Source organism: Dermacentor variabilis, chromosome 3 (genome assembly GCF_050947875.1).
Source record: "Dermacentor variabilis isolate Ectoservices chromosome 3, ASM5094787v1, whole genome shotgun sequence".
NCBI classification, from domain to species: Eukaryota; Metazoa; Arthropoda; class Arachnida; order Ixodida; family Ixodidae; genus Dermacentor; species Dermacentor variabilis.
In genome coordinates this window covers 142,530,795-142,674,973 of record NC_134570.1, presented here as the reverse complement: position 1 = coordinate 142,674,973, position 144,179 = coordinate 142,530,795, and the positions used below count along the sequence as shown (strand labels likewise).

The 144,179-nt window shown below is 46.2% G+C and overlaps 2 protein-coding genes across 6 annotated transcripts; both read left to right on the top strand.

The window, feature by feature from the left end:
• The first annotated feature begins 18,099 nt into the window (after window positions 1–18,099).
• On the top strand, window positions 18,100–44,036 carry LOC142576349 (uncharacterized). 3 transcript variants are annotated; one of them, XM_075686447.1, is made up of 5 exons: window positions 18,100–18,205; window positions 18,801–18,880; window positions 34,189–34,290; window positions 36,968–36,997; window positions 43,649–44,018. In XM_075686447.1, exons 1-5 carry the CDS (start codon window positions 18,160–18,162, stop codon window positions 43,808–43,810), a joined length of 420 nt encoding a protein of 139 aa, XP_075542562.1. In that variant the 5' UTR covers window positions 18,100–18,159; the 3' UTR covers window positions 43,811–44,018. The 3 variants fall into 3 exon arrangements, 2 of the variants coding, with proteins under 2 accessions (XP_075542562.1, XP_075542563.1); XM_075686448.1 differs by having other exon boundaries at window positions 18,112–18,205; window positions 18,813–18,880; window positions 43,649–44,030; XR_012826833.1 differs by lacking the exon at window positions 36,968–36,997 and having other exon boundaries at window positions 43,649–44,036.
• Window positions 44,037–61,188: 17,152 nt separating this feature from the next.
• On the top strand, window positions 61,189–140,681 carry LOC142576348 (uncharacterized). 3 transcript variants are annotated; one of them, XM_075686446.1, is made up of 4 exons: window positions 61,193–61,346; window positions 66,432–66,481; window positions 131,480–131,529; window positions 139,525–140,681. In XM_075686446.1, the coding sequence occupies exons 1-4, from the start codon at window positions 61,327–61,329 to the stop codon at window positions 139,909–139,911; spliced, it is 507 nt and encodes a 168-aa protein (XP_075542561.1). In that variant the 5' UTR covers window positions 61,193–61,326; the 3' UTR covers window positions 139,912–140,681. The 3 variants fall into 3 exon arrangements, 1 of the variants encoding a protein (XP_075542561.1); XR_012826832.1 differs by lacking the exons at window positions 131,480–131,529; window positions 139,525–140,681 and adding an exon at window positions 90,860–91,127 and having other exon boundaries at window positions 61,189–61,346; XR_012826831.1 differs by lacking the exons at window positions 61,193–61,346; window positions 66,432–66,481 and adding an exon at window positions 122,241–122,325.
• The last annotated feature ends 3,498 nt before the right edge of the window (window positions 140,682–144,179 follow it).

Genomic DNA, 144,179 nt, shown 5'->3' with positions numbered 1-144,179 from the left:
GGCGCATAAATGTAAACATTGCCAACATCGCATGAGATTACATATGATCTTGGGTTAAAATAAAAGCCCTTGAGAGCTTCACGTTCAATTTTATAGTATTCCATAAAGCGCTTTACTAAGGCTTTACTAAGATCCCACAGCTTACATGTGCGCTGTACATGCATAATTTTGTGTACAAAACTTGGCAGTACAGAATGCAAAAATGGCCACGTGGGTGAGAATCTCGACGTTACTTCAAGTTATTCATTCATTTATTTTGTGGGAGAGGGGGCGCTTCCGCTAGAATATGTCCCAATGGCCGATGATGTAATAAATGAAGCTAGATAGAGCTTGTGATAGCCGCCCCTCTGGATGCCATTGCATTGATTATTAACCCTGCAGTTTTATAGGAACCATAATATCGGTCATCGTTATCATAAACTCGGCGTCCGGCTACCTTCAATAGGGTGCATATTAGTGCAATAAAGGGACACAAGACGAAACGATTGTTGAGCGACTACGACTGATCCGTTTAAGCGAAAATTGCGAAACACCAGAAAGACCATCAAGAATGTGAACTTTTATGGACATTTTCTTCGGGCAAGGAGGAAATTGCGCGCAGCAAGCCTTTCCTCCTTTCTGGTTTGTGCGAGCCGGCACGGCGCTGCTTGAATGGCCTGCCGTCGTATGTTGCGCAGTGATTTGGAGATGTTTACCTCGTTTTCCGTAAAATTTATGTAAGCTTCCACAAGTTCGTTGAAGAACCACTGTGCAGCCTTTCGTTGCTGCGGTTAACTGCAGTATATGCGATAGTGTCTCTTGGTTGCGCAAACATGCGACGCGCATCATCAGCCGCGGCTATTTGTGTGTTGTAAACTATTTTGGCTGTATCGGTTTTTCACTTGTCGATGAAAGCCACCGTCTGCGAATTGTCAGCATGAATTGGGGAACCATCTCACTATCTCACCGCTTGGCGTGAGAAATAAAAGTAATAGCGCTCATGTAAGGCCAACCTAATGCAACCCCGAAACATCTAACCGCCAATAGTTACAAAACATTTGCGGCAGCCACAAGCTTCGTTCTCGCGCATTTGAAGCCTAGTAGACTTGAAATCATTATACTGCGTCCCCGTTAGTCTCCTGCATGAGGCCGACGGCGTTCCTCAACCTAGCGGTCACCGCGATTGGGAAATCAACATGATGCATATAAGTTTCTTGCTTCGGTATTGCCTCTTTTGCCCTGTAAAGCAGTAATATCCAAAAGGGATCGCGTAAAAAGAATCCGGCGGCTATTTGTGAGAACACAATTTCCGCAAAGCGGATGAGTGCGTTCTACTCAGCCGGACGGGACTAACAGGACCAGGCAGAACCCCCCCCCCCCACACACACACACACCAAAAAAAAAAGAAAAAAGAAAGCTGCTTTCGTTTTCTTCTTTCGCGAAAACGAAGAATAGGAATATAAATAAACAAGGAAAAAGCGAGCGCCACCATAAGACCCCGCAAGCTGTTAAAACTAACGAAACTTATTTTATTGGGTTTTATGAATACCTCGTTCAAGAAAACAGGTAGTCGCGCAGTGTATCTACAGAGAGTAACTTGAACGCTTCTCAAAGTAAACCGTACATGTTGTTCAGTAGCAGAACTGTACCCACTCTGTTAGGATCGTGATATGATTCCTAATTACTCATTTCTGTTAAACAACAGCTGAAAAGTATAATGAGAATGCTGCATAATGTCACATTAGTGAAATGAATTTCCAGATGCGCACAACTGACCTCCAAGGCTGATTGTAAGCTCAAACACGCGTGCGCACGTCGCGCTGGGTGCTTCGTCCACCTCAATGCCGCAGAAACTCGTATCATGCTGACTTATATCACTTCAGTACGTCTCGCAGAACCGTTTTCGAGGTGGAAGACACTACGTCATAGTAAATAGAACGTGCGAGCGCCAAAACAATCGCCACAATCTGCCGCCGAGTGTACGCATGGCATACAACATCGACGTTGGCCCAAGCCAGCATGTCGATTGCCCATAGATGACGTCACTGCCTACGCAATATGGCGGCGTCCATGAAAAAAAAAAGGATACCTGTAGAGACTGTGTCACCGGTGACCACAGTGACAACAAGAACTGTGGTGTAGGCCGTTCTCTTTATTAAAGCCCAGATCTTAGGCGCCCGTCCCTGCCTTCAGCGTCGGTGCGCCTCTCCCTCCCTCGGCGTAGCCGAGTCAACGAGCACAGCGAACAATGAAAGAGCGAACGAGGAGCTCACCCTCGGCAGTGGCGGCACTTCCCGTGCGGGGGAGAGATAAGTTTGCCTGCACACATAGCATTCGTCGCAAGCGTTTACTGGTAAAGATCATGGTTGCATAAGCTGCTGCAGCCGGGAAGCGCCAACTGTGTGGCAGGTTTATAAATAGCGCTGCGCGTCACGGCTCTGCCAGTCGGTGCTGTGATCGGTGCAAGGCCTCAGTATGAATGAAAATACGTATAACTCCGCGCTCAAATTTCGCGTGAGGGAGTATATCATAATCGTCGGTGTATTTTTTTGTCATTTTTTAACAAAGTGTTAGCGGTTGTTATCAGTTGGCAATTGAAATGATGTACGTCAAGAGCGTAATTCATGGTATCACTTTGTTGTTGTGGCAGAAGAAGCGAAGAAGTGAGACATCACATCGACAGTCCTCACCGAGTACTCGATTCCGGGTCTGCGACGTGTCAGCCGTTGGTTAAGGCTATTTAAAGGGCCCGTAAACCAACTCCGATGTTTTTTTTAAATATTTCAAGTAAAGACGCACATCGAGTTCAGAGTGCCCTCACAATCAACGATGCCAAACGCCACATGCAGCGCTACGCGCCGCGGGCGTGCCACAAAATAAAAAAATAATACCGTGCTCCTCTCCGATCCTTTCCGGTATCCCCAGCGCTCGTCGTGATGTCACCAGGGTTTATGTGGTGGTGTCACTAGAAGCAGACGCTTTCGATTGGTCGGACAAGAACCTACGACTTCTGGTTATTTTTCTAGCAAGTACGCGTGCTCCCAGCTCTTTTTCGTCGTGTTCCTCACTTGTGCGCCACTTGCGAATCCGTAACTATAGGACCCGCAAGGCAAGTGCTAAATCGCACACGTTCGAACACAGTCGTGCTTAGCGGTCTGATTAGCTGCACAAACAGAGTGCGGCAGCGTTTTGTGATGGCTAGAAGGCATACGTGTCAGGTGCTTGGCTGCAAGAGCACAAACTGAAAAACTAAACGACGCGACACCGGCTGCTTCATGATGAGGCACTGCGCAATGCTTGGCTTGAGCGCCTTGGACTTGCGGCAGAATCTGCTCACTGTGGCATCGTCGGCAACAACCTTGCAGGCAAGGCTGCGCGGTTTGCCCATAAAGACACCCAGACGCGTCCGACACCTTTGGCGAGATCCGACGCTACCAGGCAACTTCGCCTACTAACACGCAAAAAGTCCCAAGATCTCTGGAGTTCAAGTGCCTTCAATTGCCGATTACATAAACTGGACCCCACGCTGCGGCTACAACTGTCATCTAGCCTTTCCCGCGGCAAAACAACCTTGCTGTACCGCTTGTGGTTGGGAGTGGCGTTCACGAACTCATACTTCTATCGCTTGGCAATGGCCGAGAGATGGATGTGCAACTCCTGTGGGTACGAGGGAACCATCGAGCAGCTATTGTGTACCTGCCCTCGCTACGATGCGCAACGCCTCTCTCTGCGCGCAACTTTACTCTGACTGGACTCCAGACCGTTCACTGAGTCAAAGATACTCGGACCTTGGCCACACCCATCACTGGCACGAAAAGCGATTCGTCCAATAGTGCAATACTTGAAGTGCACCTGCCTAAGAGACAGTTTATAGTGTCCCTGTGTATAGTATCCTTCCCACACGCACTCAGTGCTTACTCTATCCCTTTTTTTTCCTGTTTCTATTGCCCTTTCCCCCACCTCTAGTGCAGGGTAGCAAAGCGGGTGCTCTTCTGGTTGACCTCCCTGCCTTTCGTGTCCTTGCTTTCTCTTTCTCTCAAAGCGGAACGGTGTTGTACGTGTTTGTGGACGCCACTTCGGTGCGGCACGCGCACCTGCATTGACGATGTCATTAGCGTGGAACAGGCTAACAACCAGTGGACGAAAACAGCAGAACGCAGCAAGCGATATCGTCACCACGAACTGGGGAAGGCGGCGACGGCCGCTGTTCATCTCCAGCGGAGGTGCTTCGGCCCGGCGTGCCGCCGTACGGATTCATTATATCGGCGAGCCTTTCTAGACGCGCGCGCAACACAGGGTCCATAACGGCATGCTTCGCAGGAGTACGGGCCGGCACGGCAACAACAGCAGGTAGCCGAGAAGCGCGGAGTCGCGGTAACAGGAAATGGAGAGTGTTTTGAAAAGCGCCTTGTCGATTACATGTGTCACGTGACATTTGGTGGAGCATTCGGCGAAGAGGAGGCTAGCCAACGAACGGAGAGTAGCGAAGGAACGAGCGAAACGACCGAGGGTCGTGTTCCGATCATCAAACGCGTGAAACTCCGCTATTACGGCCCCATTTCGAAAAATACCCGCGGCGACGTGTTCGTTGCAGACACGTGCAACGACTGCAACACAAGAAATAAATTTCACCCTCTGGGTAGTTTAGGAGCCCTCTAAGTTTCATGTTTAACAATGTGGACATAAGTTAACGAAAATTCGAGTTAGCGAACTGATAACAACGTCAACCATCCACTTACACATTCTGCCCATTACGTTTTAAAGCGCTTGAGCCATCAGATGCCACTAAACTGCAAATATTTCAGGTCCTTGGGATGCGTAGATCACAGTGAGCTTGATTAGAATGATTTGTATAAGACGCATATTTGCTTTACAACGTGCTCCTGTTTAATACGGCGTGGTTCACATAAATGCTTTCGAAAGTACTTAAAGGACATGAAATATCCGCTAAGTGAAGGATTTCCTGGGATTGCTGTTACCACAGAGACGTATATTTTAACATCACTAGTGGTAGAAAGAGGATAAGTAATTGTGAAAATTAGGCTACATCCTTGAAAACAAAGCAGTCGAACGAATGAACCTAATGCAAGACGAAGACCGGAAGGCTGTAACTTCATGAAATCATAACCGGTTCCGGATATGCAAAAAAAAACTCAAGATACTAACTGCTACTTCCTGATGAATGCCGGCCAACTCCCCACGAAAAGCCGAAGCTGAACATCGAAAGTGAGCCACTGTTACCCCCTTAGCAGACGCACATGAGCGGCGTGACTGTTCCTGCCTCACCGCTGGGAGAGCACCAAGCCAGCGAGATCGCAACTATAGATGAGGACGCTCACTCCATGCTCTCCCAGTGGTGAGGCGGAATAATAAACGTATCGGCAGCCAGAACAATTGCAGCCATGATATTTGGGTCAGAGCAAATTAATTCTCGCTATACCAGTGATATGTTCCAAGTAAACATAGTGATCGAATTAAGTATTCCTGTGCAGACAGAAGCAAAAACAAATGACAGGCACCTAGGCTACAATAAATTTTAGTCCATAGAATGTAAACAATATAATCGTGTTTAAAACAATTATATATATATATATATATATATATATATATATATATATATTATGCAGATCACACGCATATACTGGGATGCATGCGGAGCGACGCTGCAGTCGTACGACGTGTGTTATATCCTATAGAACTAAAAACGATGCGTACAGATGTGTTTATTTTAATCGTGCGCAACTTGCAACGTCACGCAATCTTTACGTTTATCCACCCTAAAGGTGACGACTTCAGTCTGACGTGATTCCAGTGTCTATGCACTACACTGCTCACAAGTTATGCCTAAATGAAAACAACCGAATCAAGCGGATGCATAGTGCGAGTCGTCTACGCAGCGATGTCATGAGGACGAAGCCGATCAGTAGTGAAGTCAGGTGTATGCAAAGAGGAGTATACGGCACATATCCTGCAATAATTAAGGATTCTGTTGCTCTTGTACCACAGTGACACATACTCGTTCTGTAGGATTGACCAAGAACGGGCACACTCATTGGCAATTGTCTAATAGATAAATCGCAGAAAATCAAGTAAATCAGATAAGCCATAGTATAGATGCTATTCCAGGTCAGTTTGCTTTACAGATACGTATGAGCCGATGTTATATGTGCAGGCTTTGCGTAGAAATTTATTATATTTTATTACACTGAACATTCGCTCACTCGCACTACGATGTCGGTCAGCATGCAGGGGTCTTACTATGTATCCCACGTAACTTTTTCGACAATGTAAACACATGCAAGTGCTGGACAGAATTAAAGTAACGTTTGCCATTGTTGAATCTAGTCAGACTACCTTTGATATCTCGCCTAATTACACTATAGTTTATTATTAATTAATAACGTTCATTAACTCTTATATTCAGGGCAATAGTGCCAATGAGAAAATTTTCGGCATTCCTAAAAAATTACCGATAGAGTTTCTGTTTCTCGATACTTGCTGCATAAAAGCTTTTATCCAAGCCTGAATGAAAGCCCGCAAAACTGGAATAAATTTCGCAGAACTATCCGCACGACATTTTTCGTGGGCTTCCGCGGGCTTCTTTAGGCTTGGAAGAAAAAACGTTCATACAGCACTTATTGAGCAACAGAAAGCTAAATCGGGGATTTACCTTCCTTACTATTGTAACCTTTTAACAGAAACACCTGAGAACAATATGCTCTTTATGACGTCCTTGTAGAGAGGTCATCTGGCAGCTCCTGGCGGTTCAACCGCGCTTGAAGGCTGCACTTATTTTCGTACCCCGTTCCACCCACGGCTCCGTATGCGACGCGGGGGGCTCTCCACGCACGCAAAAGGCAGTGCTATCACATTTCTATAGAGGTCGCGACTGCTCATGCTTTGGAAACTTTCCCGGATCGCAAAGAGCGTCTGGCTGCGCACATCTTTTTCGCAATCGCCCTATGCATAGTGAGCTAGCCCGATGTGTCTCAAGAGGGTACGACATTTTAGAAGACGAAAAATACGATGGCGGGAGGGCGAGGTTAGATTAGCTTGGAACGCGATCTTTGACGTACGTCAGAAGCACCAGTTATCGCGTATACGTGGACGAAAGATATAAGGAGCGGCGAACTGCCTTCTTTTCTATCGACGCAAGGAAAATTTATTGCCATATTTCAAGCCACAATTTTAAAACAATAAGCCCATTACATCTCGCCAACAAAAAGAAAGGAAAGCAAGAAAAGAAAAGAAGAAAAGAAATGGAGAACACTCGAAAGCCATCCTGAAGGTTTTCCGGCGTCAGTCGGTAATTCTTTGCCCGACATGTAATGTGCATTGTGACGTTCGGCCGCGTATCAAACCAAGCGCAAAAAAATTTAAAAAAAGTCAAGAACCAATCATGCTTCTGCAGATGGTTTCGTGCATGTTGAGGTGAGAGACGAATGAAAATTGGCCTACACGCTGTATGCGTGGTATACGTGACGTGTGCAACAACTAACAAAAATTATTCTTGGCATCGTTTCCTGTCTTTTCGCAAATTTAATACACTAGATCTATTTACGCTAACATGATCACAATAATAAGTGTGTTATACAGTCGTAATTAGTTGCACCGTTTTCAGTGTGTGGAAGCATGGTGTGCTGACATCATTTATGACCTCATGCCAGTAAACTTCATGGCAGTACCTTTTCTCTCTGTAGTTCATGTTCTTTCTCTTTCGCCATCTCGACCCCGCCCCCTTCTTTTCTCGGCCCCTCCGTGTGCGCTCAATCAAAACATGTATAATTATTCTTCATGACGCACTGCTATACCTGAATTGATGAAACATGGTTAAATGGGTGCTTGGAAAGACGGGACAAAGAAAGAATGTACGGAATACTGTTGCCAAATATCAACTGAACTTTACTGCAAAAAAAAAAAAAACGGACCGCAGTTGCTGCGCAGAAACACCGGAAAAACCCCGAGCCACGGTGCACATTATCAGCGCAATCGCAACAGCGACAAGTAGTAGCAAGGATGAGACTAACAAAGGAAGGAAAACGATTAAACACAACTGGAGAGGAAGGACAGGGCCTAATGTACTAGAAAGAAAAGGAAGTAAGAGATTTGGACGGGCTAGTTGGTTGCGGGCTTCATGAAACATGGTTAAGTCGGCGCGTGTAAGGATGGGACAGAGAAAGCTTTTTTTTTTCAATGTTTCTGCACAGCAACTGCTGCCCGAGTATTTTTTGCGCAGTGAAGATCAGTTGAATCTCGGCGATGGTCCTCCGTGAATTATTTTTGTCCAGTCCTTACAGGCGCCCATTTAACCATGTTTCATCATACCAGCAATGAACTAGCCAATCTAAATCTCTTAGTTACTTTACTTGTGATCAAGGCAATACAGCGTAGTGAAGTTGAGTGATGGCCTCTTGACCCGTACAGTCGGGAACGAAAGTTTGTGGACTATACCAACAATGAAAATGCTTAATTTCGATGAATTGGACGTGGACCACGAGTAATTGAGGATGATGCACTACAATTTTCGAGCGAAGAAATTAAGTTCGCTAAAGAATTACAATTGCTTTCGTCCACTCATTGGGCATTTTTCCCGTTTCCCAGATTACATTTAAAAAACGAAGCAAGGTTTCAACTGCATTAGGCGATATATGAGCAAGCATTGAGTAATGTACTCTGTCCGGACCAGGTGCTGTTGTTTTCAGTGGTGAGTACTCTGTTGAGTTTCGGTAGCGTTTGGGGGGCATTATACGATCTCTCTGAGCTTCCTGTGTTTAGAAGCTTTAGTTTTTCTGCTGTTTGCTTATATTTTAGAAATGTGGCAGAATAGTTTATTGACCTTGATATATCATGGAGATGCTGCCCTAATATGTCTGCTTGTTCTACTAAATTTGTTTGTGTGCCGGGGGCAAACGTATGGGTATCGTGTAAGGAGCGTAGTGGCCTCTATACTTACGAACCTGATCCCACATTCGTTTGGAAGTTGTCGAGCTATTTATTGACCAGACATATTTTTTCCAGGACTGTCTTTCGGCTTGTCTCCGTATGTATCTGGCTTTCGCTTTTGCTTTTTTGAAAGAGAGTAGACTATCTTGTGTTAGGTATCGGCGAAAGGTACCCCACGCCTTGTTTTGCAATTTGTTAGTTTTTGTGCATTAATCTGTCCACCAGGGTCTTAATTTTTTTCCTAAGAAGACGGAGGATTGCGGGATCGTCTGTTCTGCTGCAGCAAGTATAGAGGCAGTAGTCTTTTCGTTCATTTCATCTATTGTTGGGTCAGCAGATATATCATCCAGACTGGCCTTTTCGGAGAAGAGAGGTCAGCCTGCGAGATGAAGTTTCCAACGAGGTGGTCTCGACGTTATTATCTGGAAAACAGATAATCTTTTTATGATACCAGGCATATGGTCCCTATCACATGGATTGTCGTTAACGCCCCATTAAATATCGATAAGGAGAGATGGAGAGCACAGCGCCAGATCTAGACAGCGCATTGCTCCTGTGCTTGGGGAGCAGTATGTTGCAGCACCAGTGTTTAGAAGGCGCATGTCATTTGTTGGTAAACAATCTTCAAGTGTTTGTCCCCTCGTGTCACTTGTTCTGCTACCCCACAACGTGTTATGTGCGTTGAAATCACCCGCTGTTAAGAAAGGTTCAGGTAGTTGGTATACAATTACCTCCAGATCTCTTACAGCAAAATGTGAATGAGGTAGAATGTATGTCGAGCAACTCGTGATAGTTTTGTGTGCTAAAAGAGTGACAGCAACGGGTCCTATGGGACTATTAATGGTAACTTCTCTAGCTGCAATACCGCTCTGCAGAACAATGGCTACACCACCCGAGAGCCGATTCACCTGAGTACGGTTGACGCCGTACAACAGTGAAGGCTTTTAGAATGTTTTTGTGCTTTTCGCCTAAATTTGTTTCCTGTAAGCACGAGGCCACAGTAGAAAAGTTAAATAATTAGTATTTGATGTCACCTAACTTATGCAAGAGACCTCTACAATTACAATGGATAATAAAAGCCATTATTAAATTCAAAGGTAAAAAATGGCATTAAATTCTATAAGAATATGAAAGATGCCAGGTGACACAGGTCTAAAGAAGGTTGATTCGAAGGAGCGATAACCTTTAGGTTATCGCTTTCTTATTTAAAGTGGTTATTGGGACTTTGTCCCTGTTTCCGCGCTCGAAAGAGCGCTTGTCCTTTGGCGTCGATGACACCGGCGTTTTTGGGTCGACTTCCATCGCTCTCCCTGAGTCGCTGGAGGACCGAGAGTTGGGCGCCGAAACACGTATCTGGGGAATTGGTGATCGTTTTATTTTAGGGCCCTGCGGGACTGGTGTCTGCAGGGCCTTTGAAGAGGGTGGAGCAGCATTGCCTGCTTCCATCACGGGGGCGCCACTGCGCGTGGGCTCGGAGGACTCCGGAGGCCTTTGTGACGCTGCCCCCGCCGGCGTCACATCGGCATAACTTCTTCGCGGAAGGTACAATAGCCGCTTTCTGGCTTCAAAGAACGAAATTTTTTTTTTCACAGTTAGTGCAATTACTTCCTTTTTCTTTTTCCAGCATGGGCAAGACCGCGTGTAGGCTGGATGGTCTCTTTAGCAGTTAGTACAACATGGGGAAAAAGTGTAGTTTTCAAATTGATGATCAATAGCTCTGCATTTAGCACAGGTTGTTTGGCCTCGGCATGCATGTGAAGCATGTCCCAACCTTCGGCACTTGAAACACCGTCTGGAGTTCGGGATATCTGGTCTGACGTTTACTTTAACGTACCCTGCATTCAGAGAGGTAGGCATTGCGCGTGTTGCAAATATTATAATGACATGTTTTGTTGGCATTTCTTGGTCATTTCTGCGGATAACAATTATTTGTACTTTTGTCAAGTTTTGTTCCTCGAAAGCCTCAAAGAGTTTCTCATCGCTCAGGCCTATAATGTCTTCCTCTGATATCACACCCCGGCTTGTAGTCAGGGTTCTATGTGGTGAGATTATCACTGTCGCGTCGCCAATACTGGTAAGTTCTGAGAGCTTTTGCGCTTGATCTTTGGCATTTAGTTCTAGAAGGAGGTTCCCGCTAGACATTTTTGTAGCTTATATGTAGCATATATGTAGGTCCGATTTTGTCTTTCAGACAACTGGCCACGAGAAAGGGAGAGAGCTTTCTTACTGGTATGTTCTTTTCACTGTGGCCGACAGTATTTGAGAAGTAATGGGGTGTTGCTCCGAAAGGAGAATTGAAACGGTGCTTCAGTGCGGCATCTTTTCAGACGCCGATCATAGACAGAAGTTTGCGCTGCCATAAGAAAATGTGTTTGTTCGGCAACAGCGCCGACCGCTACCACGGAGCCCAACGAGGGGACGCGGCAGAGCTTGTGTACACCTACATGACGCCAGTCGCACGCCGTCACTATAACCAAATATGGTGTATCCAAGGTAAGATAGTCACACAAGGTTAACCCCTGCCGCCAAGGAGAATGGAAGTAAAATGGAAGAGAGAAGAAGTTAGGAAAGGCCAAAAAGTGAGAGATAAAGACGAAGATATGCGGAGAGGTAGATGGGAAAAGGCGACTGCTGATTTCCCCCAGGTGGGTCAGTCCGGGGGTGACGTCTACGCGAAGCATAGGACAAAGAGGTGTGTTGCCTCCGCCGGGGGACCTTAAAGGCCCGAACACGCGGCTTCGGTTCAACCCACACGATACCCCTTTCCCCGGACACGGCTAAGCCGCGCAAGGCTACACACGGGAGGGTCCAGCCCTCGTGTTTTCGGGTGCGTGTTGTCGCAACACACCAAACGCGTGTTCACGCAGACGCCCCTGTGGGGTGTCATATAATAAGGTGCGGTACATACATGTACCTAAACATATAAGGAAATTTTCGCTCACGGGTGACTCCGTCGTCGCCGATGCCCGCGTCGACACCGACACCGGATTTTCTGCGACACAGGGCCCTTAACGCTATCGCGTTAAAAACTGTTCACTGTAGGCAATCCTATTCGCATTGAACGCTAAAATCATTACCTCCTATGAACGAGGAGCGCGCTTTATTGGCCTTTTCAAACAACCCTGCAGGTTACCTCCCAATGCTGGTGTCCAGGCCTAGTAAATTTGACGTCAGGAGCTTTGATTAAAAACAGAGTGGAATAGTCTTACAGTATAGCGCCCCGGCATCTTTTCTCTCGAAAGGCAGGAAGCCAGCTGGGCAACGAAAACGCTTTCTTTTTTCAAGAAAATTCATTAGATAGAACACTTTGCCACATCGATCAGTTAAGAGAAAAGAAAGAATAAAATGTAAATTACCCACACACGATATATTCTTGGCTTCCCTCTCCATCTAGAGCTCCGTCAGGCGAGATAACGGTCGAGACGAAACCATCGGCATACTGAAGGCTACAAGTGTTAGAATTAATCGCTCACGTGAAGGCTGGCCACTTGACCACATGTACCTGTCTGGATGGCAATTGTGAATTGCCTTTAACCAGAGTTTTACGCCGAGTTTCTGATAGAGACATTTTAAAGGGAAGCTTCCTTCGAGTTCTAGGCACTTTTTCATACATACGTATCTGGCCTCTAATACGGAGAGAATTTAACGGAATGGCGCAAACAAAAAACACACTCCTGCCCCCTCCCCCCCCCCCTGGCTATGGCACTCTAGACGTTTTGTTCGGTACAGAATGGTAGTAGAGTGCATTAGTGTGATGGCATTTTCTCGACCATTGAAAAGTGCGTATATTATCGGTTAACACTGGCCCTAACAACGTTAGCAATTACGGCCACTTCACGAAGTTCATATATCCACCGAAGAACTCGAATTAGCCTAGACCTGAGGAGAGAACGGAAGCAACGGGTCCATAACAAGTCGATCAATGAGTTAGCGGTAAGAGGGAAAATAGAGGAATTCCAGATCAAGCTACAGAACAAGTATTCGGCTTTAACTCAGGAAGAGGACCTTAGTATTGAAGCAATGAACGACAATCTTGTGGGCATCATTAAGGAGTGTGCAATAGAAGTCGGTGGTAACTCTGTTAGACAGGATACAAGTAAGCTATCGCAGGAGACAAAAGATCTGATCAAGAAACGCCAATGTATGAAAGCCTCCAACCCTACAGCTAGAATAGAACTGGCAGAACTTTCGAAGTTAATCAACAAGCGTAAGACAGCTGACATAAGGAAGTATAATATGGATAGAATTGAACATGCTCTCAAGAACGGAGGAAGCCTAAAAGCAGTGAAGAAGAAATTAGGAATTGGCAAGAATCAGATGTATGCGTTAAGAGACAGAGCTGGCAATATCATTACTAATATGGATGAGATAGTTCAAGTGCCTGAGGAGTTCTATAGAGATTTATACAGTACCAGTGGCACCCACGACGATAATGGAAGAGATAATAGTCTAGAGGAATTCGAAATTTCACAGGTAACGCCGGAAGAAGTAAAGAAAGCCTTGGGAGCTATGCAAAGCGGGAAGGCAGCTGGGGAGGATCAGGTAACAGCAGCAGCAGTTAATAGCTGCGTCATGGTTGGTTTGACGTTTATAAAGATGTTAGCAGCGATGTGCGATGTCAATTGCTTCGCTCTCCCGTTCGCAGAGGCCGGTGTGATTTGGGAAAACAACCAACAATGGCAACGCAGCGCCTCTTCAAACTAACCTAGCAACATAACAAGTATATTCATTCCACATACTCTTATAGCGTCAGCATATCATTTAAAAAAAAAGAATCTTCCTTGTCGCTTCTATCCCTTCGTAGCCGCATTGCCACCCTTTCCCTCTTCCACAGGTTCTACTATTCGTCGCTTAATCGACCACCATACATTGCTCCTCCAACGGGCCGGTCACGACGCATTGGCCATCCCCAGCAGGTAGCACACCCACAATCACGCACAAATACATGTTACGCTTCATTTTTTCCCGCCGCGGTTGCTCAGTGGCTATGGTGTTGGGCTGCTGAGCACGAAGTCGCGGGATCGAATCCCGGCCACGGCGGCCGCATTTCGATGAGGGCGAAAGCACCCGTGTACGTAGATTTAGGTGCACGTTAAAGAACCCCAGGTGGTCGAAATTTCCGCAGTCCTTCACTACGGCGTGCCTCATAATCAGAAAGTGGTTTTTGCAGGTAAAACCCCATAATTTATTTTTTAAAATTTTAAGCCTAATTTTTCTACCGAGCATCTAAAGACTGGAATGGCCTTCCTCATCAAATCGCTGCCATCACCCGCTCTTTACAATTTGTTCAAGATGTAAAAACATTTTATCTACAGAATTGAACGCATTATAACACCTGTTTGTATATGTTGTATTCCCACCCCTTATATAATACCCCTACTACGGGGTCTTTAAGGAAATAAAATGAAAGGAAATTAAATAACTGAGCGGTATTCTGAGCTACACACGGACCTTCTGCACCCATTAAAATGAAAACCGATGCAAATTGCCCACTTCACGATTATTGCTTTGTATACAACAGAGAACCTATAGCCTGGTAAAAAGAAATTAAAACGTGTGCTGTCTTTATCGCTCGGATGACTTTGTTCACCACAGTGTGTTATGCACGCAAACATACTAAGGGGTGTTCCATTATTCAAACTATGAAACAAAGAGACATATTCACGAAATATAATTACAGTATACGGTATAAGAGCTGTATGAACTGGCCGTAAAGTGAAATAGAAGACTCGCTAATGTTGCACGCTTTCTGCGACAAATGACCCATGAGAGCGGAAGCCATCCGTCGGGGTCTACGTGGTGTTCGCGTACATGCATAAGAAAAGCACGGCCCAAGTATTTTACGCAATCAAACGCTCCCGAAAGCTCATTTTTGGCGCGCTTTCTTCATCTTCGAGTGCCGGTTACGGACTGTTCACACTGAGAAAAAATCTCAGTGCCCTTCCACTCTGTGAGTAAGGATGACCAGCGAAGCTGTGTATGTGGGCCCCTAAATGGCGAATTGCACCTCCACCGTGGGTCGGCCCGGCATTGCACTGTCTTCGCGATCGACACACGTATGGGGAATGCTTAACGCCTGCTTCCCCACTGCCGCAGGTAGGCCCGGCATTGTACTATCTCCGGGATCAGCCCACGTATGGGGAGTTTTCTCCTTACCTCGTCAAAGACAAGAAAATTTGTTTGGACGGTATAGGTATAGAGCTTCGCCGTAAAATTGCAAAACAAGAGCTTGAGCTAGGCAGCCCCTATAAAGCAGAATGGCGATTGGTCGAGGCTTAAATAAGTAATAGTGGTAGTTTGCCTGCGTGACAAACAAGCGTCTTAGATTAGCGTTTATAGCCATGGATGTAGTGCTGCCAAACTCATAAAAGGCCGCGCAGGATCCGATCGGCTTTATAAGGCTGAGGCGCGGAAAGGGCGAAAATGTATCTCGATTAGATGCTGCCGATACCACGAGGACATGCACGGTCCAGGGTGGGAACAGGCTTAGTGCATCCGTGCACTGTGATTGTTGCGATGTCCCGATGCTGCTGGAGGGCGAGTGTTCTGGCTGTACAGGCGGTGGCGCACCAGGAATGGTGAAGTGGACAAGGGGTATGAGGTGTCCGGGATCGTCGACGGCACACCCATCTTTAGGTTCACGCACCGGCAATGTGATGCACTCATCACAGCCGAGCTGAGTACATTGCTCTACGGTGAACGGCATGGCAAGTTGGCGAAGAGAATTTCGTCGGTGGGGGACCAGGACTTGGGGCAGGTGGTTCCTTCGGTGGCACCAGGAATTTCCTCGCTGTGTTCCAGGAGATAAGATAGCAGGAGAATCTGCGCGACAAACAAGCGTCGCCATAGCGCTCTGGTGATGCGAAAATCAATGTATATATGTGTAGTGTGCCGCGTTCTGCTCGATCGCGACAAACAAAGTGGATAGCAAATGCGAAAGACCATCACAATGATACAAGAGGCATAGATATAAATGCTGTCACGTCAGCTTTCTAATCCTAGCATGCGGTTGTCGTTCTTAATGACGTATTGAATACGAGTACTCCAAGGAACACGCCACATGTACACAGAAATTCTTTATGGGAACACATGGCCAAAGTGAATATAAGGTGCTACACAGGAACAGAAAGCATGATAACACACATTGCCAAAGTGAATATTAGGTGCTACACAGGAACAGAACGCATGCACTACCTTGCGTTCCAGCTAACGTTAGCCAAGCTCTTTCAAATTGAAGATTAAACATTGTGGGGATGCGTGATCCCACGCCTCCCCTGAGATCTAGTTTTCCCGCATGGCTCGTCTCCTGCAGGGCGGCTTCGCCCGCCGCGTGGTCTGGCCCCCGCGGCGGTCGGGTGGTACAAGCGCGGTGCGAGAGATGGCGCGAGCGTCACGCCGCTGCGGGGTTACTCGGGTGTCGGGAGACAAGGCGCTCGGGCTGTTGGGTTCGAGACAGGAAGCGGGACGGCCGTGCCGCACGTGCAGCGACCCTCTTCCCCGGCGGGTCGGCGCGCGGCGGGGACGTATCCCGCGTGCGCGCCGACCCATGCTTCTGCGAGACCGCCTCACGTGGCCGCCCTCGAACGCGCCACGATTCGCGTGACCATACACGCGAACGACCAGGCCTTGGGATCCAGCATGGGGCGAACATATTCGCTCGCTTCCGGTCGCGGTGAGTCAGACTTCTAGATTTGTCGCGCGCCCATCGGCATGTTTTGTGGATAGCAACTCGGCTAGCAGGCACTGATCTATGAAAGGTGCAATAAATGCCCTTGTGATTGTTTGCACTACTGTGTTGTCGTTCCTTTGTCCCAAGAGTACGGAGGTGAGAGACCCCACAACATGGCGTAAAATGCAATCATACAATCTACTCAGTTCATTTATCACAGAGTCTGACGATGGAACATCATGTGTCTTATAACCGTATCTTACACCTTGTTTTATTTAATTACATGTCTTCTCATAATGGCTTCGCCAACATTTACAGGGTACATTATATGCTCTCGACACTCGCACACAGGTTCATACATTTACCACATGCAGCACTTCGTGACTGATGCCCTTAATGGTTCGCACCCGGCGTGTCGTTGAATACATCAGCTTATCTTTTTGTTTTATGAGACATTTGTAGCATGGATTCCATCCAACACCTAGATGTCTCGCAAGAACAGGGTCAACTCAAAACAAGCAGAGGCCACTTCTGTCGCACAGATACGCTGCTTCATTCTCTAAATTATTTTTTTTCTAGACTGTGTGATATAGAAACATTGTATAATGCAATAGGCTCCTGCATTACCTGCTTATGTGCCAACATATTTTTTCTGGTATATTCTGAGGAGTACGGGAAAGCCACCAGCGGCATGTTTATGATAAAGGCCATCTCTGATGTCTGTGGAGAAAGCGTAGATCACGAGTGGCACAAAATGCTCCCAAGAACAGCAAAAACAGAGGGCCGTAGATAACGTACAAGACTGTCACCAAGTGAAATTATCGCTACTGATGACCGCGTTGCCATGAGGACAGTTTTTCTAAAATATATTCACGTTTTGCCCAAATTGACGCGCGAACTTCGAAAGGCATTCAGGATGGCCCAATCGTAATTTTGCTCAAAGGCAAAAAGCACAATACATCGACGAATACCTGCATTGTACCGTCATTTTGTACACAAATGGCTATGAAGCGTATGGTTTACCGCTGCTTCACGTAAATGCGCCGAACACCTTGCGCCCACTCAACGCGAACCCAAACAACTTGAGAAATATGTCGTGATTTGTTATTATTTTTCGGAACCAGGGCCCTTTAATCTAGCCCGAGCATCTAATTATACGCCGTCCTCGGCTCCCCATGCTTTTAAGCATAACGCTTTCTGTGTACGCGTAGCTTTCTTTCGGTTATGACATTAGATGCATGCAGAAACTACATTGGTACCCCACTTACAGGCGAGCTATTGTATCGCTCATATGTTGGAAACATTTAGTTCTCAAATACAATGCGTGCATCTATACACTCAGAAACAAGTGAATAAAATAATGCTTGCGGCGCTGTACACGCTGAGAAGCCAGCGCTGTCGTTTCTCGGACGGGCACATCGACATTGAGGACAATGGCGTGCCAACGTCAAGCTAGCTTCTCCAAAAGAGGGCCACATATTGTTTCTTTCGATGCAATCTTCGATGAAGGGTAGGGTGAACAGAAAGCAATCGGCTGCCTCTCGTTCGAGAAAGCAGTTAGGGAATAAATGGCGGTTATCTTGCTTCACTTTTCAACCCTCTTCACCATCTTCGGTAAGTGTAGTTATCTTCGCACACAAAGTGTAACAGGCATAATTTATTACATCTGCGTGATCGGCTTTCCAGCGGCATTGGGTACATGTTTTCTAAGGATAAGAATCTGCATGGTTAAATAGGTACGTTTCCCAAAGTGAAATCATTAGACATAGTGAAAACAACACATACTTAAGTTCGGAGATGCGACAAAACCACAAGATCAGCCAGGGCAACAACATTTATTTATGTCACCTTAGAGTGTGATGTTATCACGTACAGCGTTACTCGCCATGCTCTTCAGTGCGGATTCTGACTATTGAATGTTGAAATGTAATCTCAAGAGTGCAATAAATATGCAGATGTACATAATACAGCCACTGGCCTGACCTTTACAGAATCCTAGAAAGACAGCGCTATACATTGAAGGTCTTGAAAGACAGCTCTACATCTACTTCTCTACAATTATATATGATAGTCGTAAAATAGCAGCATTAGCGTGGATAACAAATGCACACTGTTAGCGCACCCACTTCTAGGTATAAGCCCACGCCTCAGTAAAAAAGTTTCCGTTATTAGACAAATTATTGAGCATGTCATTTTCTTCCATTGCCAGCTTTTTTTTCAGCGCTCCCTAATAGGAAGGCCAGCTCAAACACGGAACGCTATTGCCAGCGCTTGGTACCCAGATCTATAGTGAGTGCAATTTTATGGAAATTTTATATCTGAATGTACAATGCTTTACACAATAAACTTATTTTGCCTATGTGGTGCAAATAGTGTAGCGTTGTCGCCAGAAAATATTGTTCCAACCCCCCCCCCCCATGCTGTGCACTGCAAATTTCTTCATAAGGAAAAAGTGCATGTTCTGAAATTGGTGTACCTTGGTAGTTCAACTGGTTCGAAGCGGCAAGCCTCATCCTCATAAGACACCTACATTACGCCTTGTGTTATAGTACGCAGATAACGCGCTCAGACGCCGCTTTTGTGTTAGAAAAATAGGTTATAGGGAAGATTATTTGAGCTTAGCAAAAGCAAAGTATCGCACTTGGATATATGGCCGCTTCGCCCGTATTGCCTAGTCGTTTCGGCTCCCACCAAAAATCGGTGTTCGAGTGCTTGATGTATTTCTATGTTAATTAACTCTATCTTGTGCTGTAGATAATTAATTTTTGTGTACCGTAATTAACACCACAGGTCGTGCTGACGTTTCTCCTTCGCCTCGTCTTGACGGTTTCTGATAAAAAAAATTCTTGCCTAATTCGCCCTTATTAACATCAAAGGTCGAAGCTTCGACTGTCAATGAATTTTGGAGCCATGTATTTTGGTTCCATAACGCCGCACGTCCGAATTTTCAACCCTAGGGCGATCTAAAGCTTTCGCCTTAATAAGACTGTTTCATGAACTTGGGAAGCGTGATAAATTGTGGGAGGTCCGTAGAAAAATAATCCATTGATAGGCACCCAAAGTACGGCGGTGCCTGCTTAGTGTTAATTGTAGACTTCTCGCCGCCAGGAAGACAAATTTAAGCTTGTTGAGTGAACGTTTGGTATATGGTGAAGAAAGCAGCGAAACTGTGAATGACAAAACAAGCGCTTTATGGGTGAACCCGTGCCCTCAGAAACAGGCTACACTCAACGAACAACGATAGCGGCGAACACAGTCGGCGATCGTCGAAACTCTAATTAGCCTGTCAAGCGCGTCGGCTTTTCTATATCAGTCATAGAAAGTTTCAGCATAGAGAAAGTAATCGCTGACACTGATGTGTGTTCCAGAAAATTCTACACAAGTCGCATCGCACATGCAAACAGATTACACAAGCTTCCGTGACAACAGACAGCAGATAGAAATATCGATAACATGCGAGAAACTTTTTACACGTGCGGGCGCGTCCCGCACTGAGCGATAACATTTGTTAGACGGTGAAAAGCGGTTACCCGCTAAGATGAACAAGTACACGTGTCAATGCCTTCCCCTCGAAAACCATCGTCCCGATGCTACAAACATAACAGGAGGGTGAAAAAGAAAAGTACACTTATTAAACAAAAGTAACAGCACAACAAAGAAACAAACTTAAAAGAAAAATATCCAAACTTCAGCTATGCAAAGTCCCGAAGTTCGTTAGTGTTCCGGCGTCCAACAATGAACACGCAGCGTGAAAGCAACCAGAGGAAGAACGTTTATTCGGGATTGCTTCCCAACATATATAGTGTACCGGTGGCTGCATGATAACAGCCACATGTTACAGATAGCATGCTGGCCAAGGCACCTGCATAAAGCGCATGCGCGTCTGATACATCTCCCTCAGCGCAATATTTAAAAGTCTGCGAGCACAATACGGGACACTTGGTGGAAATCCTGGTCGTAGTGAAGACGACTGGGCTGTCGCTGTGGTCGGGTGGACCGCCTTGGCACATATTGGGTGGGCGGGGTTGTAGGCTGCGATACTCCAGCGTTTTCCGGGGCTTGCGTGGGCTGTGTTATAGACTGTTGTGTTCCTGCGTTTTCCTGGGAAATGTCTTTACTCTCAGAGTGATCATCCGTTAAGCCACGCCGGAATGGCTCACGTGTGGCTAGAGGATGTTGTCGGTTGCGTCGAAGCGCCTTGTCCTGACTTCTCGGCGCAGCCAAAGGCCATCCAAAGGGAAAAACCTGCCAGCACTCAAGAAAGATGTAGCTGTACGAGTACGACGGGATGCATGGGACTGCAAAGCTCGAGTCGTGGGCCTGGTGCCACCAAGGTCTTATCGCGTCCTTAAATTTCAGCATCTTTTCGCACAACTTCGCATTCTTTGTTCCAAAGACAATCTGGTCCCTGACCATGGAGTCACTTAGGCTTCCAAAATTGCAACTTCGTGCAAGTCTCTTCAAGTCCCGTGAAAAATGTTCGAAAGGTTCACCCTCAACTTGCGTTCTTGAGCGGAAGACCTACCGTTCGTACACTTCCTTCTGCTGCTGCTGCCAGTACTCCTCAAACTTCTTAGCAACTGTTTCATAACCTTCCTCGTTTTCGTTCTCCGAGAACAAAAAATTGTTAAATGCCTTGAGAGGGCGTCCTCTCCGGCCACGGTGAGTAGCAGTGCGGTCTTAGCTCCCTGCGTCCGTGGTTCTTTCGGCGGCTCCGTGGCCTGTAGGAACAGCTCGAACCGCTGCTTGAAGAGGCTCCAGTTCTTCGCGGTGCAATCGGACAGCACCAGCGGCTGCGGTGGCTTCACTAAATTCATCGTGTCCTTGCACAGCAAGGCCTCTTCTACCAGCGTGTTACTGCATACGTGAGGGCCATCCCACTGCTGACACCATGTTCCGGCGTCCAACAATGAACACGCAGCGTGAAAGCAACCAGGAGAAGAACGTTTATTCGGGATTGCTGATGATAGCACGCTGGCCAAGGCACCTGCATAAAGCGCATGCCCGTCCGATACAATACAGTTAGCGCTGGTAGAATGGCTTAAGTCGCTCAACATAGACAATTTCATGTCGTGAGCTACTCCGCTGTGATAGCGAAATGTCGTCGGGCATAACCTCATATTCGAGTGCGCCAATGCGTCGGATGATCTTGAGGTGTCCGAAATAAAGGCGTAAAAGCTTCTCATTAAGTCCCCGTCGGCATATCAGGGTCAAAACCCAAACATGGTTTCCAGGCTCCTATTCCACGTATCGTCGTCGAAGATTGTAGTGCCGGCTATCGGTCCTCTGTTGATTCTTGATGCGCAGGCAGCCGGGCTGTCGGGCTTCTACGGTGTGCTGCAGATAGGCAGCGACGTCAAGATCCTCTTCGTCAGTGATGTGCGGCAACATGGCGCCGAGAGTCATTGTGTTCCTTCCGTAGACCAGCTTGAAGGGCATCATTTTAGTTGTTTCTTCGACGGCAGTGTTACAAGCGAAAGTTACGTACGGCAGGACCATATTCAACGTCTGGGGCTCGACGTCGACGTCTATCGCTAGCATTACGGCGACGGTCTTCTTCAGGCGCTCAGTAAGAACATTCGTCCCCGGGGGAGTAGGCAATTGTCATACTGTGGCTTGTCTGGAGGTACTGCAAGGTGGCTCGGGTAAGCTCTACTGTAAGGACCGTTCCTGTGTTGGTGATGAGGACTTCTGGGGCACATGTCGCAGCACAATGTACTCGACAAAAAACTGTGCCACTTCGGCTGCGCTACCTTTCGGCAGAGCTTTCATTTCAGCGAAGCGGGAGAGGTAGTCCGTCGCGACGAGGACCTAATTATTTCCGGATGTTGACGTTGGAAAGGGTCCCAACAAATTCATCCCGATATACTGAAATGGTCGGCAATTGAGGAGGCTTGATCAGCTGTAGTGATCCCTCTGGCTTTTTTGGTGGTGTCTTGGGTCGCTGACAGTCTCGCCATGTCTTGACGTAACGAGTAATGTCGGTGGTGAGGCGCAGCCCGTGATGTCTTTGCTATATACGCGTTAGCGTCCGGGAGAATCCGAGGTGCCCAATAGTAGAATCGTCATGCAAGACGTGCAGCACTTCTGGACGCAGTGCGGAGGTAACAAGGAGGTAGTTAGCGCGGACTGGTGAGAAGTTCTTGTTTACGAGAACTTTGTTTTGAAGAGAAAGCGAAGACAATCCTCGCCTAAGTGCCCTAGGAACAACGTCAGTGTTCCCTTCCAAATGCTGGACGATGCCTTTTAGCCCCGGCTCAGCTCTTTGCTGTTCAGCGAAGTATTCAGACAGGAGAAGCCCCCGGGCTTTTCCACGGCTGCATGAAGTCGTGGCGCAGAATTTAGTCGGCTTGTTGCCTTGTATATCCACATTCTCCTGCCCAAACTCGGTAAGTTCTCTAGCGGAGTGATCGAGCGAACTCTTCAGTTATTATGCATTGCTTTGGAACTGGTGTTTTTCAAACCCTCGATGACGTCCAAAAGAAATATTTCTATCGCCGAAGATGAATTCTGAGCTGCTGCTGCTTACTCACGGGGATTTGCGGGGGCGTTCGGTACATGAACGCACCAGCACTTCCACCAGATGTCACGTAATAGTGAGAAAGACCGTGAATGAGGAAACTAGCGTTTTATTAGGTGAACCTGTGCCCTCAAAAACAGGCTACACTCAAAGAAAAAGGATAGCGGCGAACACAGTCGGCGATCGTGGAAACTGTGATCTGCCGGTCAAGCGCGTCGGCTTTCGGAGAAGAGTCATCGAATGTTCCAGAGTAATTGTTGATGCCCGCGTATATTCCATAAAGTTCTAAACAATTCGGCTCGCACATGCAGTTAGATTACACAAACCTCGGTGATAACAGACAGTGCAAAGAACCATCGGTGGCATTCAAAAAACTTCCGATACATGCGGGCGTGTCCCGCGCGGAGCGATGACATTTGTTACGTGGTGAAAAGCGGTCACCCGAAAAGATAAAGAAGTAGACGTGTCAACAGTCAAATCGTACACTGCAATCACACAGCAACGGTGCGAGTTTATACTGAAAGATTTCAATGCTATGGGCTATAGAACTGCTTACTCAACAAACTTTACGCGATGAAAACGAAGCTGTCTAGGAATACAATAAATTTACTCCATTGAAATCTGAACGGATTAGCTTTCAGGCGTTTAGACAAGGTATACTGGTATTACATTTCCACATGTTCGTGACTGTGCTAGATAACCACAACCGTTGCTTCTTTGTATGTCTGTTTTGCAAACGACTGACGGCAAAACGTGAAGCATCGTTTTCCACCGAAGTTTCTATTCAAAATTCAATATCGGAGCAAGACACAAACCATTTCTTGAGCTACTCTGCACACGGTTGTTGCGAAATAGCTGTCAGGCAACCCGATAGCCGAACGTCTACACCGAGCACTATCGTGAACTTTCGCACTCAATGCTGCTAACGTTCTCGTTTATATTGTGAATGTTTTTTATAGCGTCTATGTTCTCATGCAAAAGAATTGAAGGAAATATGTTGACGACCTAGATCCGTTTGTGCACGTCTGAATTTCATCCACACAATGCCTGCCTATCTTCAAAACACGCGGGTGGCAGTTGGACTTGCCTCTGTACCTACGCTCCATCGTCAAGAAAATAAATTCATCACTTAGTCCCCGTGAAATATCGCTGCATGCGCTGCCACTCGCTGGGCTCGCCTCCAGTAGTAACCGGTCCAGTTCGCATAACCGTTTAAACGACTTCCACGTGAGCCTTTGTTCTTGGGGTGGCTTCACAGTCACCCGCCGTGGTTGCTCAGTGGCTATGGTGTTGGGCTGCTGAGCACGAGGTCGCGGGATCGAATCCCGGCCACGGCGGCCGCGTTTCGATGGGGGCGAAATGCGAAAACGCCCGTGTACTTAGATTTAGGTGCACGTTAAAGAACCCCAGGTGGTCAAAATTTCCGGAGTCCTCCACTACGGCGTGCCTCATAATCAGAAAGTGGTTTTGGCACGTAAAACCCCAAATATTATTATTATTATGGCTTCACAGTTAGCGCTATTCCTTTTGAATATCTTTACCATTTGCCGCTGTCTGACAATTATGGATGAGACATGGCTCACAGTTTAGGCCGCGTTACGTTCACACAAACAAGTCAATAATATCGCGTCTGCTGCAGCCGTCATAGAAACATCCAGAAAACTAGTGCGACCGAGTTACGCTGAACTGAGGTCAACTATGCGACAGGCCACTGATGCTTCTTATCTGTAAAAGCTAGCACGAAGTGAATCTTTTGAGATAAAATTCCAATGAAAACCGCACCCCCGAATTGCCATCTTTGTTGGCGTATATGTATTATGGTCACAGACAGCACTTCTTGTCTCTGACTTCTCTTTCCAATCATCCTTTGATATTTCGTAATTTCTCACAAGCTGGATGTTGCTTATTTAACGAAATGAAATAAAGAGGAGCGACTGGCAGGAACGTACGCCCTTGCCATTTTTCGTTACATCGTGCTAAGCCCGACCACATTACATGTAAAAGCCTTAAATTGAGGTGAAGGGGCAAGATTGATGACAGTATGCGCAAGCGCTCAAATCACTCCTGTGTGCTGGTAGCCTATTCTGCTTAACTGTTCGCATAAGAATGAAACACCCTGCCAAGGTAATCTGCGCAGCCCTGTTACAAAAAGCTCGTTAGAGAATCGGTGTAACTAAAATATTTTACCTTTGATACGCTTTCCTACTTCCTTCGTATTTCTGGACGCAAGCATTCGCCATAGTATGAAGATAAATGAGTAAGGGAAATGTATGGGTACGTGCAAAGTATTGTATCAACAAACAGGTGAGTTTCCCCCAAAAGGGCGACGCATTGAGAGTAATCGCAGGTTCAGCGCTGCGCTGCAGCTCGTTCGACGATATTCTAAGAAAACGCAGTGTTGACATTTTCACGTGACAGCACTAGACAACGGCTGCAGCGCAGAAGAGAGAACACACATGCAGTTATTACGTGTTGCAAAAGGCTGGCGCAGGGCGCCTCGATACGAAACCCTGCTTTCAGGGTGTGCAGATTGCTCCGGTGGCGCCATATTCGTTCACAACGCATTCATGCCGTTTTGGAATTTGTAAGGCATCAGTTGCGATTCTGCCGCATCGTCCACATTTTATAGAAAAACTTAAGTCAGAAATGTCCGTTTTAGCCGTTTAATAAGAAAGATACAAACACAATTTCTGGGGTTTAAGTGGAAGGTTAACTCAAGAGTTGCTACCTAAGGGAATGTGTACAAAGAAATAGTTTTTCTCGGCAACTACTCTATTAATTTTGAATAGCTTTGTTGAAATTAAAAGTAAATATCGAACTCTACCGAAATTCTTTGCATTCCTAAGCCATAAATGCGTGAAAATTTTTTTGGAAATTGTAAATATCGTAAAAAGAAATCATTTCAGCATAGAATCCAGTATTTCAAATAAAACATATAGCGGCGTTTGGAAACGCGCCTACTTAGACAGCTGTCGCAGATAATATCGATGCCCACTGAGCCACTGAAATATGCCAGTAAACTTCTTGATACGACTGCTCTGAAAACCTTGGTAAGCATATCAATTGTATTGCACAGACTGAAAACTGATACATCACGTGTCTAAATTTTGGATGCTTTAAAAGGTGCAGATAACGAATCCCTGATATTTTCTTTTGGAGCAGCGTGAATAATTTGGAACTTCGTTATTCATTTTTAACTCAGTGGTTCTACGTATTTTCAATTCTTTAATTTTATGCCGTAAGGTGAAATTGGGCTTCCTACAGAAGGTGGAAATCAGCTTTGTTTCTGAAATGCACCAAGCTCGATTCATGTAAGTACAACGGTAGTCTAATATGCGCATTCCTACGTTTTACACGTACTTGAATAAGGAAATTATTAGGTGTGTGCCAACAGTGAATTTTGATACGAAATCATATACGGTTCGAATAGTGGCAGAAGCAAATTGAGTCGAATATCTAATACCTTTTGAATAGGTTTCGAATGCTGAATAGCCATTATCACAATTATTCAACCGACGTTTGCACCCCAGTATTATAAAGTTAGTAAGTTTTCGTTATTACATTGTAGGTTATGAAGCGTTGCTTATTAAAAGATCAAATTGAGCATTAGGAGCAAACAAGTAGTTAATTCGCACGCTCATCGCTTTTAGGGGAGTGCGAATGATCGCTATACAGCCCGTAAATCATGGTTATCTATGTGACGCACCCTGGTCCACTACACAAATTCACATGTATTGTACCTATACTACGCCCGCGGGCCTTTAAACTTACCGTGATCTCGCTCCAATTTTATGTTCATTTGGTCGCGGTTGAATTTTTGAAATCTTCAAAGGTATACGTTCGCATTCATGAATAGACCATTACATTTTAAAATCGAATCGAATAGGACACTATCGATTCGTTATTCGAAAGTTTATAATATTCCCACGCCCCTTGAAAGTATGGTCGCCCCGAGGTAAAGCCTTCTCTGAACGGCTGCTGGCTCGAAGGCAGTATTGCATTCCCTAATTTAAGCGTTAAGCAAGCTAACGTTGGATCTGAAAGCAAGCATAACTTGTGCAATTACGAGATCATTTTAAGACTGTTGCGCAACGTAAATATCAAGCTACATATTCAAATATCATGGAAGCTTTGTGGTCTAGAGAAGCAGATATTACTATCTGAAGGACCTACTGACACCAAGAAATTCAGCTTTAAACACATATAATTGATTTATGAATCACATAGCCAGATGATGTTTCTATTATGCTTGGTTTGTAACACCGCTAAAAAACTGAAACACTTGGATATATGGCGTTGTTGGGAGTACCTGTTGGGAGTAACTTTTTATGTGCTTATATTAAGATAATATTGGACACAGGAGTGAGAGAGAGAGAGAAAGATGCATAGAAAGGCAGGCAGGTAACAAGAGGCAGTTCCGGTTGGCTACCCTGCACGGGGGGAAGGGTGAAGAGGGATAAAAAGAGAAGGAGAGCGGAAGGGGGAGATAGAAAGTAATAGAGACAAACACGACGAAACCGCGTACACTACAGTGTGGTAGGGGGCGGCGTTCTTGCAGTCTATCGTGAAGCCCCGCAGACCGCAGGAACCTTAATAAGGGAAGTAAGGCCTTTAGCGTGGATGTTTTGTGGGAGTGCAGACCTAAAGCATCGAATTCTGATAGTGGATGATTGCCTAACTGGTCCAGTACTCTGCACAGAACTTGTCTCTGGGCACTATATTGCGGGCAGACACAGATAATATGTGCGAGAGTCTCTTCGATGTTGCGTGTGGCGCACGTGGAGCTGTTGGCCATTCCAATAAGGAAAGCATACGAGTTCGTAAATGCAACGCCTAGTCAGAGACGGTACAGCATGGTCTGTACAGGTCGTGGTAACCCAGGCGGTAGAGGCATCCGTATGTCCGGAGACAACGAAGGCAAACTACACATCGTGAAAGCATTCGGGTCCCACAGAGGCAAAGAACATTCACAGGACATCCGTCGCAGCCCAGCCGCAGCGTCTGTTCGCGAAAGGGGAATCAAGACACGTTGACCACTTTCATGTGCAGATCGGACGGCTTCGTCGGCTTGGTCATTCCCGCTAATGCTGCAATGCCCTGGAAGCCATTGAAAGATGATGTTGTGTCCCTTGTCATGGCTACGATCATACATGTGTCGGATTTCTGAGGCCAGTTGTTCATTGGGTCCGTGGTGTATCGGGCTTTGTATGCACTGAAGGGCTGCCTTAAAGTCACTAAAGACCGTCCATTGTTGCAGTGGTTCCTGATTAATGAAATCTAGTGCAGCTCGTAGTGCGGCAAGTTCAGCACCCGTTGATGTGGTCACACATGAAGTTTTTAATTTGATTTCGTCAGATTATGCCGGGATGATGACTGCAGCAGCTGAGCTGTTGAAATTTACGGAGCCATCTGTGTCGACATGTTGCCGGAATCTGTGTACGTTGTGAATGTGTTCCAAAGTTGCTTGCTTCAAAGCTTGCAACGGCGCTCCAACTTTCTTTCTGATTCCTGGAATTGTCAATTGCACTTGCGGCCGGTGCAGACACCACAATGGATCTGATAATCCTGTAGCAGGCGCAAAACTTGGTGGCAAGTAGGCCTGATGTCTTACAACATGTTTGGCAAAGTTTGAATGTGGCCTTTTTGCTGGTAATCAATCAAGATGGTGTGATGGAATCCGAGTCAGGTGTCGGATATGGGCTCTCAGGACATTTGTATCTATATAGACTGTCAAAGGAGTGCCTCCGGCCATGGCCATTGTCGCAATCGATTACGTAGTTTTGGGGAGACCGAGACAAGTTCTGAATGCTTGTGCTTGCACACCCTGAAGTTTGCGGATATTTGTAGCGCAAGTATTTCCTAGCACAGGTAAGCTATACCGCAGGAAGCCCAAAAAGAGTGCTTTATGTAGTTGCGACATTGATTTGTACTGTTGCGCCCCAGAACTTACCTCCGAGTAATGCAAGAAGGTCCGCGATGGCGCCCAAACGCTTTGTCATGTAATTTATCTAAGACAAGTCCCTATCAATGATGGCGCCAAGAAAGTGGTGCGTTTGTCTGTATCGTGCAGTTTGGTTATTAATCCGCAAAGCATTCAGGGGAAAGCTCCAGGCCTTGCCTTCTTACGTATGCTGACACGGCTGTTGAAGCCTTCTGAAGTCGTGCGCAGACTTGTAGACGTGTCACTCCTGAAGCCCAAACGCATATGTCGTCTGCATATACGGAGAGCTGAACGGTTTGCGCTAACGAATCGGCGAGACCAACGAGCACCACGTTGAATAGGGTCGGGCTGAGTACTCCGCCTTGCGGTAGACCACGACTGGTATAGTTAGACGGCGTTGATCCGATGCGCTTCTGCTGCGGTGGCCATCTTTGACACCGACATGCAGCATACCGTCATTGTTTGCGTAGAGCGACGCACATAACACGCACACACGCATGCTTGCTGAAAAGAATCATTAAAGGCATCCGGTAAGTGAAAACTGCAGAACACACCCGCCAGAAAGACAAAAACAGTTACTTGTGGTGTTAGTATGTCCAAATTGCCACAGCCCAGAGTGAACCTACGTGGTGCTGACGCTTCCTTCCGATCGGCGACGAGGACTAGGTCTAATGGTTCGCCACCATGAACGGCGGCGCTGCTTTGATGCCTCAAGAGAGGCGCTACCATCGAGGCGCCCTACGCTGGTGCGATGAGGAGCCCCGCCACCGACGTTGCATGCGTCGCACCTCAACTGAAGGGAAACAATCGACTGTTGTGGCTTGATTTGTGGCTGCCTGTTTACCTCACAGCACTCACTGTGTGCCCTAAAGAGTCGCACGTACGCAGCTGTACAGCAGGAATGCTTGTGTCTTCGAGTACATTGCTCATGCCAGCAGCGGAATGCAGAAGGCCGGACTGACTCCACTGCAGCGCCCTTTGAGCATAGAATGCTATTCTCCTACTTGGCTTCTTCGGTTTTGTAGCCCAACGGACTGGGCGTCTCAGGTACCTCTGGAGGATTTCGAACCATGTTCTAACTTTCCTAAATCTCCATGCGCAAGCTGCGCATGCATAAATGATAGCGTGACAGTGCTGCAGCTGTGGGATCAATGGCGCCAACAATCCATATAATTGATATCGCAAAACAAACAGCAGAAATGATCGCAAATTGATGTAGCTGTTTGGACTAGCTATCTGTGGTATTTCGCTATGGAGTCTGGCACATCACAAGGGCAGGGCGCGCACGCTACTGAAGCTAACAGCGTAGCACACGGCATTCGAAGTATAGTCTACCTCACAAATAACTTGCAGCACTACCGAAGATACGAGGTGCACGCAGGCAGTATCCTTCCACAGAATACAGTTGTGAGCATAACTGCGTGATTATTTGCGAGATCAGAGCTTTTCATTTTTGATTGACACGGGATGCGTTGTCGTTACAACGTATCCCGTGTCAATCAAAAATTTTCCGCGTGCACGTCCAATACCGTGAATTACTGCGGCGCTTACCACCGATTACCGTAAGAGCCACCCTAACTGTGATTGCTCAGCCAACATGGCGGCACCTGTTCAACCCAGACCACCCCTGTCGGTACCTACTCGCCATCGTTACTGTGTCTGCATACCAAAAAAAACGGCAAAATACGTCATCGGTTAGCCTCATCTCACGCTGAGGGTAAAGCAAGGTATATTTGATACAGCGAAGCTGTATATGGTTACCCGATTCGACCGTCCATCCGCCCGCCTGTCGCCTGCATGCCGAAAACTTCGTGTCTATTAAAAATGTTGTGCCTATTAAACGCGTTTAAGAACGTTTTCGAGTACTTTTAAAGCGGACAAAAACATTTTGACGCTAGTTATTCCTTACTAAAACCACTTCGATCAACACATCCAATATGGCCGACCGCCGCAACAGACGCCTGTTGAAAAGATTAATAGCGCTTGAGCACAGCCCGTGGTGAAAATATCATTGCGGCAAAAATAATTATTCCTTTCTATAAGTCTCAAAAAATATCTTCTGTCTTTGCTGATGCACGCATTATTTTTTCGCGTCGCGTGCCGCTGTTGTTTATCTGGGGTAAAGAGTATATGTTCGTTTCGACATCGAATGCGTATGAGTTCTCCTAACTCATTCGATGCCAAATGTCATTCCATTCGAATGATATTAAATTTTCCCGTGTAAATCCCGATTAGTGGGATTATATGCGAATGCCATTCGATTCGAATGACATTAAATCTTCCCGTGTGACAGGGGTATTAGTTAATTATTTTAAAACATCCGTGTGTATTTGGAATATAAATGTGTTACCTCCAACGTTATGCTTTGCTTTGTGCAGCATCTGAGTGGCCCCGTAGTGTTGTCTTTTCTACACTGGACGATTCATGAAATGTGCAGCTTGCTTCGATTGCTGCGCAGGTGGGGGAGAGCTTTACACAAATCGCTTTGAGAAACGATTCGGCAGAGAAGAATTTGTGCTTCTGTTAGCTTTTTCGGTCTTATGCAAAACATTTCTACGCAGATACAGCACGAATCGTCATGTTATATTTGTAATTCTTGTATTCTGTAGAAACTGTTGTCTCAACAACACCTGAAATAGAGGTCTGATCTAGCACTTGTGCCATAAGATATGGACTCCGTTCCATTTTATTTGAGATGATGAAGTTTAGTTGTCAAGTTTTATTTGTTTTAGTCAGGTCTGGCAGTTCAAGGGATGTGCCGAGGGCACTTGCAGCTTTGGGTCGTGTTCATGTTATCTCCAGGCACCTCTAGTCTGTGCGTGTTCGTGGGGAGTGCCAGGAAAGAAAGCTGCTCTCCTGAGAGCTTCGCCTCCAGACCCACGGATGAGCCTTCTGATCAGCCACATCAATTCGGCCGAGCGACGATGAGCCGCTCGTCCTCCTGGTCTAATGTTTGGTGGCGCGCGTTCTGTTGTGCCTGAAGGTCCTTCCGGAGGCTTCACCACCAAACGTGTTACTGTTGAAGGCTGCTCTGATATCGCCCCTGCAGACAATCGCCCCGACCACCGACCCCCGTCGCGGTCCCTCCCCCTCCCCCCCTTCAGCGATCGGAAACGACCCGGGGAGGGAACAATAGCGCACCGCGCATTGGCGATCTCGCCTCCTCGGTCCCAGACGCAGATGAAGTTTAGAGAGCGGGATTTTATGCAGCTGCCAAAGGGTTTCCAGAGGTGTCGCCGATTGTGAGCACTCAACCTTGACATTCCTGCGCCGTCAGCTAGCCATTGACCTTTGAGAGGGGAAATAGTACCCATCAGTAAAAGTGCGTGTTCATGAATTATAATGACCCTACGAAGGCTCCCGGATTGATGCGATCCTGGACATCGCGTGGAGGAAGTGAAGAAAGGGATGGACCAACCGGGCTGGTTAAGCCGGCGCACAGAGGAGCGCCACAGACTTTCCACTGAGTTCCTTGGAAGATGTAAATACGTGTACAATTTTTTCTTTCGTCCCTCAACTTGTCCTGATGACTGCCCCGGCACGACACCAACTCGACGTTCCATCGAAGACGCCAGTCCCAAGAGCGTTTGTCACTAGGCGTGCCGGCATTGCGGTGTGAAGTCGCGCGCTGGCCATGCCCATGCGCGAGTTTGTTTACGCTTCGATGATGGCGACCGGCGCGGTAAACTAAGTGAAGCAGTGGGCACTGACGCCCATTGTGTTATCCCTGTGTGTAAAGGCACGTCGTGCGAACGTGAATCGCAGAATTTAAAAGCCCACAAGGCAGAATTTCTCGCGCCTGGGGCGCTCGTATTGAGTCAGTCATGAGAGATTTTACATTTCTCACGCTTTACGATGATTTGCCTTCAAGATAACGTCCCCGATTTTCCCGGGGGAGTACTAGGCGCTGTAGTAGACACCGGGCCTTCTCTCCTGGAGCGGTATCTTCGCTCGCGCCATCCTAGAAACACTTTGGATGTACCTTTTTTGCTTGCGTTTTGCTAGCATTGTGGCCCCCGCCTACCGATTTCTGGACATGCTTTTGCAGGCGGCCGTTTGTATCACTGAAAAGGAACCATGAAAAATGCTTTTGAAAAGTCACAGACAGCAGCGTTCGGAAAGCGTGGCTCGACCGCGCATACTGCTCCAGGAGAGCAGTCTCGGGAAAATTAGTGATGGTATTTTTAAGGTAAAGCGATAGAAGGTTATAATTCGCCATGAAAGACTCAGGACAAGCATCGTCGACGCGAGAAAGTTTGTCGGACGTACGTTTACTTTCTGGAATTCGCGCAAGTCCGACGTAGCTCTACGCACAGCGATTACGAAATAGCGGGTCAGTACAAATCACTTCACCTTCGAAGGCAGCCAGCGTCGGAGCGTAAACAAACTTGGCCTCACTCAGCAATTCCGGCACGCCTAGGGAAAAACGCATACGAAACGAGGAAAGAAATTTCTACTTAGTAGTACTCAGGCAAAGTCAGATATTCAAGGAACAAAAGCCCCACCTTTGTTCTCTCGCAGCCGATCTCAGACGTATACCTGCGCACAAACATCGGGAGATCCCTGAAATGCCTTACGTGCGGTCAGGGTGGCCGAGCGAGCCCGCCCTGACCGCTCTATCTGGAAAGCCATCTGTGACGGGGAGAGAGTGCGCCGCGTGCGGTGACTTCGCGGCATAGTTCACGTTGAGCGAGATGCAGCAAAAAATATAATTTTCTCTCCTTCTACCGATTGATCTATATATATATATATATATATATATATATATATATATATATATATATATATATATATATCACTCCGGCGTTTTCACGGCGAGTTTCCGAGGTCGCCGATTGAGGTTTATTCATGTTTTCATGGGCGTGCGTGACAGCATGCTTTTTAATTTAGTTCGTAAGCGAAAGTTTACAAGTTTAGATAGTCGATAAAGCTACTATCTTTACTGCGCATATCCAGCTGTCGATAACTAGCTATCTCCGTCGATGCATCGCCTTTCGGGGGAAACTGGGACTTTTTATTTATGTCATAGGTGTTAACGCCGCAATCATGAATCACAAATTCACTAACGATACTTGATGCTTTTGATGACCTTCATGCAGAGAAGCTCCTCAAGCAAGATATCGCTTTTGCTTTCAGACATCAGTTATCACCCCATGTGCTTTTCCATGCGTGCTGTCACACCGCGACATAATCCCAGTGGTCGTTCTCTACAGGGAAGTAGATGGAACGCCCTGTCAAGTAAGCGAAAATATTAATACGTTGTTTTTGGGTACATTCAGAGGCATGAGTAATGTGCATTTAAGCAGCATCATTTAAGGAAAGATGTTGATGTACAGAAAATTATTGTTTACACCAGGTGTTTCTTTTTCTAGCTTCAGCAATTTTTTTTAATTGCCCGCTGCAGCATTTCACCCATTTCTAACCATTGCACTAAAAAAAAACGGGATGGGGAAGCCACTACTGCGATTAGAACCTAGATTGCTTAAATATATAGATAGCATAATAATGTTATTTATCTCATTATTTACTTCTTTGTCGCACACACTTAGATTTATGAATGGTAGCCGCTGAGCTCGCGAGGTATATGCACTTTGAACAAATTATCAGGATTACGCAAATTTCGAGATATTCATATTCAAAATTTTCGACCAAATACACTGGCGTTCCAGTTTATTTTGCGCTTCATTGCATGAAGCATTGTTTTCTTGAAAACTAGGTTGTACAATAGTGCATTTCTACCGCTGATTTTACAGCGCACACCTAGAAAACGCTGCCGTCTACAAAAATTGTTTTTTAAGTCGATATGCCTTGCATAGTCAATAGCTACAATACGGATATTAAAATATGAGCTGTTATGTAACCATATAAAAAGGATAATTAGCGTACCTATGCTTTTATCCAGTTGATTCACGTTGTTTCTTCTTGCTCTGTGTCCTTTGTAGATCGCTGTTTTATCTTTCTGAAGGTTTATGTTTTAAATATTGCCAGAAAGGACACCGCTTGTAGTTGGAGCATAGACTTGTTTCATTAAAATGAAACTTTAAATTGCCAGTCTACTGCGCCTTTGTAAAGCCGCCCCATTTTGTTTTCTCTGTGGTCGCTTTCTGAAACTTTAGCGATTTATCTTGCATTCTGCTATTTATGCGCCATTACCACTGCAGCACATCTTACCTTAGCCTGTGGGACGACGCGGTAGTTGAAGAGATATCTACAGGCACGCACAAATCATTTTGGATGGCACTCCAAGCAAATTTATGACGGGGTTCAGAAGTATTGGCGCAAATTCAGGGGCCAATCAGTTAACGAGACCAACAAATGATCCTATTTGGCAGGAAAACATTTAGAAACTCAGACAGACAGACAGACAGACAGACAGACAGACAGACAGACAGACAGGGCTAGGGAACTACGTGAAGTGACCTGATCGCATCAATAAAGTGTTCCGATTCCTCGTCAACATCGCCGCTGTCATACAATGGCGTCCTAGACGAATTAAATTAAATAGTGGCTCGTGTAAGTGACGTAAACGCGAATGCAGCGAACGCGTTCGATTACTCCTAAAAGATGATTTTGGTGTCGAAACAATCATCCGGCCCGTAGTGACATTCTGCGCAAGACTAAGGGTACGGTGTGAGCGCCGAGAAATGACTCTCATAACAGTCATTGCTCTAGTTCTTAAAAATATCACCAGGATCGGCACCAAGGTTGCCGGTTTATCCACGTTCATCAAGCAATCACAGCAGTAAAACACTGTGGGTTGGTAGAGAGCTGCTTATTTTCGTTTTTTAGCGCAACAAAGCTTGAACGTAGCAAGAAAATTGTTTATATAGGTATTCGTAGATTAATCTTATTGCTATCCTAAGCGAGAAGAAAATGCAAGCACCTCTTTTTCCTTTTTTTATCATAGGGTGGTCCTCAGTACGAGCTGCCGGTTAAGATGACTGGTAGTTGTTGAATTTAAAATGTCTCACTTCTCGCTACGTACTGGCAAAATTGCGTACGCCTCTTTCGGTCCTGGTCCCGCAGTTGACATTTTTTTTGACTGCGATAGCAATTATATGGACACTCCAGGCGCATTTCTACCGTCACCCTGATGTTCCGTACAAAAGTCAAGGGCGAAAGCACTGTCTCCGCATAAGGGTATGCTGTATGCGCGAACGAAAGCGGGCGAAGGTGAGCCGACGATCGCGGCTCAATATCGCGCGCACAAGGGAGGAAAGTGGGGAGGAAGCGTGCCGCCCACCGTCGCATGCATGGTGTTGTGCTTGGGCTACAACTGCGTATGGCCCGACCGCGCTGTCTTTATCTTGAAAAGGATCTGCTTTGGGGGGGCAAAGTTAGGAGAGCCGAAGACTCGTAGCTTTGTGTGCGCTGTATTCTCGACGCTCAGTTTACGTTGTAGCGATAAACAGCACGAAGGTTACTTCGCTCGCTGTGGTTAGCGCGCTTCATCACGCCAGCGTTTTGAGAGCGAGTGTCCACGCTCATCGAGTGTGATGCAATCATGTTTGCCTATGCGCCCTGACATCACGCTTGCTAATTTAGTTAGAAAGTGAACGTTTATAAGTGTATAGGGCCGATAAGGCTACTATCCGTACTTCGTATGGCTGTCTAATCATTTGGTAACGCAACTTATGCTTCGTTTTTTGGGAGGAACTGCGTCTTTTCCGAATGTCCGCCACATAGCGGGTTGTAGTGTCACTTTTTGAGTACCAGAGAGATTACTGGGTCGAACGGTAAGCCGAAACGCCTACAAAAAATTTAAGCCGTATTATTGAGAGAAGATAGTGCTGTCTGGCTACGACGCAGTTGCTTGAAAGCCGATGCTGTGAATGTGCGCATATAATAAATAATTGTTTACGAACTATTTTATTTGATACAATACTGAAGTAATTATTTATGCTATCTTTCGCAGGTTGGAGGAACTTTCTTGACGCAAGCCCAGGTGTGTAGAAGGATATAGATGACACATTTATTTCTATTTCAAGTTCCAGGATCACATAGCCTATATTTATCTAAATCAACTTCACCAAAAGATAAACACACCGGTTAACAATATGCTCTCAAATTACATATCTATCTTCTTTACTAAATAAAGTTAAGACCAATAAGTAATGAACAGGGGCGTAGCAATAGGGGGGGGGGGGGGGGGGGCTTATGGTGCTTCAGCACACCTCCTCGAAATTTTAACGTGCTCTCAAGCACCGCCGACCAAAACAACCACCGGCACCGGAAATCCTTCTGGAATTTGTCTAGAATGTCTTTTTCATGCTCTTAAAGTCATTTCTGCGCGAACGTTGCAAACATGGGCTGGGTTTCACGGCGACGCCCATGCAGCCATACTGCTCCCTATCCCATCCGAGCACAAAGTTTCAAGGGCGTTTTGATGGGGAACGGGCTCGTCCCGGCATCTCGCGGAGGCTCCGTAATCTACGTAGCAGACGGATTTCAATTCCGAAATTTTATGGGTATGAAGTTCTTGTGAACTTTTCATATGATAGGTGCATTGACATTTCGAAAGTTGTGCTTGAGATTTTCCATTACGGAACTTTGTGGGTTTAAGGTTGTTATAAACATTTGACGCCAAAGGTACATTAGCTTTTCTAAACTCGTACATCAGCCCTTAGAACGAGACAAGCCAAATCAAAGCACTATCAGAGAAGTTGACAAAGCAACCAGCGAAGTCCGATGTTCCAACCAGCGAATCCGGTGGTTCACTTGTGCCGTCATGCCACAGAAAAGAATATCAACATGTTTTTCATATACGCCAAAGCATCCATGTCAACACAATAAATCCAGTAAGGGTAACTACGATCTTATGTATTTGTCTGTTTTGACTTTCATTTGCGAGGACCACATTGAACCTCTTCAATTTTCTTGTTCTCGTTACCTGCGGGCTGCCAGAACCAACTAGAATGCATGCGTTTTTCTCCTGCTTTCCTACCACCACGCGGCGCACTTCGGTGCGCGTTCGTTTCTGTCTGGCCGAGTGGATTTTCGCCTGGCAGTGTTTTGGGCACTTTCAGGCTAGCAGACGAGCAATAGAAACAATGGTCGCTCACCGCCATCAGTGTGGGGACTCGACGGACGGCAACGCGGTCGCCTCAGCATAACCTCTCCGGAAAGTCCTGTCTCGCCGGTGTAGTATAGGGAGCAGTATGCGTATCGTTCTCTGTGGGCCAAGTGTATCATGTTTTCTTCGATCTTCCTTCTGTAGCCACATTGGGTGCCCAAAGTAAGCATTCGATTGTGGCCAACATGCTTTTATTTCTGTGTGTATGTGTTTCTTCTTCTTTAAATTCGGTGCTCCGGCCCTACAAAAGAAAAAAAGACATTGTTGCGGCGCAGCGAATTGCCGCTTGAGAACGTTCGATTTCGTTACTTCGTTTGCGGAAAGTAAAGGGCCCCGGGAAGTTTCATTTGCCGGATACTCTGATCATATTACTTCGATAGCAATTATATGGACACTCCAGGCACATTCCTGCCATCCCCGTCACCTTCATGTTCCGCAGAAAGTCCAAGGGCGATAACATCGTCACCACGTGCCGCATGCTGCATAGGCGAGTGAAAACGTAGGGGGGGGGTGGCATTGGTGAGCCGACGATGGTGGCTCAGTCTAGTGTGCGCAAGTGAGAAAAGCGGGGAGGAAGCGCTCCGCCTTCCACCACGCGTGATGCTTCTGGGGAAGTGGAGGGAGGCGGGGGGGGGGGGCTTAAGATTTCTTGATGTGGGAATCTGTGATTGCCCAAGCTATTTATTTGCCTTGTTTGATGCATTTTATACACTGACTTTTTCTTAGATATGTAGATTTATCGGAGACTTATACGTCTATTTAAATATCTTGTTGCGAGGTTTTGTGTATACCTGCGGCGAACTTTGTTTCCAGTCACACTTCTTTGCCCTCCATCAAGCTGTAGCTTCGCGTTTGTATATTACACTGTATTCTCGCATTTCTAACGTACGAGGGCGAGTCAAATAATGGTTCGGTTCATTGTCAGCGAGGCATGCGCGTAGCACACAGGCATCTCTCATTTGCGAAAGTGACACCCAAGTGTGAGGATCAATGTTCTTTAATGCTCTCATACACTGGGTGGAACATGGTCGCGTGACATAAGGAACGCTCCAAAAGTTGAACAGCGTGGTGTCGTGAGGTTTTTGACAGCTAAAGCTCTTTCCCAAAACGATATTAGTAGCCGTATCGCCGCCGTGTACGTTGAACAGTCCATTTTGTTGGCCACTGTGAATCGTTGGAGCAAAGGGTTCAAAGAAGGACTTGAAAGTTGCAAAGACGATCCAAGACCGGGCCAAAGCGATTGTGCAGTCACCCCCAACGCAGTTGCAAAGGTTGATGACCTGATTAGAGAAGAACGGAGGATAAGCTAGCTTCGACGAACCAGCAGAGCGCGTGAACATCAGTCACAGTTCGGTTCACACCATAATTTATGTACATCTCGGTTATCCGCCCTTGTGTACGCAACGGAAACCCAAAATTCTGAACCACCGCCAGAAGATGGAGAGTTTCGGCGCTGCCTTGACTCATGTGATCCGGTATCACAATGAGGGTGACGACTTCCTGTCTGCAACTGTTACCGGGGACGAATCATGGTGCCACTATTACGAGCCTGATACACGACATTATTGCTTACAGTATAAACATTCCCCAAAGAAAGGAAAGGCCGTCATTTCCGCCAGAAAAGTACTGTTTACTTTTTTTCGATCGTCAGGGCCATTACTGATCGAGTTTGCCAAACCTGGAGAGGCTATCAATCGTTTCTGATATTGTACGTGAAATGCCCGATCGGCTGCGTGTCGCAACCAAGAACAAAGGACGTGGAAAATTGTCGAATGGCGTCATCTGTTTAGAATAATGCCCGTCCCCACGTCACTGATGTGGTAAATACAAAACTGGCAAACTTCAAGTGGGAAACGCTGCAACGTCCGCCATACAGCCCAGAGCTGCCACCTTGCGACTTCCACAATTTGGAAGAATTGAGAAATAGCTTAAAGAACGAGGTTCATGTCGGACAATGACGTGAAGGAGTCAGTTATAGAGTTTTTGAAGCAGCAAGCAAATGAGCTTTATGACACGGGAATCACGCGATTCGTTAGTCAGTGGGACATATGTTTCAATGGTCATGGAGACTACTTTTAAATGAAGTGCCCCGTTGGCATATATTCGAATTGGCTCACTTTCGTTTGACTCATCCTCGTATATTTTGCAGGAATCCTGCTTTTTCTATGTGCTTTCTATTGCGACTATAATTTTGGTGCAATTACTCACAGTGCACGAACGATGACAGCTCCTAGTGCGCAATACATTGGAACAATGAACAGCGCCATTGATATTTTTCCCTGGCCGTTATGTATGTGCAAAAATTTAAACGACATTCTTGAATGGCGAAGTATCGCTCAGAAGTATTACGGGGCTGCATACCTAATCCATAAGGACATAGTAAACAACATTGACAAATTCTGCAGCATTAATTAGAGGATGGCTGTAATCGTGATGAAACTTAATAAGAGGTATAGATTAAAGGTAGTACACACCTACGCTCCAGATTCCGGTCCCGATGATGACAAAGCAGATAAGTTTTATGAAGATGTTGAATTAGCGATGAGAAAAGTGCAAACTCAGCATACTGTAGTAATGGGAAATTTCAATGCCAAAGTGCGGGAAAAGCAGGCCGGTGAACAAGCAATTGGCAACTACGGCATCGATTCTAGAAACGCTAGAGGTGAGATGTTAGTAGAATTCGCACAAAGAAATAAGCATCGAATAATAAACACCTGTTTCGGGAAGCTTAGAAAAAGAAAGGGTACCTGGAAAAATCCTAATGGTGAAACCAGAAATGAAATTGATTTCATACTTTCTGCTGATCCCAGTATAGTGCAGGATGTAGAAATGATAAGTAGGCAAAGGTGCAGTGATCATAGGTTAGTGAGGGCTAGGATTCACCTAAATTTGAAGAGAGAAAGAGTAAAATTGGTGAAGACTAAACAGGTGAACCTAGAGGCAGTAAGCGTAAAACCAGACGAATTCAAGCTCGTACCTCCAAACAGAATGCAGTCTTAGAACAGAGAGATGAAGATGACACAGAGGTAATGAATTAAACCGTAACTAGGTTGGCTTCAGAGGCAGCAATGGAAGTGGGAAGCAAGGCAGCAAGGCAGAAAGGCAACCAGTAGACAAGCTCTCCCATGTAACAATGGACATAATAAAGAAATGGCAAGGAATGAAAGTGGCCAACTCAAGAGATAAGATAGAATTCGCGGAACTGTCAAAACTGATAATCAAGGCAAAAATGAGTGATATTTAAAACTATAACGTGAGAAAGACTGAAGAAGCCGGAAAAAATGGACGCAGCCTGAAATCAGTGACAAAGAAACATGGCATAAGACAAACCAAGATATATGCACTGAAAGATGAGCAGGGTAACATCATCAGCCATCTCGAAGATCTAGTAAAAGAAGCGGAAATATTATATACTGACCTGAAGAATACCAAGAGGAGTCAGGATACTTCCATTAGGAACAGTAATGGACAGGATACAGAAATTCCTCCTATAGCTAGAGATGAGGTCAGAAGGGCCTTGCAAGACATGAAACGAGGAAGACCGGCAGAAGAATATGAAATAACAGTAGCTTTAATGAAGAATGGAGGAGACTTACTGCTTGGAAAACTGGCGGCTCTTTATACGAAGTGTCTATCGACTGCAAGGGTCCCAGAGAACTGAAAGAGTTCAAACATTATACTAATCGACAAAAAGGGAGACGTTAAAGAATTCAAAAATTATAGGCCATTAGCCTACGCCCACCCTTATATGAAGTGTTTACCAAAGATATCTCCAAAAGAATAAGGGCACCTCTGGACTTTAGTCAACCGAGGGAACAGGCTGGCTTCAGGAAAGGAAACCCTGCAATGAATCACATCCATGTCATTAATCAAGTTACCGAGAAATCATCAGAGCACAATAAGCCTCTCTATACGGATTTCATAGATTACGAAAAGGCATTTGATTCAGTAGAGATACCAGCAGTCGTAGAAGCATTACGTAATCAAGGAGGACAGAAAGCTTACGTAAACACTTCAGAAAGTATCTACAGAGGTTCTACAGCTACCTTAATTCTGCACAAGAGAAGCAGGAAGATATCTATAAAGAAAGGGGTTAGACAGCGAGACACAATCTCTCCAATGCTATTCCCTGCGTGCTTGCAAGAAGTATTCTAGCTGTTAAACTGAGAAGGCTTAGGAGTAAGGATCGAAGGCGAATATCTCAGCAACTTTCGGTTTGCCGAAGACATTGTTCTATTCAGCAACAGTGCAGACGAGTTACAACAAATGATTGAGGACTTTACCAGAAAGAGTGTAAAAGGGGAGTTGAAGATTATTGCGAAGAAAACAAAGATAATGAAGAATTGCCGGGCAAAGGATCAAGAGGTGAGGATGCCACTCAGCCTCTAGAGTTTGTGAAGGAGTACGTTTACCTAGGCCAATTAATCACAGGGAAGCCTGATCATGAGATGTAAACTCATAAAACAATAAAAATGGGTTAATTGCATACGGCAGACATTGTCAGCTTCTGTCTGGAAGCTTGCCATTATCATTGAAAAGGAAGGTGTACAATCAGTGCATTTTGCCAGTGCTAACTTATGGGGCAGAGACTTGGACACTGACAAAGAAGCTTGACAACAAGTTAAGGACCGCGCAACGAGCGATGGAACGAAGATTGCTAGGCATAACGATGAGAGGAAGAAAGAGAGCGGTTTGGATCAGAGAGCAAACGGGTATAGACGATATATTAATTGACAACAAAATAAAAAAATGTAGCTGGGCAGGTCATGTAATGCGGCAGATAGATAACTGTTGGACCATTAAGGTTACAGAATGGATACCACGAGAAGGCAAACGCAGTCTAGGACGGCAGAAAACTAGTTGGACCGATGAAACTAGGAAATTCGCGGGCGCTAGTTGCAATCGGTAGGCGCAAGACAGGGGTGACTGGAGATCGCAGGGAGAGGCCTTCGTCCTGTAGTTGACATAAAACAGGCTGATGATGATGATGGTTTGTCGTCAACTTCATTTCACGGCGTTTCCATTTTTCATATCAGTGGCATGCACTGCTTTTCTGGTTTCGAACTTACACAGTTCTCAAGTTCGTGTCATATTTTCTGTACTTAATAAATAGACAAAAAACATGGAAGCATTCATATCAATTATTTTGGGCACAATTTCTAGGGCATACGAGTGTAGTCTTTTACGAAAAAATACATATTTTTCTTGTCTTCACAGTGCGTAGCGTTCGAAAATTCGTTTGCATCTATTATTCATGTATTTGATCATTCGACAAATTCTATAAGGAGGAGGCCGAGCTGCAGCGTGAGCTCCCCAGAACGAGCTTTCTGGCTACGCCTCTAGTAATGAAGGTTGCCCAGGCTTGGCTCCTTCCTAGCGCATCTTAGAGTCAATATCACGCTTTCTGAACGCTTTAATTTGTAAGCCATCTCAGTGATGCTCTACATTTCTTCTTTTTTTCTAAGTGCGAGCAGTATAATATTTCTTGCTGTTATTTTTTCTAACTTCTTCCCATTCCTACAGATTTCAACTTGCAAGCAAGGCATCTGCCAGCAGCCGAATTCGCAAGCGCCTTTGAAACGTGGAAAAAGGGGTGTCGCTTCTCGTAACGCTGCCAGAAGGGGGAGAAAGAAAGGATTCGGAAGGTTTGGAAGAAGGATGTCTAAGAAAAGCAAAAAGCACTAAACGCCGTACGGAAAATTCTTTCTCTGACAGCTTTTATCAAGGCTGTCTCTTGCAGAAGACTGGTGGCCGTAGACGAAGAATTGAAAATGTATTCTTTCTGTGTCATGTTAGTAAACGATGACGCTGCTATAGTATTTCTGAAGAATATTGATATCTACCAAGACCTTAGATATGCTTCGACGACACCGAGTTTTTGTTAATATTATCGAGGTTGAAAACCGTTAAAAAAAATGATGAATATCTTACGTACTGTGCCAGTCGATGTTATGCGGTGCTCTTCGGGGACAGCATGCTATCCGGCATCGTGTGATCGCTGCAAGGAGTTTCCCAATGAACAAACATGTTTGTGTATAGCGCGCATATTCTTGAGTGATGCGAGCATGTGTGAGAGGTTCGAATTCTGTCCTCTCAACACTGCTGCCGTATTAGCGATATTCTCACTAGAACCAGCACGTCTCTTGTCTGTATAGCGGCAAACGTTTCCAAGTGGAGACCAGCGGCTTCTTTTAACGACGTCACAGATCAATTTGCGACATTTGAGCACGTTTGTAGCTAGGAAAGTTGCGTGACAAATGGCCTTCTAGAAGGTACTTAATCTTAAAAAAAATATGTAAGGACCCAAATTTGGCGCTTCGACGCGTTCATGGGCTTTGCGACTGTGACGGAAGAACCATTACCTTTATATCTATAGTCTTCACACTTTTCCACAGCACGGAGGCTTTCACAGGATTCACAATACGCCGAACAGATGTTTGCGTGTGTGTGTTTAATTATTTAAAAAACAAACTCTAAGGGGCTGAATGCTCCCGTATCTCACTCAATAAGCCCAATTTCACTCAATAAGCTCGATTGGCAAACACTTCGTAGAGTTCCGGACGTAAATTTACCTGGACCTATTGCACTACATTTTATGATGAGATCTTAGAATACGTGCAGTAGGTGATTCATTCGACAAATTCACGGCGGGAACGCGTACGTATTCGAGAAGCTGGACTCGTTCAAGCAACTGACATGGCTGTTGAACAAATCAATACTGCGCGGAGCTTTCAGGGGATCAACGCGGGAAGCGGGAAGCGTGGCATCTGCGTTCAATAGGGTCTTGTAAATTTAATAACCGTGTTAACATGCTACCAAGTGCGTGTCACAGAATTTAGCTCTCCTTTCGAGAGCGTCGAGACGTAGGAAACATGGAGGTAGAAAGAGGATCGGGCCGCTTTGCTTACTACCAAGATCATATTACTCCTGCTCTTTAGGAACGGCTTGCATTCGTAGCCTCTCAATATGAATGTAAGCGCTGAGTTTCAGATGTCATCATCAAGTAGCACGTAACTATACGTGTAGGTAACGTAAAATCCCACTTCCATTTCTATAAAATATAATGTTTAAGCGTACCGACAAGGACACTTGAGAAAAATGACACGTTTCGGTAGCTGATTTGCGCTAGATTAGCTTGAAATAGTGCCCCAAAGGATAACGTTAGCTAAAATGGACTCAATAGCCTTATAGAGTATTTCAGCGACACTGCAAGAAAACTCAGCCGAAATTTAACAACGTTTCTTTCTCACTTTAGCAGCACGCTTTGAAAAATTGTGGCAGCACTGAAACTCCGTCTCACGCAGGAATTGTATGTTTTGCTGAGGGCTTACTCGCAATCAGACTCATGAATATGCTACTCAACCTGGGCAACTCAGACATAAGCTCACATAATTTCTACTCACCCGAGCCTATTCGTGCTCAAACTCACCAAAATTCAACTCAGCCGCGTTCACGTGGACTCCGACTCGCCTGAATTCTAAACAACCTGGCTGGATTGAACTCACAAACCGTTATCAGGATCAACCTGGTTTAGTTGGTCTCATTCTTACTCAGCACACAGCAGATGCAGAAGGATTACGCATGCGAGATCATATATGAAACTGTGCGCAATCTTTGTTAAACACAAAAGAAATATCCGTATTGACTGCGCATCGTCTTGTCTGGTAAAACACAAATAATTATGATGCGCCATCTTGGCAGTGATAGACGTGTTTTGCTTAAAGATAAATTATGCTACATGCATCTTTAAAGCGTATGGAAATTCTTATTTGTGTGCTTGCCTATGCGTGCACAAGTGCGGGTGGCGCGCCCATGCGTTTTTGCTTGAGTGGGCCCCGCGTGCTTTCTTTTTTTGGCAGCTTAGGATAGTACTGGGTCCTTTCCTGCTGATACTGCGTGGTATAAAGGCTTGCCTTGCAAACAAAATTAGACGCTGCTAAAACTGGTTCGGAAAAAAAGACTTCAGTTTAGGTGATGCCACATTTAACTGCCATTAACGATATCACCATGGATAGCCTGGCTCTCTGCGTTGCCTTTGAAGTTTTCGGACATAGCGTTAGGCGCTCAGAATTTCGCAACTCATGGCCGGTCCGAAAAAATTAACATTACCTTTATCTGCTCGCACCATCAGTGGAGATGCACAGTTTTAGCATTGGTATAGCTGACCTCTAAATTTACTGCCTACTGCAATGAACGCGGGAGCCAAAGATAAACGAAGGAAGACGACTGCGAGAGAGCGCTGCGTGACTTTCCTGAAACCAAAGCATAAAAGTAAAAAGTAGAAGGTCACGGTAAAACTCACCGCGCGATGTGCAATCGGTAATGCATAGCCGCTGAGCGCGCGGAGTGTACGGGAGAGAGCAGACTGAAGAGGGCGTAGCAAGGGTCTATTGTGACGAGGACAACACCAACAGTTACCGGGTATCAAACTATGCCTTACAAAGGCTAGGCGAACGTTTAGTATGTGCTCCCCCATAGTCATCGCGCACATCGCACCAACCAAGAACTTGGCTGAAGACACCGAAATCCCCAGAGAAATAGGGGAGAAGATCGTGGTCGCCCCTTTGCCCCGCAACGTTCATCCCGTTCACAACGCAGGTCGTCGCAAGGCAAGAGCATTTAATATACGAAAGCAAATAAACAAAGACAAAATCGCAGCAAGCTTCGTGGACGTAGCTGCATACCGAGACGGCAAGGCTTTTGCGGTTTCCGTCATTGACACGCTGGGCAAAGTCATCAACTGTGCTTCCGTCCGGACGACGAACCCAGAGGTGGCCGAGCAAGTGGCCATTGCACTCGCCATGCAAGACGGTCGGAGAGACAGGGTGTATAGCGATTCGAAAGCCGCCATCAGGGCATTCCAGAAAGGCCGGGTAGCCCGGCAGGTAGTTCAAATTCTGAAAGGCGTCAAACAGGGCAACACCTCCATGCACTCGATCGTTTGGTTCCCTGCACACGTCGGGGCGATTGAGGGGGTTCCTCTGAACCTCAACAAGTCTGCCCACGAGGCTGCGCGTGGCTTTACCGACCGCGCTGCCCTCGGATCGGGCGACTCTCTCCCCGGACACAGAGACGCTCCTCCCACACACAACGAAATCACGAAATTCTTTTACTTAGAGAGAAGGGTTTTCCCCCCGCCTCACTCCAAGCTAAGCAGGCCGCAGGCGGTCACACGAAGACTTCTGGAAACGAACTCGTACCCAAATCCGGCGTCCCTTAATAGCATATATCCAGAGATTTAGCCAAATTGTTCTTGCGTGGCCTGTGGTGAGGTAGCTACGTTGCCTCATATGCTCTGGGAGTGCGGGTCGCTGGGCCCGAAGTTCACCAAGGAAGAGTGGGACGCGCTCCTGCGAAGTCCTGTCTTTGAGGATCAAATCCTGGCCGTCCAGCGCGCCCGCGATCGGGCCGGCAGACTAGATCTGTCAGTCCCGTCGTGGGATTAGCCGGGTGCGCGTTTTATCGCGCTTTGCTGGACCAAATAAAAGTTTATTCACTCACTCACTCACTCACCAGAGAGAAACCAGTGGGGTTGCGTAAGAGAAGGCTCCTGGGCTTGCCGAGGCTAGCTGCCAGGTGCATATATATATATATATATATATATATATATATATATATATATATATATATATATATATATATATATATACATATAAAGCTGGAGCGGTGCTACAAGGTAAACAGAACAAGTATTCAATTTCAACAGTTTCGATCGGTGGCCCGATCTGCATGACGGTTTAGAAAAAAATGGCAGTTCGGCCCTGGTAGCGTAGACACCAGACCGGGTGCCCGGACGTTCTCATTTACATCAAACCGAGAGAAACAGTTGTGACAGTGATTGACATTCTCTTGTCGCTTTGGCAAAATTACAGCTGCCTTTGGCAACTATGCAGGGCAAGAGGAAGGCGGAGTCGCATGTATGTAGAGCAAGGAGGTCAGTGAGAGAAAAAAAAGAAAGAAGAAAAGTAAAAGAAAAAGAACACACAGGAGGAAGGAGACATCAGTCGGAAAGTGAAGGGGGCGGGATGTAGCGGCAGCTAGGTTCCCGTTCACCCGAGGCAAGGAGGGAGAAACCAGCGCGCGTGCTGCCGTTGTTGCGGGAGAGAGGGCAAGTTGATTCGGGTGGCGGGGGGCACAATAGAGAAGGGGCCCAGAAGGAAGACAGAAGAGTGGGAACTTCTGGAAAGAAACACATTGTCACAGTACACATATACAATGCACGGCCCGTTCCGGCAACTCTGTGATCCAGCTAGGGTGCGAAAAAATATATAGTTCCAAAAAGAATATATGCGTGGGATTCGCAAAGCAAGTGCGCCCCTGGGCTTAGGTTTAGGGAGCCGAGGTAAAGAGCCTCGTTGGGGTTTAGTTTTTGAACGTTTAAACGGCAACTGACATCAAGTCAGCTCGTGCGGATTCCAAGAATGCGCAACAGGTCACTCAGAATGACCACTTGACTGGCAGGGTGCAGGAAACTGGATTTATTGGTTTTCGGCTCGCCCTATTGAGGCGCATGCGGAGGGGCGAGCAAGCAGTGGCCAGCGTCTTAACTTTAGAGTACAGAACATGCAATGGCGCTTCCCGCGCGCTCTCACGGCATATCCCGGAGGCACGTCAGCCACCCCGGACTCTCATTAATTCCTTTAGTGCACGTTCCAAATTTATGGATGAAAAAAGAAGATTCTCTGTGCTTGCGTGCACGGGTCTGTTGGAAACGTCACTGCAAGAGCACAACGCTGACGCATTCAAAGGAGTGATCTGGCAGCCGAACGTGCCTGCAGAAAATTAGTTAGGGAGGCTTTTCACGTGCCGTTTACGTCTGAAAGGTAGCCTGAAGAATTCCGCTTTACCTACGTATATATATATATATATATATATATATATATATATATATATATATACTCACTCATTCGGGCCATGCACTTTGTTGTTTAAGCGCTGATTTCGCAATGTACAGAAACACAAGGATTCGTCTATCGCATTTACGGGATGAAATCGAGCAAGCTTTTTCGTGTCCTATATGACGAGCCGTCAAGCGCTGGCAAAGCGCAGCTTCAGGAAATGAAATTATTGTCGAGCCATGCTCACACTGAGGTTGCCTAAAATGTCCCTTATTGTATGTTCTCGTAGCATTCAATGGCTTCAGCTTGACTTTCCAAACCAGTATTTTGTGACCACAATTGCTCGGCGAATATGTGAATCTTCCCTGTGAAGAAGATGTGAAGCAGTGAAGCAAGTTACATCTCATTGTTATATTACTACGGTGATGAAGAGTCTGAGGCGACCCTTAAAAAATATGTGAAGGTTGCTAGCAGCGATTGTAGCCCTTAATAACACATTACCAGCTCTTCATATTTCTCCTGCCGACAAAATTATGATGTAATCTAGTAACAGTGTGGGTAGAACAAAAACGCATAGTAACAATATATACAAGCCCAAAGCTAGCCATGTTTTGTGAGAAAATTGCCGTCTCATATTGAATAAAACACAATATATGCATCCAAGCAACACAAAGGGTCACTGGAACATAAAAAATATCAATTGGATAAATGTGAAAAATCAAGCGAAGTCTCCGCCTCGATATTTCGTTTCTGCCAGCGCCGTTGTTATGTTGGTCGATGGCCGTCGAAAAAAAAATTCCCAGTCTGGCACTTTTATTGCTCGTGTACTGTTGGTCGGTTTATGTGTGGGCCACAGGAAACTTGTATGGTATTGCCGTAAAATGTTTGACTAAACGCTAGCTGTATTCGAAAGCGCATGGAGAAAATTATTACTTCAAGAGTACTTTATCAGGACATAACTGCTACAACATCTCTTTAGAGCACTGGAGCATTATGGCACCTGAGAAAGTCAGTGGCGGTTAACCGTTAAATGCAATTGCATTAGCGTTACGGGACTCCTGTTTTATGTTTCTGATCCACGATTTAAACAACCTTCAGTACATTGCTTATAATTGTTAAGAATGTCATCTGACACATGTCCTGTCTCTTCCAGGAGTGTCCAGAATATTATATTGCCGTAGAACGGAGGAAACATTCAGAATTGACACTGAGTGCATCAAAATAAGGTTCGTTGCAGGAGTGGTCGGCGTCGGCATTGACTTCACGAGAATACCTTCCCTTTTCAAGTTACTGGGTCGTTTTATTGCGTCATCAATAATTTTCTTAGCGTATTGTCCGTGCACGAGTGTACGCTTTAGTTTGGCGCCGTTAACATCGAACTCATTTTGTTCAGAGCATATGCGCCTAAAAGAGGTTGTGCCTTGCTGTGGTTTTACAACGACGAACGTCGCTGCTTTGGAAATGGAGATATTGGCGCATATCCATTGTCTTTTTGTAAAGGTTGGTGACAGATTATTTGCGGTTATTGACTATCTAACATCCAGGAAGTCAATCTCTGAAGTTGAGTAGCTATATGAAAACTAAATCCTCCGGTGCATGCTATTGGAGCCAGCAATAAAGCTAAGAAGTGTCTATTCACCATGGGGCCACGCCAGAAACACGTAGTCAATCAAACGCCTACAGTATAGAAGTTTTATGGTGCAGTTTTCAAGAAAGTCACTTTCCAGTATGCCCATAAAGATATTGGCATATTCGGCCCAATCTGTGTTCCCAATCTAGTACCACTGACCTGTACGTAATGGCTACCATTAAATTTGAAATTATTTAATTCCAGTATGAGTCTTAATACGGTGCTAAGTGTGAGAACGCCAATGGGCTTGTCAATTCCAGCTTGTCCATAGGAAAAGGACAAAGCCCGACTGCCGTTTGAATGCGAAATATTTGTATAAACGGACATCACATCCAGCGTCACAAACAGTGAATCGTAGGGAATGTGTAGGTTTGCTTTTTCGCTTAAGAAATGGTTAGTGCCTTCTATATAAGAGGGGAAGGTTGGGAGAATTAGTTTGGTTAGATGGTCTACCTACTAAGAAAGATTCTCGGTCACATTCTGTACCCATGAAACGATTGTACGTCCTGGATTCCCTGGCTTATGAATTTTCGGTAACAGATAAAAGTGACATGCTACTGGACTGAGTAGCATTAGAGACCGGAACGTGTTTTCGTCGATCCATTTTTGTTCATACAGCTCCGACAGCGTTTCTTTAACCGGAACTGGAAGTCACTGCTTAGGTCATTGGGAAGAACTTGATAAAACACACTGTTAGATAGTGGTCTATTCGCTTCGTCGATATAGTCTTGGCGGTTCATTACTCTGATCGCTCCTCCGTTATCTGCAGATCTGATAACAACGTCTTGGGGTGAGCTAAACTGATCCAAGGCGCTGGCTTCATTTCGACATATATATCTGGTATATGCAGAAAGGACTCATATATAAGAGGAACGCCCGGCGCTGCAGCCACTTCGCCAGTCGTCCGGGCGGCGAGAGCTCGAGTTCGCCTGTATTCATATTAGGTTCTGGTGAAAGTGCTGCGGTTTTCCCCCAACCTGTAATTATGCACCCTAACTCTGCCATTGGTCATGGCCATTGGTCATCCGACATCCCCACAGGTTACTCCAGCCAACGTTTGTGCCGCTGCCCAGTGTCAGCGGGATCCTGATATCTTCAGCGGCACCGCTTGTCGTTGGTGGAATAATGAGTACACGCGGGACTTAGGAAAATAAGGCCGTTTGGAAAATGCTTCTGCACAATCAGTGCCCGACAAATTTGAAAAATTATCAGTTTCACCTTGGTGTAATTAAGCTTACTGTTAATACAGGCAAAGAGGAATATGATATTAGGCATTACGATTATGTATCAAATTCAAAAAATAAGCGTGCTTTATTTGCATTCCTTCGTGCTAGGAAGGTGCTACCAACACCCTTAACATTAGACTCAATTGTTCTGATCCCGCAAGAACTGAGCGCCTCCCTAGAAGAGATTGAAAAGGGCTTAGAAAATCGATTTACGGCCCGGCTTCCGGCTATTAATTCTACATTAGATCCTTCGGTTGGCTTTACTCCAATTTCCTTATCTCAACTAAATGAGACTGCACTATGCTTACCAAATTCAGCCCCCGGCCCTGATGGTGTCACAAATGCAATGTTAAAAATGTTGTTACAATTATCGCCTAACGTTCTTTTAGACCTGGTGAACTATTCAATTAAATATGCGTGGATTCCGTTGCAATGGAAGCTCGCCAAAGTAATATTGACACTTAAGAAACAATAGGGAAGGTATGTATTGGAGAACATTAGGCCCATTGCGCTTTCATCAAATGTAGTAAAATTCATTGAGAGACTTCTTCACCTTCGTATCATGAAATTTATTAATGATAATTACTTTCTTAGTCCCTGTCTGATTGGTTTCAGGACGGGTGCCGGATCTGGCATGCGCATGTCGACGTAGAAAGCTGAATACAACGCGCGCGACGTCACAAGCAATACGCTGCCTTAGCGACACTCGATATCGCTAAAGCATACGACACTGTGGAGCACACTGTATTGATCAATCGGTTAACATTCTGTGGGTACATAGCAGCGTGGATTCAGCCATTCTTAGGTGAAAGGGAATTCTATTGCTACGATAGCGGCGTTTCTTCTAAGCCCAAGCAAACGAGGGGCGTACCGCAAGGCTCAGTCCTTTCGCCGGTGCTTTTTATTACTCTCATGAGCGCACTACCTTGTGAGCAAGAAGTAACTACATAAGCTTATACAGACGATATTGCATTTTTTGCGTCTGCAAACGACATCCACACGCTATACCAACGATTGCAAACTTACCTTTATGCTCTGGAAAGGTGGTTAGATGTTAGTCACTTTATACTCAATGCCAGCAAATGTGCTGTTCTCATTGTCTTACCATTGTCTTACCATTGTCACATCCCATTGTCTTAACACCTTCAAAACATACCACAGGTGGCATCTGTTAAATACCTCGGAATTATTTATAACGCCTCTCTCAACCGGCGCCCACACATAGATCATGGAAAAGCTACCCGTGTAATTGGCATATTGCGTAGACTGAGCAGTCGTCGAATAGGATTGCGAAGAGATACACTCCTAATGATACATCTTATTTGGAAAGATTGGTTGCGCTTTGTAGACGATCACTTGTCCCGTCTTCTTCCTTGTGATCGTCTACAAAGCGCAACCAATCTTTCCAAATACAATGAACCGTCTTGCCCAACAACGTATCCTCCTAATGATATATCGTATGTACGTTCGCCCTGTATAAGAATTTGGTTACGTGCTCTTCTCTGGAGCTCTAGCCTACATGTCCCGTCCTCTAATCCTCTTCGAAAGAGAAGCATTACGTCTGTGTTTAGTTCTTATTAAATGTGTTGCAAATTCTATTCTTTATCTAGAATCCCATGTTCCTCCGCTTTCGTGCAGGTTCCGGCTTTTGACAGGGCAGACGTTCTTAAAGGGACACTAAAGGTTACTATTATGTCAACGTGGACTGTTGAAATACCATCACAGAAACCTCGAAACGCTTGTTTCGTGCCAAGGAGAGACATATTTTAAGAGAAAATGCGTTCTGAAGCGTCCGCGTACCTCTAGCGCAGTTCAAATCGCCCGCCCTCCGATCGAGGAGTACTGACATCATGGTCTCATAGTGACGTTGCGCCATCGGTGAGTAGAACGGCGTCCGCAGACGGCGCTACGGCTTTTCTGCGCAAAACGCGAACGCGCGGCCAGAAACAGAGCCAAGACAGAGCCGACAGCAGAGCGAAAAAGGGAGTATGGTGGCTAGCGGAAGGAGAAACGAATTACGTCCCACATTACGTCCCACGGCACACGGAAAGTCCGTTTTCGTTAAACTATAGGCTGCGGCGAGCTCGCAGCGTGGTCGGCGTGGTCTATGAGAAGCGACGAGCCTTTTCGCACTCGCAACAGGGCATAAAAATGTGCGAATCGACGCAAAACTCGGCCTAGAAACGTGCTTCGCCAAAGCCAGGGCTCAATACGACCCAAGCTGGCACGACCCAGATGTCGTTTCCCGCACCGCCACCAGGCGCCGCTACTATACCTCAAACTCCAGCGCAAGACGCCCATAAGCTGGTACTTCATTCTATGACGCTAACTTCGACGCTCGTCGCAATGGACCCTGACACCGACAGATTGGTTCGCGATGGTGGGCTCAACTTCAGCGATTTGAGCACCTACGAGCGCGACCTGCTGCTGAGGGCTCGCACTGCCGGCGTCGTTGCGTACTACGACGGCGGCCTCGACACCGGCTCTCCGGAGCGGGAAAGCAACGAGGGCTTCCCACGACATCACATGGACGTGGCATTCTCGCTGCTTGTTCCAAATGAAAGTTTCGCGAGCCAGCAGAACCCTCACAGCACGACGCGATAACGAAACTACTGAAACTCCAAAGCGTGCGCGGCGCAGAGTCGAGCGCGCAGAGTCGAGCGAAAACGAAACCTTTCGAAAGCCCATATTACTGAAGGGTAACGTCAAAATGTTATTTTTTCTTAGAATCGAATAGACGTAGACAAGTAGCATTTTTTTCCGTCTTATAATCGAATGCAATGATATTTTTAATACGAGTAGTTGAGTATTAGTAACACAAATTATGAGGAGTCCTTTCGTCATCGGGCTAGTACCGGAATGTCGCTGGGGGGACTCAAATAGTGTCATGCATTTACCTCAATTTCTCGGTTACTAAAGCTCTGTTCGCGATTATATTGACGCCTTAGATGTTCTAGAACAGTGCTCTACCACTTCAACTTGAGTTTCTGGTAACCTTTAGTGTCCCTTTAAGGATTTATGAATCACCACTTCGTCATCCCCAAACAATCTTTATTTCACAAGCTGCGTTGTTTTTCGGTGTCATCTGGCCACGACTAAATACTCCGCAAATTATGTTCGTGCAAAAATTACTTGACTCTTTGGGCATGCGCATATGCGATGCACTTCCTATTCCAGAGAGAGCTGTCGCAATGAATATTCAATTTGATGACATTTTTCCTAATAATGAAAAATTGTTTCCACACCGTATTCTAGACGGTATATTACAAGATCATCTGAAGAACCTTCAAACAAACATTGTAATTGCGACAGATGCTTCACAATGTGAAGAAAAGTTAGGTGTAGGAATATTTTCCCCGATTCTCGATTGGACACTTTCTCTTCGGCTGCCAGATTTCATACCGATCTTTTTAGCTGAATTCATCGCCGTAGTGCTGTCATTACGCAAATTAGGACCATCAATTACGTCAGCCGTGATAGTCATGATTCGTTATCATAGTGCTCATCCCTTACTGCTTCTAGTGATTGTCGCGTGATGAGAACGTTTCAATCATTCGTACCTGGGTACGTGAGAACCGTGCGTCTGACTTGGGTGCCTGGACATAAAGGACTAATTATAAATAAAATTGCAGGCTCTCTAGCCAAAGTATCGATAAGTGACCCGATTCTCCCTTGCTGCCCTTTGAGTGCTGATGTTACTGCTGCTAGATTTCGCAGGAGTGTCATTATGCAGGTAATATCAGGCTCCGTAATTACAAACTCTGTGGATTACCGATATCTACTATAACCTTGGCACAGAGATTTTTGTCGAACACGGAAAATTGAAGTGTCCATCATGAGGCTGCGCTGCCGTATACTTGCGCTGAACTTCTACCTCCAAGGGTCTGGTATGGTCCTCTCACCATTACGCTCATTCTGTGGCGAAGCGGAGACAATAGACCACTTCTTGTTGTCTTGCTGACGTTTTTCTATTATAAGAAAATGACTATTCGAAATCCCGCTTCGCTCTATTGGTCTAAATTTATCAGTGCCTGTGATCCTATCTTTCGGAGCCTCCATTATTGGGTTCAGTCACAGAAATGTTTGCTTGGCAATCCAAGATTACCTCATTGAAACCAATCGATTTCCATGTTAGAGTGATCGTTCTCCCTCCCAACCACCGCTTTCTTTTATTTGTTATCTATTACTATTATTATTTTATACCCGGTTTTCTTCTGATTATTTCTTTTTTCTCCAAACACAAAACGTTTGCTTTTAAACTCCAACGCTCAAATTCTTAACTCCCTTGTTATTATTATTATTCGTCTTCTCTTCTCTCTCCTTGACCGCGCCTGTCGTATCCGTTACAATATATATATATATATATATATATATATATATATATATATATATATATATATATATATATATATATATATATATATATATATATATATATATATATTCTGAGTCGAAACACCAGCTAAGCTCAATGACTTGAGAAACAGCACCTGGGTTTTTGGACAGCAACATGTGAAAGGCATCATTGGAAATGGCCTTCATGATCTGACGCACCTTGTCCGCCTCCGCCATCGTCGGGTTGACACGCCGGCAGATGTCGAGGATGTCCTCTATGTAGCTGGTGAACATTTCACCAGTTTGCTGGGATCGGCTTCGTAGGCGCCGCTCAGCGCGAAGTTGGCGCACGCCAGCGCGGCCGAAAAGTTCTGCGATGCTGGTATTGAAGCTAGTCCACGTGCGGAGATCAGCCTCGTGGTATTCGGACCACAGCTTGGCGACGCCTGATAAATAGAAGACCGCGTTCGCGAGCTTGAGGGGATCGTTCCATTTGTTGGTGTTGCCAGACCATTGACTTCTTATGCGAGCCTTATGGTTGGTACGACGAGGTCAAAGGAATGGTTGCCGCACGGAAGCTTCGGGATGCTGCCAAAGCCTGGCATATGCACGAAGGTACACCTACTGTTCGTGTGCCGAATGGAAAACAGCCCTCGCAAGCTCCTTTGGCAGTTTTCTTGCCACCGATGACGATCGCTTCACAGGCGTGCGATCTCGACATGTAGTTTCATAGGAAGACGTAGCAACATCAGTTTACAACCCACTGGCACTCCTAGACGAATGCCACCTTACATAGCGCTCTTCAGCTGCTAGGCAACGCGTCGTGTAAAGACTGCTGGATTCAGCTCACGCTCCCATCTTGGCAACCCACGCTGTAAAAGCAAAACATTGTGCTCTTGTCTTAAAAACGCAAGTCGCTTTCTGACGGCCACTATGTCGGCAAGTGGTTCAGCGCAAGCACACCAACGAGGACTCGCCAGCTCGTGCGGCGACAGTCACCGTCGCAGCTTCATCGACGGCAACTATTCAACATGAGGCAAGATCCTGCCAGTAGGCACGTTAGATTCAACAACACTGTGAGGCGCTGGTAGCAGGCTCGCCCCTGCTGCGCCAGTATCCGAGAACGTCCCTGCTGTCGTCATTTTGGGTAGCGGCTATTTGGTACACAACGATGTCGTGATGACATTTCACTTTTGCATATCCAACTCAGCCATACCGACTTCATCGCCACCTGAATAGTCCGAAGAGTGAGAACTTTTAACTGCCACTACACTGAAGCTATTGACCTTTCTGCCCAAGCGAAGTAACACAATTCCGTTGGTCGCCAAATGTCGCAAAACAGCGGCACCTGGAAATTATCATCTAAAGGGACGTGTCCAAGGCTCAAGCAGCAGACACGGACTTGCGTTTACTTGAAAACATTGAAGAAGCACGCGGGCAGTTGTAATTTGTTTAAGAAGGTCACATTTTTTTCTGCTGGCACTGGAGCAAGCCCAAACAAGAGGAAAGTGATCTCGTATTCCCTCGCTCTTGGCGTGACCACGTTTTGAACAGCACCCACGCGGCTGAAGATGGGGGACACATCAATCTACGGGCCACGCTCCGAAAGATAGAGCAGTGATTTTGGTGACCGAAAATGCAAAGTGTCATGCATTACTACGTCGCCCATTGCGACATGTGCCGGCTGTGCAAGCCACTAAACGGGCCAGAGCTATGTGCAGCATCATAGTGAGAGCAATCAGAACTTCCATCAGACAATCTAAGCCACGTTTCGGATTGCAAGGTACGCTCTCGTCGCTTCAGGAGCGCTGAAACATGGAAGAAAAAGAGAGGTCATGCAAGTGAGATAACCGTCACTTTCGACCTCTGAGGGCGTGCAAGGGAGCAGAATTAGACTGGCTCAATATCCTGAGCGAAAGCTTCGTGTTAAGTTCCAGAGTGCTTTCGTCGTAACTGGTCGCCTCGTGCAGAACACGTGGTGGGTCGGCCCGCCACATACATTAAGCCTAGATGACACGAGAACTAGCAGTTTCGCCGGGCACTTGTTGCGTCTCAAATCAAGGGTGCATCTCACTGAGTAACAATGCTGCGCTTTCTCCTAATGTAGTCGTAGTGTGTCCCAGTCTAAGAAAGAAGCGCGCTTACGGTTGTACGAACAGGGAAGGGGAAACAACGAGGTAGAAGGACAACTATTTGAGGTAAGTGTGCGCTGTCACATTTCTTCACTTAAATATAGTTTTTTTCACTTGGACACTCCTGATGCAAAGGCATGAATGAAGCGCTTCAGTGAGTGAGTAAGACTTTATTGGAAAGCAACGTATTGACGGGTGAGAGAAGGGTGAAACGTATTGTGGTTAGGCAGCCACAAGCCCCTGGGCCCGGGTGGCTTCTTCAGCTTTCTTGATGAACTTGCCACGCCTGGGTCGGAGCTGAGCAACACGGCCTCCCACTGCTCAGTATTACTTGCTTCATTATTCGTGCATTCTGCCTCTGTCACTATTTTTGAAGCGTTTCAAAAATAGCGACAGACGCAGAAGTTCGCACCTTCGCTGCTACTACCTGAAGTTGTTCTGATCGAGAAAATGTATATTTTTCTGCAAGAATTATTTATTGTTTATGTAGTTGAAAAAAATAATGTGGCTGTATATTTTTCGGGGTATATAGAGCATGTAAAGTCAGGCATATGTTCAATGCATAAAGTGCTACCTCTACTGTCATGCTAAAGAACAAGACGAGTTCTACAGTTTCGCGGCATAGGTAACTGGATTGCTGTTGTGCTTCTCACACCACGAAGGGGAGAGTCCTTTCGAACAGCAACAGCGCATGTTCACGAGCAACATGAAGCTGCTTCTTTTGTCCCAAGTGTACGAAAGACATCACAGAAAGCTGTTCAGCGTGGGGGGTTGAATGCCTCTTCACAGCTGCTGCCCTTCCTCCACCACGGCAGAGCCAGCAGATGCTAGACAAGAATCCAGGTGGAAATATGCTGCAGGCGGCAGCCATTCCTGTCTCCTTCTGCGCTGTGGATGTGTCTGCACTGCAGTTGGTCAGTGTGCAGAGGGTCAGACAGACGGCATTTTACATTTAAGGGACAGGCTATTTCCCACATTCCGTCTAACAAATACATCTTTGAGGTCATACGTAGAACTCATTCAAACTAAGTGAATGTGCTTCTTTAGAAAATGATAAAAAGACGACCTCTTGTGCGCATATTCTGGATTACTGGCGAATTGTAAGCACAGTGCTTTTTCTCGAGCAGGTGCCAATTATAATTTTAGTTGTCTCTAAATAAACCAAGAAATTTCAAACGTTGCTTGGAAATGACGTTTTTGAGCATTTGTTTAGAATATTTTTGGCAATACCGTACCTCAACCAAACATCTGCAAAGTCGCACACTCAAAGTCATAATGTCTTCGTCGCTTTCCCATATTTCTACGACATAAAAACAAGCTGACGTGTCGAGTTGAAAGAGGACACAGGGAAAATGTTGTGTAAGCATGAAATTAGTAAGAAAACAAAGGTTCAGTGCATGTTATAGGTGCGAAATATGAGCGAAGCGGTCAAGTTTTTTCACTAATTACAAATAATATGCCCTCCACTCTCCGAGAATCTCAACACCAGTGTGACATAGTCTTCTCTCTGAACACAGAAACATAGCTGATAACTTCTGTTTAAGGCTTTCTAGCGCTTGCTGTATAAATTAAAAACAAGGCTTTGATTATTTACACACGACACCCGTTTTACGGCCACCATACATAAGTCTCCTTATTTTCCCAGGATGTAATTTTAGTGACAGTTTTAGCCTCATTGACATCAGGCTAAATTGTTCACCTCTCGTAAAACGCACTTAAAATACTCTGAAGCACTTGCATTCGTTTTCACAGTAAAAGTTATTTTCAACGTACGCACATATAGTTGTGCATGCAAATTGCTCGTGGCAAGCCTCCTCTTTCTGCTCAATATGAACAAGCTAGGAGACTCACTTATTTCGCGGAGGACACAGCGGATACCTCGTATAAGGTATGAAAAGAGGGCGAAAACAATAGTTGAGAAATTATTAACAAAGCTCATAAACTATCCATAGATCTTCCCTAACATCACCTTTAGCATGGCCCCTACTTCGACCAAATGCGAACTCGATTACCCGTACTGTTCTGTTGGGACACTGAAAAATAGCGGTTAACAGCCATATGATTAAGGAAATCAAGCCGCCCTGTGAAGGATAAATTGCCAGTAAAAATATTCTGCCCTTCTTCGCCCATCGGTCCCGATCATACAGTACTCGGGTATTCCATTTTTCAAACAACAAGGGGCATCAAGACACATTTATGTTCCGTACATGTTTATAGGGGAATTGCCTTCCATAGATTGTTTCGCTATTAATTACATCACTGTTTTTAAAAGAGCCGCTATGAACCTGGTTTGCTGCTAACTACAGAACTGCTGCATCACTTTTGTTCTGGTATTTCTCTGTCAGGAGAAATAGCTGCCCGCCTTCGCCTTGCTATAGTTTCTGATGGGTTCTGAATAACTCTTTTGATGTTTGTACAAGTGCTCTTCAAAACCCTCCTGCATTGGCCCCAACTTGCGCCTGCAGTATTTTGTAAATAAGAAAATAACATATAGCTGTTTGCCGGTGAGTCGTAAACAGATTTTTTTGTTTATGCGATACTATGAACTGTATGTTGAGCACTGCAAATTTTATTGGCATAGAAAGGTGACTGCAATTTCGCGCAAACCAAAAAAAAGTAGTTTTTCTATGTGTCCATAGGCTTTTTGCACTGCTTCGCAGCAACGAGTAAATCGTATTGCAATTCCATTTTTCGTTTTTCTTACGAATAATGAATCTACTGCTATACTACGCGACGGAACCTAGGAACTGAAGCTTGGGGTATGCTTAAGGAAGCACGAAAAAGCTTCCACAAAATGTCATGGAAAGTACGTTTGACAAACACGACTGTTTAGCACAATGCTGGCACCATAGCTACATGCAATCTATTGTTTGGAGCGAGTCTATTGTACTCCTCCTGAGACGTAGACGGTAGTCCGCTTGCGTCAATTCAGGGCTCGTTTTTCTTGCCACGAAGACTAGTTGCCACAGAATGTGCACTCACTTTTCTTCTGGACGCATGTGGCTGAGGGCTGCGTGATGCAAGCATTGTTGCTTTTGGAATGCGTCACCTTGGTTTTCCGTGAGTATTCGGTTGTCACTTTTTTGTTATGGGTAGAAGCCGACAGCCTTATTAATGATTAAACAAACTATTCAGGCGAGCATACGTTTTCTCCGCACAATGCATGTCCGATAATGTCAATGCCTTGCGTCGTGTTAGGAGAGAGCGCAGAAAGTGAGTGCGGTCTGGTTCATTTGAGAATAGCGAAAAAATATACATTGGTAGTCTGAAAGACGCATTCGCTCATTGCATAAGCTTGTAACTTAAGTTGCCGAAGAAAAAAGCATTTATTTTCACGAATAGGAGACAGTGCACTGATAAGCTCGTGAAGGCAACTTCCGGTCACGCCATTACGTGTACTCGAAACTTTCATATACAAAATTCATATTGCGAAGCAATCTTACTTTTCACAGGACATCCTTTACGTGGGGGCGCTGTTACACCAGGCAATCAGGCTATTGTAATAATAATCGTTTACCAGAGCCCGCGTGCTCACTTCAGGGATCAGTTGCAAGCCATTTGGCAGATCATTGGTAAGAATGCGGTTAGATTCCTGGGTGATTGCTGGGTTGTAATGGCGCAAGGGCATCCTTGGCCAAAGGGCGCCAATTCGAGAATATGGTTAGAATAGAATGTGTTTTTATTCAATATCAAAGTGTACATCATTGATACATTCAATCCGCGTAAGCCGTGTGGCTTGTGTGCGTAACTAGGCAGCGTCAAAAGTGGGGTGCACTGATCCAGCGAAATAAAACAGCGCTTGTATGCCTATACACTGAATCCGCTTATACAATGAATAAAAAAGAAAGGCAGATAAATTGAATAATACGTGCAAAGAACAGTAGATGAACGCTGAGAACAATAGCGAGAATCGGCTCGGCTGACAATAAATGTTTGTATCTAGATATCTGCAGATTGCACCGAAGTTCTCAAGAACGTTTCCCTGTTATACGGTGGTCCATGGGCAGGTATAGCACGTAGCTTAATAAAATAAGAGGGAACATTAAGAGGGCGAATTCTGCCATAGCTTGTAAAAATCCGGTAAAAGACGTAATGTTACATTTTTATGAACATTATGAATTTTTAACGCAAAATACGTGTAGTTTCTTTTAATAACATCGAGAATGTATTGCTCGTCCACATAACGCGTGCTGAAAGAGCTCATAGTCACGTTATTTGCACCGTGGCATTGTTTGTCGTAAGATAAATGGGCTGCAATTTTATGAAGGATAGCGTTCAAGGTTGTTCATTTGTAAAGAGAACTTATAAGCTGTCCACCCATATCGCATAACCGATTCACCGACACCTTTCTAAACCATGCATTTTACAGACACATATCACCTACAGATCACAATGCATATAGTTAGACACAGATAGGCCTTAGACGCTTCGATATGATTGTGTGCCATTCTGTCGATGTGCGCACCCCAAGAAAAGTATCATCCAGATACAAATCGAGGTATTTTAAACTTGAGGATGGCCTTAGCGTTGGCACGAACAAACATGGCAAGCACTATCATCCAGAAAAAAGAGTTCCAGATGCCATAATTGTCTTATATGGTCTGTGGAAGCGTGAAAAGTTTGGTATAATTTGATTTATATAAATTCCGTTCCAGGCAAAGCAATCTAAAAGCCAATCAGTGTCTTGTTGTAGAAGGCGGATCCCTTAATTAAAGCTTCTACACGGTAATGCAACTGCGGTATCATCAGCATAAAGGAATACATTCGATATGAAAGGGAGCCTGGCTATATGTGTTCAGGTTACATAATAATGGCGCCAATATTGACCTATTTACCTTTGGCGCATTCCGTAAATAATATGTATTGATTCGTTGTACTCATTGCTGATTCTTATACAATTTACACTGTCAGAAAAATATTTGTCAAAGATGTTATGTAAAGGCATCTAACTCTACCGCTTTCTAGTTTGTAAAATAATATCTTGTGATCAGTTGTGTAAAATGATTTCTTTAGGTTGACAGAGAGGGCAAGTACTGACTTATTCTTATCAATTTTCCTGCATATCAGATTATCAAGTGTTTCCTTCTACTTATGGATGCACACCATAATTGTAAACTGCACTTTCCTACCATGCTACAGAGAGCCCGCGACATAAGCGCGTATTTCACGCACACCAACACGGCGATTCGTGCGTCAGGTATTCATGTATCTCTACTTTGCAGTGGAATTAGGCTACCAATCGAGTCTATGATAGCCTGTAGGCAGCTGGGACTTGCGATGAATTGTGGTTTTTATTATATGAACAATACAGGCGCATTTCTGTGGTCGACGTGCGAGTGAAAGCGAGCGAGGGTGAGCCGTCGAACGCGGCTCAATCTCGCGTGCGCGAGCGAGGAAGGCGCGGTAGAAACGCGCCCTGTTCTATCACGCGCGAGGCACGGGCGATAAGGCGAGGGATGGGTAGGAGCATGGAGGAAGGAAACTGAGGAGAGGCCCTACCCCTTCCGCGCGCTAGGAGACAAGTGTGGAGGAAATGACGTAGTAGGTTCTGTTCTTTTTTGCTGATTTTTTATTTCTTTGGCGTAATGGCCACGCCTTTCGGGCCACAATGACGACTTTGTTATTCTTCTGTGCGCTCACACGTGTTGCTCCGTAGGTTTCGTACTGTGGAAAAGGCGCCGTGCGTGCAAGTATTGCGTTGGTCTCCGTGTTTTGTTGCGCGGCGTAATCTGGACCGTGCTCCACCGGATGTTGCTGTGGCCAGGGGGGACAGGAGGAACTAAAGTTCGTGAAATAAACGCGCATGCAACGCTGTACGCAATGTACCGCGCCACGGCAATGGCTGTGGACGAAGGAATAACCGCGGCAAATTTTGCCCTCTCTGGCGGAATCATGCTAACGTGCTAACGATTGTTTAGTATTGCTGCGGAGCGCGCGCGTCCGAGCAGCACGGTTGCGCGCAGCGCGACGTGGTTTCGCGAGAAATGTAAACAAGAGAGTAGAACTGGCACAATAGGAGGAGCACCGCCACGAGTAACGCTAACTTCCGGCTTCACTTTAGCTTCACAAAGAGTGACGTCAGGGCCTCTCCTGAGTTTCCTTCCTCCGTGGGTAGGAGTCTGGGCGTTCCTCTCCGGCGGCTGTAAAGCTTCTTGATAATTTGAAAGTAGCGACACTCTTCTCCTCGCGGCGCTTTCCTCTTCGATTCTCCTCGCCTGCCGGCTGCGCACGGGGCGCTTTTTCTCGTCCCGTCCACTGGGCTCCTGTGGACGGGACGCAGTATTCTACGGAGGCGTGTTATTTTGGGCTAGTTGCGCGCCCCAGTGGTGTTGAAATTTTTGAGAAATGCCAATAACAGCCGTATGAACGGGCAATACTGATGTAAAAGGAGCTTTGAGTCGAGTTCTATATTCCAGACAATTTTTCTGAGACATGAAGAGATGCTTTACTTTGTGCCTCTCATCTAGCTTGTGGCACATCCCTTTGTGTGTGGCTTATGAAGCGAGAGCTTTAGATCTCTGTTTCAAGGTCGCGTTGTGAGCTACAGGAAATGTCCCGTGACCGAACTCGATGAAGGTGAATTAGGGCGCATTAAGACTTATCGTGGATTAAGGTGAATGAGGGAGGATTAGGATGGAATAAAGTCGATAAAGGTGGATTATGGTGCATTAAGGATAATTATCGTGTATTAGGATGCATGAAGTAGGATTAAGGAGAATTAAGGTGGATTACAGTGGATTAAGTTCGATGAAACAGGAATTTAGATTATGGTCGATTAACATGGATTAAGGTACGTAATATAGGGATTAAGGTACGTTAAAGAGGATTAATACCGATTGGAGTGGTTGAATGATTAGCTGGATTATGGTTTATTACAGTAGGCTTTACTACCTTGATCCACCGTCATCATCAGCCTGGTTACGCCCACTGCAGGGCAAAGGCCTCTCCCGTACTTCTCCAACAAACCCGGTCAATCCAACGTAGTCCTCCTTAATCCTTGTTCATGCATCTTATCCCTCCATAATGCACCCTAATGGATCCTGGACAAGTCCAGGTGTAAATAACGAGATAAAATAAAAAACAATTAGTGCTGGCCTCATAACCATAAAATTTTGCATTAAGCTCAGCACGGCGGCAAGTCAAATACAAAGCATTGTTTTTAAAGATATTCGACCATTCTTTACCATGCCTATAGTAAAAAAAGAAAAAACTACAGCAAGGGTTACTATTTGCTGCTGCTTCCAATCATATCGGTAGTTCGTCTGATAAAGAAACGGTAGGTCACATAACGAGGTGTTCCAATGAACTGCCGGCCATGAAAGCATCTAAAAAGAAAGACTTCTGTCATTTACAGTGTTATATACACAACACCTATTTCATTCATCTTCGTCATAATAATATCGTAAGCCTATATTCATGTCGACTGAACAGCAACAGGACGCAAAGCTCTATCTTTCTTCTGACTTTATTTCTTATTTTAACCGATCGGTAGCTTCCTTACAGCGGCAATCTGACGGATTAGACAGCGCATTGTTCCTACAGAAGACGCCCATCATGTTTACTTCATATTGCAGTGAGAAATATACGGCACCAAATGTGCAAGTCACTACCTTGAATTATTGGAAAAACTTGGAGCGCTATTTACGCACATGACGTAGAAAAGAAACATACCTCACGCGCACACCACACAGGCCGTTTCGAATTTATTGAACTGAATGCTCAAATTTATATTCAATATAAATGTGAATTTTTTTAACTTAACGGTATATTCAATTCATTTGTATCAAACAATTTGGATAACTTTGCTTTCTTACGTACTAAACTCACTAGCAGCTTGAGTTTCTCACCATTGTTTGCACCTGCAATGTTTGACTACCTGCTACAGAAGCATAGCTTATTGCGAAAGAGTCTCGCGAGCACAGAATCCGAAATAGTGAGTCAACTGTATCATGAGTATTCAGACTACGGGTTAATTTTTCCAAACATTTTCCCTGTAACGTGATAGTGACGATATGCCCACAGGGCGTATCGTCACTATCACAGCCGATATCAACGCCTCCGTAAAAGTGGTCATGCATGCTTTGCATGTTTTTGACGCGTACGATGCAAAAGTTGTTGCATTCTTTGTTTTTGTTCATTTTTCAGTTTTCTTGACAAGCAAAAATGCTTTTCCAGCTGGCAGCCTGGCTTCTCCGGTAAGTTCAGAAATATTGCGTTGTAGGATTTGTCAAACAAAAAACAATTACTACGTACAACACCGCAAGGACGTCGTGTTGCTTAGATTTGTTACCACGTATGCATTGTTTTCTCTCTCCTTCAGCTCGACTATGTAGCTGATGTCCAAAGAAGTTTAAGAAGTCTAAAAACGTAATGTAGACGTAATCGTAACATTGGGGCAAGCAAGTATTGGTAAAGCACCTACCAAACTCTAAAAGCCTGCTTGAAATTGTGGGTATCTAGTGAAGACTGGAAAATAAAGTTTCCTGTGCATAACGAAGAAAGCTTGTGAGCAAAGCTTTAGAAACAATGGCATCAGCAAAAATTTATAATATTTTGTGGTATAAGCTAATACACACAAATATAAATTCAGAAACCACTAAGAAACAAAGGTGTCCAAACGTTCTAAACGCTACTCTATGGGTGGAGTAGTTCCATGTCAAATAAACAAAGCTTTTACGAGAGTACACGTAATGTACGAGGAATAGCATTGATGTAATCCGCCAATGTAGAGTAGCGGCCGTAAATAGTTTAGCTCTACTGTGCACGAGGAGCGTAGCTGTGGTAAAGCTTATTTCACTTTATTGCACATAGAGGAACTGCTGTAGAGTTTTTGAAGCTGCTTAGAGGAACTGCAGTGGTGCCTATTTTACTGTACTACGACCTTTTGAGGCAGCTTGTCTCATGGTTTTATAATGAAAGAAGAGCTGAAAATCTGCTTCAGTAATTTCAAGAGGAGGCAGATGAAAATTTGAAGAATTGTAGTAATTTTTGGGTAGGTAGATATGCTTATTCCATGTTCATCACTAAAGGGCACGTGCAGGTCCAAAGCCTAAAAGACGAGACCACCATCCCCTGAGTAAAACTTTCATTTATATGGTAGTGCTTTTCACGCTTTTCACATGCGGGCACACATGCAATGACAGTGTATGAGAAGCACTGCCACATAAATATACCTATTTACCGTCATTTATGACTCTAGATCTCTGTATTTGCTATACGAGATTTCAGGGGCCAAAGCTTTACAAGTACGATGCTCTACAAAGCTCATAAACCTGCAAACAGCATGGAGAAACAAGAAAACCCATAATTATTAGCCATATCAGTCAAAATGTAACAAGACATCACTAAAGGCTGGGACACATACATAATGAAACACTTGCCCATATTATTTGATGTGGGCTAAATTCTAAACTAAATTAAAAAAAGTGCGCGTACTGAACAACGAACGCCAAGAAATCTTGCGACGAACCACTGAAAACACTTGCAGGTAGCAAAAAAATTGCCTTGAATTTTTTGTGGTTCCAACAAGACGGCGGTTGGTTAAGTACACTACTAGCGAAGAACCTAAAAAATTAAAACCGACAAATTATGCAGTGCAGAATGTTCATTTAGAACTGTTCAAGCTAGAATTTGCTCACGCTAAAATGTTCACTCTCAAATGTTCATACTAGGATTTAGAGCGAACAATTAGGAGAACACATCGTAGCAAAACTTTATTTTATGAGAAAAAGAGACGAGACATGTCGGCGAATTGATACCTGAAATACTTGCATCCCTCTTCCCGTTCTCCTTCTTCATCTCGCCTTCCTGTTTCTTGGCCGTAAATATATCTATGTACATAATAAATTCATTTTGTAGGCAGGTCAGCTCTCGTCCTGTGTCGTCTTTCTTGTACTGGTATTATTTTACTATTTTACTATTTGTGTAGCCATGGATTACTAGCAACTAGCTCGAGTTAAGAACCTTATACTAAATAAAATTGAATTTTCTCGAATAACAACAAGCGAATAGTGAATGTATCAAATAAAGCGCCGAGAGTGCACACAGCAATCCAACCCTGCCCCCCCCCCCATCTAAAAGAAATAATCGACTGCAGATTGCGTACGCCAAAGTAGCAGCCTGTGCTAAATGGAGGCGTCTCTACGACGGTATTAAGTAATTCTGCGAACAAAAATGTTCAGTAATGCCATGCGAGGGCCACCAAAATAATGCAAAATAAGTTATACAGTTTGCTCATGAAGCCTGTGCATCCACGCTAGCGGCAAACAGATTGTGGCGCCACAGCGACCCCCGGAATCGTAAAGGGTCGAGCACGTGCGAGGTTTCCAAACCCTTATGCTATATACGCTAAAGTAGATCACAGGTCTGCCGGCGTGCCACATGACCGACCCACAAATTGCCGTCATAAGGCTGCGAGATATCAGCACGAGCTTTTCGCATGACCGGCCAGCTGCAGTGCATCGCCGGCACTGGGGATACAAATAACTGCTGCAGTATCTCTCCTCGAAAAGGGTTTTGTCTATTTTGCATTTGTGAACACCGTTGCCCAATGCCAAGCGGTTAGCGTGAGTTGCAGCGGCGATACAAGTTCAGCTGCAGTGCACGTCTCCTGACGGTGAGTGGGATAGGCCATGCCCGGCTGCATCGCAACCGATGGCGCCGCAAATATCGGCATACTAGTTTCTTCTGCACCTGCAATTACTGCTAGTATACACTAAAGCGGTAACAACGGAAACACAACATGGCAGCTTGTGAGCGCCGGCGGATTTTTCTGCAGCGCTGCCGGCTATAGCTTCGAAGCAAAAGTGAAAAGACCTAACGAGAGATCAGCGATAAGCCGATAACCCTATCCACGGACCAAGCGAAACCATCCGGTAGCAGTCGCAGTTGTCGTCTCAAGTCAAGTCACTGTCGCGCCTCACACCAGCATGATAACTTCCGTTGGAACACAAGACACGGGAGACATGGAAAGCATAGCCCAGAGTGACCCAAAACAATCCCATGCTCGACCGTGAATTCTCGTGGCAAGAGAAATCGTCCATTTGCGTGGAGAGAAAGCGCTGGTAAGCTGACAAACTTCAGTCAAGAAATTAAGGACCCGAACAAGCGCACGACGATTGCATGCACGGAAGAAGTTACAAAAGTCATCGATACGTTGGTCTTCTCGGATTGGGCCGAACCTACAACGACGGTCCGTGTTCCTGAACCAGCCTTCGATATTAATCCAAGTCTTCGAAGGTATAAGCAGGCGCAGGTAAAAGGTCGTCTCTAGTAATACCGTAATGAAGAATTCGACTATTATCTATTTATAAGCATCACGTCGTAAGCGAAGTATGCGCTCGACCACTCCGCCAGACACCTTACCGAGTTTCTACATAAGAACGTCAAATATAAGGCAAGAAGTCGACAAAATGCTGCTCGACGATATCATCGAGTCCACAAAACGCCCACAGGCGCCTCCTGTAGTCTTTGTGTAGAAAAAAGGAGTTTTCGCGTAGATCACCATCGCGTAAGCAAAATCACGAAACAGCACTAATATCCCCTCCCACGGATAGACGACGCGTTGGACTGGCGGCACAATGCGAAGTATTTCTCATCCATGGACCTCCACCCGGACTACTCACAAATCGAAACTTAGGATAAGGATAGAGACAAGACTGCTTTCGTCACACCAGACAGCCTCTCTGAATCCAGGGCCGAGCCATCTGGTCTTTGCTTGGCACCCTCAACTTTCCAGCGAGTAACGGACACAGTATAGGGCTGACTGGAAATGACTGACCTGTTAAGTCTACCTTGGTGGCGACGTAGTCTTAGCCTCAAACTTCGAAGAACACCTTAACAGCCCTGCGAGAGTACTTGAGGCCATCAAATCATCTGGGCTGACGCTGATGCCGAAGAAATGTCTCTTCGCTTACGAAGTTCTGTTCCTGGGCCACGTCATCATCAAATCAGGAGTTTTTTCTAATCCACAGAAGACAGCTGCCATTGCAGATTTTCCGTCACCCGTCGTCAAGAACGCCATGCGCAGGTTTCTTGGTTTTTGTGGCTACTATAGGCCATTTGCCTAGATCTCTTTTAGCACCGCGCTTCTTACTCTTCTCACAAAATCTAACGTCGAGGTTAGGTGGGCAGCACCGCAAATCGAGGCATTGGTGAACTGAATGACGCCAGTAGTCACCACCAGTTTCATTTAGACGAAGAGTCCGATATCGAAATCTACACAGACGTACGCAGCGTAAGCCTTGATGGTGTCCTAGTCGAGAGGAAACGCATACTTGAAAGATTCATATCTTACGGAAGCCGGGCTCTGTTGGTAGCGGAAATGAAACATGTAACAATCTGAAAGGAATGCCTTGTCGCATTTTGGGGCACCACGACAATTTGCCCTTTACCTTATGGCAGGCCGCTTAAAGTCGTAAGCGACCATCACGCACTGTGTTGGCTAGCCAAATTAAAGGATTCTTCAAGGTGTCTATCATAATGGCGCCTCCGACTCCAAAAATTTGACATCACTGTGATGCACAAAAACACTCTGATGCAGACCTGCCTCCCCCACGCTCCTGCTGACCTGCTGCCACAAGACAAGGATGACGACTCTTCCCTAGGGTCAACAATGCTCGCTGATTTCGCCGAACAGCAGCAAGCATACCTGGAGCAAAGAAGCCTTGCCCAGTTCTTGGAACGGATGACCGACTTTGTCCCAAGGGCATTTAATCTCCGATTGTCTTCGTTTTCATTGGGAAACTGCGTCCACGTAAAAAATTTTTCGCCAGTAACCGCCTAGATACTACCTTCTGATTGTGCCTTCAGCCCCGTGGATAGACTTTTTCCATGCCCTTCAGGATAACTAATGTCACATTTTTTCTTACGCTCGCACTGGTCATACCACTGGTCACGCTTGAACGTCGACGTCGACCATTACGTAAACACGTGCTGATACTCTGAGCGATGCAAGACACTACCAAGAAGGCCAGTGGGATTGCTGAAGCCTATCGAGCTTCCTTGCCGACCGTTTCAGCCGATCGGGATAAGCTTGTTGGGGGCCTTTCCGACGTCAACAACCGGAAACAAGTGTGTCACCATGCACACCGAGTACCTTATCCGGTAGGCCTAAGCGGAAGCCCTTCCTAAATGTATTGGAATGGAAGGAGTGAAGTCTTCATTACCGACAAAGGAACGGCTTTTACAGCTGAGATTACAAAATTCAGCTTGCATTACAGCTAAACATGTCACCGAAGGACAAACACCTACTCTTCGCAGACGACCGACCTAACCGAACGGCTGAACAAGACGTTCGTCGACATTTTAGCAATGTACGTCGACGTCTAACACAAAACGTAGGATGCTATCCTTCCATACCTAACCTTTGCCTATAACACGGCAGTGCGCGAAGGAACGCAAGTGACGCCATTCAAGCTGGTTTGCAGAAGAAAATCTGTGAACAAGCTCGATGCCATGCTACCTGACGTCATCATCGAAGAAAATCTCGACTTTGACGCCTATCTCACTGCAATTCACCAAACTGTGCGTCAAGCACCAGCAAACGAAGGACAGACAGCGCTATAATTTTTGACAACGCAACGCGGAAGCCTAGCCCGGTGACCTTAAGGCTACTTTGTATAGCTTGGTTGAGGGCGGTGGCTTCGACTCTATCTTCAAAGCGATGAGAGGTTGATACGGAGTTTAGGTCCACCGAGGACTGATCGAATTGTGCGAGCTGTTTTCTCGCCGCTTAGTCTGCGTTAAAGCAAGAGGCACAAATGGCGATTCACTGGCTTCTGCTGCCACCCTTCCTCACACCAGCGTTTTAACAGCGAGTGTCCATAGTCGGTTTGTTATATTTGCCTGTGCATGCATTACACTATGCTTGTTAATTTACTAAGAAAGCGAATGTTTACAAAAGTGTACGGCCGATATCACTGCTACACTTACTTCCTATAAGTGCCCAAAAATTTTATAAGGAAATCGGTGTTTCGCGTTTCGGGTGAAACGGCGCCATTTTTTGTGAAACTGGTCGGCGAGCATGCGTCGTCTCTTTTCGACTCTTGTTGCAAGGAAGCTTTCGTTCCTGCCTTTTGTACTTTGACCAGTGTTGCGCTGCTTGAAGAGAAAGTGCACTATGCAGCGCTGCAGTCTGATCATTTTCAAGGGCGCGTTTTAGCTTGCCCACGTAGTGCTCGGCTTGTCCGTTCGTTACCGTGTTCTAGGGAAGTGATGTGGCGCATGGAGATCAGTCTTTCAATGATTGTTTGTATAGAATGACTCTTGACGAGATACTGCTGTCTCTTCAAAGCTTCTGGATTTCAACTTACACAAATTTAGTTTCTTTGACGAAGGCTACCTTTCGAAGCAGCCCAAACGTAGTAAATAATTACTGCACACGGCGGACGGTGCCGATAACTCCAGCCACTGTCGTTTTGCTCATGTGTCTCATTTCGCTACTTGGTGTACACGTCTCTAACCACCAGACAGATAGGCCCTCCGATAGGTCAAGGTAAATCAATAGGCAGGGTGTGCTTAGGCGTGTCTGGTATTTCCTCTTCTAGAGTAGATGCTCTTGGCGGCGCGCTGCAGTTGCATACGTAAGGCCTACAATTCACAACTGTTGTTTCTATGTCGTGGTCAATATCAAGCCACCAAATGAAACAGCTGGCGCACTTTTTTGCGATACGAATTATATGGGCACTCCAGACGCGTTTCTGTTGTCGTTGTCGCTGTTGACGTTCCGTGTTAAGTCCAATGGCGATAACAACTCCACCGCGCGCCGTATCCGGTATGTGCGAGTGAAAGCGTGTGAGGGTGAGCCGACGATGGTAGCTCAAATTCGCGTGCGCAAGGGTTGAAAATAGGGAGGACGTCAGTCGTATTGCGTCGCGTGCAGGGCAACGGGGGGGGGGGGGAGAGACCGGAGAGAAGGGGGGTGCGTTCTACTCCGGCGGTGGCTGCGCATGGCGTGCCACCCCGGATCTATCGTCAAAGTGATCTGTAATGAGTACAGAGTTTAAGTGCAGCGAGAACTAATCGCTTCGTGTAAGCTCTCTTCTCGCCGCATAGTTCGCGTTGAAGCAAGAGGCAGCAGGAAAGTCAATTTCTAGCTGCTGCTGCCCCGCTTTCATTCGCACTTCAGCCTTTTGACACGTAATGTGCGCAGTAATCGAGTGAGGTGTGTTCGTCTTCGCTTGTGCGCGTGACACCGTGTCTTGTCAATTGAGTTATCAAGAGAATGTTAACAAGCTCTTACAAGGCCGATGCAACTACTATCCTCACTTTGTATAGCTGTCTCAATTTTCTACTGCAATAGATGCTTCGCGTTTGGCGAAACAGCGACTTTTCCATAGAAACACTTTTACAATAAACAATGTTTATCGAGTCCTGCGAGAACGACGGATATGATTGGTCCACAAAGTCCTACCCGAATCAGCATCTCATCACCACAGCGCGCTTGCGTTCTGTGTTGCAGTGATCATCCATGAGGTTGTGCACGGTGCCTTCTTGGACGGCTGAATAGATTTACTTTAATATTATGCATAACTTTGTTGACTCTACTACTGTGTCACTTGTTATCAGAGTTATCACTTGTGTCACTTGTTATCTTGTGTTATCACTGTTATCACTGTGTTGTTATCAAGGAGGAAGCTTCTTATGCCATGACTTCGTATTCGTACGCTGATATTTTGACAAACAGACGTATCGTTTCCAGCAACATCTGTGGCATCGGCCTTCTTAGGACACATAAGACGCAATAACGGCCGGTGCTCAGTTATAGTATTATAGCCGGTAATGAACTGGTGAAGTATTCGGCTGCCTAAACGTTACAAGCCCAAGCATCTAGCTGCGAGTAATTGCTCTCAGCTTCCGATGAGGTACGTGATGCGAAAACAATTGAGGCTTCCCGTTCTTGGTCCTAAGTTCCGGAGAGAAGTGCACCCACATCGTATGGGAATGCATCGCATAATAGCAGTAAGGGTTTCCTCTCGTCGAAGTGCCTTAAAATAGTGCACATTCAGTGTAATCCTTTCGAACGTCAGATTACATTTGATGACACGGGTTCCAAGTCAATCAAACTTTTTATACAGAGTTGGTATAGGCCGCAAACCACAGTATCCCGACGTTTTAAGAACCGGTCAGAAAACGCTAACAGCCATAGAAAAGACTGAAGTTCCTGCTTGTTGGTGCGCGCTAGTACTTCGGCAATTGCTGACACCTCATTTTATTAGAGTCGACACCCTAACCATAAAATTTGTGTCCGAGAAATTTCAGTTTTGGCACCGCATAAAAGAAGAAAACACCTTGCTGATACGCCGGTGACTGTTTGTTAGCTTTTTAAGAAAAAGGTCTAAGCGCCTTGCGTGCTCAATAATTCAGGCGCGACTTACAACAAACATCGTCAAGATAGACGTAAACACCACAGATTTCACGAGTGTTGACTTGCCTGATCAATTTTTGGAAGACCACTGCTGCTGCATCTGTGTCAAACGGCAGTCTGTTGACTTTGAGAGACCCGTTGATGTTGCTGATAGTTTTCAATTCTGAAGTTTGTTCACTTACTTTCAACTGCTTTTCGGTTTGGGTCATGTCCAAGGCGTTGAATCTATTTCCACAGTGAATCGTGCTCAATACTTTTTCAGGCATCGGTAGCGGGAACGACGGCGTTCTTGTCGACAGATTGACGGTGTTCCGGTAGTCTCAGTTCCGGTGTAGGGCCCGGTTTTCTTTGGAACGACAAGTGCTCTAGCCTAATCAAAATGTTTGTCCAGCTCGATATCTTCTTCCTGCAATCTGTGAAGCGTCTTTTTCAACCAAAGCTCACAAAGCGAAATTTAAAAGGATTCAATAAACCTGGTATTTTATATGCAGCAAGCATTTACACTTAACACTGAGTTAAATGAGGTTAGTTGGTGCATTCTTGAATACATAACAGGGCAGCGCGAAAAAAACAAGGACGGAGAAATGTACGTACTGCACCCGTCCTGTATATGTACCTTTGCTCGTCCTTGTCTTTTTTTTCACTGCTCCGTTTGGGGTTAACTTTCTGCTAATATTTGGTAATCAAGTGCAATTATAGTGTAAAACGTCAATTTGTAGTGAAGTATGCTGCGCATAGTCACGTTTGATGGCTTCCATCTCTGTCGCACGTGGCATAGCCATTTATAGAACGTAAACTTTAACGCAAATCAAGACCTCACCCTCAATGCTAACTTTGCAAAGAAAACTTCGCAGCACAGTAACAAACATTAGTGCAATTACTTGTGATAATCTAATGGTTCAAAATGCTGTAGATGCTCTAGCACTACAGATACATGCATAAAAGATACAGATTAGTAAAAAAGAAGATGGTTCCACGCCCAGACAGACGTTCCTTTTATTACAGCCACCCGTAGGCTTTGCTTATTTAGAAATTGACAGACCCCATTATCGTTTCGCGCACTTTCTGTTTTTGTTGCGGAAGTTGGGGGAGGGCACCGCTAGAATGAAAGGCAACTCCTAACATAATTCAGATTACTGAAAAATTGACACCCGGAAGCCCGCTTGTCGCTCTATGTTAGAAAAGGTATAGTGCGCAAAACTGAGTTACTAAAGAAGGCAGTGTGCTACCGGCAATGCTGTTCCTTGAGACGCATCACTACCGTCGCTGGCATGAGTGCACCTAATCACCCCATGCGACGTGTGGCTATTTCTATGGGAACCTTGGACATAGAAAGGCATAGAACGAAATAAATTACGCAGACCCCACATACTCTGGCAATCGAGATTATGCGAAACATTTCGCAGGTAGCTGGCTAGGCAGCTTTGTTTGCGTTTACGTAATTCGTTACCAGATAGACCAAAATGTCAATTTATAAGTTGAGCAGCTATGTGTCCCACGCCAGCATGCAGCGAATATGTGTTATAAAACTGTATGTACGCATGTCTATATCATACAGTCTATGCTGAAATGTCAATGATATTTGAACTACGGCAGTCAATCAATAATCAATGACTCAATCAATCAGTGTTTATTGACTAATAGAAAAATTACATCCATCAATTTACAAGACGGAGGTCAGAGCACAAGCCTGCATGGGGACCTCCTGTAAGGAAGATGTATAAACAATAAAAGTGGAGTACAACAGCAGCACGTTAGAAAATGCAGATAGCCAGATATTTATTGAAACATTAAAACCTGTACGAGCTAAATTGTAAATGAAAGCGCTACAATGTCGCACAGCTTCTCTCTAGCGTTGTATGCTACGAGGAAATGAGTGGGGAATGCCAGCCAACACTCAAAATAGTGCGTTGTAACAAAGAATCGCACACCGCGACCTGCCACACTGGAAGAATGCGGGATACTGTCACGTGCTGCATGCGCCGGGCGACTCGAAGGCCTAGTTGGAATTTTCACGAGAGAAGTATGCGTAGAATCTTTACCTACCGGAACATCGGATCACCGTGCTCGAAGTCAGGCGTTTCATCCCATCTTGGCTCACACATTTCTATACGTTCCGGTTTTGGATCGTTTAGGACTTATTCAATACAAAGAAATGTGTGGGCCGCGATGGGATAAAACGCCCGACTTCGAGCACGGCTACTGCATGTTCTGTCAAGCGACGACCATATACATATTTCTCTCGTGAAACTGCTAACTAGCCCATGCAGTCACCTGGCGCATGCGTCATGTACCAATTTCTCGAATTGTTCCAGCGTGGCAGGTCACGGTTTAAGAAGCTTTGTTTGACCGCACTACTTTGGGGCTCGGCTCACACTCTTTATCAGTGCGAGCCTAAAACCACACATGTAACGCGCAAAGTAGATCAAAATTTCAACGCTTCTAAATGGCTCACTCCAAGTGGCCTACATATTATGCGGTCTATTTTATGCGGCCCTCATTTAAACGGCCCGATCCGCTGCAGAGAAAGGCCGCTTGGAAAACGGCATGCGTAACGTCAAATCTTTATGCGGTATTTCAGGTCAAGTCTATCCGGTTTACTGAGACGCTCAAGTTTACGCGGCTCAAGGTTGCACGGCCTAGGGCGCAATGTTATGCAAAAGCATCTTTTTTATCGGGAGGTGCCACCCAGAGTTGTTTTGCACACGATTTCATATATATTGCTTAAAATTACATTATAGGAAATTGGTTACACCCGTCGCACAAGCATTGAAAAACACATTATAAAAATATAGACACACTGAGAACCGAACCTGGGGTGCTATGCAGGATGCGTCAAGTTTCTCGTTCACCCGAGTTTTACCCGAGTTTGCTCGACGGCAGTCAGTGAACGGAGATAGCGCGGAACGCGCAAAAGCTACAGGTAAAAAAAATATGCAGACAAAAAGCCGCGTATGACAACATGAGCGCACGCGGCGCGGCACGCTGCTTCCACGTTTCAAGCGCAGACGGCTGCACAACGAAACGCTCCAGCGCCGCGTATCGTTATCAACGGATTATCGCAACTTAGCAATACCGTGACTGTCCCGCTGTCTGTCTGCGCACTTGCCGTGAGCCGCTTGCCGCGCCTTTCCTGGGCGCGTCCAGATAGTGCCTCCTCTTTCGGGCACTATCTTTCTATCCTCCATCGAATTCGAACAGGGTTCCTGCGGCGCATTCTTGCACCTACACTTCCACTCAAACGAATACGTTAAAATACAACAAATAAAATAACGAACATTTTTATTTCTTTAAGTATCTGTTTTTCGTTTTGAATTCTAGAAATTGCTGATGACAAACAGAGAATGAGCAAATTATTACATTTTGCACTTCTGGCCGCGAGTGGCGACAGTGAGGTGAAAGCTTATAAGCGGATACATTGAAGTGGGTCGCTCGCACGAGGGAGTTAATACGAAGAGCCTAGGGGCGCTGCAGTGCTATTCTCAATAAAGTCACTCATGACCCATGCAGGGTCATGACCACTCTTTCTCTTTTAGGGGAATAGAAACGCAGCGCCACGGTACGGCTGTTCATCGCAGGCGCTTCACTAGGCTATTAAGGCCCCCGCTCTACCAACTAAACATGACCGATTAGTCAAAAATATGGGAGCAACGGCTGTCGCTGCAAAATGGCGGTGCGTTATTTAGCGTCCGTAGCATGTCCGTAGTGACGCAGTTCAGTGAAAACGTACCAGTTTATCTTTGTGCACGAAGCCTCGGCGATACATTGCGAAGAAGTGGGTGCTTCCCAGCTACACAATTCATCGCTTGGAATCGCTTGCCCAGTGAAGGTGCCTCTGGGCCGCTATTTTGTAGCGATGCCTTATGCCTTATTCTATGCTATTCTTATCATCCACCACACGCGGCCGCCTGATAGCGTTGATAATATCAGCAGACCGCCGCTCTGACCAGTGGCCAAGCGCGAAAAGCCTGAAAAGGCATAGAATCGGAAAAGGCATCACTACAAAATACCGGCGCATCAGCAGACCGCCGCTCTGACCAGTGGCCAAGCGCGAAAAGCCTGAAAAGGCATAGAATCGGAAAAGGCATCGCTACAAAATACCGGCGCAGCGCCGGTATTTTGTAGCGATGCCTTTTCCGATTCTATGCCTTTTCAGGCTTTTCGCGCTTGACCACTGGTCAGAGCGGCGGCCTGCTGATATTATCTGAGCGCATGTACGCAGTATTTGAGTGTGTTGTGCAGTCCAAGGTGCTTGCGGATTACCTCTGCTGGAGCCAGCAGCGATCACAGATGGATATCGTAACGACACTGCAGCAGTCGCATTTTGGCAGGTGAGGGCTCATGTGTGCAGTTATGAAATGAGACTTCGAACGGAGAAAGGTGTTGGCACTGTTGAGTGCGCAGTGCTTGTGATGAAGAAATGCCATTGCACTGGGTCTAGAAGAGCGAGTGATTCTCGGACGCTGATCGTCTTTACGACTCTGTGGCTCCGATACATCACTGATGACAGAGCAGCCATCTCAAACGACTGCTGCGATACGCACTCCTCAGGATCCTCGTCCCCCTCGGCACATCGACGCCTTGCTTGCAGCTACAGTGACATGCCGATAATTATTTACTGTGCGCTACGTCGCCACAATGCGGGCACTGAAACCGTGTTGTGGGGCAATCTCAGCCCCAGAAGATCTATGCATAAGCCAGCGACAGTCAACGCTTTGTTTTTGATAGTGGTGCTCAGTTCGTCACCGATGACAGTGCGTTGTGCGTGTTTTATGTCGGCGTCAAGATTGTTGATGCCTCTCAGCTCGACACCGCGTCGCTGTTGCGGAATAAGTTGGGCGTGGCCCAACCGTGGTGGGTGCGCGCACAAGGGTTACATGCCTCGCGTGGGGCGTGACCTCTGGATTTGATTGACAGGCGAACTCGTGCTGAACTAGTACATCGCGGAACCCCTTCCGAGTTCAACTCGGGAACATGGCGGCGTCAGCAGCAGCCTGTGTCATTGCATCCAGCGGCAGCCAGCGTCTGTATGACTGTCTGGACCCGTTCAGCTGCATGACCGACGTGGAGTTCCAGCGTCATTTTTGCCTGTCGAAGACATCAGTGCGCTGGCTGTGTGACGAGCTAGGCCAAGACTCTCGTCTGCGGAGACAGCATGGCGGGCTTCATTCGCTCACCGTCGTAGAGCAAGCCCTCTTAGGCCTCCATTTCTATGGGACTGGCAGTTTTCACGGAAGCGTCGGCGCCGAGCGTTACATTGGACGTCATCAAACTACTGCTAGCCGCTGTGTCAGGGATGTATCTCACGCGCTTATCGATGCAGCCGTGCGTAAGCGGTGGCTAGCTTTCCCAAAGACTGCGGCTGAGCGGGCATATTTAAAAGAATTCTTCCTACTTCGCGGAAACATTACGAACGTAGTCGGGTGTGTCAACGGAAAGTACGTAGGAATTAACGCTCCTTCAATGTCAGCGTTACTGTGATTAACATTGAAGAAATGTCTAGACACGCCATATTGCCAAATTTGTCACTTCTGTATAGCTGACCTAAATTTTGTATTACCGACATCTCACATGCTGCTCCCTATAATACTGACTTTTTCGCTGGTTGCTGATTCTTTGCCGATTGTTCTACTTGTCTGTCAGGGTGCCTTCCAAATGGCTCACTTTCTTGGGAAAGAGTACACATAGATAGATGGATATCACAAATTATGTGAAGTAACCTGTGAATGCTAACCTCATAAATAACTTGGGACTCTAAATTGGTGAAGTTACTTAGTATGCACAATACTGAATTTTAGTCATGCGTCATCTATCTGCCGCACTATGAAACAGCGAGGCCTAGCACAATTTGTTGCAGCGCGAGATATGGATGTTGCGCCAAGCCGGTTGTGCTTATGCATTTTTGGCGAAATGAAAATGCATTGAGAATCTTAGTGTGCTGGCTTGCATGAAGAAAATACTTCAGATTGTTTGCTCTGTTCACTGTTGATGCATGTGCCAGAGGTTCAGTGCATATTTTTTTTGGGGGGGCAGCGTTATTCTGGATAGCTAAACTATATATTTTCGTCTCATAATGGTGCCCTAATTCTTAAGCAGTAGAACAATGCAGATCCAATGCTCTGCAGAACTTGGTGTGCGTGAAGATGTCATGAACCATCAAGGCAAAATTACATATCGGGAGAAACGTGGTGCAGATGCCAATGAAAAGTGGGTCTTTAACCTGCCATCGTAAAAATAAAGATTGCAGAGCGAATAGATCTTTTGTGCAGCTTTAGAGCAGTGATTACACAAAACTTGATATTTTCAAACATGTAAAAGCTTGTCGCAATGCCAAAGTAGGATGAGCGACATGCAGCATATTTTAGCATTGAACATATCTTGTAACTGCTATTTTTATTGTAAGCCTCGCTGTCCTGCCTTTCCCTCCGGCACTCCCTTTACTGAAACGTGGCACTGTCTTTCCATTGGTGCCATGATGATGATTTTAACGGCAGCAGTAAGACTGGTTAATGCTTGCCCCTTTCATTCCTGTGAGTTTAGTGGTAAAAATATGGCACGTGCATACATACGGCTGTGCTGCAAAATTTAACACCTGTGATTTTTTGGAGAGCAACTTTCTGTTGGGAAATTTCAAAGATGTGCACCATTGTGACATAATAACTAGAGCATTGATGAGATTGAAGACTGGGTGTATTGGTATGGAAGCTTGAAGTTGAATTGTACAACAATTCGACGGTACACAAAGAAGAGAAATACACACAGCAGAACGCTCCGCGGTGTGTGTTACTCATCTTTGTGTGCCGTCGCATTATTGTGCGATCCAACTTTAAATAGAGCATTGGGCTTCTTTGGTGCAGGACCGAGGAAGTGTGAGCTATTCGACAACACGCCAGTGCCTGGCCACACAATTATGAACGTCTGAAGGTTTGCAAACAAAGCTTTGCTTTCAAATCCACCTGCTCATGTAATACAAGCGCTGATTGAAAGAACCGTCATACAAAAATAATGGTGAAATCAATGGCCTGTGAAAAGTGTAATTTGTATATTGGCACTGTTGACAGAGTAGGTGCCATACCGCCTCCAAAATTATACTGGACAGAGCAGTTTGTTCCCTATGTGAAGCACAAGCTTCCATTACATGCTGTGCAGGTATCTAAGCTCAGTTTGTTTTGACATGGTACACAACATTCACTGTAATCTGTTTTTGATTCTATAGAAGTGCCAAACACCACCTATTTTTCAAGGACGTCATGGAAATATTCGGCAAGACTTTTTTACAGCCCGTCATAATGGAAGTGTGGCCAGCCAGCTTTGCTTGGATGCCTTTATAGATTTCTGTTCCTGACCATTGTGTGCTGATCAAGTTGCTAAAGTCTATGCAACTCGTGTAAGGCATTACGTGATTCTATAGTCGGATACAACTTTAGGAGGCTACGGAATCTGCACTTTAAAGGCAGGTGAACACTAGCCTGCACCAGTGGGCACGCACTCTACACTGACGTTGTGCGGCCGGGCGCACTAATACGGGATCGTTGGAGAGGGACTACTTCTTCAGACGTAGAGGCAATCGGCTGCTGCGCTTCGGTCATCTGGTCGGGGCGTCTCCTGTCTTCTGAAGTTTCATACAACACAAAAGGACACAGTGTACAATTATTTGGCCTATGAAATGGATACATCAGAAGTCAGCTATGCAGAGGCTTAAACTGTGTGAAAATTAGTGCATGCAAATATATGACATTGTTAAAGAATGTATGGTTTCGAACATGCATGTAATGGCACGTTTGAATCGGGGAGTGTTGCAGTCATATGCACAGTCTATAGGTGATAGCATTATTAAGCTCCGGCTGCTTCCTGTCTTTTCATTGTGAATTACACGCACCGTTCATCTTGTGGCTAATCAACACGCACTGTATACTTGGACATAGAAAGAACAAGCAGCACAATGACGTGTATGCTGTATTAGTGCATTTTTCATTTACATGGTCTAAGAGTGGCACAGGTTTTCTCACGTTTTTGCCTATTTTGAAGAGACACCGAGTGCATGTTACAACTGTCCTAATATGCGCAGCACAATGTTTACTGCAATAATTTTATTCATGTTCTTGAATAATAAACAAAATAATAAACTGAAAGCTCCTTCATAAGGTGTCTTCTGGGGGCTCGACTGGAGAGCAGTCAGGGCGCCAATACTACTGTTGCAGAGCAGCCCTCTGGACCTCTGTCACACTCTCAAGAGTGCCTGGCGCTCGCCTACTGCCACCAGGCGGTTGAGTGCCTCCAGCAGCGGAATGTTTTGCTGCAAAAAACGGGATTATTGGAATGAATAACTGTTTTGTCTTTTTCAGAGCCAATTGTCATGTTGATTTGTTTAACAGCAGCTGAGGTGTCCCCGCACCTTCACGAGTCTCTACTGTGAGCACCACAAACCTATTTTCGTTCACTGCAAAACAAATGCCTCTCCCTACAATCGCGTCTTATACGAGCTGATTGCATCCTATGCCCGCAAACACTATATTTTTCCCACTACGCAATTTTCTACCATCCTCGGCTGCAGTTCTTTCTCTTTGACATCCATTCTGTCACACTTATATAATCTCCTGTTATGAATTGGCAACAAGTGATTGAAGACATGCATAGCCTTCCTGCCGATTCCATTTTCTTTCTTAATCTCAACTAGCATATCAGTTGCCACGGTTTAATACGCCACTGTATTCATGCCTTAAGCTATCTCCAACAATTTTTGTTACTTCGCTTTCTGCACCATCCTCGACTTCTCAACTTTCTTTGTTAACCTCCAGGTTTATGTCCCATATTGCATAACCGGCACAATGCACTGATTCTATACTTTTTTCAAGGATATCGGTAACGTGGCGATCACAATTCGGCAATGCCTTCCATGTGCTGCTCAACCCATGAAATTTTTGTATACGTTTCCTGCTTTATATCAGTACCTGCTATTGATATTTCACCTGGATAAAGAGAATCTTCCATAGATTCTGCGGGCTTAATGGCACTCATGAATTTCTGTTATCTTACGAAGTTTGTGAAGGTTACCTTCATCTTTTCCATATTTTCGCGGGTCCACGTGCATGTAAAAGCGCGAACACTCATTGGTTCTCAATGCCTTTTTTAAACTGCTGGACATTCAGTTCCTTACTACGAAAGTGACTTAATCCGTGCACTGTTATTTTGCTAAATATGAAACAGTAGAAATATACTTATCTGCAGTTTGTCGATGTCTCCTTCACTGTGTTGGTAGCGAGATCCTTCGTCGGCACCACCTCCTCTTCGCATCGTAGCTATATAGGCTGTCTTCCTTTTGCACACACTATGTAATATTCGTGATGCTCGCAGTCACGCAAAGTGGAGGAACTCAGCGCACTCGCAGAAGCAGCACCGGATAAGTTGTTTCTTCAGCATTGCGCCGTGATCAGTAGGAGCGCGTTGTGATCTGTAAAAGCGCCGACGCTATTGGAAGTCTTACGGGGTGCACGGAAAGATTGCTCACGGAGGAGCAGAACTATCCAAGAAATAATTGTCATCGTCAAATCTGATCACTACGTCGCGCACTGCAAGCTCGTTGTACGAGTTTGTTTACACTGGCCCTCTTTGATGTTAAGCCGCCACACTCGCCCGGTGAATGGATGTGATGACACCACCACAGCGTTCCCTCGTGGTATAATGCGAAGCGTAATAAATTACAAATTAGTCTGATACACATTCAGTGTACATCTTGTAAGCTTTAATATGCTTCTAAACGACATTAAAGTAACTAACAATATTGTACTAAATGCATTTGTCCATTAACTTGCTTGTGCATGTAATGCACTCGGTGGAACGACAAACAAGTGAAAGAAGGCACGACCATGGACGAACGGTATGATCACGTGAGGCCCAGTTTGTCGACCGCCCTGAAGGCAACGTCCAAGGAATGATTGCCACCCAGAGTGAATCTAGATAAACCAATGAAACTGGAGGCTTGTCGAAAGATAAACTGTGTCTCGGTACCATTTGTGCTTTCATCTAGGGGTGTCGCCAGAGCTCGTGAAGATCCCGAGTTTCGACAAACTCGGCGCATCCTGCATAGCACCCCTGGGTACATATCCTGACAAACAAACACTCTAACCACTACACGACATCTCTACGGTCACACGGAGCACTCGTATAGCAATTTGTACATACATCTGTGCTTCCGAGGCGGTCATTTCATGTCGATGGTGCACCGTCGGCGATCGTGTGTGGTATAAATATAGTTTTTGCAACTGTTGCCGATGCTTGTGTGGTTGATGATAGTAAAGCTGCATTTAATTGAGTACCAGTATACGACTACCGCTTGAAACAGCTGTCATGTGCGGTAGAAACGCTGAAAGGGGTAAGATCACGGATCAAGTGAGCTGCGCGAAAAAGGAAAAGTACTTGGCTAGGCGAATGTTCTTCAATGTTTTGTTGCTATTCGTTGCGCTGCCAATTTTTGCTGCAGTCGCTGTTTAGCCAGAACTTGGCTTTGTCTGACAAGCTTTCAACCTCCTTCATAAATGCAGTCAAGTATAATCCGCCGCCAATATGCCCACCTGAAAATATAGGTAACTGCACTTGCTTCGAGGTTGCACTGTCTTGACGGTATATCGGCAATACGGCTCCGCTATTCTGAGACGTCGAATAAGCTGGCAGGATTTTGCCAGCTAGTCTAAATTTGTTGAACCATCAAATATTTCTATTCATTTCCGCTGGCAGCAAATGGGATGGCCCGTCTGTAAGACGGACAGATTTAGCTCGTGTGAGTAAGAGAAAAAGGATCTCGAACCCTGCCTTTTATGCCGCTCCATTGTAGTTAGATTCAGTGTTTTTATGGAAGGAGCAAGGCGCGTCAGTATCTCCATTCTTCAGCCCACTGTAACTATATTACAAACATCGGAAGCTTCACTGTTTTGTACGCGCTAAGTTTTCATCCATTTGCCTGCCGGGCGCATGTGACGTTGCAGCTACCTACCGTGGCCATACCTGCAGTGCCATCGAGGTTAACAGAAGGCAGCGAGGAAAGAAATCGAGGCATGGTTAAAGAATTTATACTGTGGGACTTAGCATCACGATACTGCTGTGAATTTCGAGGGACGCAGTAATAGAGAGCTCCGAATTAATGGTTACCTCCAGAGGTTATTTAACAGGCACGCAAAGGGTGACACGAGTGTTTTTGCATTTCCGTCGGAATGCGAGAGTCAGGGCTGAAGCGCGAAAGCCAGCGGGTTACGGCTGTGCAAAATAACGATTCAGCTGTGTGAAAATGTAAAACCAGGCCCGATTTTGTCGGCGTGTCGAAGCTAACAACGGCTCAATTTCTAGTCTTGCAAGTCGATGGCTGCGACGCAAAATGAACCTGGAATAAACGCGATTTCTTCGTTGTGTCTTGTGCTACACTTGTATGATCAACACCAGCGCAATCAGCACTTTAAGCTATCTCGAATGCAAGCAATTCTGCGTGCCGAAGACGCGCTCCATTCATGCACAAACTACTTTCAGTTATGCCGTGCTTCTGTAAAAACGTGCTGACCGTATTTAACTGGAGGCGCTGTATTAAGCGGGCAAGACGCCATTGTGCTGCGTTTTGCCCGCTTGCTTGAAAGCAGGCGGGATGGACTGCTCGCTTGCATACCTGAATATATAGAAAGATAGACTGAATTCAGATTTAAGTATCGTGTACCTTAGTTGAGTGCCTCTGCCTTCGCTATATTCGTTATATCAACTGCGCTTATAAACACAGTTAATAAAAGCTTATGGTTTTCTCCTATCAACTGAAATAGGTTTAGCGCAATGTCCACTTCATCTATGTACGCAATGTGAAAGCACGCTCTACATTTATGTGACATTTTCAGACAGAGTTAGACACAGAGCATAATTCCCAAAGGATCATGATTTATTTACACTACAAGAAATTCCGCACAATAGTTTCACTTTAGGTTCTTAACCCAAAATGAGGACTTTTATTGCAAGCTTTGAAAGTAACAGCAAAAGACAAACTTCAACACATAATACAAAAGCAGATATGTAATGTTCGCGTCTACAGGTTTTAAAATGTGAAAGATCCGTAACACATGAACTTGCATGAGCATGCGGTTGTGACGAGCCAAAGTTTGGCCTCTCAGTTCGTCGCTTTCTCATTCAATAAAAAGGTTTTGCTATTAACCAACGTTATATAACATTGAAGATAAGTACGATATCACGAACGGAACACACATACGTCCCAAACTTAGAGTAAGGTCGCATTTTCTATGGATAGGTTATCTAATGAGAAACTTAGACAGCTAAGTACTGGCAGCTAATAAAAGTAAAAGTAGCTCTCCTAAATGTTGCACAGTTCCAGAAACTGTTTGACCTTGGTGCTGTTAGGGCTGCGCTTTGTTCAATAGTTGTTGAAGGCCAATATATTAGTGACCTTCCACGAAACAAACATAAATGTTACCTGTAAACTTCTGAGGCTGCGAGATAACGATCCTATTTTCCTTTTTATTTTAAATATTGGCTTTCCTGTTCCCTTTCTTTCCCTTTATACGCTATCCCTAGCACGAACTAGGCCACTTGTATTTACACTGGCTAACCTGCCTGTCTTCCCTATCTTTCTTCCTCTTTCCTCTAAGAGCATGTCAGCATTATAAAACAGACCTGGTGTGAAAGGCGTGAAGACGACGATGGACAAGCTAGTCAAGCTAGTCCACTAATATAGTCAAGATTGTCAAGCGAAACGTTGCTAACATGTGCCGGCTGAACGTTTTCAAGAAACTCTGTCCGCATCAAGCTACGGGGAGTTTCCTTAAGCAGACTGGACGATTAGAGAAGCAGCCTCCCTACAACTCGTGCAAGTTTCTGTAGCAGGAAAAATCCTGAAGAGGTCGCGAACCCGTCTACTGGCCCAGGGGCCACCTCGCGAAAAAGAATAGGTAGCCATTATGCGTTGCATACAAAACAGCTCGCATAATTGAAAGAAGATTGCCAAGAGAGCTAGCGTAAAGGTGGTGTTCTCCGCCATGTGCAAACATTCAAGGATCTGCAGAATCACCAATGTTTTCTTTCGCCAAGGCACCGGCCTGTGTCACAAATCACGAAAATAAATAAATCAATTCTAAGGCAAGAGACATTTATGAAATTCTCTTTTTCATATGGTAGAAACTACGTTTACCAAAGCGAGCAATGCCCGAAATATAGCCCGAGGCTACATTATAACATTGTTAGAAATGTGAGAAAGGGCCATCTGGTAACTCACTGTAGAAATTGAAAATTTAAGCAAAATTTTCACGCCTGTCAGAAGCCGTGACAAATGGGTTAGATTAGTAATTGAGGCCAAAAGAATCATTGAGGCAGGCGATAGGTGCGTGAGTGTTGCATAAATCTCATTATCGCAGAAAGAACTCCTTTACCTGAACGCGAATGTGCTCAGATGAACTGTGTTAGCGCTCCTTGTCAGAAATAGTGGCGTTTTTTCATGATCAAACATGGCTGCAAGTAAATAACACGCCCTTTGTATGTGTTTCTTTCTCCATTGTCTTCGCGCTTTTCCCATTAGATGATGCTCAAACAACATGCCCAGCTATCCATCCTAACATTATAAAACTAGGTGCCGAAGGTTTACTACACAAGGCAGAGCATCCCTTATCGCGCACTTCACATGCGCATAACTCATCAGAAATTGTGAACGACATGCGAATGTGTCCGACCTTTCAACTTACAGCACTGTCGCTGAACTTTACTGGAATTAATAGCACCAAAGTCAATCCCAACTTAATCTGAATACAATAAGCGCACATGCAGCGTGCACAAAGTATTCAAGCTATGGCAATAGATAAACGCAATTAATGCTGTAAGCAGGCAACTAAAGCCTCCAAAATACGCTCAGTTGCGTTCTCCATGTGCTCCACAAACACATTGCACTTGTATTCGTCCTTTTCGAAATCGACTCTATGTGAATGGGCTTATGGTTTACTTCAGTCAAGTTACTTCGCACTTGAGATGATAAATATTTGGCCCACATTGTCAGCTGGCACTCAGGAGTACCTATTTATGTCCCTTACGCTTACCGGCATTCAGCTGCACTTTCATTCATATACACTCGCTTGAACAACTCAGTGACTTCTCATTCTAGTAAAATCAGCAGAAATTAGTTAGATTGGTATCGAATGTGTGTCTACTTGTAGTGATATTACAGCCCGTGCAAGTGCTACAATGTCATCCGCATGCGAGCAATATTGCAAACATTTGTCTCTTTCTGTGCTCCATCCAACTTCTGTGCTGGTAAAACACCCGCTTTTCCTTTGTGTCCTTCATCTTAAGCATATGATCTTTGCGCACTGCAATGAACAGCAATTCTGGTCATGATTTTCTCTTACCGGTGCTTTAGTCCAATTTATAGTTGCACTGGAGAGCGGGGGGTGCTGCTTATTTTGATGAAGTTGTTATTAGTGTCAACCTCTCCCGTTTTAATCCTGTATAGAAAAAGAAATCAGGTAAGAATGAAAATTAATTGCAGTAATTTGATCATTCCAGGAACAAAGGCGCAGAAGAAATGTTTTAAACCCTATTTTGATGCAAGTGGGCACCTATAGCCGAAGAGCGACATTGAAATTTGGCCAGTTGCATTGAACTGCGCCGCTTTTAGAAGTAACGTGTGTACTGCTGCTTACCAAAAAAAATATTGTGGCAAATTCTGCTTCTAGCGCAAACCGACACTTCGGTGCTGTCGGAGATAAATGATTATTTTCGCGTCAAGGAAGCTTATAGCTAAATTGAGGTAAAACACGTTGTGGGGTTAGTTGGTGCATAGCTTTCAGTAGATGAAGCTTAGTGAGGCGGCTTATTTTTAATCGATTCGTTCTCTCATTTCGCCTTTCGCTTTTCTTTCACCGTCATAGCATCTCCCTCAGCGTTCCTTGCAGCTTTTGTTTCGTAACACTCTCTCAACGCGTCGGCGCGCTTTTTGGGCGCTAAATTTGTAGGGCTGCATATAAACGTTGCATTTGCTCATTGGGAGCATGCAGCCGTCAGAAGCTGGTAGGCTACATTTTGTCGCGCATGCTTTCGCTTGAAAGACGCTTATATGCGGTGGTCGGGCTGAACCGAGAACATACCGCTTATACGGAGGACGTTATGTCGGACTTGACTAGCAATGTACCTACCTAACTGCCCCAAAGTGCCAGGAATGAGAAAAAGAATGATTCGCGATAAATCTGTTTAAAACGTTCCTATAAAAATATCAGACTAAAGGGCAGCAAATCTCGATTGTTAAATATCCGCTGCTGCAACAGCATTAATGAAGGGTCATGTGGATCGCATTCCGCGGTTTTGAATGTGAAATCGCAGAAAATCAGACATTTATAAACAGCAAAATTTACGTCAACTTTTGTCATTCTTTACCGTGAAATGCTCTGCGTGGTTCCAATCACCGAAAGAGATTTCAATGAATTGAATCAGTTTGCGAATTATTGTAGCCATGATGTTTCTCGTAATGATGTATACAATAGGTTTTTGAAGAGCGCGTCTCATCTATTGATGGTTCAATAAATTTCAGTTCAAATCAAATTCACTTTGCGGATACTCACCTTGCGCATATGCGCTCTTTTCTGTAGTTATGCATATTTCTACCAGCTTTGTTACTGGTTTCCTTAAGCAAGTTGAGAATACTTTTCACAGAAAGTGGATGTACACAGCATTAGACATAGCTATTGTCGTGCTAGCAATTATTTCATGTTTAACTCGGTTTGCGTTTCGGGTAATATACTGCGCATTGATTCAGTCATAGTAGTTTTCTGTGCTTAAGCTCACTTCTATCAGCATTGTTCCTTGTCTACGAACACCAATTAATCAGGAAATTTTTTTTCTGGGCAGCGGATGCAAGCAAAATAAGACATACTTGCAGTAATATAAGGAATACAACTTCGCGCTGCACTGAAGTATTTTATCCAACACTGTATCTTAGAGCTCTTCTGCTACATTTGTGCTGTGCCACCAAGAACCAGACCAATATGTACTAAACAGAATGGTACGCTCCGAATAATTTTATCTATAATCTATGTCAAAAACTTCCTTGAGGCTGTCGAAGGCACTCCGGTTCATAGAAGTCCTGACCACCAGCGTGAATGAGATTGTTGAATAGGTGTGATAGATTGCATGCATTGAGTAGTAAAAAAAAAACAATTTTCGCCACTTTTGTTCCTTGCCACAGGTCTATCAGAATGGAAGAGGCCTTGATCTCGGACGAAGACTGCCGGGGATGCTTCCAAGAAGACGCCGAACACAGATTGAACGTTGGCTGAACTTAGCTTTAAGGAGGACAAATAGGTTTCTTACAAGAATAGGCTTTTCTCCTTTGCAGATTGAGGACGGAAGTGCAGCTGCGCACATGCGACTTACCTGGGGAGCAAATGGCTTTCGCACTGTGCCGGAATAACGTACGCTGGCATTGATAAACACCTAATAAATACCTGACACAACCTCGGGTTATTGTTTCGTTGGCTTTGCTTAGACATACGCGTGTTTTAGCCCCTAAATTTACGCCATCAATACACGGATTTTGGAAGCCCTTCTGAAAGTCCCAGACGTAGCATTCTTTCGTAACCGTCCTGTTTGTAGATGCTTTAGGTTAAAGTGAGCATATGCTTTGACAGTTGTTGAACCAATAATAGTTTGACATCTAGCTGTACATTTCGTTCCAGAACATGCAGACACACCATTCTTGTGCAGGATGCCTTTAGTACACACTTAAGACGCTCCGGCTATGACCCATTGAAATGTCGAGATATTTTGCTTTATTTTGTGATCGTGCATATCATTTTGTACACTTGCATTCTAAGCAAGCCATGAGGCGAAACTCTCCTCTAATGATTGAAAAGATCCTCTCAAGGACGCACTATAGTTAGATAAGGAACTCAATCAAGCATTGGAGTTGTGTAAGAAATGTGAGGTTTTGCACTGCGAATTTGAGAGATTCGTGTAATGTTTGTGCTACCAAGCGCTGATATCGTGGCAAAACAGTTTTATTCCGAGACGCACAGGTGAAAGAATTATCGACGTAAGAATATACTGGACCCATTCAGGGCCACTTTCATTGCCGCGAAATGTGAGCGACGAGGTTTTTTTCTTTTTAGACTGAAGGGAGTCAAAATAATGCTGAATAACTTCTACGGTGAGATTCTCGAACTTTTATGGTGTAAATTTTGTGGATTAGTTTGCGCTGTTGTAGTATACCCGGATTTGGACCTAGTACTACTCAAGAAAGGACTTGGCCCAACACTTGAGAAGCAACACATAGGAAAATATGACACACAGTAATTATTTATTAGCGTCAGTAAGCTGGAAAAAGATATGCATAAAGTATAATCAATAAAAACAATAAGCTATCGATGCTGAATATTGATAAGTAACACTGCGGCTATAAGAGATACGGCAACACAGGGCTCCCAAATTACTTTTCAGTGCCTTCGGTTCCATACCGTGCACCTAATCTAAGTTACAAGAGAGCCTTCTTTTTTTATTAAGCCGTCAAAATGCAGCAGCCGCGGCCGGAAATTGAGGCTGTGACGTCCTGCTTGTCAGCTGAAGCCGATAGTTTCTGAGCCAGCACGGCAGGTAAAACAAAAACAATGGACACGGATCGGCATGTGACGTTTGCGGCACGCCTCGAGAACCATAGTCAGTATCACATGGGTAGAAACAAGCATAATAGAGGTTACTATTAGGACTACTAATTGGGCTAGTTGGAACATTGAATTAATGGTTGTAAAAACTCAGCGCAACACAACCGACAAATAAAGAAAAGCGCGACACAAACGCTGTCTTACAACTGAATAATAATGCGGATCTACCCTGAATAAATACACATACAAAAGAAAGCAAGGAAACCCAGAGCAAATAAAGCACGAAAAAAAACAAGAATCAAACCACTACGCGGCATGTTAGGAAGAAATTTACTTTGATATGTGTGTTTATTTGTATGTGTAATTGCCTCCAGCGGCCACTCGGGCTTCTTTCATGATTCTCGGGCTGCTTTCACGTTCGGAAAAACACTTTCATATAGGACGTATTGAATAACAGAAGTATGTATGGGGGGTTTTTCATGTACCTCAACAATTTCATCGATGACACTTTTCATATAATTATACGATTTGAAAAGTTGATTTTAGAATAAAGAGTAATTAGGCAGAACACAAAAAATAATCTGGGTACCTCCAAGCGACGGCGAACATCGGTACATTGGTTCTGTAGAGCAGGGTGGCATTTGCATATTTTCAAATCTTGTGGCGTAATCGTTGTATCCCAACGATTACAGGATATAATTATAATCAGGATTGCCTGCATATAATTCACTCAACCACTGAAATGGCGTGAAGCCGGATTCATTTGAAATCAGAATCAATAGCAGACCAGGGCAGCAGCGCTTATACTCAGACTTACAGAAATACAAAAAAAATACAGTGACGTTTCACACCGAACGCGGGCTACGCGCAGGTGTATAGGTGCTATTCAATTTTTGTTCATTGCGCATAGTATGATTGCATTGGGGCAAGCCGTCTAGCACGTTGCTCAGGAGTCTCCTGAGCACGGTAAGCCCGAGCCTCTTGCCGGACTTTTTCCGCTTATTCAATCATCGTTATTCGACCCTCGTACTGCCATCGTCGTCGCAGATTCGCCGTCGCACCTTTGTCGTCATACTCTCATCATACCATCGTCATCACATTAAAAACGTCATCCCATTGTCCTCATGCCATGTTCTTCATGCTGCCTTCATTCAATTTGCTATTACGCCGCGATTGCCATGTCTCCTCGTGATTTTGTCTCTATGGTGCATTTCGTGTCAAAATTTCCTCGTCATGTCATTGCTATCGTCGTCAAGCTACTGTCGTCATACTTTCTCCCTGATGCATTGGTCATCAAGCCATTTTCTTCATATACTCATCGCCAGCCCTTAGTACTGATGTCTTTGTTGCCCCGCTGTTGTCGGTTCATTATCGTCATCATTTGAGAATCATTATTCAATTCGCGCCGTGCCTTTGTCGTAACACCGTCTTATTCGCTCCATTGGTGTCTTTCCTCCCCCGTCACTGGGCGATCGTCACACGGCAGGCGTCATGCCGTCATGCTCATGCCAAACCTAGGCATGCAAGTTTCATAGTGAAGTGTGCCGATACCGGACATAGTGCATGTCACACGTAGCTCAAGCGGCGAGAGTCTCAGAATAACCACTACAAATTTTAAGTATATGTATCTTCAGAAATACTGTTTATCGCTTCATTGCGTGGATGCTAATCGCATAACCACCGCTAGACATCGTAAGGTGGGTTCTGCCGGGCGTTTTCATGCGCAACTACAACAAGGCCTACCAGATGTCCTACGAAGAATTCACCTGCCATCTCCCTTGTGAAAGCATATACCCAATGTACTAGCATATCTAAGGTATATCGCTGTGTAGACATGGCGCTAAAATAGGGAAAATGCCTAGCGCCAAAACGGAAAATCCACAGTACTCAGCGTTACTAAGTTCTACGATAGTCTCCAAACCGCTCACCCAGTGATAAGAACCTGCTATCTCAAAATACAATTATTGGCATGTTGACTTCTTTCATAACCACCTATCCCAATCGCGTGCGGGACGTATCTATAACCATTAAAAAAGTTCGTGGTGTACTACAGGCAAACGATGAAGATTGACAACTGAAAGTTATACAAGGAGAAAGATGGGCAAGTTCGTAAGCGTTCATAATAGTAAGAGCGCGAAAAAAAGCGACGGACGAAGTGGTGTGTGCATCAATAAACTTAGTTGTGAGTCGACGCTCGTCCTGCGTTTCTTTCACCCCATCCGTCATTTCTCTCGCGCTGTCACTATTATGCTAGTTATTCTGTGGTAAACTTGTTGATCAGAGATGACACAATCTCACCAACAAAAAAAAATGCAGGAAGTCCAAAAATTCTGTACACCATTGCTATCAATAAAACCTACCACTCCGCACGTAACAGAGGTCTGCCGCAAAACTGCGTGTAAGTAGGTATCTTAGGTACTTTCGCAGTCAAATATCCGCCGTTTTCTTTTTTAGTGCTGCTTAGTTCGAAAATTCAGCATTTCTAACCACTACGGCAGATGAGGAATCACTATTGGCTAAGAGTTACGTGGTTTGTTTGCATTTCACTGTAAATTTCCAAGGAAGACGGATGTGCTACGTATTTTGAAGAAGCCAAAAATAGCTATGATGAATACGGGCAAAATATGTTTGCAGCCATGGCGCCTGCCATAAGGCACTCAAGCATTCCGGGGTAAGCCAGGTGTACAACCACCATTGCAGCGCAGCACATTGTTTGTTTATGCCTGTATTGATTTTGTTTCTCTAAGCGAATTATTTCTCATCACTTGTTTTTCTCATAATTGCCTAGGGTTTTTCTTCATAAACGCGAAGCCTGAGATACGTATTTTCGAAAAATATTCTATTACTGCGATAACGATTATTCGACATTGCAAGCGCACTTCCGCCTTTGGCGTCACTGTCGCCCTGAGCTTTCGTATAAAGTCCAAGAACGATAACGAAGACGCCGCGCGTCCTACACTGTATGTGCGAGTGACGGCGTGCGACGGGATCGCGGCTCAATCTCAGCCGCCTGAAGGAGACGAAAGCGGGGAAAGCGCGCCGTCTCCCGTCGTGCGCGAAGCACCCTATGGTGCAATTCAACGAGAGCAGGACAAAGAGAGAGTGGGGGGCGGCGTTCTACTGCGGCTGCAACTGTTATAGCGGCCGCGCACGGCCTCACCGCATCCTGAGAGATATCTGATAGCGAATTCCAATGGCAGATTCGGAGTGGCTGGTGAACTCCACGCCGGAGCACTACGCTACGGCCTAGGGCAGCAGAATGAAATCTGCGATTGATAGGATAGGATAACGTTGATTGCTCTCTTTTGCAGAGTTGTTCTTGCGACTTCAGATGGTGTCTTCCATCTTCTGCCATGGCTGGTTCCCTTAGTCCAGGGCTCCACCGAGAGTAGCTGCCCGGCGAGCACGCCTTAGTAGTCCCTGTTGGACTTTCAAGACGTCGCTGGAGAGCATCCTCTCCCACTGTTCCGAACTCGGGTTTTCAATTTTGGTTAGCTCGTCAACCTTATGACAGGCCCTTTTGATGTGGTATAATGTCGGTTTGTCCCCGCATCATGGGCAGAGATTTTCATAGTGCGGTGGCTAAATCTTGCTTAGTATGTTGAGGTTAGGATATGTTCCTGTATGAAGTTTTCGCCATGCAACCGCTCCTTCCCTGTTTAATTGTTTGTGTGGGGGTGGGTATGGTCTTCGTAGCCTTCTGTAGTAGTTTAATGTTTCTGAATGTTCCTGAGCAAATGACTCGAATTCGCTGTAGAAGTCATTTTCGCTAGGTGCTCGGTTATTTGCGTGTCCCAAAGCTATCCTATCCGCCGTCTTGTTTCCTTCGATTTCAGTGTGTCCGGGAATACACACTATCGTGTGTTTAATTGGGTTGTGAGTGAATCTTTGACTTGGGATTCTTAGTGCTTTCTGGTTATTTCTGCCGTTGAGGCAGTTTCGGCAGGCTTCTTGTGAGTCTGTTAGTATTGTTAGCGATCTGCCAGTGCGGTAGCCCTCCTCGGCCGCTAGAGCAACGGCCACTTCCTCGGCTTCGGTCAGTGTACATTCCGGGATCGCTGCACTTGTGGGTTCGTCGTAGTCCGAGATGATTACTGTTGCAACTTTGCTGTGAACGTTTCTTTACCTGTATGCCGCAGCGTCTACGTAAACTGTGTTCTCTCTCGTGGCCAAGGTCCTTTGTATGTATTCGGCCCTTGCCACTCGGCGTACCTTGTGCAGGTTTGGATCCATGTTTTTCGGTATCGGCGCCACTTTGAGTGTTTCTCAGTACTCGTCCGGTATTGCTACCTGGCTCTGGATTTTCCTCAGTTTTCTTTTTCCTCCATATTTTTCCAGCAGGTGTCTGCCGGTTGCCGATTGTTGTAGTCTTCGGATTTGCGTTATGAATTGCGCTTCCTTGAGTTTCTCTAGGCTGTTGTGCAGTCCTAGTGTGGGGAGTTTGTCTGTGGATGTTGTCTTTTGTAGCCGGAGCGCCGTCTTGAGTGCTTTCCTCAGGATCGCGTCCGCTTGCTGGATTTCGCTTTTTATACAGTGGTAGTACGGGAGGCAGTACGTCACTCTACTGACCACTATGGCTCTGGCCAGCTTGAGTGTGTCTGCCTCCTTCATGCTACGTCTTTTTTGTGACACCCTTGTTGTCATGCGGGCTACTTGATTTGTTGCTGTTTTCAGCGGGGTTAGGGTGTGGGTGCGCCTTTGGTTTGACTGCAGCCACGTTCCTAGAATGCTGATGAGGGTCTTCTATGGAATTGATAGGCCTTCGTGCTGGACGTTGAGCTTGAATTCGTCGCTCTCTGGGACTGTGTGGTTCCCTTTTCCTCGCCACACTCTTAGGAGCTCGGACTTTTCCTTTTGACAGGAGAGGCCTCTGGCCCTGACGTATTTTTCTACGCAGGCTGCTGCCTCCTGCAATCTTTCTTCTTTTTCACGGAGTGAGTCCCTTTTTACCCATACCGTGATGTCGTCGGCATATATTGGGCATTGAACGCCTTCCATTCTTTCTAGTTGTCTTGCTAGTCCGACCATGGCCACGTTGAAGAGGACGGGTGGGATGACCGATCCTTGATGCGTGCCTTTGTTTGGTCTGTTAATTGTGTCTGACCTTAGTTCACCTAGTGCAACCATGGCCGTTCGGTTGGATAAGAAGGCCTTGACGTGGTTCATGTATCTTGTTGCCGCAGCTCAAGCTGCCGAGTCCCGTGATGATGGCTTCGTGGCTCACGTTGTCAAAGGCTCCCTTGTCATCTAGCGCTATGATGATGTGTTCTCCTTTGTGGGCGACGTTGCTTAGTACGTCCTCTCTTAGTTGTAGTAGCACGTCTTGCGTTGATAGTTTTGCCCTGAATCCAAACATGCTCAGAGAATACAGCTCTTCGTCGTCCATGTAGTTTTGGAGTCTTTTGCTGACTACTCTCTCGTATATCTTGCTAAGGCATGATTTGAGTGAGACGGGTCTTATGTTTTCCACTCGGAGTTTCTTTCCTGGTGTTGGAATCATGACTTCTGCGTGTTTCCATTCCTCGGGCACTGTTTCTGCTGCCCATTACTCGGTTAGGTAGGCTGTTACTCTCTGTACCTCCTCGTCGCCGAGGTTGCGGATGAGCAGGTTGTTTATTTTGTCCGCTCCTGCCGCTGTGTTTTTTGTTGCGCTTCTTATGGCCGCGTAGACTTCTTCCCGCGTTATGGGTCTATCTAGATCTTGGTTTTCCTTTCCTTTGTAATGCTCCATGTAAGCTTCTGGGTTGCTGCTTCCAAAGCATTTATCTTATGCTTTTGTAATTAACTCAGTGTCTGTTCTTTTGAATTGGTGAACTAGCGGATATATGAATTTGCTGTTTTCGGCTTTTGATTTGGTTGGGTCTATGAGGATTTTGAGTATGCACTGTGTATATGCTGTGCCCAGGGGGCCGTTTAGCGAGTCACTGAATTGTTGCCAATCCTGTTCAGCTAGCTGCATCGCGTATTCCTCTGCCTTCTTCGTGATTTCTGCCATTTTTATCTAGAGCTTTTTGATGTATTTTTGCTCACTCCACCTTTTCGTGAACCCTCCTCTCGCTTGCCACAGTTTGAGTAGCCGAGTCTACCTCTGGTTTATTGAAACACAGGCACTCCCTCCAGAGCAGTTGCCAGGGGACGCTAGCGCACATCCACTTCCCGAAGTTCCCAGCATTTCTATCATTTAGCGCAATTTTCGGCATTTTCGGCTTCCACTCGCACGCGTGCTGTGTTCGAAGTTTCGCAATTCATTTTCGCCTCCTAATGGGAGTCGCACCGCCTGTAAGCGCCTGCTTGTGTCGTCGGTAGTGGACCAGGGAAGTGCCGACACTGAAGGAGGGTGTATTTGGCTCTCGCAAAAAAGCGGTGTCGTAAGCTGGCTCTCGTGAAAAGCTCGCGTGTTCGTGCGATGTATCGCAATGGTTTCCGCTGCAGGGTATGAGGTTCGCGTAATGGTGACACGGCTACATTATCTCACTTTTATGTCCCTATTCTGTAATTTGCTGAATAATAGTTTGCAAAGCAGCACCGCCAGCCGGTACAGCCGCGTTGCAATGACAATGTTGCCGGAGCGCTTGAGCTCAATGTGGGACCTTTGTAGATAGGCCGATTATGTTGAGGTAGCTCGGGTTACTGGCAGACTCCATAATTCGCATTCACAGCTTCTGTTCGCCCGTTTACTTGCATGTCAAGTTGAATGACAGCCGTTGCCTGACCTGAAGCTATAAAACAGTCTTGGCGACAGTTGCATTCGACCGATCACGACATCCAATCCCGATGGAGGCCAAATGCGAGACCGCCTTGTTGTTGACGTTAAAAAAAAGAACTCCAAGTAGTCAAAGTTATTGCGGAGCCCTTCACTACGGTGTGCCGTATATTGAGGTCGGCGTTTTGGCAAGTAACACCCCATAATTTCATTTGTTGCCTTTCGTTCGAATGTGTGCATTAAAATTCGCTGGAAGTAACAAAGCTCCTGCCGAATCTATTTCCCCCCTTTTTTTTATTTGTAAGTTCATTCAGGAGGAAACCGGGGCTGTTAGCGAATGTTCATGACTGCGCTGCTTTGCTTAATATCTAGTAAAAATATTCACAGTCCATAAACAAAGTAGCTGTATTGCTTATACATGCTCTTAATGTTTAACCATTACTAAGTAAGTGAGAATTGGTGCGGGCACGGAACCAGTACTGTGGGGCGATTTTTTTTTCGAGTTTTTCATGATTGTGTATTACAGATATTGCAAGCGGTACAGGCGTTCTGCATCACCGTGAAGCCCCGAGTCTATGCCAGCGGACCAGCTATCGCAGTAAGTCCACTTTTCACTAATGTTCGCATGACATATCTAATTGTGGTTCCCACTTTTCCGGTCCAGCGTGCGAATGGACAGCGGGCGATACAAAATTATTGCTAGATTATGAGCAGTATGTTCTCCAGGTTGGTCCCATGAAGAAATTCAAAAATAAAAAGGAAATGTTTGCCCGCTACATATAGCTACATATGTCCATCAAATAGCGGGAATTAATAGGACTGGAGAGCAATCATGCAGTCGTTAGAAAACTATAGTTAGCCGCAGGACGTCTGCCATAAGCCAAAATAAGAAATCAGGAAATCAGGAAATGCCATATGAGAAAGAGCTGGTGAATGTCAGTGCTCAGGATGACAGCATCGAACCAGAAGAGCTAAGGAATGGCTACGGCATCGTTTGAAGAAAATATATTAGCACTGTGTCCAGCAAAACAGGAACTTGGTCAGGGGAGACAGATGAGAGACAGCAGGGATGCCAGATTGATGACAATTTACAAAGGTCGCAGAGCACACAGAGCACATCCACAGGGCCCATGACTGACGTTGATGGACAAAGAACAAAATCCTCTCGTCGTTACACTTCCAGAATGCAAGAAATTAATTTTTTAAAGAAATGAAGCATCAGCAAGCGCAGAAGGATGCACAGAGTGCAGTACGGCACGAGGAAACAAAAAAGCAGAGAGAGGAAAGTAGGAAAGAGGTTAAGGAAGCACAAGGAGAAAATGGCACAACTAAGCCATGCCCTTGGGTTTGCTTTGGATGACGAGCTCTAAGTGAAAAAGAATATGAATAAATAACCCGCTTGAACACAGAAAAGAAAAGTGCTTTGAATAATCAATCACGTTTTTATTTCAGCGTCGGTGGTGGGAGTTCCCAAGGGAAAGGTTGCTGCAGACACAACAGTGCTTTCACGAATTACAAGTTCGTTCCTTGGTGTTCGGTGCTTCAAGATATTTGTGTTACATGAAACCAAATACGAAAAAAATTACTTGAAGTTCTTTTATTGTCCTCCAGACCTTCTTGCTACAACTCTGTCTCATTTCAACTTGCCAAGCCTATGCAGTTCTTCCTCATCCTAACTGTGTTCATGACATTCACTGCTGTCTGTGCACTTTGACCATTCCACATCACTGCCAGCCTCTTCATCACTATCATAGAGCACTATGTTACCTGTGTTAATGCACAGATTGGGTAGCATACAGCAGGCAAACATGAACTCATTCAACCGAGGCAAAGGGCGCAGCTCAAGGTATATCAACTGACGGAAGAGTTTTTTAAGGATTCCAAAATAGATTTAGATAAGCACACATGATGCTGAGATTTTTGCGTTGAAATCTTTCTTGGCCTTTGACAACCCTCCCAAATATCTGTAAGGGGTCAGCAGGTATAGTCTTGCAGGGTATGCTGCGTCAACTAAAAGGTGATATTTGTCTCCGTGGCATAAGCACGGGAGTCTTTTAGTTAGTTAAAACATGTGAAACACCCGAGATTCATGTGTCTGGCTCGAGCTTCCAACGAGAACATCAGTAAAGCGTCTTCTGTTATCACATACAGCTTGCAATGTATTCGAAATAAAGTGGTGTCTGTTGCTGTGGGTGGAAGCGATCTTATTTGTGGGGCACTGGATGCGGATGTAGCACCTGTCAATGCATCCAACAACACCTGACGCTCCTGACACCTGCCGAAAATAGGACCATCTATACCATTTCATAATTCTATTTGCTATCATTCAAAGAAATCAGGTGTGCATACTTTCTCCGAACCTGTGGACAGCTCCTACAGGTCATCAGGAAATGTCAGGACAGTTGGACCTAGGGTAAGCAGGTATTTTTCCGCTCTGCGAAGTATCCTGTACATGGCACTCTCAGCCATTTCAAACCTGTCTGCTACATCCCGCATACATGTTTTGTTGGCTGCCTACATGCGCAGTAAGGCAAAAGGGCGGCTTATTCAGCAATACAACTGGGCAAAAACTGGAGAATACAAAAGTGCACAAATGAACTAACACGACTCGAAACAAAGGCCACACGTTAGTGATTTCCTTTTGTATAGAGGTAGCTTGACCTACATGACTCTTTATAAAGCGCAGCGCAAATGAACGAAGGACAAGCCACACACGGACTGCGCAACGAACTGCGGCTCTTTGGCCACGTCGCGTGTCCTGCGAACGCTTGCTTTGCCGGGCATGCACAGTAGCATACACGGTAATCAATGGATATATGCACAATTTCGCAGCAAGAATTCAAAGCGCGGCAGCAACGACAGTTCACATACCAAATGAAATACAAAATGTGCGTCTCCGCAGACGAAGCGTGCATGCCGCCGTGATTTTGTGTCGGGCACATGGGAGACGCAGCTAAGCCCGCGATCCGTTCGGTGGCAGCACATCGAGACAGCCTGAAGTGTCTCCGGAACTGCATTTCATCAATAAAATTAGAGGCTGTTAAAACGCGAACGCTAGAAAAGGTGCAGTTCTCTTCATCCGAGTACTGGCGAACGACGTCATAAGGAAACGCGCAACGTTCGGTCTCTTGGTCGGCGGCCGAAACATGGTGTCGAAAGCTTGCTTGAATACACTAGCTTGCGAAACTTCTCAGATTCGCTAGCTCCCGAAGTCCCTTCTGATCGAGTTGAAACTTGAGCTAGATGAATCAACACTCTCCGCGATCAGTAAAAGCGCAAGATACGAAGCACCACTCATTACTTCCAAGAGCCAGCGATTCACAATCACGGGCGCGCGTGCCATAGGGGTACGTTTGCTGTAGGTGGCCTAACATCACGGGACTTCCAGTCCGCTCCATCAATTTTTGCGGAGTAGAGAGCGCTGCTCCGTGGAGTGGAGCTAGCGGAGGAGCTAGTCCCAATGCGCCAATGAAAGACAAGGGAGGCACTCTCAATCTCCCAATAAATTAGACTTGCTCCGCAAGGAGCAGAGAAACTGCTACCGGAAGTGCTCTTAATCCGCCATTCGAATTCGCCGTGAGTTTGGGGCAGAGTCGACATGCGTCGGCGGCTCGTAGGTTTGTGCGTGCTGCGTGTTCCCGGCGCTCAGTTTTCTTTGAAGCGATAGACGGCATAAACGTCATTTCGCTTGCTGCTATTGCCGCCCTTCCTCACGCCAGCGCAAGTGCTGACTTTCAACAAAGATTTCGTTGCGGATCTTGAGCATATATATATATATATATATATATATATATATATATATATATATATATATATATATATATATATATATATATATATATATATATATATTGCCACGGCACAATATGTGCGATCACGAAAGGCGAGGAGTGTGAAGACGACGACGACGATTAGAAGCTAGCGCGGGCTGTTGCCTCTTGGCCAAGCGCAGCGTATTGCCTTGTAAATATACTTGTAAATAGCTTTTCGTCGGTGTCTTCCTACGTAAAATATCTGGTGGAGGTGGACGTTCCCTGTATCTTGTCACGGAGCTTCGCAGTGGACGGTACGTCGAGCCTTCCTTCATGGCTCCCGGCGACGACAACCCGACTCCGCCGGCTCCAACACCTGCTGCCACTTCGACGACCTACATCACTCTCCCCGCTCCCCGTGATTCTGGCGTATTCTCAGGCAAAGATGGGGAAGACGTCGATGACTGGATCAGCCTGTATGAACATGTCAGCCGCAATAACCGGTGGGACCCTACTATTATGCTCGCCTACGTAGTCTTTTACCTCGGTGGCACACCTCGAGTTTGGTATCGCACACACGAAGATGAGCTCACCAGTTGGGATTCACTTAAGACACAGCTTCGAGACTTGTTCGGCAACCCCTACGGTCACCAACTTGCCGCGCGGAAGGCGCTTTCCGGCCGTGTGCAGACGTCAACAGAGCCCTATGTCACGTACATTCAGGACGTCTTGGCTCTGTTCCGCAAAGTTGACACCCACATGACTGAGTCAGACAAGGTTTATGACATCCTCAAAGGCATTGCCGATAACGCCTTCAACTTGCTCGTTTGCAACAACGTAGCGACGGTGGATGCTGTTATAAAAGAGTGCCGCCGCCTGGAACTCGCCAAAAGCTGACGTATTGACCAGAAGTTTGCCTGTCGGCCCAACACCCCAGCGACATCTTCCTGTGCCGACGCTCCTCGTGGCAACAACACTGCCGATGTTACCAGGATCGTCCGGCGTGAGATCGAGGCCGCCTATCCGGCTGCCTTCGACTCCAGTCCCACCAACGCATCTGCAGTCACGGTCTCACTGATCCAGGCAGTTGTCCACCAGGAGTTCGAAAACATGGGTCTTCACACCATCTGCTCGGCCCATCGCCCTGTACCCGCCCGGCTTCTTCCATTCCGCCACCGTCCCGCATCTTCTTACCCACCACGTTTCCGCAAACCATCTGAATGGCGCACTGCTGACGACAAGCCCATTTGTTTCTACTGCCATCGAATCGGGCACATTTCTCGGCACTGTCGCAGTCGCTGGAGTTCCCCGATCCGGTCTACTTATACTGCCTACTCTCGCTCCCCAGGTGGCCCTTCTCGTCCCTATGCCGCACGCTCCGATAATGCCGCCACTGATTCTCCCGCAACGCACCGCCGCTATTCTCGTTCGCCTTCGCCCCAACGACGACAATCTCGCTCTCCCCAGCCCCGTCGCTCCTATTCGCCGACTCCTTTCGGACGCCACTCCCAGCCGGAAAACTAGACGATGCAGCGCCTCGAGGTGACGCTGCATTGCTCCCTACGCCGCCAAATCCTCTACTGACGTAGCCCACTCATCTGAACCTTCTTGACGTGCAAGTCGACGGTGTTTCTGTGTCTCCACTCATAGACACTGGGGCGCATTTGTCCGTAATGAGCGCTGACCTTCGTAACCGGCTCAAGAAAATTATCACGCCCGGCACGACGCCTGTTGTCCGTGTCGCCGATGGCGGAACAGCCCCAGTTATTGGTATGTGTGCCGCCCGCGTCTCCTTCGCCGATCGCTCAACAATCGTGCTATTCACAGTGATCGCCCACTGTCCCCACGACATCATCCTCGGCTTAGACTTCCTCTCCGCACATTCTGCTCTCATCGATTGTTCCGCCAGTACTCTCCGCCTTGACCTGCCTGTTCTCGATGCTGCTGAACCACACCCCAGTCGCCTCAGTTCCGCCGACTTCGTTCGCTTGCCACCTTCGGCACTGACCTACGTTGACCTAGTGTCATCCCCACCAGTCCCCGACGGTCACTACATCGCGGCTCCGCTGCAAGACGTCCTCCTTACACACGGGATCACAGTACCTCATACAGTTTTATCTATTACGGTGAATTGCGTCTGCCTGCCAGTGGTCAACTTTGGCTTGACGACACAAGTGCTGCCACGTGGGATGTCTCTGGCCCACCTTTGCTCATTCGAGGATCACTCAGTAGCATCCATTGCAGTTGACGACACTTCATCCGATACTCCTCTACCATCGCAGTCGGCAAATTGTACCATCGCTGACTTCCAGAAAATGATTGCCCCCGACTTGGCATCCGAGCACGCTCGTGAACTCTACCGCGTTCTGTTTTCCTACCACGGGGAGACGACGAAGAAGTCGAAGTGAGCGGATGCACTTCACGCCGGCTCTGTCTTTCGTAAATGATTTCACAGTGTTTATGCAAAATATCTCTGTAATTTTGCACCATCATCTCCCGCAAGTTATCCTGACTCTACCGATATTTGTCTTCAAGGTGGGAACTGCATTTTCACCGCTTTATTGGACCATTTCTGCCGAGCCGCTGCACCGCCGAGCTAAGCTTACCGCTAAGCTTAGTGCTCCGGCCGATACGTGAGCCGCAGTTACGGCTGCGCGTCACATTTCTTCAAGCCGCCATGGAAATACAAGTTGCAGGAACTGATATCTCACCCACCGAGATTTCCGAAGAAACAGGATGGTGCACCATTGGCCCGCGTGCACGACTTTCTCCTTGGGGCAAGTGCGCTAACCCTAACACTGCATCAGCCTCCCAAACCGGCGTTGGAGGCACGAACAAGGCGCAGCGAGGCCCGCGCGCTCACAAGAAGCAAGTTCTGAAGGCAGGGAAGATGCCCACTCTTCCACGTGATCACCACAAAGTAGTTATCAGGCCACGGGGCGGCTTGAACGTTGCAAAAGTCGGGGTCGTCCGCCTCGCTTCGGCCTTATATAGGGCAGCAAACGTATCTCCACAAGACGCGACGGAAGACCTTGTCTGCCCAAATATTCAGCAAAATATCATCGTTGTGAGTACCCCTCACTCTCCTAATGCAGAACGGTACCGCCGACTCGACAGCTTTGAGGTCGACGGACACCAGTTCGAGATACGGGCATATGAAACTGCGGCCGACTATACAGTCAAGGGGGTCGTCCGTGGCATTCATCTCGAAGAAGACGCGAAGGACATTCACCTCAATATAGTCAACAAGAGGAACCCGAATGCCTTAGCGGCCAAAAGACTCAGCAAGACCACGTCGGTCATCATCGCCTTCGATGGTGGCCGAGTACCAACGTGGGTGTACTATGGGGGTGCTATGCTCAGGTGTACCTTGTACAGAAAGCAGATTGACGTGTGCCACCAGTGCGGACGCGTCGGACATCGCATGGACGTCTGCCCGAACCCCCAAGACCGTGTGTGTAGAGGCTGCGGAGCCTCGAACCCAGACCCCAATCACACATGCACGCCAAGGTGTCACCTTTGTGGGGGAGCGCATCCCACTGCGGACAAGGCCTGCAAGGCTCGATTCAAGACCCCCTATCTTGTTAAGAAACGACGCGGAGACCGCCAGAGGGCAGCGGCGGAGGCCGCCCTCGAGCTACAGCAACAGAACTACGACGAACATTTCCCACCTGCCTCCCGCTCCCGCTCTCGAGGCCGGGCCCGGTCTCGCTCGGTTGCGGGGCCTCCATCCCGCCGGCAGAGCAGGTCTCGGAGCCGGGCGCGCAGCAAAACCCCCGGGCCGAACCGTAGCCGTTCGAGCTCTCGGCGTCCGAAGCAAGCCGGCCAGCAAGATTCGGACCTACCTGACAAGGTGAGCTGGGCAGATGCGGTTAAGGGCTCGCTGAGACGCAAGGCTCAGGGAGCTACTGCCTCCGAACCCAATAATAAGAGGGACCCCAGGGATGTGGCATTGGAAGAAATGCAGCGCGAAAACGCACAATTACGTACGGTCGTGCTACAATTAACCCAAGAAATTCGAGAGATTAAACAGTCGATGGCGCAGACATCTATACCTAAACCTGCTTTAGTCCCGACTCCCGTCACGAACGGTAACGAAAATGCGGCGCCGCCCACAAAGAAACGCGCGGCGGCCAGTTCCGAGTCTCAACAGCTCGAGAACCTCGAATCAGCAGTAAGTGATTGGCGCAAAGCACATGTCACGATAAATGACTGGCGGAAAGAACAAGAAGAAATGAGGAAGCTGCTTTCAGAAATTCAAACCGGGATCCGCAACATCGGCGTTGCGATCAATAACCTCACTGCTCGAACAGACAGGGTTGAAATCCATATAGACAAAATCGAGACTCACATAGGCCTTCGCCCAGGCATGGAAATGATGCCCACCATGGGCCCTACAGTCATTCACCCTAGTCCTATTTCAGGTAACGCACAAGTACAGCACCACGATGGCCAGCCCCACTAACGAGCTCGTGGTGTGGCAGTGGAACTGTCGGGGCTTCACTAAGAAGCAACCACTGCTGCAACAGTACGTCCGACACGCGCAACCCAAACCCGACATCATAATGATACAAGAAACAGTAGGTACCGTACCAAAACTTCCAGGTTACACTGCGAATGCCTCGCCGATTCCCGTTGATCGCGGACTTGCAATTTTAATTCGGAAAGGAATAGTGGTGCAAGAACACAGCGTAAGCGGCACACATGCGGAAAACATGCTTGTAGAGCTCCTTCCCAATAGAACACGCAACCACAGTTTATTTCTCCTCAACGTATATAGTAATCCGGCTCACTCACGGGCTCGTTTCCTCTCTCTGTTCCGAGGCGCGCTTGCCTTGGCGGGCGCAAACCCGTTTCTGGTGGGGGGAGATTTTAACGCCCCGAACGAGGCCTGGGGCTATGGCTACACTACCGCCAAAGGTCGACGCCTGTGGCAGGACCTACATGATGCCGAATTAACTCTTATTACCGATCCCACGGCGCCAACCCGCACGGGCACCTCTACGGCACGGGACACGACACCAGACCTAACGGCGGTCCGTAACATCCCTCAAGCAATGTGGCGCAATACCTTTGAAGATCTCGGTAGTGACCACATGATCATAGAAACACGAATTCCTCAGGCGGGTACACCCCCTTTTCCTAAGCTATTCAAATGGACGGACTGGGACAAATTCCGAAAGCAGCGAGCTGAACAGAGAGGTGAGGAGAACATCGATGACATCGAGGCATGGATGGAGACGCTCAACGACGACATGAACAAGGCGACGCAGACGCTCGCACCCGAATTCCAGGTTGACAAGATCGACAGCCGACTAGCCCCCCTCTGGGAAGCCAAGACGTCACTAAACGCAAGATGGAAGCAGCAAAGGCACAACCGAAAGCTTCGTAAGAAGATCGCACATATCAATCGCCAGCTGGAAGACCATTGCCGGACCTTAAGCCGCCAACAGTGGTATGACATCTGCAACGCAGTCGATGGGAAGCTCCACAATGGCAGCACGTGGCGTCTCCTTCGTCACCTCTTAGGGGAAACGCAGAGCAAGTCTGCTCAGCAAGCAAACCTGCAACGCCTTTTGCACAAGGAACAGGCTACCACGAGTGATCACCAGCTCGTGACACGCCTGCTAGCCAAGTACTTCCCTCGACGGCCCGATGTTCAACGCGGGGATTACACTGGAGAAACAAATGTGACACTCGATGAAGAATTTCACGAGTCAGAGATCCGCGCAGCTCTCCACGACCTTAATGGCAAATCAGCACCTGGTCCCGACAAGGTAACGAACAAGACTCTAAGAAACCTCGATGATGCCTCGATAACCGCTCTTACGGCATACATCAACAAATGCTGGCGAGCAGGTTGCATCCCAGAGGCGTGGAAACGCTCTAAAGCAGTCCTGATACCGAAGCCAGGCAAGCCGTCCAGCCTCGATCACTTGCGGCCCATTTCCCTCACATCCTGCGTTGGCAAGGTGATGGAGCACGCGTTCCTCTCCCGCATCAACCACCACCTCGAGGACACTGGAGCCTACCCACCCACTATGGTGGGCTTCCGGTCACACCTCTCCACTCAAGACGTCATGCTCCAGCTCTACCACGAGATTATCAATGACCCAACTAGTGGCAACCGGGCCATCCTCGGCCTGGACTTGGAAAAGGCATTTGACAATGTAGCACATGCAGCAATCCTGAGCCGCATAAACAAGCTCAACTTGGGTGCGCGAAGCTACAACTACGCCAGAGACTTCCTGTCGCGCCGCACAGTCACCCTCGCGGTCGGCAGCATGACATCCGACGAACATACACTAGGAAGCACCGGCACTCCTCAAGGATCGGTCATATCCCCGCTCCTTTTCAACCTCGTGATGCTGGGTCTCCCGGCCTACCTCGACGAGATCGATGGCCTCCATCACGCCTTGTACGCAGATGACATCACCCTGTGGGTCAACAAGGGCAGTGACGGTCAGATAGAATGCACCTTACAAGCAGCGGTCTCTGCAGTCGAAACGTACCTCCAAGACACAGGTCTCCGACTATCTCCACTGAAATCGGAGCTGCTCGTCTACCGCTCCGGCCGCCGGCCCAAGCCTACAGCCGAATGGCGCCAATGTGACGACATAATCCTCTATACGCAAGACGGCTCCTGCATTCCCCGAGTCCCGAAGATACGCATCCTAGGCATGCATATAACAGCCAACGGGTCAAACATAGAAGCTATTCGCAAAATCGAAGGCAAGGTTACAGCGGCTACCCGCCTGATCAAACGCATTACAAACAAACACACGGGCATGAAGGAGGACAGTGTCATGCGCCTCATACACTCTTTCGCAATCAGTCACATCACTTATGTGGCTGCCTTCCACAACTGGAATGTCACTGAAAGGGAGAAAATCAACACCCTTATACGCAAGACTTACAAGATCGCCCTTGGCCTACCGGAGTCCACAAGCACTGCTCGTCTGCTACAGCTGGGGGTATACAACACGCTTGAGGAAATCGTGGATGCGCAAAGAACCTCTCAACTCGAACGCATGTCTCTGACAGCCACGGGCCGGTACATCCTGCGGAAACTCGGCTTCAACTACCACGTCCAACACGGTCAGAAACAGGTCATTCCACCTGACCTCAGCGACACGCTGATTGTCGCCCCTATACCTCGAAACATGCATCCCGAATTTAATCGGGGCCGACGCCAGGCCCGTGCCAAGGCACTGCTGCGCTCCTTGGGTGGAAAGAGGACTACGCGCTTTGTAGACGCCGCAGAATACACGCGAGAACGCCGGTTCACGGCGGTAGTCGTAGACGTTAGCTCCAGGCTTACGCACGCGTGTAGTGTCGCAACGGAATACCCCGAAACAGCAGAAGAGGTAGCGATTGCGCTTGCGCTTACCGACCCCCTCTGCGAGGTGGTGTTTAGCGACTCACAATCCGCAGTTCGCAACTACGCGCGGGGGCGCATTTCCTCCGAAGCTCTCCAGATTCTAAGGAAAGCTGGTCGACAGCACTTCGATAACACCGCCATCATATGGTTTCCAGCGCACGTCGCCACCCCCACCGATGAGGGCCTCATTAACTTGAACGAGGTAGCACACCGCTCTGCGCGAGAACTGACCCGCCGCGCAGAATCGGGGACCGCCTCTTCGAGTTCGGAACTGCTGGCTCAAAGCACGCGAGAACGCCTGGTCAGGTACAATGACATCACCAAGCACTACCAGCTAGGCAGGCGGTTGCTGCCCCCACCTCACTCCATGCTGAAACGTCGCCAGGCAGTCATCTGGCGACAATTGCAAACACAAACATTCCCCAGTCCGGTGCGATTGCAGCACATTTTCCCCGCGCAATACCCGAATGCTCTTTGCAAATTATGTCAGGACACTAGAGCGACGCTGTCACACATGTTGTGGGAGTGTCGGGTTACATCAGCTACAATGGCAGTAGCTCCGGAGGCTCTTGCGTCGAAGTGGGCCGCCGCTCTGCGCAGCTCCAACCTCAAGACACAAGAGTGGGCTGTCCAGCAAGCCCGAGAGGCGGCGACAAGGCAAGGCCTCGAAGTCCCCTCATGGGGGACCTGAGCCCGGGTCATCAAATTTGCCGGATTCAGAATAAAGTTGTTTCCATCCATTTCCTACCACGATATTTTTGGCTTTAACGGTCGTCCTTTGGCCCAAACTACAGCTGTAAAACATCGCATTAATACCGGCGATGCCCCTCCTATTCATCGCCGCCCGTATCGAGTGTCACCAGCTGAGCGTCAAGTTATTCACGCTGAAGTTCGCAAAATGCTTGCCAAGATCATTATTGAACCATCATATAGTCCATGGGCGTCACCTGTAGTACTGGTCAAAAAGAAGGATGGCTCATGGCGCTTTTGCGTGGATTATCGGCACCTTAATAGGGTTACCAAAAAGGATGTGTATCCCCTACCTCGGATTGATGACGCCCTTGACTGCCTCCACGGTGCTCGCTATTTCTCCTCTATTGACCTTCGCTCCGGCTACTGGCAGATTGCCGTGGACGCTCTAGACCGCGAGAAGACTGCTTTTGTCACACCCGACGGTCTTTATCAATTCAAAGTGATGCCATTCGGTCTATGTAACGCTCCTCCCACTTTTGAACGCATGATGGACTCCCTTCTTCACGGATTCAAATGGTCCACGTGCCTGTGCTACCTGGACGACGTTATCGTATTCTCCCCAACGTTCGCTACGCACCTCGAGCGCCTCTCAGCAGTCCTGGACGTTTTTCGTCGAGCCGGTCTGCAACTCAACGCATCCAAGTGCCAATTCGGCCGTCGCCAGATTACCGTCCTTGGACATCTCGTTGACGCGAACGGAGTGCAACCGGACGCAGGCAAGATCCATACTGTTGCGCACTTCCCTGTTCCGAAGTGTGTCAAGGATGTGCGCAGCTTCATCGGCCTTTGTTCGTACTTCCGCCGTTTCTTGAGAAATTGCGCCGCCATAGCACGACCACTAACCGAGCTTTTGAAAAAAAGACGCCCCTTTCCAGTGGGGCGATAACGAGGCCTCTGCATTCTCACATCTAATCGACATTCTCACAACGCCTCCCGTTCTGGCCCATTTCGATCCTTCTGCGCCTACCGAAGTCCGTACTGATGCCAGCGGTCACGGAATTGGCGCGGTACTGGCACAACGCCAGCGTGGCCACGACCGGGTTATCGCTTACGCCAGCAGGCTCCTCTCACCCGCGGAGCGCAACTATTCCATCACTGAGCGTGAGTGCCTGGCCCTAGTTTGGGCGGCTGCGAAATTCCGCCCATACTTATATGGCCGATCCTTTTCCGTTGTCACAGATCATCACGCGCTTTGCTGGTTATGCTCACTGAAAGATCCTACAGGAAGACTTGGTCGCTAGGCCTTACGCCTCCAAGAATATTCGTATACTGTCACCTATAAATCTGGCTGACTACACAAGGACGCTGACTGCCTGTCTCGCTACCCGGTCGACGAGCCTGACGACGCCGACAGTAGTAGCGCCAACGGCATTTTCTCTGTGTCTGCCTTCGCTAACATCGCCGATGAGCAGTACCGAGACCTATCGCTGCGAGCACTTATCGAGCGTCTGCGTTCTACACCTACCGACGCATCCGTTCGCCGATATGTCCTCCAGGGCGGCATTCTGTATCGCAGGAACTTCCTCCCTGACGGCTCTGACCTTCTTCTTGTCGTGCCAAAACAGCTACGACAGACTGTGCTCTTTGAGATGCATGACGCACCCACTGCAGGACATCTTGGGGTAACCCGCACGTACGACCGCGTCCGCCGCCGCTTCTATTGGCCTGGTCTCGCTCGCTCCGTTCGACGCTATGTTGCTGCCTGTGATCCCTGCCAGCGTCGGAAAACACCTCAGGTGCTACCTGCCGGTCATCTCCAGCCGATCACCGTCCCTGTGGAACCGTTCTTTCGTGTTGCATTAGACCTACTCGGTCCCTTTCCCACGTCATCCTCTGGGAACAAATGCGTAGCCGTCGCGACTGGTTACGCCACCCGATACGCTATCACTCGGGCTCTCCCTACCAGTTGCGCCACTGACATCGCGGACTTTCTCTTGCGTGACATTATCTTGCTTCATGGCGCCCCGCGACAGCTCCTTACTGACCGTGGTCGAAACTTTCTCTCGAAAGTTATCGCTGACATTGTGCGTTCCTGCTCCATTCAACACAAACTGACTACCTCATACCATCCTCAAACCAATGGCCTGACAGAGCGGTTAAACCGTACTCTTACCGATATACTGGCCAAGTACGTTTCCAAGGACCACCACGACTGGGACATTGCCCTTCCTTACGTAACATTTGCGTACAATTCTTCCCGGCACGACACCGCTGGATTTTCTCCCTTTTATCTACTGTACGGTCGCGAACCTACCTTGCTCTTAGACACGGCACTTCCTCCTGCTGCGGTCTCAACAAGCGAGTATGCGCGCGACGCCATCGCCCTCGCCGACCATGCACGCCAGCTTGCCCATGCTCGACTGACGGCCTCACAAACCACTCAGCAGTGCCAGTACAACGCCCGCCATCGTGACGTCCAGTTTTCGCCTGGTGCGCTCGTGCTCCTGTGGTCGCCCACTCGTCACGTCGGACTTTCAGAGAAGCTCCTTTCGCGATACACAGGGCCCTACCGCGTGCTGCGCCAGGTGACGCCTGTGACTTACGAAATTGCTCCTGTGGGTTCAACCTCGTCCTCTCCTCTGGCATCTAGTGATGTCGTACACGTCAGTAGGCTCAAGGCCTACTACACTGCTTCCGAGTCCGATCTTTAGTCGATCCTGGACGGCGCTTTTGCCGCCGGGGGTAGTGCTACGGCACAATATGTGCGATCACGAAAGGCGAGCAGAGTGAAGACGACGACGACGATTAGAAGCTAGCGCGGGCTGTTGCCTCTTGGCCAAGCGCAGCGTATTGCCTTGTAAATATACTTGTAAATAGCTTTTCGTCGGTGTCTTCCTACGTAACAATATATACATCCGCCCCAATCCGCAGATAAAAGGAAGGTACAGTACCACGTGCCGACTATGCGAAGAAATTAAGCTCCTTTTTTGATAAAGTCACTAACGTTCAATTGACGAAACCATCTGCCCGTGTGACTTCGGCAGCCTCTACGACTTCCCTGATTAAGCTATTGTGATGGCGATACACGACAATAGTCTGATCAAAAAGAGGACAGGAACGTGGCTGCGCGTCACATTTTTTTTTACATTTGGCTGCCAGTTCACCGCCTGTAGCAATATTGCTGACTTTTTTGTTGTGTCCTTGCATACGCACATTCATGCACTTGCGGGTCCGATCAAAGTAGTGTCTTTTACCAGAGAGGGGAATTTTGTAAACAACTGCCTTTTTATAGATAAGGTAGACATCTTTGTCCTTGATTGTAGTCTGGTTGGCGCATTCTCCTAACAGTCTAACTTGCGCAAACACAAATGCTTATTTGGCGCCGTGAAGAACATTTTGACGCCTGAACGTTGCCCTACATTAAGATTGTGAGAAACTTCATGCAGGTAGGAAATCACTGCTACCTTATATTTGTATCTTTGTTCTTTATTCTTTCCGCTGTTTTCCGCTCTCTGTTCATCACTCATGCACGGTTCAGCCTTCCCTCCGCGATGCGGGCCTTCGGCAACATAGGCTATAACGAACCTCGGATACCCAGCGGTCTCCACGCCTGCCACTACCTCTGAAGGCGTTCTACCATGAAACGATCGCATGAATTACAGTGAGCGCCAGACGAGAAAGAATGCACTATAGTTCTTTTACAAGTTTAGAGCGTGCTTAGGTGTACGGTAAAGGAGGCCTATTGCCTCTTGGCCTATCCATCCAACACGCGTGATCATCTTTGAAAAGCAGCCGCAAATCTAAAAGTGTAATGCCGTCCTGTTCTTGGAGTTGAAAGCTGAAAGTTGCCTGTAGCGCGCTTTAAAAGCGGTTTAAATACGCGTATAGTTTCTAGTCCCATGGATTAATAAATTCAACACCACACGATTGTTTTGAATATTTGAGAGAACGCTGAACCTAAGATATAGCACACAGGAGCACTGGTGATATATAGAAAGGTGTACTTTTAAATGAACTTGTTGGAGCCCTCCACGTTGATAAAAATAACTTGAAAGGTTATGTGGTACAAAAGGCTTAGCCCCATATTCTCAAACGTTTCTCAATTCGAGGCTCTACTTCCGCTCCACCGGCTTGAGCGCAGCACCACCCTCGATTAATGAAGACGCTCTACTTCACAAGAATTGCCGAAGAATATAATTATAGGCAGTAAAAACTTCTGACAAGAGGTGACGCTAACATATATTTTCTTGCGTTACAAGCATATGTAGCCTTGCAAGGCAGATAGAGAAGATCTGAGGGAAAGAAAAGATCACGCAGTTGCATACGTGAGAGAAAAGCATGTATACCATACCTGATTAACTGAAGCATGCTAGGTGACTATTTGTCACAGCCCCGTTTCAAACGGCATGCCAATAAATCAGTATCGTCATTTCGTTGTCACTATCATTTCGCTATATCATTTCGCCGAGGTGTAGTGTTGAGTGGAGAGATTTTATAGAAATGCGGGATAGCTTAACATTCCAGGCCTAGAACCCACACTCTCCAATGGGGTGCATATAAGGAATACCAGAGTATTTTGGCGAGGTCAGCAACCATTTTTCGCTAGAAAACTGGGCCTGTTTTTGTCATCATGAAGCGAATCATAGGTTTTAACTGTTAAAGCAAAGCTTTCGTGATCTCAATTCACTTCTATTTTTTGAAGAAATTGCACAAATGTCTTCTCGAAGAGCTTCAATGCAATCTCTCGAAACAACGCGTAAAAGAAGTGACTGGTGAGTGTCTAAAATTCTTTGTCACATGCAAGTGACGAACTCAGCTTCCATTTTGCCCGATATAGTCAGAAACTTTAGAATTTTCACTAAAGTAGGAAAAGACTGCACAACATATTGAAAAACATACCAGTTCAACGACACAAAAGAGGCCACGACAAAGGTGTGCTGAAGAAATGTGTATAACTTCCGTCAGTAAGAGCGTACGAATGATTTCTCTTGCCTGAGCCTCGAATTAGAGTCAGTTTCTCGTTTTGAATATTGCGACAGAGCACTTCACCGCACCATTCCCATTGAGTGCTGGGACCTGCTCCGTCATTTGAGCCTTTCGAATGCAGTTAATGTCTCCAGTAAGCATAGTTAATCAGTCACAGTCCAACAATGGACTCATAGATTGAACTAGAATAGTTACTTTGGTCGAGTCGTAGAAAAGGCAAACGCTTAGAAAAATACATTCATGAATTCGAATAGAAAGCTCTTAGATAAAAAAAGCCTGCTGCAGATATGTGAATTAGCAATATTCAAAAACCTTCTTCAGTCTTTAGTTCCTCAACAGCTAAAATTTCGTATCGGCTCTGGAGGCCCTAGAAGTTTCAAGTATTTCTTCCTCGACCGTACTCGTAATTTCAAGCTCGTAAAGATAAGTTGCTTGGGTGCCTGGTTGCCATGGCAGCTACACGGCCTTTTGTACCATTAATTCATGCTATCCAGTATACACGTTGATTAAGAAGCAACCCTTGCAGGAGTACCAGACCTACTGGTTGTCGAACTTCCTAGAACTTCGCTGTGCACTGCGATAGCTAAGGATGAAATTAATGTTCAGAAGTGATTGCTATATCACTTTCTCCTGAGGACACATACGTGTAGGAGCGACGGTGGTTTTAAAATGTTTCGGCCGGGCAGGTCGCCCACACGCGACAACGGGTGCAGTACGCATGGACTATAACTCCTCGGATACACTGGTCTTCGTATTAAGTTTAGCTTGCTTTAGGTCAACTGACGATTCGCTTCCAAGCGTTGAGAGCTGCTCTCGCCAATACGTACTTTCTGTGCTCTTTGATACTACTAGGCATAAGTCTATTTATCGGCTTTTGATGAGTGACAAATGAATAAGCTCCTGAACATTGATCATCGCAATGTTGCCTATCCCATCTAGGATCACTCTGGCGTCGATTATGTTGTAACCACTTCAAACAATTCCAGACGAACCCATCTCACGATGACTGGCGATTAAATGCGGCTGGAGTTTATGAAATCTTGCGACCCACCATATTGCTGAATACGTGGTTATCTAAAATCCTTAGTGATCATTCACATAGTTCCGGTGATTCGGCTATATGCGCGTGCACTCTTCTCCGGTATCGGACCACGTTGCACTGACACTCATTCGCTATGGTCTGCCATGAACATAACGACATCATGACGTCGCAGTGACAAAAATAGAATGACGAGGAAATAATGATGCTAAGGGAACGAACAAGGTGGTATAAGGACGACGGCATGAAGAAACTTAACATGAAGAGGAGGTAACAACCACCCAATGCATCAGCTCGATGGTATGACAATGACGCAATGACGACTATGGAAAGACAGTGGTATGGGAGAAACGGGATAGCGACGATGGCGTGACGACAGTCGGATAAGGAAGCTGGAATAACGACGAGGGAATTAGTTCGACGGTATCGTGGCGAAGGTCTGACGATGAAAAATTGAGGACTTATGACGACGACGGCGATACAGCGACGGCATGTCGAGAGTCGGATGACCAATTTGGAGTGATGGTGATTCAACGACTACGATGGTATCACAAAAACGAGTACATACTTTGCGGTCTAAGGAATTAGACAATCGCAATCACTCTGTCGGCGTGAAAGGTATCACAACGACAACATGGCGAGTGATATTACGAGCAGGTATGAGAACAGATTGGGTGAGGGAACAAACGCGAGTTAATGACATTTTAGTTAAAAGCAAAAAAAAAAGAAATGGGCATGGGCAGGACATGTAATGAGGAGGGAAGATAACCGCTGGTCATTAAGGGTTACAGACTGGATTCCAAGGGAAGGAAAGCGTAGCAGGGGGCGGCAGAAAGTTAGGTGGGCGGATGAGATTAAGAAATTTGCAGGGACGACATGGCCACAATTAGTACATGACCGGGGTAGTTGGAGAAGTATGGGAGAGGCCTTTGCCCTGCATTGGGCGTAACCAGGCTTATGGTGATGATGATGACAACAACAAAGACGAGCTCTTTACAAACACTCACCTAGTGGCCCACCTGGCAGAGAAGTTGGCCATGGCTTAAGAGGATAGATAGATAGATAGATAGATAGATAGATAGATAGATAGATAGATAGATAGATAGATAGATAGATAGATAGATAGATAGATAGATAGATAGATAGATAGATAGATAGATAGATAGGCTAAAATACATAAAGCAGGGAAGTATTGCGAATCGCATTTAAACGCGACTGTCTGTACCGCGGATACTCAGGTGTAAAAGTTCATCTAGCCTCAAGCTTCAACAATTCAAAGCACAGCCTCACGGTCAAGCGTCTTCTTAATCGCCATATTCTAGACCTCCAAGCCCGCGTTATTATACCACGTTATTATACCGTTTCCCGCGTTATTATACCACTTTACCAAACACTTGGATTGCTTCACGGATAGAGGTGTCCTCTAATCGATCTATAATCCAGGAAAGTTTCACTTTTATCTCTGCTAACTTCTGGTATATTACAATGCTGCGACGGTTTCAATCAAAGCTTGCGCTCAGGCAACGCGTTAGTTTTCGCTAACGTTTGCGTTATGGTCTAGACATGTGACACCTGCCCCCGTCCTATTTAACTTATTCTTTTAAGCTTTATAGCGTTTCACTAGGCATCACGGAAGTCTTAGCTTGCGTACGGGTGCCGAACGACGAAGGCCTAAAGATATCCACGCACTGTGAGAATCAATATTACGCAGAACTTCTTTACGTAGCTAGTTAACTAGCATCGCTTGGTGTTAGGCATAGCGCTGGCAAATAGTGCAAGGTTTCCGTTCAAGGTGAGTAGTGGTGTTTGTTGTGCTAGTGTATATGTGAATAAAATGGCAAAGCGACGGTATAACTAGAGCGGAGAGTGCTTGGCGGTGACGGCGTTCGCATGACGACTTACTTATTGTACTCCAGCGACGAAATGTTACCACCTGTTTCGTTCCGACGTTGGCTGATCAGGAAGGCAGTACAGTGTTACGCGTCGTCTCCAATAACTAGCAGCCATGAAAGAATGGTGTGTGTTTATGGCATGCTGTCCCATTTATAACGTTTGCTATAGAATGCGACACACTTGCCAATCATCCCAATGTAAAGTACAGGCGCGAAATACTGCCAAGATTGCTATTTGGTCGCTGAAAACTTCCGTTTGTAGCCTAAGAGCTAAGGACTGAATCATCGCGCTTTACAACCCACCATCGATCGCGTACGTATATTTTTTTTTTGTGAGGCTCTGAGCGTTCAGCTAGACGAACATACTTACCTAAAGAATGATCGGAACGTTTCTTTAAATTACAGATAATGCTTCTCTTACAATGCCCAATGCAGAAATACTGGTATGCCGAATTTCATACCTCAATACTTCGATCTAACTGCTAAAACTAAATATTCACCGATGATTACGATACTCTCTAATACAAAATTTGTGCACAGCTCTACACGTGTTTTCATTTCAAGGTATACTGCCTGACGCAGACAATCAGTCTTGTGCGGCGCGTTGGAAACAGAACGAATTGTGGCGCGACTGCCTCGCTTAGCGAGATATCGCACGAGGAAGTGCGTGGGTGATGCGTCTGAGCGGTTCACAGCAGCCACCAAAGAAAGACCTGCAACTCTTTGTTTCCTTGTACCGTATCAATGGGCGCGCTCGTCGCATGTCTTATCGATGGCGTCATCGGTGAACAGATTGCGGCGCGCTAATCTGGCGCCATCTCGTAACCACCGTCGCCGCAGAGCCCGTCTTGCGCAGCACTATGCTTTACTCCTCACGCTTGCCCCATTCCCTCCCCCTCTGTTTTCCTTCTTGCACTCTCTTCGGTATCGCCTTCATTTATTCTCCGCTGCTCAACTGATACCATAGATGAAAAAAACTATTCATACCGAAGCAACCGACGCTATCGCAATTGACGCGTTACCAACGCAATAATGAAGTAACCGATACCATAGATGGAAACGAATCCCTGAAAAAGCGGAGGTCTGTCTGCAGCGGCTGCTGTGACTCACGCCCACGCGTCACCAACGCGCCGTCACTCATAATCTACCGATAGCGAGGCTGTCGCGCCACACTTCGCTCCGTTCGCAACGTGATGCACGAGAACGATTGTCCGCGACAGCCAGTAACATCGCGAAATTAAAACAGGTACAGAGCTGCGCTCGAATTTCGCGTTAGGGGGTATAGTAATCGTTTGCGATTCTTTTTTTGCATCGTTATCCCCAATTCTGAGCTTATTGCTTGAGAACTGCGATGAGTGACGAGCGAGAGAGTCAAATACCTCCGATTTTATAGGCATTTGAAACAGTACAACACGGCAAAGGCTGGCGAAGAGAGCTACAGGGAATTACTAAGTGTCTTAAGTTAACCTGAGCCAAATACGCAATGTTTTAGTACGATGGCTTACTTGACCAGTTGTTTAACATTGACAATGTAACTGCAATGTTCCAAAGTAACAAATTAATCGAACGTGCTAAAGAATGCATCCGTATATCATTATTGGATATTTGAAGCGAATATTCGTATTCGACTCCTATTGTAAAAATTTTTGTATTCGAAGACCTCTACATGTAAGCTTCTGTAGTCCTCGTTGTGAGTGCCTGTTGCTTATTTCGTAAGAACACTAAAAATCCTGGACGCTTTTTCAAGCTGCTATTTACTGACTAAATACAGTTTTTTTTCAGTATCATAGAAACGTTCACATTCATAAAGCTTACTTGAACATCGCCGAGACGTCTATTGCACTTGCGCATGCTGTAGGCTATAAGGCTCACAGGGTCATAGGCATCACCACTTGTCTTCGGCAATGTAAAAACACGCCTTTCTTCATTAGGTAAGAAAGAACAGCATGTAGCCAGCCATCTCAGCGCACGAGACGACAAATTATACAAAAAGTCTTTATGCCGGACATTGGCATGAACGATGAAGACAACGTAGCCTAAAGCAGTAAGCGCGCTGCCTCTATTTAGAGAAAATAGTTACTGTTAAATGCATTATACGCCATTATAGTGCTTATAGTATTTACGCCTAGTGTTTACAAATTCATTTCCCGTGGCAAACCGTGGTAATGTAGTCGGAGCCACGAGGCAAGTCAGCCATGAGTCAATATTACAGAACCTAGTTTAACAAGTTTTTTCCGAGCTGTTTGATGTGCGAAGCAAATTTGTGTGAGATATATGTGCTATATGACATTACTCTCTATTTCCTTTCTCTTTTTTCGTTCTACTTCTTTCCTTTCTTTTTCTTTTTTTTCTGTCTCCTTGCTGTCTGCTGCCTTTTTGACCTTCTGGTTATTAGGACCAGTCAAGTTGCTTCTTAGCAACCAACTTTTTTCCTAATGCCTCGGCACATTGTACCACTTGTTTTCATGAATAAAGGTATTATATAATATATTACATTATAAGTCCTCAGTTTACGAAGGCTCTTCTCAGATGAGCTATCTCGCTAGTTGCAAGCTTAGCTTTCTCAACTTTCCCAGTAGTTGGAGCACTTTTTAAATGGAAAGCATTTCAGCATGAAGAAAGCGGACAAAATAAACTTAACAAATGCACAACACATGCACATATTACAAGGCTATGCCTTTGTCCATCCTATCTTTAAAGCATAGAATAATTTCTGCTTGAACAAAGTGCACTCTTTCTTTTCCTTAGTGGCTTTCATCTTTGAATCTGAGAAAAAGATACACACAGTCACGTAACGCAACGACAAAGGGTTACAGAGACACAGACTCTAGTGTCGCCAATTTATGGTGCAGCGCAGTGCCAGCCTTCATACGTTGGGAAGACGCGGACACGGCATTATGCAAGGTTTTGCGCCATTGTCTAGGAGCTTGGACTTACTGATCGGAATTTCTTCAGCCAGTCAAACTATTGAAAGCCTTAAATTATTCAAGGTGGGATTGCATAAAATTTCATCGATCTGCGACGAAGCCAACTACGTTTGGAAATATCCTACAAACGATTTATAATAGCAGTAACTTTATATGGCCGCTGTATGAATTCAAGATGGTCAGACCACACGATGAAAAGCAATGTCTTTGCCCTTGTCAGTATTTTCTTCCAGGTGGTAAACAGCACACATATCAAAAATTCTCGTTCAGCCTCCTCTCTCTCGTTCTATCTCTCTCTCTCTTTCTCTCGATAGAAAATACATACATGGACTAATGTAAATTCGTGTCGTCGACAGCATGACATCTCCGCGAATTAAATCCACATTTCTCTAGTGACAGCGAACACGGGGAGAGCTTGGACCGGGCGTAAGCAGCATGTTGTCGAATAAACTGTCGGCTGCACCATAATGCATCTGCAAGCCCAGCATCACAAAGGATTCAAAGCCCTGCTGACCGACTTGATTGACATTCCCCAGAAATAGAGTGTATTGTCTTTTTGGAAACATCTGCGTGTAATGCAGAGTAAGCATTCGAGGTTATACAAAAAGCTGTGTCGACTGCACAGCGAGATTCTGCAGGATGCGCCATACCTTGCTCCCTTATAGTTTGCTTTTCACTCAAGGTACGTCAGTTCTTCCGTATTATGCTGCAAGCCTTCCCAAAGTGACGTTCATGTTGAGCAGCCCAAGTGTAAAGTAATGACATTATCTTATTTTATTGACACCGCCGCAGTTGAGGGTAATAGTGAAACTTAAATTGACACCCGAGAAAAACACGCCTCCCCATGCAAATGAATAACAACGCATGCTTTAAAGCATTCAGTCCACACATGGGCACCAAAGACAGTATCTTACTGAACATTATAGGTTTGGTGTTTGTATTACAGATACTGTAAAAACTAATCGTGATAATGGACATCTGCGAAAATCAAGGTCAAGATAATACAAGAACGCTTCCAGTCGGCTCGTGAATTTAGCATACGGCAGGGCAAAATGAAACAATATTCAATTTGACGTTGACGTTTTGCTAAAATTTATAATTTAGAAAAATACGCTATAACACTCTTCCTTGCGCCTCTCCCATATTATGCTAGCAAATATGATCGTGTGGGAATTACCACATTTGCCTCATTTCATTTTGCCTAATACATGAGCCAAAATGAGACAGGCAACTTGGGCAAAATGACACAATTCTAAAATATTACAAACAATTTCTTGCAATTGAGGCCCTTGTCGTAGTGCAAGTAAGCACCAAGGCAGGCTTCCTGGGTTCATTTGATGCAGCTATGGCACTGAATTCCTACAGAGCCTTTGAAACTTGCACACGAAGCACGGCAAGTGGCATATGGTGCAGGTCGTGTGGCAGGTACAAGAATTTTTTTTCACCTGCTTGTGCATTTATTTAGTGTGTTTGCTTTCGCAATATAACGCTTGTATCAATTTCTATCAAATTGTATCAAGACACAGCTATTATATACTTTTCTCTTGAGGGATAACAGAAGGTTGCCGTTATCCCTCAAGAGAAAAGTATATAATAGCTGTGTCTTACCAGTACTCACCTACGGGGCAGAAACCTGGAGGCTTACGAAAAGGGTTCTACTCAAATTGAGGACGACACAACGAGCTATGGAAAGAAGAATGATAGGTGTAACGTTAAGAGATAAGAAAAGAGCAGATTGGGTGAGGGAACAAACACGAGTTAATGACATCTTAGTTGAAATCAAGAAAAAGAAATGGGCATGGGCAGGATATGTAATGAGGAGGGAAGATAACCGATGGACATTAAGGGTTACGGACTGGATTCCAAGGGAAGGGAAGCGTAGCAGGGGGCGGCAGAAAGTTAGGTGGGCGGATGAGATTAAGAAGTTTGCAGGGACGGCATGGCCACAATTAGTACTTGACCGGGGTTGTTGGAGAAGTATGGGAGAGGCCTTTGCCCTGCAGTGGGCGTAACCAGGCTGATGATGATGATGATGATGATGATCAATTTCCACCTTCGCAAGCTTTGTGACGGCCTTTGCCAACAAACTACCTTCGAGAAAGATTAGGTGAGAATTGTACTTCCTCCTGCAGCCCTTGTTTTTATTTTCTTGTTCTTCACATTATATAAATGTCATGGCAGAGCGTATGACTCCGTACTCTCAGTGCCCTTTCCCGAACGTCCCTACGGCGTAAGAAGAAATGTTATCCCCATTCAAATAAACTGGTCTGCTCATGGACGGCTGCAGGTGGTCGTGGCACGTCATTTTCGACGAAGACAGTACTGGATAGCTTTTGCTAGTGCGCCCGTACAGTCCTCGACAAGGATACTGAACTCGTATTCAGCAACCACAAGCAGCGACCTCCATTGTAATAATTACTGGGCTCAAGATGTTCTCTCAGGCGCGTGTGGACCCTGTCCAAAAATAATTAAGCACACTACATATCAGAACTTACCGAGCAAATATTTCAGGAAACTGCAGCCAGTGAAGGAAAGAAATAACAGAACAAACTTGCGCGTTTCATTAATTGAGAAAACTACTTACAGGGACTATGTCGCACTGGCTCAGAAATTTAGGTGAGCGGATGTGCCGCCCATTATGGGGTATCTACGACTCACAGGGACCCGGCCCGCATTTTTTTCCATTTTAATGACCATCACCCAATCACGACTGTTCTCTAGAGAAGCAAGGTGGGTATGTAGCGACAGTTGCAGGCAAAATATCGCGAAACCTAGAAGCCGCTCTTAGCCGATAGGGAGCGGTAAGTTGAAAATTGTGCGTTTCTCCGGCGTGTAACTTTGCCTTGCCTTATTCCACTGACGTGAAGCACGCCTTCACCACGTATGAAAGTTATAGAAACATGATACTGGTGAAGGTTGATTATCAAAATACTAAAGATCTACTTACTGTCTTAACACGATAACACAAATCTGCGTTATATCTTACCTACAGTTAAGCCTTTACGAAAAATATTTGGTAATGCCAAAACATACGCAGATTCTCACATGCAAGAGAGATAGAGAGAGACACAGAAAAGGGGAAAGGCAAAGAGGTCAACCAGATGGGAAGATCCGGTTTGCTACCCTACGCTGGGAAGAGGAAGTAGGGGGACGTAAAGTGATAGTGCCTCAAGTATACTCTAGGCGTTGCAATCGGCGCGTGCAAGAAAAGCATCCTTTACAACTGTCCTGGCGTGCGCGCACGGCATCAAAATAAGGCCACCACACTGCTGATAAATTGCTACTAAGTGTTTTTATATAGCTTTTGAGATGCGCGAAAGAAGTATTTACGTCATAGCAAACTGTAACTTCTCTGTTAAACATTATATGCTTCACTAAAGAATGCTATCCAGGTACAAACCCTGAAATGACTTAAATCAAATTGTTTGCATATAAATAAGACCTTGCTGTGCGGTAATGTTATGGGCAGAAGTTGGCGTATACGACCTAATTTTTATGAAATACCTGGTTAAATTCAGATAAAAAATAACCTGATTGACTCACACTTAATAACTGCAATAGTTATCGCATTTCTGTAAGCAACAATTATCAAAAGCTGAAAACTTGCTGTTCAGAAGACGGCGTGCAATCTTTCCACTTGTTCGGTCGGCGTCGCATGTGGCTTGCGCTGCAAGCATCCCTACGCATTCTCTGCGAAGCCGTCTGCCTGCTCCAACTACACCGGGTTTGCGAATTATTCACCCACCTTCAAAACTTATTCATCTTAGAGAAGACGTGGACGATATTCATCGAATCCTAGACTGACTTGCCAGTCAGGGTCTAATGCGCGTCGTCCACATATATCCGTTCCCAGATGTTCTTTCAAGTTACAGTGTGCGAAGCTGGTGCGCCTCTTTCAGGTCACACTATGCGTCAGTGAGCTCAAAGAGCCGTGGTAAAATTCTTCCCTGCAGCAGAGAGTGATGAGTTGAGAAAGACTGCGCGGATAGCAGGAGGAAAAACGTGTAGCATGTATCACAAAGTGAATGTCTACAAACCAAATGCATGACATCGTTCCGCCGTCAAGCACCATGAGTACAACCTCCCTAAGCCTTTGGTCCGCCGGATCATTCGCGATGAGGTACATTTCAACTCATTTGAGAAACAATTGAAACCACTAGGACGCCTTGAAGCAACTGCTCGGGCTAGGCAGCTTTTCAGGACGCCTCGCGACGGTAGGAGTGGTGTCGCACGACGGCTGTGCCAAATGTTTGGTAGCCAGGCACTATTTTTTGCCAACCAACGGCATGCCATCAACCATGAACTTTTGTCCTATGTCCGATTTTACTTCTTATCGTTGAAGGTCGGAGCTTTCCGTTTGATCCGAGAGGTGATTCCAGTGGTTTGCAGTCACATTCACCGTTTTCAATATAGCTAATATTGGACAGGCCTCCACTGGTTGTAATCATCGAAAGCATTTCGCTTCCTTCTCCATGTCAAGCTGGCGCTCCCTTCTCCTAGCGCCCACGTCAGATGTCGCAGCTATACCATGTTCGGCGTGCAACCCGCCACGCCCATTTTGCTGCTATCTTTAAGCTATTTGCGCAACCATTCCTCAAGGGTGTCGCCATGTCTCGTCACATGAGTTATGATTTATTAAAGATAAATTTTGATATAATGAAATAATTATACTCCTGAAGTTCATTCGCTAAATTGAATGGTTACTGCATTGAAAACATGTAAAGTGAAGTTAAAAGCTGACTTCAAGAAAAGGAATCGCCGACGCTTAGAAGCAGTACATCCGCATTTGTGTGCGTGTGCTTCCGACAATGAAAAGTCAACGCTCAAGCAGCCGGAAAGGTGGTTAACCAGCAAGACTTAAACGTGCGGCCCCGGTGTTCATCACTGGGTTAATCCCGACTGTTCATTAAGTGACGGCTTGGTAGGCTGCCGCATGCTCGGTACGCAGTTGCTGCTTATGGTCGGCTACCTGAGCCTGTTCTTGTGCCCGGGCTGCAGCATTGCTGATTGATGGAGTTGCTAATCGAAAGCTGCCTGCACCTCATGAGTACGTAGGTCGCGTGGCTTACCAATTTCGTAGCCGGCGAGAAACTGCTGTGCGCGCCCTCGGGTACGACGGAGAAAAACGACCTCACTTCCGGCGCAGTCAATCGCGCGCATCTTTCTCTTCCTTTTTCGCTCATGATCATTGGGTCGCGCCGGAAAAGTTTTCGGCATGCAAGCGACGGACGGACGGACGAATCGATTAGGCGTGTGCAGCTTCGCTGTAAAACATTTGCTCCACACAATAGGAGACAAAATGCGCGTTTATGCCAAGACATCTGCGCCTAGTGCGCTCGCACCTCCTAAAGGGCTCAAATTTGGTAACCCTGCATGAGTGTGTGCGCGCTCCTACCTCTACTCACTGTAGGGCAGTCTCCGGGAGTGAGTCTATGCAACCACATTTCACAACATGTTCCTTCTCCTGTACACTCAGAGACAATTTTCTTGGCCATGAGTCCAAAGCTGAAAAAGCACTTGCGCACATGCATAAGGTCGAAAAATGCCTGTGTTCAAAGAGGAGGCTCGTTTTTACGCCAGAGTATTTACAGTTGAGCAGTTCCACACGCATGACCTTGCAATCGCTGCTCCTCCTCGTATAGGCCAGTTACCTGAGAAAGCAGCCACAAGGCTTCGTTTCTTTTATTATCAATTGCAAAGCACAAAATATTGCATACAAATAGATCGTATTCTTGGGTATGACCCCGTCTTACGTAATGTAGACTTACCTAAAGCCAAAGAAATATTCTGGGCGAGCCGAACTTCCATGAGTGGTTAGAGTGCTTTCTTAGTTTTTTTCTCGTTTAGAACGCGTCCAGAAACTCGTTTGATGTTTTTATTATTCTTCTTATTCCTGTGCGTTGTGTTCAGGGATGTGTAATCCAGATAATGTGTTGTTATTCAAGAAAATGCATTCATTGCTGCATACGTGATGTTTCTCTGTGGCAGCAATTTATTTTATCTACTGTCGCGAAGATCCAGAGACATCAAACAGCCGCTCCCACCACCGACACTTGCCAGTAGCTGCAAGAGGACACATATTTTGTTCTTCCTTGCCAAGCGGCATGTGTAGACAACCCATCACCCTTTATTGTTCTTATCGAGTAACGCTTACAGCAGCTACTCATGTTTCAATTGACGCTGTGCTGTTGGATGTAAGAAATAGGCATCAGCACGTACCTGTAATATATGGCAAGGGCAAATGACGGCATATCCTCAAGCAAACGCAAAATATTTTAGGGTAGGATGCTGAAAAACAGTGTATTTTTTTTTCTAAATAGATATATACTCGTACCTGGAGGCTATACACGGCGCACATGCTATTGCTACGACGCATAAATAAGACAACCAATATACCGCTGCCCAAACATGTACAGGCACTGGTGCCGGTCGCTTTCAAGCATAAAAAGTGTGCTTACCGTTTATACCGCGGCCATTCTGGCATGATTATAGGGTACATCTGACGCCATGTCATGAGATCTTCTCCTTTGGGAAGAAATAATCCAGATTTACTTTTGTTTCAAGTGAGACCTGAGTGTCTTTCATATATCGCCGAATAGTGTGGACACTGACATTCGCCATTTTTTGTGCCCTACCCACCGATGACGCTGTCGCGGAACGTTTTATATCTCGCTACCTCATTGTGCACAAAGAATCCACGTCCTTTACATCGCAGTGCAGCTGTTGTGAACGTGTCGCAGCGCTGCAACGTCCTTCTTCCAGTATTCTGGTAGTCATCTTTACCCGCAACCTGCAGACTTTTTCACTTTGGAGATGTCAGAGCTCGGCACCGAGCTTAGGTATTTATTCAAGTGACAGTAGGGTGACTCACACCGGTTAGCTCATTTGCTGCATGGTAATGGGCACCTGTCGCTTTGCGCACAAGCTGCTTCGTCTGCTTAGAGAACCACTGCTTGCCGAGGAGAAGGAGTAGATTTTAATGAAGAGGAACGAGGAGACTTCGGCCTGGAGAGCGTGCCTCTAGCCTGTTACTCCTCGATGTGGTATGGGGAAGTAGGAGATTCACGGAAAGGTAGGAGGTTGACTATTATGTTATGGCACAATGAGTTACTATAAACACGTTGTCCAATACGCGGATGCGCTTTAAACACAATGCACACAGGCGTAATCTTGTCCACAAAAAAGTCATCGCGCTAACCCATTTCGCACTGTCTACACGTCTCACAGGTTCTTGAGGCGATTGTCTGAACCAGTCTCCAGCAGACAGTTCAAGAGGGACTTTATGGCACGCTGAGCATGCTCAACTCTGCTCCACGCGCCTAAAACCTTTTCTTCTGAAAAGGGTTGGGAGTTCAAGCAGTCAACACTAGACTTAGTTGTTCTTCGTTCGGCCGCATATTGCGGACACACACAGAGTACGTGCGCTATTGTTTCGGGCAGTGTCACAGGCGCTACAGTGAGGGTCCCGTTCTTATCCAATCATGGGAAGATATTGGTAAGTGTACGCCACACCGAGCCGTAATCGGTGAGTGAGTGTTTCCTGGCCTCCCCGAAACCGAAGTGGAAGCCTGAATCACAAACAAGCATCAAGTAAATGGAGACGCTCTAGCTAATGTTCGGGGTTGTCCTAATAATGCGCCATAGAGGTTTTATGGAGTTATGGAGCAAGGTGTTGATGTCATACCAAGGAATATTTAGTTTTATAATCCTCGCGTAAGTGTCTGCCTTTCTTGCTTCCGCGTCAGCCTGTTCATTTCCACCTATTCCACAATGGCTAGGAATCCTCCGCAGCGCGATGTTGTGCCCGGATTGAGACGCCCCAGCCAGCAAAGACGTGATATCATAAACCAGAGGACTATATGCCGTTCTGTGATTCATATAATTGCTCATAAGTTGCAGCGTTCGTTTTGAGTCACACGACATTGTTCGTTTCTCGAGGCTTTGCTGCAGAATGCAACGGACTGCTTCTCGAACTCCGGTCAACTCAGATGCTGTAGACGACTGCTTTCAGAGTTTTGCGTAACTCCTCCACGGCGAACGAAACTGCAATACCACGACCACAGACGCGCTGGAACCTGGAATCTATAAGTTTAATACAAAGACCATTCGCCAGCAAAGCGTGGTGTGGGTAAAAAAAATTGCGCCAACAATACAGGCATTTGAATTTCATTTATGCTTTTTCGCAAGAGTTGTTCCAAGATAAGTGAATTTACTTCTATTTTCGTTCTAATAAGGAGGCAATAAAATTATCAGCAAAACTGACGGTCTATACCCATGTACGTTACAAGCCGATGCTTTCAGTTTCGTAGCGTTGGTCTAATTTCCAAAGAACTTTCCAAGATTAGAGCGAGTTCATCATCATCATCATCATCATCATCATCATCATCATCATCATCATCATCATCAGCCTGGTTACGCCCACTGCAGGGCAAAGGCCTCTCCCATATTTCTCCAACAGCCCCGGTCATGTACTAATTGTGGCCATGCCGTCCCTGCAAACTTCTTAATCTCATCCGCCCACCTAACTTTCTGCCGCCCCCTGCTACGCTTCCCTTCCCTTGGAATCCAGTCCGTAACCCTTAATGACCATCGGTTATCTTCCCTCCTCATTACATGTCCTGCCCATGCCCATTTCTTTTTCTTGATTTCAACTAAGATGTCATTAACTCGTGTTTGTTCCCTCACCCAATCTGCTCTTTCCTTATCCCTTAACGTTACACCTACCATTCTTCTTTCCATAGCTCGTTGCGTCGTCCTCAATTTGAGTAGAACCCTTTTCGTAAGCCTCCATGTTTCTGCCCCGTAGGTGAGTACTGGTAAGACACAGCTACTATACACTTTTCTCTTGAAGAATAATGGCAACCTGCTGTTCATGATCTGAGAATGCCTGCCAAACGCAGCCCAGCCCATTCTTATTCTTCTGATTATTTCCGTCTCATGATCCGGATCCGCAGTCACTACCTGCCCTAAGTAGGTGTATTCCCTTACGACTTCCAGTGCCTCGCTGCCTATTGTAAATTGCTGTTCTCTTCCGAGACTGTTAAACATTACTTTAGTTTTCTGCAGATTAATTTTTAGACCCACTCTTCTGCTTTGCCTCTCCAGGTCAGTGAGCATGCATTGCAGTTGGTCCCCTGAGTTACTAAGTAAGGCAATATCATCAGCGAATCGCAAGTTACTAAGGTATTCTCCATTAACTTTTATCCGCATTTCTTCCCAATCCAGGTCTCTGAATATCTCCTGTAAACATGCTGTGAATAGCATTGGAGAGATCGTATCTCCCTGCCTGACGCCTTTCTTTATTGGGATTTTGTTGCTTTCTTTAGCGAGTTCAGTCATACAAAATGAGTGCAGCCACCTTTACTAGCCACTTGCGAAGACTGCGCAGCGGTAGAAATGCGGTATAGCGAAGTAGATGCAGGTTCAGCAGTTTAGGTGTAGTTGACTGGTGCATGCTTTTTAGATGGCTCCCAGGCGTGTCAGTGTTCCTGACGTCACAAGGACTTTGCAATCACAGCAGTCACTATTCACCTGAGAATCTTCATGTTGATAAGTCGAGTAGCCTATTTGCAATAATTAGAACTTGAAACCTCTCGAGGCTTGTCATTAGGTGATTCAATATTTGCACTGCTAGTTGCAAATTAAAATTATTCCGATACATTGGTGGGTGATGTCGTATTCTTTTTATATACTATGTAATTTTTGCATTAAGAGCGATAAATAATAAAAGTAGCTTCATAATATTATTAACATTCATATTGTTAAGGCAGTAATATCTTAATTTAAAGGTTGAGCTGCGTACCCAGACTAAAAAAAGCATTTTTTCTTTCATGCAGTGCTCCTGGCAAGTACTGTTGAATTGCTTGCCAGCCAGGTCCCGTATGAGGTAAGTCTTTACGTTCCAATTATGATACTCAGATTTATTCGCCACCTATAGTTCTGAAGAGCGCCCAATATAAAAATAAACAATTGCCCTTCCACTCTGTGAAGAAGGATAACCAGCGAATCTGTGTGTGTGGGCCCCTCAATGCTGAACTGCACCTCCGCCGTTGGTCGGCCTGGCGTTGCAGCATCTCCGGGATCGGCCCACGCATGGGGAGTGCTTAACGCCTGCTTCACCTCCGCCGGGGGGCCGACGGGTATTGCACTATCTTCGGTATCAGCGCACGCTGGGAGTGTACTTAATGCCTGCTTCACCTCCGCCGCGGGTGACCCGGCATTGCACTATCTTCGGGTTCGGCCAACGTATGGGGAGTGCCTAACGCTTACTTCACCTCTGCCGCGGTTAGGCCCGGCATTGCTCCGTTTTCAGGATCGGCCCACGTATCGGGAGTGCTTAACGCCTGCTCACCTCCGCCACCTGTCGGGCTATTATTGCACTATCTACGGGATCGGCGCACTTATGGGGAGTGTGTAATGCCTGCTTCACCTCCGCCGCCGGTCGGGCCGTTATTGCACTATTTTCGGGAACGGTCCACGTATGGGGAGTGCTTAACGCCTGTTCACCTCCGGGGAGTTTTTCGCTTCAACGCCAATGACACGAAAATTTCCTTGGGTGGTAGAGGTATACAGCTTCGCAGTAAAAAAAATACGCGTACACAACAATACTAAATATATCATGGAAGGCAACATATTTATAGAAATTGCCTGTAATTTTTCTTGGTCTATGTGGTGCTCATGTGTCCGCGCACACTTTACAAGATTTTACCTAAACTTTAGGATAAGGGAGCGCGAGACTTCGTAAGGGAGTTCGACCTCGGGGAAGTTCTGGTCGTGTCACACGGACAATTAATGCTCCTTCCATAGGAATATTATTTATTGTATTTGAAGCGAAAGACACACACCTTATTAAGAATCAAAGTGCGCTCTTCAAACATGCCATTGATTACAGCGCCATTAGACACCCTGCGCTTATGTGGCGTTTCCTTTCCAGCGCGGATAGCCAACATAGCGTAGCGAGTAGGCTCTTTGTTCTGCTACCCGAACTGCTGCAAATTATGCTGAAAATGCAACATTTTGTGCGTGTTTTTTATTCTGTCTACTTTGCTGCGGTGCCATTCATGAGCGACCACGACATGGCCACAATTAGTACATGGCCGGGGTTGTTGGAGAAGTATGGTAGAGGCTTTGCCCTGCAGTGGGCGTAACCATGCTGATGATGAAGATGACACCGACCACAGCCCGACTAGCCCGACAGAGGCCACGCTTACACGAACCTGACGGGAGCGGGTCGTTTCAGTAATCGAGCTGTACGTACGGCCCAACGTGACCGCTTTTACACGAACTCGCATCTGACTAGTCTGGACAAGAAGGCGAACAGCGTCGAGGCCGAGACAACAGCGCGTTTGAGCTGGGCTTGCGGTTCCCCGCTGCCGTCTGCGACAGCTATATTTTTTGGGTCTCACCGCTATGATGAGGTTGCATTGCACAGTGCCTTGTCTGATCTTTAACCTGATTTTGTTGCTGCTGCTGACGCATAAATAGCTATGTCCCAGCATTCCAGAGCAAGACTTGCTGGGTGGCTGCTTGCAGCTGGCAGCTGCGCAAGGCGGCGTGCTATCTCGACGAGAGCATCACAGAAATGGTTGTCGGATATCGGTGTTTACATTCCCATAGCTTGTAGGGAAGCAATGCTGCCCGAGTTTTACTGATCTTGCAAGTGTTACTAGGGTAGATCCTGCGGTAGCGTGTTAGTTAGGGGTACAGTCGCGATCAATTTGAAGGTCATCGCGCGAGCATCGACCGGCGGGCCTCCTAAGCAGCATAGCGGCCGATTTTGGAACTGCGAAGATAAAAATTGCGCTGCCTTCTTCCCCTATTATGCTCATCCAGGCTGCAACCATAACCCCCAAGACACACTAGCCACATTTTTGTCTTTGTTTCCCTTTCATGGCAATGATCTGTGTGCGTCGCTTCCTCATGCATATCTTGGCTAACAATGACGCCTCTGTGCAAAAGCTCATAACGCAATCGAAATGAATTCGCAGGTTATGCCGCGAACGGTGACGGGAGTGACAGCTTTTCAGGGAACACCAAAAGAGAGAGAGGGGAGCTATCTGATGTTTCCCTCTCGACCGACGGTGATGACGTAACGTGGCGCTGCTCCTAGTTTTGGTCGCCGCTCGCGCGATCACCTTCAAATTGATCGCGACTGTACGTGTCTGCCTGTAGCAGGCGAAGGGTGGTTGCCTGTGCTCTGTTTAGCTTGTGATGAGGGATGGGGAAGGTTCTTCTTTCGAGATTTCGTGAGATTTCGAGATGATTTTGTGACGTCGTTGTAGCTGGTGAAACGATCGCGTTCCGCGAGTGCACCTTCACTGTCTCCGGCACGGTTGACAAGGCCTCGTGTTACAGAGTGAGTGACCTCGTTGAGGTTGGTGAGGTGCGGATGTACGTCGCCGGCGGGCGCTGTGAATCAGACGAGAGTGATTTGTTTTTTGGGTGAGTGAGGGGCTTGGTTTAGGATGGCGTAGTGCTTGTTGTCAAATACGACCTTCGATGTAATTGCTGATTGCCGTGCGGGTATCGCTCACGGTGGTGTGGCAGACCGGATCGAGGGTGGCCAGGGCCATGGTTACTTGGGCCGTCTCGGCGTTTCGGGTTACGATGCTGGCGGCATGTTTGAGCCAGCCGCCGAGAAGCCGTGCCCGTCTTGATATTCAACTGCGCCGACGAAGGTGACGCCCATGGTGTCACCACAGGCTTTAAAGAGGGAGGCAGCCCTTGCCTTTCGACGTTCCTATTGTAGTCCGAGTGCATGTCTTTGGGGATAGGGTCGCCATGTAGGCAAGTCTGTACGGCGCGTGTAATGGGGTATTTGTCTCCATGTTGACGGTGGTAGGTGATGCCGAGTTTAGTTAGAATGTGCTGGCCCGTTTCTGTGAAGATGAGACGCCCCAGATGAGACCGACGCTGTGCTTCGATTAATTCGTCGAGGGTGTTATGTAGCCCTAATTCGAGTAAAAGTTCCATGCTCGTGTTTTTTGGCAGTCCGTAGGATTGTTTGTAGGCGCCGCGTATAATTTTGTTCAATTGAGTCTTTCCTGCTTTGTACCAAATATGGAACGCAGCAAAGTCCGTGATGTGACAGATGACGAATAAGTGAACAAGGCAGATGAGGCTTTTTTCCTTCATGCCCTGTCGCCTGCTGGTTACCCATTTCAGCAGCCGCGACGTATTGGCCGTCTGTAGGAGCATCTTCGATATAGCCATTGAGTTGGCGCCGTTGGCTTCGATGGCCATGCCGAAGCCCCGGATGGTAGAGACCACGGGTATGGTTCCAGCATCCCTCATGTGAAGTTGGATTTCCTCGTAGTGTCGTTTGTGCGTAGATCCTATTAGTGGGCGTGGGCTTGGGGTGGGGCGGTGTAGGAGGAGCGTGGGGTGGTGTAGGAGAAGCTCTGACTTGTCGGGGGAACATCGGAGCGCGATGCCTTGTAGATAATTTTCGACAGCATCGATGACGTCTTGCAGAGCGGTTTCAATTTGCCCGTCGCTGCCGGTTGTGGTCCAGATAACAATGCCGTCGGCATAGATCGTATATTCTATGCCGTCTAACTTCTGTAGTTCCTGTGCCAATCCGAGCATGACCAAATTGAACAGCATTGGCGGAATGGCAGAGCCTTACGGTTTTCCCGCGCATCCGAGAGTGAATTTCTCCGATTGAATATCTCCATCCGAGAGGAAGGCCCGTCGGTTGGATAGAAAGTCCCGTATGTAGTTGTAGGAGCGCTCACCTATGTTGTGCAGAGAGATGCGTTCGAGGATGGTAGAGTGCCAGGCATTATCGAAGGCGCGCTCGAGATCGAGGCCCAATATCGCCTTTGTGTGTCAGGATTTGTCATCGAGGATTTGATGCTTGAGTTGAAGGGTTGATATCTGGGAAGGGTGGTCGGAGTGTGGTGCGTTTCCAGGAGTATGAGTAGATCCGGCTGTCGTGAAGATGTGCGAAGCGTCGACAGTTCTGTGGACATATCACTGTATTGGTGTTAGTATATGCCATGATGAGGGAGGGATCTAAGAGGCTGCCGGTGGCCAGGCGGGAGTGTCGTGGGTGATTCAACTCGTGTCCATGATTATAGCCGGGGTGACGGGGGTGGATGTGGTGAAAAGGGTCCAGAGGTTGTTTTCTATGCCGGTAACTATTTGCATTATGGCGAGCAGAGCGCTCTGGAGAGTTTCGACGGTCCTCTGTAGTGACACGAGCATGTCTTCGACTTCAGGGTGCACCTGCCCCGTACCAGCTCCTTGGAGGGCTCTCTTTTCCTCTAAAGGTGTGAGGCTAGGGAGCTGTGGGGCTTTGCGTGTGGGTTGTGTTTTGGGTTGCTTTCGGCTCTGAATCTCCTGTGTATGTTTTTGAATTAGGTCGCGCATAGCTGCATTTTCTTTCTTAAGTTGATCGATGACTGCATTGGCTGTGTTTTGTTTAGGCGTAGGGGAAGACCTGACAGGACCCGCTCGCGATACGCATGTCATAGCGTCTGCGAAGCTCACCTTTTTTGAAATCTGTCGGCCTCATGGGGTCGACCTGGATCTCGACCAGTAACGACATGTTCTGGGTCGGGAGTGGGAAGGGCTACGGTATTTCGTGTGCATGGGCGGGATATCATCTGGTCGAGGGGTTGATTGCTGTGCCGTACGTTGTTCCCAGAGGCGTTTCCAGACGATTTATACCGTTTTATATTTGGCCTTGCACCGTTTGCCCGCCGTGGAGTGGGGTATACCGCACAGCGAGCTTTTGGGTGTGCACTGATGGTCTTGGTAGGGATTGCGGGCGCCGCAGCCCCTGCAGATCTTGTCGTTAGAGGATGGACAAACATCCATGCGGCGCCGGAGACGGTCACAGTGGAACATATGTCGATTTGCCTGCGGTACAAGGAGCAGGGGATCAGTGTTGCGGCATATCGGACCAGGTTCAGAAATCATGTTAACAAATGGCTGTCGATTCCTTCGGGTTTACTTCAAATCAGATTTAAGCTGGTCCGACTATGTCAACCATGTACGTTTGAAGGTGTCTAGGTCCATAGGCTTGATGTACAGGCTGAAACATCTTATACCGATGCGTTTGAAGAAACAATTGTATTTTTTACTAATTCATTCACACCTTGGGTACTGTCATTCAGTTTGGGGATTAAGCAACAAGACTAACTCAGCCCGGCTCTTCGTGCTCCAAAAAAGAGCTTTGCGTTTAGTATGTTTTTCAATATCTGCACCAGACAGCTGTATATAGCAGAGTCTAAAAATATTGCCTTATGCCGAGCTTTACAGTTTCTTTCTAGGAATTTTCGTTTATTGTCAAATCAAGAATAACTACCCACTTTTCTTCGAAAAATATTTAAAGCGAGATGTAGTATATAATTTACGCACAAATATTTTAGTTGTACATAGACCCCGGACCAACTACGGTACCCAAACAATAGATAATCAAATAATATCCCTTTGCAACAGACATCCTTCTATAATTGATCACGCTCTCAACAGTAAAACTATTCGGCATTACAAAAGGAAAATAAAACTACTATTGTTAAGAATACCCGATCCTATCTGATCTTTTTTGTGCTTGACCTGTCTGTAATCGGTAATAAAATACATCGTTGTATGTAGTGCATATATGTAGTGCATTCATCCCTTTATATTCATATTTATGTAGTAACAAAATCGTATTGCACAACTTTGTATGACTTGTTACTATTTGTGTGTTATTTACTTATGTCAAGTGTACATTTGCTTGTGTTCCCTATGTATTATAATACGTTTTGTTCTACTTATTTGGTATTATAGTATTGCACTTTATTTCATTTAGTGCAAATGCTGTCTGATGTGTACTCCGGAGGCGAAGGCCCTGTCAGGAAACATACGTGATTCCTTTTGCCACACCTCGTGATCATACCTATGACATTGTATTTATGTCCGAAATAAAGACTGATGGATGATGAGGTACGGCACACTGGGTTCGTCGAAGGCGATGACGACGGTCGTGGTGGAACCGATGCGCTTGGCGGCCAGGGCTGGCGGATTGCGGGCGTTTATGATGTCAGCGTCCATTTTCTGGGCGCTGTCGGTGAGGGGAATATTTCGGATAAATCCTTTGGTGGTGTTCTCTGGGGCTGGCTCATACGACTTCGTGGGTGACACCATTGACGGAGATAGATTTCATGCGCACGCACCTGTCAGCATTGTGCGGCCGGGGCGTGCTGATCACGACGCTGTTTTGTTGAGCGTTCGCACAGATTGTGACGTCTTGGCTTTATTCCGGGATAAGTTGTGTTGCATGGAAAATGGCTGCAGTCACTGTGGGGCTGCCGACTTTCGGGATATTTAGTGCTCCTTTAGGTCAGGCGATCAGCTTAATTTCGTCCTCGGGTAATTGGGGCATACGTCCGGCCTCGGGGACTTGAGATTTAACGTTCTTCCTGGTTTTAGAGCGAGAGCGGGCGTCTTGCGATTATGGTGGGTCGCCGTTAGATAAGCTTTTGTCGCGTTTTACGTCGGGACGGCGGTAAAGGGTGGTGCGCCAGCCCATTTCGGCGGTCAACTCTTCTGGGGGGATGTCTTCACCCATAACTTGAACCTGCATTCTGCTCTGCGACCTCAGCGCGCCGCCGGCGCACGCTTAGGCTTAGCGCGGCGATGGCATGGTCGTGGTACCATAACGTTCGTAACACATTAAAGCAGAAGCATCCCACCTCAAAATTAGACGTCCACTGAAACCTGCTGACTTCACGCATCAAGTGCCGTAAAACTCAGGCCAAGAGTCGCCATAAATCGCCGCGAAATCACTTGGTGAAGCCGGAGCCCAGCTGCTCTCAGAGCTGCTTGCGCGTCATTAAATTGTCACTTATACAACAAAAAGTTTGGACACGAGACTACTCCCTTCAGCCGCCGAGGGAGATCGCTGATCTCGCTCGACCAAAAGTCCCTTTAAACTCCCTTAGCGGAAGGGCGACCGTGTGACACGGAGTCCATCTCCCTCGAGATAAAGACGACGGAGTTAAAAGGAGTTTGCGGGTGCCCGTGTGACAGGGGCATTACTTTACTTCGTAATATTGTTACGCATAGAATTAAGCGCAAGCGTCTAATACTGTACGAAGTTCAATTTTAAGCAATAAATATCTTGTACCTCATAATAGTCAACTTTCGTAAAGCAGTCTGATACACAGCATCCGAAGTACGAAGCTTTCACCACCAGGCCACGCCACCTACTGGGTTTTCAGACATTCTTTGCCAATGTAAAATTATAATTCTTACCTAAATCATTGACACCGCGCTTGAATCTATCACCATAATTCATTGTCATTTCAATTTCATCAGCATCTCACATCAAATTCTGGCCAGCTGTCAGTACCATTAATAAAATATGGGCACGAGAGATGACATATTTGCAATGCTAATCAATAAACAGCGGCGCCACGGACAAGTTGTTTTGTTAATCAGCCATTCTTCAATTGATGTCTATATCACGAGGCTACACGTAATTGAATACATAAATGTGCGAGCGGAAAACGTTTATAGCAGCATTACTACTACTCTTCTACTTGGCCTTATATTCAAGGTATTTCAATTGATCAATACTGGTTCCAATATGCTGCATGGCGTCTACGTGAAGATATATTGATTTGAGTAATGCGACTGGAAACATGATATTTTCAATAAACTTCATACTCATTTTATGGTACGTTCAGAATAAGCAAGCAAAGTCTAGGTGCATGAACGCCCGTAACCGACTAAAGATGTGTAGCTTTGCTCAGAGTATGAATTCACTCGAGGAGCGACTAGAGTCATGACTAAAGGAGAAATTCTGTCCACGCGTTCTCATTGCTTGCCAAATGAAGCTAAATAATGCATGAATCATGGTAAAATGGTCGTATTTTTTATTGTGCAGGATGGACTAAGTAGCAGTTTGGTGAAAACCCTGGTTAAGCGGTCACCCACTGCTGACGCGAACAAACGCGTCCGACGAGGCATACTTGACGCAGCTATGAAGGCCAAAGCTTTGACAACAGCGGCTATCCACGGAATAATTAGTATGAAGAACAAGATGCGTGAGTTGAAAGGAGACGAAGAGGATGACGAGCCATTTCGCCCCATCGACGTTGACGCGATACTTAGGGAAGAAAGCGGCAAATACGACGACGAATCACCAGAAGATAACACAGACACTTCACCCGCTCAAACACTTTATCCAGGGAGAATGCACACACAAAACTATCCTAATATCGCCGGACACGCGAACGGCATACCAAGGCAAGAATTTCGTAAGGGATGGTAAAGCTTCATTGGAACATTTCAGTGTCTGGGGGGACGAAAGGCGTAAAAAATTTGCTTCGAGCTTCTGTGAGCCATATTGAGGTGTATCTCACAAACTACAACTTTTACTGTAATAAGGCACCGACAGACTAAAGGAATATATGCAACTGAAGGCAATGTTAAGACAACAATCGACTCCTATTAAAGTTTGTAGAATGACATGAGCACACACGCACGCACACACACGGAGACGGAATCAAAAAGTAACGAGAAGCATTCGCGTACTTATCTGTTAGCCTGTTTGTGTTTTATAATCTGATTTACAACGATTGCTGCTAGACCATGGTAACTAAGCCGTTGCATATATGGTATATGTTAGCTGTTATCATTTATCAGAATCAATAGGGAAGCCACTAATGACATAAACACTTGCGGGACCTATAGAACTGACGCCTGAACACCATTGGTTGACGTGCCAATTAATAAATTGCGATTATTCCAATTTAGCCTAATAATAGAAAATGATGTTTTCCTTAGCTGGGGTGGGATCGTCGCAAACTCCATTTATCATTGTTGCTGGTTACGATGTAGACTTACGATGATTGACGTACATGTCTCTACGATGGGTACTTTCGATCGCTTATGATTCCTTAGACTGTTTTGTTGTTTGCTGTTGTGCCGTGGGGTTGTTTCCGGCAGTGCCCTTTTTGCAGCTTTGGTTATGTTGTCGTGTGTTACAGTTTTTCTGCAGACTTAGGAAAGTTTCCTCAATAAAAAGATTTGCGTGTGTGAGTGTCGTCTTTTGTCTCTTACCTATATCTCGCGTCTCATGCCGCCAGACTATATTGACAGAAGCTTATACGCACTAGCCTAACTGTCCAACTTGTCATAAAAAAACACTTCTTACAAGCACGTTTCTGGATATTTGGCTGCGTCCTCGCTGTTACCGCCGTGTACACAAGGTTTTATAGGTTTCCAAAAGCAGGAGTACATCAAGTCATACACAGACCAAAGTTGGGAAGCTTTCCGAGGAAGACTGTCATTTTAGAGCTGCAATCATATCTAATTACGGAACTTCAACTTCTGGTGACGTCTGAGATAGCTTACTTATTTCCTGCCCGAGGTTGACGTTTTTATGTTAAAATGTTGCTGTAAGGTATCAAATTAGCCTGTGCATAAATGCAGTAATTCCTTACACGTTCCATATTATTAGTTTACAGTATGTGCTATCCCTTTTTAGTCCGAAAACAAGTCCTGTTCAAGCGATAATTTGGCTACTTTGGCTATCGTTCGTGAGGTAGGAAAAGAAAATTTTTAGCCAACTTCAGAGATGCTTTTGGCACTGAACACATTCACTGCGACGGCAAAATGCTGTCACAGTGGGCACTGCTATCTTCTAAAGCACTTCAATGCGACGCGCACAATGTATCCGTCCACTAAGTATTGCTTCTCGCTACTTCAAAAACGTATATTGCGCCGATGCTGCTCGTTGTAGAATTGGTGCGGTGTGCAAAATCTAGCATATATTACCAAGCTAGAAGCATGCGTGTATCATCGCTTAGCGGGCGCGGCAATCCCATCTTTGTTGCAGCAGGACATCACTTCGATATCCCGCCGGCAGGGACATTTTGTTTGAAGCAGTTATATGGTTACCAAGGGCGATTGTTACCGACGTTCGCATCTGAAACCTAACGTGATTGAGAACCTATGTGTGATATCAGTTTAATGAAACGTTTTAGTAACATAGGCTCTTGGCTTAGCTCGACCTGTGTTCCTTAAAGCTCCCTATAGGACAACTGACACAGCTAATACTTTTGCCACTCGGCGCGTAATGTCATTCACAGTAAATGGCATTCATACCGAATGTCTTTGCGGCCTTGCGTTCCCTGTCTACACTTGTACAGAAAATATCATTCGCAATTGATGGCGATGTTTATCGGCATCTTGTGCTCGCAAGCACTCGGCAATCGACATGTGTGCGTTCAAGTTGCGCGGTTCAAGTTGCGTTCAAGTGTGCGTTCAAGTTGAAGTGGGTCTTCGTACACTTTCAGCAGCGCGCGCGTCTTGACGAAGCTGCACAGTTGGCTTCCGTGGTTGGTGGATAGGCTTTAGCACGGCGCCACTTTCAAGACAATATGCACAAATTGAAAAAAAATAGAACGGATGAGCATTTCTAAGTTTTTTCGACAAGAGGTGCTAGCGTGCAGTAAGAGACACGGAACAAGAATATAGCTCCACAAAGAACTTCAATTATTGTGCTGTACGTCATAAAGTTAATAAAAAGTTCACAACAGCAATTATGACAACCTTTACTCTGATTACATTTCCTTTTAACTTATTGATTTCGTAATTTTTTGCGAAGCCCCTGTCGTCGAGATTACACCAGTCGTGCTTGCATGAGTTCGGGAAACTCATTCAATGGGCGAATATCATTAGCTCTGAATGTCATTCACTATATCCATGTGTAAACAATAAACATGGCATTAAGACGCAATCTCATTCGCTGCGAACGACAGAGGTATGATACACTGTGATTTGTTGTTTTATTAACCTAAAATGAAATGCTGCTTCAAACACTACTTCTTTTTTTAGTCCTATGGCCACCCACATACTACAGCCTAAAACTGGTACAGCGCAACGTAGAAAGGAAGACTGAAGCCAAGCCAGCGAGATGAAAGAAAAGAGCGCTGACTTCCAACTGGTTTATTGGCAAGTTGCACGAAACATACAGCTACAAGAAATCATCAAGCAATATCGTCACAACACTTCACAAAATGAAGTGCGAGAATGGAATGAACTGAACCCGTGTGTTACCGCGCAAACAACGTTGTCCAAATTTGTTGAGCTTGCCGACAAGGCAGTCCTCTCTTTTACTTACTGATATTATTTGCGTCTCTGTATGCGTTCCCACCTATCCTATACTTTCTTAAGCCAGGATTGCAAATGTACATATGTGTGAAAATTGTTTACTCACTCCTGTAATAACCCCCATGGGTTGACAGTATGTTAAAATTAAAAAAAATAAATATATAAAACGTCACACTGATAGAAGACTACACCATGATGAGTCACAGAACGCGCAATTCCGTCATGCACAGTTAAACTGAACAAGAAATCTTGCTTCCTCTGAAGATAGGCACAAAGATGACGCGCTAACATACGTGCTGCCAGCACTTGCTATGCGATCAGCTTCAATAATCCCCCGCGCAAGTTGTGATCGGTGCTTTTTTCCAGCACTTCACACCAGTTAACATTCGGCTTACAACCACAGTTGCGACAGTGAATTCTTAAGAGTTCCTGTACAACTCGGTGCACATTCTAATCATGTTCTTTTAGCCTTTCATTAAGGGAGCGACCAGTTTGGCCTGTATATCTCTTCCCACATTATAGTGGAATTTAATAATCAAGTCCAACAGCGTAAGACGCAAAACGCTTCTTGTGCATGGTCGAACCGACAGTGGTGCGCGGATGGAGCGGATTTACGGCCATACAGAGCGTGCGTAGCATATCCGGCGCGGAAAGCACTACTTACACGCTACCATTGCGGCCAATCTTTTTTAATCTGTCAGAGACGTTAAGCAAATATGGTATGACTACCGGCCTGTTTCGTTCATTATTTCTTTGTTGGGCTTCTGCGTTACTGTTCTTCTTTATCTGATTTATTAGCTTTTCATCTATAGCTGAAAGACGTAAGGAAGTAAGATTTCTTGATCAGTTTAAGCGTGCGTGACAGAATTGCGCGTTCTTTGACTCATGATGGTGTAGTCTTCAATCGGTGTGAAGTTTTGTGAAGCGTTGTGACGACATTGCTTGGTGCTTTCTCGTAGCTATTTATTTCGTGCAACTTGCTATTAAACCAGTTGTGAGTCAGCGCTCTTTTCTTTCATCTCGCCGGCTCGGCTTGATTCTTCCTTTCTATGTGGCGCTGTACCAGTTTTAGAGCGCAATACCAACTCGCTTAATGCTCAACCCTAGTCAATCACATACTACAAATTAGGAAGTCACCAGACAACAACACGGTAGTGAGCTTCACTTAAGAGAAAGGACTCAACCGCAAAGGAAACCAAGTTGTATGTGAACGAGACAAAAGCAAAGCTTGAACGCGAGTAAAGTCTACGTTGAAGTCGATGAAAGGCAATGTTTTCCTGGGTGCGTTGTAAGTGAGCAAATTCGGTATGTTAACAACATAATTATTGTGAACGACGACATTTGATCAACGTCAACTGGGAGGTCAATCACCTTCCCACCATTTTAGAGTGCATTGATAGCAACGTCTGGCACCCTCTGCAC

Bases quoted from the DNA above. Each gene is read 5' to 3' on its own strand.
- LOC142576348 (XM_075686446.1), top strand. From the start codon at position 61,327: ATGCGTCACCTTGGTTTTCC. The intron at 61,347-66,431 runs GTGAGTATTCGG...TTCATTTTTCAG, and splicing joins ATGCGTCACCTTGGTTTTCC to TTTTCTTGACAAGCAAAAAT. The intron at 131,530-139,524 runs GTAAGTCTTTAC...TTTATTGTGCAG, and splicing joins CCAGCCAGGTCCCGTATGAG to GATGGACTAAGTAGCAGTTT.
- LOC142576349 (XM_075686447.1), top strand. From the start codon at position 18,160: ATGGCGGTTATCTTGCTTCACTTTTCAACCCTCTTCACCATCTTCG. The intron at 34,291-36,967 runs GTAAGCGAAAAT...TATCTTTCGCAG, and splicing joins TAGATGGAACGCCCTGTCAA to GTTGGAGGAACTTTCTTGAC. The intron at 36,998-43,648 runs GTGTGTAGAAGG...CCATTCCTACAG, and splicing joins CTTTCTTGACGCAAGCCCAG to ATTTCAACTTGCAAGCAAGG.